This window comes from Marmota flaviventris, chromosome 7 (assembly GCF_047511675.1).
Source record: "Marmota flaviventris isolate mMarFla1 chromosome 7, mMarFla1.hap1, whole genome shotgun sequence".
Taxonomy (NCBI): Eukaryota; Metazoa; Chordata; class Mammalia; order Rodentia; family Sciuridae; genus Marmota; species Marmota flaviventris.
This window is the reverse complement of record NC_092504.1, coordinates 49,840,648-49,984,826: the sequence shown is the minus strand read 5'-3', so window position 1 is coordinate 49,984,826 and position 144,179 is coordinate 49,840,648. Positions and strand designations below refer to the sequence as shown.

The 144,179-nt window shown below is 31.7% G+C and overlaps 1 protein-coding gene across 1 annotated transcript; it reads left to right on the top strand.

The window, feature by feature from the left end:
- Positions 1-36,118: 36,118 nt before the first annotated feature.
- Tecrl (trans-2,3-enoyl-CoA reductase like) lies at positions 36,119-118,326 on the top strand. The gene is made up of 12 exons (XM_027947344.3): positions 36,119-36,352; positions 56,096-56,147; positions 82,429-82,473; positions 89,348-89,451; positions 100,991-101,106; positions 104,752-104,857; positions 106,128-106,200; positions 107,872-107,915; positions 111,674-111,731; positions 116,662-116,747; positions 117,272-117,317; positions 118,199-118,326. Exons 1-12 carry the CDS (start codon positions 36,119-36,121, stop codon positions 118,324-118,326), a joined length of 1,092 nt encoding a protein of 363 aa, XP_027803145.1.
- Positions 118,327-144,179: the final 25,853 nt, after the last annotated feature.

The window sequence follows — 144,179 nt, the reverse complement described above, 5'->3', positions numbered from 1 at the left end:
TCGCAGGCGCGGGCGGCTGCTCTACCCCTCCTCCAATTGGGGCAATGTGCCTACCACGCCGGCAGGCTGCTGGGCCTGTTCTTCCGGTGGGTAGCAGGTCCGCCTACCTTGCAGGCGCGGGGGGGGGGGGGCGGCGGCTCTACCCTTCCGCAGGACGCTGGGCCTGTTCTGTCTGTCAGTTGCAGGTCCGGCCTGTTCTGTTGTTGGTCGCAGGTCCGCCTACCTTGCAGGCGCGTGGGGCAGCTCTGCCTCTCCGCGGGTTCCTGGGCCTGTTCTGCCGGTGAGTCACAGGTCCACCTACCTTGCAGGCGCGGTTGGCAGCTCTGCCCCTCTGCGGGCCGCTGGGCGTGTTCTGTCGGTGGTCAAAGTTCTGCCTACCTTGCAGGCACGGGGGGAGGGGTCGGCTCTTAGTCTAGCTGTTTTGCTGAATAAAATGATCTATCACTTTTTTTTTCTGGGAGGAAAACATAATATTTGGAAAAACACTTCTTTCTGGATGATAGCCTTTTCAACTTCTGGATACTCCTTCCCTTCTATTTGGGAGAGCCAGACCAAATGTCTCATATTCAGAGCTATAGACAATTTTGTGCCTGATTGTAAATATAATTTCATTTCAAAGTCCTATCAAAATAATTAATTGGCACAAGTAGATGACTCACTCTAGGTCCATTTTAGAAATCAGTGTGATTCAGACAGGGGCAGACAGATATCAGATATTACTAATGCATTAAAAGTAATGCTATTAAGCAAACTATCAAAAGCCAACCTGACAGGCCAATGAGCAAATAATTATTTTGTTATGAGATAAACTTAAATGAAAATATTGCTTGATAACTTTGTAATTTTATAAAATATATTAACAATGACAAAGTCTATAGATATATTTTAGAGGATTTTATCAATCCAATTTCTATCATTTATATAAGACAGGCCCTTGAATAGGGTTAAAGTTCAACAATCATAGGAAAATAATGTAAATTCAATCATTTCATACCATATTCTGGGAAAAGGATTTTTTATCTGTACCAGAGTTTAAAGGCATTATGCCACTTTCGTACTAAATACTATAAACATCTGAAGAAATTCTCTGAGAAATTTATCACTTCCCACTTTCCTCACCCCATCATCTGCATTATCAATCTATACAAATATCTATGGAATTTTATTCATAGAAACACTCCCTACCACCTAACCCACCACTTTTCTTAGATATTTTTTATGCTAGTCTAAAGCGTGAAATACCTTTTTGTCCTGTTCCAGCCCATTCAACCCTATGATGTTAACATCTATTTATCATAAATGCACAATAAAACAACTTTCCTCTGGAATATTTTCTTGTCCTGGAGCCCTATTGTATAACTGGGATAATAGATTTGGCCAAATCCCACAAGTGTTTCTGAAACATTTACTTACTCCTTGGTGTTTGGTCTGTGGAGTAGCATAACATTGTTTGCATGTGTCACTTGGAGATATATATATATATATATATATATATATATATATATATATACACTCACACACACATTCATGCAACTATTATTTTATCAGTATTTCTTGAACACCTATTGCATCTGTAGAATGGTAAGCAAATCTCTTTTGTTGTTGTTGTTGTTCAAGAAATATACCAATACCCAAACACAATTTTTTTCCACCATCAGTCTTACATTAAGAATGGGAAAAAAATATCCTTTTTGCTATGTATTACCTAGTAACAAGCCTGGAAAATCCTGGGTGTGTCTGATTATTTTGTTTTCTATTGGTTACAAGAAAATATTTGAGATCTGTTAATTTATAAATAGCACATGTTTATTTAGCTCACGGATCTGGAGGCTGGAAAGTCCAAGAATATGGTACTGACATCTGCTCATCATCTAGTTAGGGTCTTCTTACTGTATCATAATATTGTGGAGAGTGTCATATGGCAAAACAGAGCAAGCATGTCAGAGAGATCTTCTTTTTCCAACAGAGACACTTTTATGATAACAAATTAATCCATTCAGGACAGCAGAAACCACAAAAAGCATGTGGACAAAACAAGAGACTCAGAATAGACAAAATTCTGAACTAAAAGAGCTAAGCTGGAGGCATCATAATACCTGATATCAAAGTATACAAAAGAGCTACAGTGACAAAAAAAATATGATACTGGCATAAGAAAAACAGGCAAATAAACCGATGGAATAGAATAGAAGACACATAGACAACCTCACTCAGATATAGATATCTGATCCTTGACAAAGATTCCAAATACAAATGGTGCCATGAAACTTGTAGAAGATTGAAGATGTGCAGAAGATTGAAACCAGATTCTTATCTCTCACTCTGGATAAAAGTCAGCTCAAATAGATCAAACAGATGGGAATTAGACCAGAAAATTTGCAAAACTGTCAGAAGAAAATATAGAATCAACATCTAAACAGGCAATGACTGCCATAATAAGACTCCTAAAACTTAGGAAATACCACCAAGAGTTAATAAATGGGAAGGTGTAAAATTAACAAGTTTATACACAGCAAAAGATACAAGAGTTTGAAGAGAGAGCCTTTAGAATGTGAATCTTTGCCAGCTACTTTTCTGACCAAAGAGTAATATCCAGAACATACAAAGAATTCAAAAAACTTTCATAAGCAAACAAATAAGCTAAAAAATAAATGGGCAAATAAACTGAATAGACATATCTTAAAGAATAAACACATGTACCTCATATTTATATGAAAAAGCATTTAAAGTATCAGCAATCATTGAGATGTCATCTCACTTCAGTTATAATGGCAATCATCAAAAATACAAATAACAATAAGTGATTGAGAGGATGTGGGTAAAGGAACACTTACATATTGGTGATGAGATTATAAATTAGTGAAACCACTCTAGAAATCACCATGTAGATTCTTCAAATGACTAGGAATAGGACCACCATATAACACTGCTATACCACTCTGGGTATTTATCCAAAATAACTGAATTCAGTTTACTATTGCAATACATGCATACACATTTATACGTGTGTGGTTTGCAACAGATAATTTATGGAACCAGCCTAAGTGCTTGTCAGTTCCAAACTCAGAATCTTTCTGTGGTCATTGCTTACACTATAGCATTTTAAAGCCATGAATTGTTTTTCTCCCACATTCCCTGTGCCTGGAGATAGACTGATAGACATCTTGCTAACAATTTATCTAAAAGGTTAAAGGCTGGGCTGGGGAGGTGGCTCACATGGTAACGTGCTAGCCTGGCATGCACATGCTAGCCTCAGCACCACATAAAAATAAAATAAAGATGTTGTGGGTTTTGTTTTTGTGTATGTGTGTGTGTCTGCCGAAAACTGAAAAATAAATATTAAAAAATTCTCTCTCTCTCTTAAAAAAAAAAGTTAAAGGCTGACTCAATGAAATGTCTGCATTGCTATTCTTGTCATGGATAAACAAACATTTTGTTTATGGCAAGAGATAAACAAAATGTTGTAAACATATACCTCAGACATTTATGCACCAAAAGGGTCAAAATTATGCATTTGCAGGAAAATGGATGGATCTGGATAACATCATGTTAAGTGAAATAAGCCAGATTAGAAAGACAGGGACCATAAATTTTTTTCATATGTGGAAGCTAGACAGAAAAAAATGAGAAAGGGATAATCACGAAAGTAAAAGGTCAGTAGAGGATAGGATTCAGGGGGAGGGATGAAGAGAGAGAAAGAGGAGGTAATATTGAATGAAATTGATGAGATTATGTTATGTGCATACACAAATATATAACAATGAACCTTGTTATTTTGTATAATTATAATGCACCTATTCGAAGCAGATTATCTGGGAAAGTGCCAGTGTGAAGTAGAAGAAATGTGGTAGTCAAATTGGAAAACACTAAGAATTTATTAGTGGTTCTTCATTAAAAGTTTGTAGAATCAGTTAGGTATTTTAACTCTTTGTTAATCAAGATGAAAAAACCAAACAGCTTAAAGATGAAAAGAAAGACAAAAGTTCATGTGTAAGATATGGAAACCTTACTATAATCATAGTGTTGTCCCATATCTATACAAGATGGGCTATGTATATTATTTGGGACACACACAATTATCCAACAGTATTGTTCTTAAAACTTACCTATTATGATTTTTATCTAAAGTGTCAAGTTTTGTTTCAGATGTGGTGGTTGGCTGAAACAGCTTACAGAGCAGTTCATATAAATTAAGAGAGGATGTATACACTGTCTACACACAGTAAGCACCAATATGGAGTATACTATCCTAAGGCTGCTGTTTCCCTGTCTTGTTAGATTGGTGCAGTGACTTGTGATTGACTATTTTCTAGACTCAATTAAAAGGAAATTAATATATACTTATACTCAATTTGAATATGAGATGATTTTTTAAGGAGGACATAGAATTTTTCTTTTCCTAAGTTTGGATTCATGATTGTTGGAAGCCACGAATGAACTATGGGTGGGTCTGCAGCCATTTCTAAGCAGAGGTGAGCTCCTCGGAGAACTCTTGGTGTAATCTCACTAATCTGAGACAGCTTCATTTCCTTGGCAAAAGTCCTGCTCAAGATAAATCTGTGATACTGTGGAACTTATTGGCTCATAGATCCCTAGGTTCAAATGGAATTCTCCAGGTAGAGAGAGATACCAGTGCGTCAACTAGTCTTGAGGCGTCAGCTGCCTAGAATAGAAAAGGAAGAGTTACTATGCAATTGATAAGTCTCCAATCAGGCCAACTTCCCCACAGCCTCTTGTTCTTATTTACCTTGAAGAACCCTTTCTCACAATGAATTCCTTTGGTATGTTTCACTATAAGTAAAGCATTTGCGAGTTTTTTCCCTTTGTTAGTATCAGACCCATCCATAAGGTCTTTTCCACAGTAAAGCCCCCATTTAAAAAAAATTCTGTGTCTTTTGCTTTATTTCTTGATATTACTTTTTCAGACTATCATTTCCAATTGGCCCACACCTCCAAGGGTTACTTATTCCCTCCTCACACTGGCCACAGGGGACACATGAAAACTTTGAGTGATGGTAGTTGGAGAAAGAATGAGAATGAGGGGAAGAGACTGAATGAACTTTTTCTTTCCTTTGTTACCCTTCTATGTTGTGTTATTTTAAGGTATTAAATTCCATTAACCATTTGAGAAACTTTTATATATATATATATATATATATATATATATATATATATATATATATATATATATGTAAAAATAAATTTATGTAATTAATGGTTGTATGTGGATGTTGGTGGCTTACTTTGGTGACCTGAAGCTCAGAAGAATTAACATTCCTGAGTGGTTCAGGCCACTCTAACTGAAAGAATTAAATAGGGATTTAGGTGAGAGAAAGGTTGCAAAATAAGAAATTTTTATCTAGAAATGAGAAATGCATGCGGAATGAATTCCTGTTGGAATATGAAATGTGTATATCTCTTCTTAGAGTGCTAGAGGATATTTTCCCTTATTAAGAATTTTTCATAAAAATTTTCAGGAGCTTTGTAAAAAGGAACTCTGTGGTTTCAAAATCCATTGAATCATATTTTCTTTTTTTTTTCTGTTTTGCTATTTTGATGAAAAAAAAAACTTCTCAGGTGGAAAAAAAATCACCAATATATATGATATGCACAAGGACAATTTTTTAGCTTGCAGTTAATTCCCTTTTACAATTGTGTTTTTATGAGAAAGTAACCAGATGATTCATCTCATGGATTTGCCCTGAAGAAAGCCTGTTTGTCAAGAAGTAGAGGGAGTATGCAGAATTAAATTTTTATTAGTGCAACTGTATAAGATTATATGAAAACAGATAAAAATAAATGTACTGATATGCCTTCTTAATTTTGAAATAAAATATAAAATTTTAAGTAGGATATACATTTTAGTCCCATGTTATATTTCCTTAGAGATTCTTTGAAATTTAAAGAAACTAAACTCAAATTTGAGAAAGATTTTGATAGTAAAAAAAAGTTTAGCTAAAATCATGACTTCTTATGACTATTACAAATTATGAAGCTAATTTGTTTGTAATGACTTACCATGCAAATTGCATAGATATCATCCATTATGTGTGTATTATTAAAACTGCAAAAGGGATCAATTGATTTAATTTAGAAGAAATAAGACACTACAACAGTACATTCTTAGTTAACTGAATAAGTACATGATATTTTTTTCCTATAAAGTTTTCTCCTATTCCATCATTTCATCGAATTTGATTTTCTACTCAAACTACTATATGTCTGTGTGTGTGTGTATATTTATTTATATATTATTTTGAGATATGTGACACATATCTCAAAATAAGAATACAAGAATGAGTAACTAATTATTGAAAAAATACAGTATCTATCAAATAATCTAAATAAAATAGCTTACAAAAATCAAAATCACTTTTCAAAGATATTTATTCTAGTATGCCTCAGTTATTTTTGTTGTAGGTAACTTTATAGTTACATCTGCATTTATAATAATATGCTGATACTCCTAACTCTAAATAATCAATTTGAGTCATTATATATTCATTTTTTTCTATAATACATACTAACTTTTACTTGGCTCATATTTCAAATTTTGATAGTAATGCCAAGGTTTTAATTCTTTTTTGTTTTGTTTTTCTTGTAATAAAGAAATATCAAATTATAGAACCCATAACCTGATGTCATCTCATTGGCTGCATTCCATCCTTGTTTAATATTTTTTTTTCTTTCAGGAATGTTAATTTGCTGTAATTGTGACAAAATACCTGACATAATAAACTTTAAAAGTGAAAATATTTATTTTGACTCACAGTTTCAAAGGTTCAGTACACAATCACTTGGCTCCATTGTTTTTGGACCTATGGTGAGGTACAAGATCATGGCAGAGAATATAAAATGGTTTACCTCATATGTCAGGAAAAGAGAGAGAGAGAGAGAGAGAGAGAGAGAGAGAGAGAGAGGGAGGGAGGGAGGGAGAGAGAAGTGTGCAAGAATCCAAATATTCTCTTTGAAGGCAAGCTTCCAATGTCCTAATTTCCTTACTCTATGTCCCATCTCCTAACAAGTTCCACCAGATCCCCAAGATGGCCCAAGCTAAAGATTAAATCTTGAGGATATGGGCCTTCCTTTGTGGGATATTTATATCCAAATCATAACAAGAGCAACACAATTTTATGATATGATTAATCATGCACTAATGAACTTATCAGTTTAAGTGACTGAAGGAAATATTTCTTCAGAGTATATGCAATGCTTTCACCAAGCACAATTCTAAAAATACAAATATTATGACCCCATTAAAATTCTAGGCAACAACAATGTATAAGAACAATTTTGAGACTAACCAAATATCATAGTCTATCTAAATCTTACTTACTACTAAAGAATACAACCCTAGTTGAAGTAAGCAAAATGGAGGATACTTCTAAAATATGGAGTATAGAAAAGTGTCATTAAAACCTGGAGAAGTTTGAGAGTCCTGGGTTGGCAGTATATAAAGATGAAAGAGTGCTCCAGCAGCTGTGACACTGGCTTCCTGCCAAGAGGAATCAGAGAGAGACTGAGTCCCAGCAAACTCCATCAATATGAATGCCAGCGGTATCAGTTACTTAAAATTTGGCAGTTGTGACAGGTTTGTAACCTAGTTTTAGGTTGCAACTTGGAGTCTGCACAGTAGCCTTGATTTGGAAAAGGAATTCACATTTCCTTCCTGCCAACTTCTTAGAGCACAGGTGGCTGGAGCTAGGTGGAATCTTGAGAAGGGCCAAAATCTGTTGTTCAAATTCCTTCTAGGTTAGGAACCAGAAAGCCCTATACCTCCGCATCCCTGGAATCCCATAAACTTTTTATTACACCAATACAGGGGCTGCAGCCTCATGAACCCAACTTGACCCAGCAGAGAACTCCTGCAGGGTTCCTTGAGTCTTAGGAGATGGATGTTTCCACACAATAGAGACTCCAAAGTGCAGCATAGAGTTTAAGATTATGACTAATGGTCATGAAAGATAGCATATTAAAAAGTTGATTTATTTTTTCAAAATGACTTTTTTTCTTCAACTAAAGTACATGATTACTATGTGAAACATCAGAAAAATATATGTATTTCAGTATTTTAAAATATAGTCTGAATGAGAAAGAATGTACATCTGAGTATGATGATTAAACAATATTATAAAACAATAGCATAATTTTTCTTAATTAAAGTTTTTGAACTAGAAGAACAAAATCATTTGACTTTAAATGGTCTTTCTTGAAATCTTTTCAGACAGAATTTATGAATTTATCAAATGAAATATAAGCCATTACTAAATTCTCTAGTAATATAAATAATATATATTAAAATTAGCCAGGTTTTATAAAGTTGAATTTAAGAAAAAAACAATGTATGAGGAATATGTCATTTTACTTATTTGAAACTATTTTGTGTAGCATAATATCAATATATGTCATAAAACTAGCATAGTCTAGCACAAAGGGAATAAAAATTTAAAATGAAACCTCAAATCTGTCTTGTGAAACAGCCATCATTAATGGTGTTTTACTCTAAAACTGTAATAGTACTACTCTACAAAATATAGGCAGTCAACTTTTAGTGTAAAAGGAATTTCATGTCCTCATATTTCCTTTATGATACCAGGTAGTATTTTAATTTCTATTCTATATAAATTCTATATTTTTGTCAATATTTTATTCAGCACTGTTCTCTATCAGAATAACTGAATAAGTAATTCATGTAGCTTTGTCAACCCAATAAGCATCATTGTCAATGACATGATGTACTGAAGAATGACAGATTTTATTTTAATTAGAGAAGAAAATTAATATTTAGAAATTTGAGAAAAATACCTCTATATAATTATGATTTATATTAGTGAAGAATAGGAGAAGCCAGGAGAGGTAGAGCACTAAATAAAGTATGCAAATTTTGTTTAGAAAAACTGTAGTATAATTACTATACCTTTTTAAAATGATAAAGTGTAAGTGTTTGAAAATATAAGCATTTGATGAATGCGTTAGCTAGTCAAGATTTGCATCTATTCTGAAAACTGGCATATTCTCTATCTATTCTCATTCACAATTTTTAATTGAATATTCAAAATATTATTTAGATATTAATATGATCAAAGATATTAAGAAATTATTAGATTGAAAGCCAAGAAATATTAGTTCTGTGTTTCTAAATCTTATATAATATGATCAACAGTATGGCAGGAGTAACTTCTGGTTACTGGTTGCAGGGAGCCTTATGTTACTGTGTCTCTTTTAAATTAACCATTTTGATTTGATTCTGATAGTTGCAAGATAACTAAGCCTGAGACTCTCTTCACTTATGATGACATGTCACACATTTAAACTATCTGCTTTGCTTCATACCCAATTAATTCAGGGTGCATTTAATGAATATATCTCATATACCTATAATAAACCAAGTGCCAAAGATTTAATAGTAAACAAAAGATACTAATTCCTACTCTGTAGGACTTATATTCTAATAAAGTTGGGGAGGAAAGACTCTAAAATAATCAAGCTTAATGTGTCAAAGTTGATATGTGCTAAGTGGAAATAAAGGAGAAATAGAACAAGAGTTTTAGGGATATGTCCTTTGAGATGGAGTGGGTCAGAACATTCTCCTTGATATGGTCATAATTTAGCAAACATCTGAAAGAACTGAAACCAGTTTAGTCTTTTATAATATAATTAAGTCTTTCATAATATAAACAACTACACTCCAGTAAGGATGAAAATGAAATCCTGAATGGAGACATGTGTAAAGTGTCTAGATACAGCTAGGCTAGTGAAGGAGCAGAATGTGTGGAAACAGCAGCAAAAAAGTTACTGGACAATCAGGATTGCAGAAAAAAAGATCTTGACTATACCACATTAACTTTTGTCTTTTCTTGTGGAGAGATGAAAGATTAATTTGATTTCTGTGCAAATTGTCTTTTTGGAAGCAAGATTAAAGCAAAAGACAGCAATTTGGAGTCTATTAATATATTCAAATGAGAGACAATAGTGTCTTAGATACCAGTAGCTTCCATGTAGGTTGTAAAATGGCCTAGATTCTAGATATTTTTAAATTGTAAAGCAAATAGCATTTATATATGGTTTGGTTGTGGTTTGTGAGAAAGGGAACAGGTAAGATTTTTGCCAGGACGATTGGCCAAATATGATCAACTATTGTCCTTAGTTCAATGTGAAGAAAATTCAATGGTTGAGAAAGAAGCAGTGAAAGGTGTTGAAAGTACAATGAAAAAGAGAAATCCTCAGACATTCATATAATTTACCTAATACACATGTGTGTAGTATAAAATTTAGCTTTGCCAAGATTTTTTCTATACATATTAGGTAGAAGGAAAATTATTGTTATAACAGATAACGATTTTCTTTTAACTTTTACATTTTTTCTATCTATAGCTTGATAAATGTGAATATTTTCACAAATGTATATACTAATATGTACATATTGATTTTTATCATCATTTAAACTTCAATAGTCTTAAATTTTAATAATATGTGTTAGCTTAAGAAAATTAAGATTAATAGGCATAATAATAAGACTTATCAACTTCATAGTTAACACAATAATTGACATGTTATTTGTTTGGTAAAACCACTTAAATGGAGTTAAAAAAATACTAAAAGAAATAGGCATGTTAAAGGAAATATACTAAATTGTTTTATATGGATCAGAAGTTAAATGACAAGTACATTAATATTTATCACATAGCAAATGATGTACCATATGTGCAATCAAATTTTATGGTGTTCATAAAATCATCCTGCAGGTAACTAAAAGTTAGAGACAAAAAAAGTCATAGGAATATGATAATTCTTATCATATTTTCTCAGAGTTTCTAGTATCAGGGAGATGTTACAATGCAAATTACTACAAAATTTGTTTTGATTATTAATTTTCAAACTTCCCTTTTTATATAGATTACTTAGATGACATTATATCATATAATGCAACAAAAGTAAAACTCACGAGTCAAGAAGCAAAGCTATTGCTGTAGTTAGTAACATGATGAAGTATTGTGGATTTCTGAAGAAAAATTCTAGGTCCTTACATTTATTTTGTACATGATTTTATTGCAAACTGCTGACAAATGAGTTACAATAATAATAACAGAAAGCACATTTTTAGTTTATGTTTAGCATTTTTGACATTTATGAATATATTTTATTTTCTAAATTATTTTTTAGTTCATCATGACTCATCCCCCTAAATGATTTAGCATCTGTTTCTTAAGAAAAACATTTTCTTACATAACTATAATTAAATGACCCAACTCATCATATTTAATTTTTCACAATATTATTATTTATTTATATAGATAATTTCTGCTTCAATCTTGTCAAATTGTCTCTATAAGATAACAAGAATTTTGATCTCATCCTAGATCCAATTGTAACCTAAACAATAATTAAGGCTCAGGATTCTTTATTTTTCCATAACATGGAATAGTTAATTACTTTATTTTGCATTGTAATGTTTGAGAAATTTAGTACATGTGTCATATTTATTTTATTCCATTTATTATTGTTATTTTTTGGCAAGAATACTACATAATTAATACTATGTCCTTTTCAGTGAATTATGCAAGTGATATTAATTTATTATAATTTTATTTATATCAGTATAAATCTCTTGATTACAGAGTTGGTCCCCAGATTGCCTTTATGAAATATTACCAGTTCCTTCTACCTTAGTAGTTATTCTATGGGGAGACACTTTGGAATTATGTAATATCCTGTTTTGACATCTCTGATGAATTTTCCCTGAAAAAAAGAAATTTATTACAATGGTAACAAAACGTGTTTTTGTGATGTTATTATTGTTTATCAGTTGACATTCTACTCTGAAGAGTATCTTTCCAGTCTTCACTGTTGATGAGATCACAAGCAAGGGAATAGTTCATGCTGATCTTAGTAACTTTATTGAGGACACATGATTAGTTTGGTCTTCCTGATACATTTGTCAAGTGACAAGAAGTCCATCAGGCTTCATAGCAAGAACTATTGTGAAAAAACTGAAAAGTTTTTAATTTCCACATGCACACAAACCAGTGAGACAAGGAGAGAAATATATTAAGGGTAAGGGTAAATTTTATTCATATGAAAAACCTCATAGTCTTTTTTTTTTTTTTTTTGCATGTTTTTTTTTTTTTTTTTCGTTGTTTGTTTTTTGGTAAGGAAGTTTCCTTGTAACATGTGATAGACATTGAACCACTTGTTCTCTGAAACTTAACATTGAAGCTTTTGTTTCAAGTTATGTTTTAGCATTTATTTCAGAACAATCAAGTTTTTCTTTAATTAACTAAATTCATTATCTTCCTACATATGATACTTCTTAATCCATCTGTTGTCAATCCATTTTTACAGGAGACAGCCCTGACAGAATCTGGACATAACTACTCTTGACTGAATCTTTATTTCTTTGTAAAATCAAAGGACTATTCTGTTTCCACCTATATTCTAACATAATCCTGAAATTCCCTGTATTTTTAACCTAAAGCTATTTTTAGTTTGTATTTTTTATTATACTGTCTTCAGTATCATTTTTATATTGCCATTTATTCAAAATCTGTTATCAGATGCCTGTCATACTGTCCTGTAAACATAATAACCGGGTGGTTCCTACTTCAGTTTTTAGGAAAATTGTTTATCTTTAGTTAGAATCATTAACCACAGCCCATTTAAATGTCAAAATGATTGGGCACGAGAAATGATGGAAAAGTGACTCATTGTCCATATTTAGAGTAAATGAAAGTCCAGAAACTTGAGCTTATGTGCCTGTCAAAAACATAGTGTTTTACTATTTCCTTAAGAGCAAACTCTTCAAAAGCAGCATTAATCACTAGCTCTAAATTCTCTCTCTCACATACACACAATCATCACAAAACGTACTCACACTCACACTCACACAAATATGGATAATGCAGTGTATTAAGGGTTCATTCGTTTTGAAAGTTTTCTACTAAAAAATGTACGTGTGTCTATTTACCATATTGCAGTACCAATTATATATTAAAAGTTTATGCATATTTCTGTGTTGAATAATTTTAATTATAATGAAAAATAGTAGACACATATGTATATATTTGGTCTTTATGTATATGTGTAGCCATGAAAATTGATGCTGTGAAATGATTAATAGCTTAGACTAGTTGATGACCAATTATGCCACTTTTTATATCAATTGGGTCAAATTAAGCTCTTAGTGACCCAGGTTTTGCACCTGTAATAATAACTATCTTACAGAATTGTTAAGTGGATAAGTCCGGGGTAACTTGCCAGGACCATAACCTTCACATGAGCACTGACAATTATTACATGAATGTCGAGTATTTTAGCTTAAACATAACTTTTAAAAATTAGAGTAATTCATGAAAATCTTATATCATAAAATGTATTCCAAAATGAAAACAAAAAAGACTATCCAAGAAAATCATAAGACACTCAAGATGATGATAGTCAAACTTTCTGCTTATAGACAAAAATGTGCCATAAACATATCAAGTCAGAATTAAAGACATTTGAAATGTGCATTATAGACCTGTGTTAAAATATGACCAATTTCAAAGTTATGGAGAAGAACAGTTAATGTCCTTACTCTGTATTGTTTTACTCTTATTCTTCCTATTTAAAAAAAAAATATTTCTCAATATCTGTGAAACAAAGAAACATACTGGACTAATTTTCCTTGCCCCAGTGAAAAATAGAAACTATATATAATAAAAATAAATAAACTGAGTTGTTCATTCTCAAATTGAACCTTAACTTTTGTTTGACCCTACAACCTACTAAAAAATGAAAAGATAAATCTACATAGGAAGTGGTTGGTTTGGTTTTTAAACATATAGAATTGAATGTGTTTTTTTTTTCCCCCAGTTGTTCTTTCAGTGTTGATAAAGGAGTTCTTCATCCACACAATTCATGGCAAGAATCTCTGAAAAGATTATTTTTCTAAAACAAATATCAATGACAAAAGGTGAAGACTAAATCATTTTAGATAATGGCTTAGTCTGACTTATTAATTAATAATAAGGCTATACAATTTCAGACTGCATTTTCACATATTAGTTTAATAACTTCTGAGGGAGGGACTATTTTGTAGGTTTTATTCCTATCAGTTCCAAAATAAAGGGCAACATGTACCACTAAATAGAAGGCAAGTAGCAGTGAGACTGGGACTCCAGGGAAAGGCAGGCCCTGGTGAACTGGAAACTCTCCAGGGGAGTTCTGAGAACTCAAGAGCAGGAAGAATCAACTGCCCCTGTAGAAGAGCAGTAGGCAATCCAGGAATATAAGACAGGTAGAACTGAGTGAAAGACTGAGGTTGAAGGATCTGTACTGAGCTTGCATAAACTGTTCAAAGAAAACGTTTTGCTAAGTATTCATAAAAAATTTAAAGAACAGTCAAGATCAACAGATATGTATAACCTTGTTCAAACTGACAATGAAGTAAATTCTGTGCCCTCCCTATTAGTTTTTTCTCACCAGTATGTATTTTAATTTTACAAGAAACTCTGATCATTTGCATATATGAGATGAGACTATGTTTCCCCAATTTTCTCCAGGAAAGATTAAATATCTGTGCAATTTATTTGCTTTACAGGAAGCTATTTAATTTTAACTTAGCCTTGGAGAAGTATACAGTTTTCCACTGCAGTCTGATTTGCTAATTAATAATAAGGTCATACAATTTCATAGTACATTTTACATATTAGTTTAAAACTAACAACCTTCTGAGGGACAGACTATTTATTCATACCTTTATATTATTAATGATTTTAAATATGAAGTAAAGCATAACTAGAAGAGTAATTAGAGACCATGTTAAGATTAACATCATCTCATATTCAGAGAATTTACCCAGCTTATCTAATATTACACAATAAACACAGGAAGACCTAAAAGTTAGGTAACCATCTCTTTCAACTCTGGAAGCTTTTGCTCTGTATCACAGCTACAATATCTTTTTTAATAGAATTATAATGACTTTCTGTTATCTGAAATGATTTAATCGTCACCATTTCTCATTGATAATTGTTTTAGATCAACAGTCTGAATCTAAGTACAAAGGTGAAATTGTGTCATAGTAACCATTTTCATTTTTCTGCTTTATTGCTGTTACAAGTGATATATTTTATGTAACCAAAATAATTTGTGAAATACTGTGTATTAATTGAACTGTTAAAATCAATGGTTTAAATTTTACTGATCACAAATTGGAAAAAAAAAATGTTTTTGTATTTCCAGAAGTTTATGTAATAGATTGATAAATAAAATATTATTTTAAGAAAATTAATATCTTCTTGTGACTCAGAAAATAATTTGTTTTTGTATATAATGCCCTTTCTATTTGAGCCTACTGATTCAGAACCCATTTTATAGTTCATTAGGATCATTAAAAAGGAAAAATCTGAGAAGGCCCAGGTCCATTCCTCCACTGGTAGCCACCTGCCAGAGCCTAGCCTCCAACAGAGGACTCCTCCTTCTGACCAGCAGACTAAGGGAGGCCAGACCCAGCCCAGATATGTTCACACTGGCCTGCACAGGACACAGTAGGTCCAACCCTCCACCAGCAGGCACCCACTAGAGCCCAGCCTCAGGATGGCCCCTTCCAACCAACAGATTACAGGAGGCCAGGCCCATCCCTGATCCACCCACATGAGCTGCATGGGACCTAGGTTCACAGTAGGCCCAGGTCCATCCCTCCACTGACAGATACTTGCTAGAGTACATCCTCTGGCACAAGACAGCCGCTTCTGACCAGCAGATTACTGCAGGAGGTCAGGCCCTGCCCAGATCCACCCACACCAACTTGATCAAAACTCAGGTCCATGGTAGGCCTGAATTTGCCCCCAAACCCCACCTGAAAACCTGAGCATAACCCATTTCCATCTTGGGACACTGTAGTCATCATCATAGCCTTCCCTATGCAATACCCCTACATTTTTTACAACAAGCAAGACCTAGATATAGCTATGTCTCAAATCAGTCATCCCAAAGAATGTGAGGTCCACCCTTATAGCCCCATTTCTTTAAGACATGGCTTCCATCTTGGGACACCTCAACCATTATCTCAAGTTACCTAGTTTACTGCCACCACCACCTTTAGTAGCAGTAGCATACATTGAGGGACACCAGAAAAGTCTGGAACCCCAACATCAAAGTCAAGAACAGACAGTCTGAATGTGTACTACAAGAATATAAGATAGAAACTGTAATTTCTCAGATCCACACTTCAAGAAAGGAAGACACATAGACAACAAGAAAAAGCAAGGGAGGAAAGTTCCACAAACCAACTAGGATACTAAAATAACAGAACATATGGACAGCAAAGTTCATGAAATGTCAGAGAAAGAGTTCAGAAGGTTCATAATTAAAAAGATCTATGAATTAAAGCATGACCTAAATGAGCAAACATAGGTAAAAATTGATCACTCCAACAATGAGATAAGAGAGCAAATACAGGTAGCAAAAGATTACTTCAAGGGAGAGAGAGAGGGCTGGGGTTGTGGCTCAGAAATAGAGTGCTTGCTACCATGTGTGAAGCACTGGGTTTGATCCTCAGCACCACATAAAAATAAAATAAAGATATTGCATCCACCTATGACTAAAAATAAATATTTAAACAACAAAAAAAGTTTAAAAAAATTGAAAGAGATAGACTCTGAAAAAAAAGGTGAGAAATCCTTGAAGACTACAATAAATAAAATAAAAAATTCAATAGAAAGCATAACAAATAGACTAGTTCACTTGGAAGAAAGAATGTTAGATAATGAAGAAAAAGACTATAATATGGAAAATAAAGTTTCCATATTAATAAAGTTAATCACACAGTGAAGATAGTAAGGAACCATGAAAAGAACATTAAAAAAAATAATGGGACAGCATCAAAAGACCAAATCTAAGAGTTATTGGGTTAGAGGAAGGCACAGAGTTTCAAACCAAAGGAATGCACAATCTCTTAACTTATTTAATAGCAGAAAATTTCCCAAGCATGAAGAATGAATTAGAAAACCAAATAAAAGAGTCTTATAGAACACCAAATGTGCATTACAACAGATCTACACTAAGTTACATTATGTAGGCCTAACATACAGAATAAGTATAGAATCTTAAAAACTGTAAGAAAGAGGAATCAGATAACATACAGGGTGAGAAAAATTTGTATCTCAGCAGATTTTTCAACAAAGACCCTCAGAGCCAGGAGATCATGGAACAACATATACCAAGCTCTAAAAAAAGGATGTCAACTGAGAATCTTATATCTAGCAAAATTAAGCTTTATATTTGATAATGAAATAAAAACTGCCCATGATAAAAAAGTTCAAAGAATATACAACTAGAAAGTCTGCACTAGAGAACATCGTCAGCAAAATATTTCATGAAGAGGAAATGAAAAACAATGATGAAAATCAGCAGAGGGACATATTACACTAAAGGAAAATCTAATCAGAGGAGAACCAAGTCAAGTTAAATACCAAAAATAAACAAAATGGCTGGAAATACAAAGCATGCCTCAGTAATAACCCTGAATATTAATGGCCTAAACTCACTAATCAAAAGACATAGATTGGATTTTTTAAAAAAGACCCAACAATATGCTACCTCCAAGAGACATATCTCATAGGAAAATATATCCACAGACTGAAGGTGAAGGGTTGGGAAAATCATACCACTCACATGGACTGCAGAAGCAAGCAGGAGTTTTCATTCTCACATCAAATAAAGTAGACTTCAAGGTAAAGTCAATCAAATGGAATAAAGATGGACACTACGTACTGCTCAGGGAACCAGACACCAACAAGACTTAACAATTATAAACATATGTTCCCTCCAAAATGGAGTGCCTACATTCATCAAACAAACTCTTCTCAAGTTCAAAAGTAAAATAGACAATGACAGAATAATTTTGGGTGATTTTAACACACCTCTTTCATCACTAGATAATCTTCCAATCAAAATCTGAACAAAGAAACTATAGAACTCAATAATACAATCAATAACTTAGACTTAACTGACATATACAGAATATTTCATCCTTCAACAAGAGAATACACATTCTTCTCAGCAGCATGTGAATCTTTCTATAAAATACACCATATATTATGCCACAAAGCAACTCTTAGCAAATATAAAAATGTAGAGATACTACCCTGTATTCTATCAGATCATAGTGGAATGAAATTAGAAATCAATAATAAAATAAAAAATAAAAACTACTCCAACACCTGGTGACTAAATAATATGCTACTAAATGAACAATGGGTTGCAGAAGACATCAAGGAGGAGAATAAAAAAATTAGAGGTGAAAGAGAACAGAGATACAACATATTGAAATATCTGGGACATTATAAAAGCAATTCTCAGAGGAAAGTTCATTGCATGGAGTTCATTCCTTAAAAGAAGAAAAAGTCAACAAATAAATGACTTAACATTACATCTCAAAGCCCTAAAAAAAGAAGAACAAATTTACACTAAAAACAGTAGAAGACAGGAGATAATTAAAATCTGAACTAAAATCAATTAAAATGAAACAATAACAACAACAAGAAAAACAAAAAAAGAACAAAAAAAATGGTTCTTTGAAAAAATAAATAAAATTGACAGAACTTTAACCATGCTAAGGAAGAGGAGAGAGAAAACTCAATTTACTAACATACATAATGAAAAAGGAAATATCACAACAGACACTACAGAAATACAGACAATAATTAGAAATTATTTTGAAAACTTGTACTACAATAAAATAGAAAATATTACAGTCATCAACAAATTTCTAGAGTCATATAATATACTTTGCCCAAATTGAATCAGGATGATATACACAATTTAAACAGATCAATTTCAAGTGACAAAATAGAAGACTCTATCAGAATTCTACCAACAAAGAAAAGTCCAGGAAATGATGTATACACAGCTGAGTTCTACAAGACCTTTAAAGAAGAACTAATACCAATACTCTTCAATGCATTGCAGGAAATAGAAAAAGAGGGAGCATTTCATAACTCATTCTATGAGGCCAATAATACCCTGACTCCAAAATCAGGCAAAGACACATCAAAAAATGAAAACTTCAGACCAATATCTCTAATTAAAACAGATGAGAAAATTCTCAATAAAATTCTGGCAAATTGAATACAAAAACATATCAAAAAGATTGTGCACCAAGATCAAGTGGGGTTCATTCCAGTGATGCAAGTTTGGTTCAACATACAGAAATCAATAAATGTAATTCAGCACATCCATAGACTTAAAGATAAGAATCATAGGATCATCTCAATAGATGCAGAAAAAGCATTTGACAAAATATAGCACCCCTTCATGTTTAAAATACTAGAAAAACTAGAAATAACAAGAACATATCTCAACATCTTAAGGCTATCTATGGTAAGCTCCAGGCCAACATCATTCTAAATGGAGAAAACTGAAGGCATTCCCTCTAAAAACTGGAACAAGATAGAGATGCCCTCTTTCACCACTTTTATTTAACATAGTTCTTGAAACACTAGCCGGAGCAATAGCCAGACTAAAGAAAATAAAGGGATACACAAAGGAAAAGGAGATCTCAAATGGGCACTATTTGCTAATGATATGATTCTATGCCTAGAAGACCCAAAAATTTCTATCAGAAAACTTCTAGAACTAGTAAATGAATTCAGCAAAGTAGCAGGATATAAAATAAATACCCATAAATCAAAAGCATTTTTGTAAATCAGTGACTGTCGCGACCCCTCGCCGGCAAGGGAAAACACAACACAGGATTCTTCTTTCAGCAGTTTATTCAGGCCTTGATTCAAGTATCATCTTCTAGCGACCCCCGCCGAGCGCCCAAGCACAGCCTAATAAAGCCTCCCGCATACCAATCCCAAGCTGCCACGTGGATCTTTCTCATAGGGTGGTAAGGGATTGCGTGCCAATTCTCCATAAAAGGAGTTGTTTATCACAGGCCACAGTGGAAGCCAGCGCCAGCTTGTAATGGCGGCCACGGTCTATAGGAACGGCTCACCACAGTTCCCCCTTCTGTTTTATAAAACAATGCAGGCGAAAGTAGAGGTCCTATCCCACTGTGCAGAAGTGGCTGCAATGTATGGTTCAGTCCTAAGGAGGGCCCTTCCCTAGTCCTGGTCCCATATCAGCCAATGCCTTTTTTCGTAGGGCGGGGCGTGGACGTCAAACCCGCATGCAATAGGACATGCTTTCCTTGAGGTCCGTTGAGGGATCACTCAAGTGCAGTGCCTTGCCTCGCATCCTGCATCGTGACGACGGTGAGAAGTAGGATAATACAGGTAGCCTGGTAATAATGACAAAATTTAAGTTGGCAACACAATCCCTAAGCCCCAGAGGAAGGTAAAGAGTCTGCAGCCGAGAAGAAAGACCAGTCCTGAAACCCATCTGCGTGCAATGGTAACAAGACCTGCAGAGTGCAAGGGCTATTCAGCACTGAGAAAGCATAGGAAAGAGGGCACGCCAATCCCAGTGCAATGTGAAATTAACTTGGAGTGCAATGGCCATGCCCAGAAATCACTGTTTAAGATGTGCAAGCCAGATTTGTGGAGAAATGCCATTTTCTAAGGCTGCAAGAGCCTGTACAATCATAGCCTTCTCTTTTGCATGGCGAGTTTTAAGGCGACAGAGAAGCCACAAACAAAGTACAACACCGAAGCAACACATTGCCCCAAAAATGCCCACTCCCACCCATTCCTTAAAAAAGGAAAAGGCAGAGGACAGCCAACTGGTGAATTGACCCAAAGTCACTGGTTCGACACGGGTACTATTCAAAACAGCAATCTGAGTTAGTTGAGACTGGATCAAGTTTTCTGCTTCCAAGGACCAGGTTCTGGATAGATATTCCCCGATTATGCGGGAGGCATTTCTGGAATCATTAAATCTGACAGAGGTTATACATAAATGTGCATGTTGATCAATACAACCCAAATGTACTAGGTCAGACAATTCCTCAACTTGAGCTTGAAGCAGATCTATCCTTTGATTAGCAGCCAAAATCCCAGATAAAATGTGTTGATTAATTTTACTTTGGGATTCAAGTACGGTGGATGTTTGTTGAATAACCTGATTAATAGTGGCAGCAGTTTGTACTTGGCTGGCCATGGCTACTCCAGCTGTAACTGCTGCAGCAGCAGATACCGCCACAGCTGTCACTATAGCTGCCGTAATTCCAAAATCTCTACGGGCTCTAATCAATTCAACAATAGGAAAGGATTCTGGATCTGCAGTAACTGGGATCGGTACAAAGGTTGGAATTTTCATAATCACTGCCATAGTCCAGGAGCCATTCCAACACTCAGACAAATAACAGGTAACATTAGAACAATTAAGCATCCCCTATGATGTATCATTAGCCAAAAGAAACAGGAACGGAGATTGGAGACAGACTGCTGCGGAGGGTAATGTAGCATTAGATAATTGTGAATTATTTGCAAAAATTTTAAGCCTCCTACCTCGCTCCGAGTCTTGGGTACTACCAGAAACATTAAACAGCCAACTTTGGACTCCTCGTAATTGAGCCAAAGCGGAAATATCAGCTGTGGCCCCCTTTTCATTGGAAATCAACTATTGAAACCAAGACCAACCTGCTCCTAAAGAGGAATTATTGTTGGAAGAATTATACAAGTATCTTTTAAGAGAGGGGGAAAAGGAGAAACCTTTAGCAACCTGATGTTTCTCCCAAGAATGATCTTGACAAGGCGTGAATATTGGAGGGAAGCCATACTCAGGGGTGCAATAAGGAGAAGCCTTAAAATGAGTGGCATTAGAGGTCTGATTAGAAGGAGACAACGAAATTAACACCTGGGAAGTAATGGCCAAAGTGGTAATATTTAACTCAGATGTATTCGTCGGGACTCTTCTTGTCAGGCGTTCTGGAACCCACACCGGCTCCGTCCGGTCCCGGCCCCCGGCGGCGCTCCGCTTTCTCCGCAGCGTGAGCCCGCTCCGCAGCAGTGCAGGCAGGTCCTTCAGCCGTGGCCGCAGCGACGCCGGCGGCTGCTTGTGCTCTGGCTCGCGGGCGCTGGGACTGCGGCGCAGAGCGCTGTCTGCCGCCACCGCTGTGGCCAGGGCCGGGTTCTCGCACGGCGGCTGCATCTTGACTGAGCCCACCGCCATCCTCATGCCCAGACCGCGGCGGCGGCCCCGGCAGCTTCTCTCAAAAACATCTGCAAAGTGCTCTGCTTTACTTTAAGTCCTTTTGAACGTAACAACCCATCTAAGGCCAACAAAATTGGGCTTGAAGAGGTAGCGCCCATAATGTTTTTAGAGCTATAAAGAAAGTGAAAGTACAAAAATCCCCACTCTCTTCCTTTTACAGGGGAGCGATCCGTTCTATGAATTCCCCGCTCTCTTCCTTTTACAGGGGAGCGTCCCTTTTCCCGCTCTCTCTTTCTTTATGAGGAGCGTCCCGCTATTAGCTTGCGGATTCCCACTTTACCTGGGAACTTACCGGTGCACCACCCTGACTGCTGAAAGTTCTGGATCCTGGGTTCGAGGAATATAATTCCCCGTACGGGCCACCAACTGTCGCGACCCCTCGCCGGCAAGGGAAAACACAACACAGGATTCTTCTTTCAGCAGTTTATTCAGGCCTTGATTCAAGTATCATCTTCTAGCGACCCCCCGCCGAGCGCCCAAGCACAGCCTAATAAAGCCTCCCGCATACCAATCCCAAGCTGCCACGTGGATCTTTCTCATAGGGTGGTAAGGGATTGCGCGCCAATTCTCCATAAAAGGAGTTGTTTATCACAGGCCACAGTGGAAGCCGGCGCCATCTTCTAATGGCGGCCACGGTCTATAGGAACGGCTCACCACAAGTGACAAATCCTCAGAAAGGGAAATGAAGAACACTACCCCATTTGCAATAACCTCAAAACAAACAAAAAACAAAAACAAACAAACAAAAAATTTGGAATCAACTTAATGAAAGAGGTGAAAGATCTATATATTAAAAATTACAGAACCCTAAAGAAAGAAATCAAAGAATACCTTAAAAGATGGAAAGAGCTACCTTGCTCTTGGATAGGCAGAATTAATATTACCAAAATGACCATACTACCAAAAGCACTATACAGATTTAATGTAATTCTAAAAAAAGCCCAATGGCATTCCTCATAGAAATAGAAAAAGCAGTCATGAAATTCTTCTGAAAAAATAAGAGACCTAGAATAGCTAAAGCAATCCTTAGGAGGAAGAGTGGAGCAGCTGGCATCACTATACCAGACCTTAAACTATACTACAGAGCAACAGTAATAAAAAGAGCATGTTATTGGCACCAAGACAGACTGGTTGACCAATGATACAGAATAGAAGATGCAGAGACTAACCCACAAAATTACAATTATCTTGTTTTAGACAAAGGTGCCAAAAACATACATTGGAGAAAAGATAGCCTCTTCAACAAATGGTGCTGGGAAAACTGGAAATCCATATGCAACAAAATGAAATTAAACCCCAATCTCTCAATATGCACAAAACTCAAAATGGATCAAGAACCTAGGAATAAAACCAAAGACCCTGCATTTAATAGAAGAAAAAGAATGCCTTAATCTCCATCATGTGGTATTAGGCCCCAACTTCCTTAATAAGACTTCTTTGACACAAGAATTAAAATCAAGAATCAATAAATGGGATGTTTTCAAACTAAAAAGTTTCTTCTAAGCAAAAGAAACAATCTGTGAGGTAAATAGAAAGCCTACATCTTGGGAGCAAATTTTTACCCTTCACACATCAGTTAGATCACTAATCTCCAGGGTTTATAAAGAAGTCAAAAGCTCAGCACCCAAAAACCAAATAACTCAATTAATAAATCAGCCAAGGACCCAAACAGACACTTCTCAGAAGATTATATAAAAATCAATCAACAGATATATGAAAAAATATTCATCATCATTAGCACTTAGAGAAATGCAAATCAAAACTACTCTAAGATTTCACCTCATTTCAGTCAAAATGACAGCTATTAAGAATACAAACAACAATAAGTGTTGGCGAGGATGTAGGGGAAAAGGTACACTCATACACTGCTGGTGGGACTGAAAATTGGTCCAGCCAATCTGGAAAGTATTATGGAGATTTCTTGGAATATTGGAGAAACACCATTTGACCCAGCTATTCCTCTCCTCAGTCTATACCCAAAGGACTCAAAAACAGTATACAAGAGGGACACAGTCACAATTCACAATGTTTATAGCAGGACAATTCACAATAGCTAAACTGTGGAACCAACCTATATGCCCTTCAGTAGATGAATGGATAAAAAAAATGTGGCATATATACACAATGGAATATTACTCAGCACTAAAAAATAACAAGATCATGGCATTTACAGGTAAATGGAAGGAATTAGAGAAGATAATGCTAAGCGAAGTTAGACAATCCCAAAAAACCAAATGCCAAATGTTTTCTCTGATATAAGGAGGCTTATTCATAGTGGGGTAGGGAGGGGAAGCATGAGAGGAATATATGAACTCTATATAAGGCAAAGAGGTTGGAGGGCAAGGGAAGGGGCATGTAGTTAGAAATGATGGTGAAGTGTGATGGACATTATTATCCAAAGTACATATATGAAGAAATGAATTGGTGTGAATATATTAAGTATACAACCAGAGATATAAAAAATGTGTTCTATGTGTGTAATATGAATTGGAATGCATTTTGCTGTCATACATAAATTTAAAAAATAATTTAAAAAAGTGAAAAAACTTGACAAAAAATTAAGACCGTATAAAAATTATAATGTAAGAGATTAAAACAACTTGCAGATATTTGAGTAAGTCAATTGAACTGAGTTAGTACTCTGCCTACTTTTATTTTTGTTATTATGAGTGATTTTTTCAATGAACTGGTATTGTATCATTTAAGTTTAGAAGGCTAGAAAACAGGAATAATCTTAATGTTTGAGCAAGGTGACAGAGTAAAACAATGTCTGCTTGGGGACCTATGCTGAAAATTATATTAAGTTTATGTGTTGAATATATTCCATTTTTTTAAAGTATGCCTTGATCTATTAGACTTAATAAAAATTTTGTGAGTTTCACATGTTGTAAAATGTGACATAAGCATCAGATCACATAAGTGTTTAATTAGAATGCAGATATATGAATCCATACATTTAAAATAATGGTGCTATTTTCTAGGTAAACTGCTTATTTACATATTTACCCAAGTCTAGGAACAGGATAATTTGATATACATTTTGACATTCTGTCTTTCCTTAGCTTCCTGAACTACAATTCTTTTTATTAATATATAAAATTTTCTCATCAAAATTGAAAATATGCACAAGTGGTTCATCTTTAGATTCCTATATTTTTCTCTTTCTTTCATCCTTCTGCAGGTTCACTGTCTTATAGTGTTTACTTGGGTGACTTTTAACCCAGTTAAAATCATAGTTTTTATCATGAATTTCTTTTCATTACCTCAATGACTACTATATTGTGATATCAGTAATGAATAGGTTAAATTAGAATGGAAAATTTATTCATGTGATGATTTATTCATTCAACCAGTAATATTGAGTGCTTACTACGAGTAACATTCTATATCTTGAAGACAAAGCATTGGATGGAATTTGATCCAATCACTGCCTCATGAATGTATGGTTCAGTGGATGAAACCATTATTGTTTAAATATCACAAATGCATACAGATAATTACAACTTCCTTTGATTCCCTGCAGAGTTGACTATTAATGAAGAATTCTAAATATAGAAAATTGAAATACAATTTAGAAAGAGAGCCAAGAACCTTTGTCTAATGATGGGAAACATAGAAACACATATAGATATTCCAACTTGACACATTATGATTTAGAAAATTCACAAGTTTGAAATCAGTGTAGTATCTTTGATAATAGCTAATATAATAGACAGAAAACTCATAATATTAGGCATAACATTAAAAAGAGGAACAAAGACCTGACATCAGTGGATGACTGACACTATTCAACAGAAGAACTTTGTATACAATGTTAGTAATAAAGACAATGTCTTGTTGGCAAAACAACAGCATATAGATGAAGCAAAATAGAGAGTCCAGAAATAAAGATACACAAATATAATTTTGATTTTTGACAAAATAACAGAATATTGCAATGAAGAAATGATAGTATTTTCATTCAATGTACTGGAATAACTGAAAGACCTTGCATTTCTCATAAAAATAATACAAAATGGATCATGGAAATAAATGTAAAATATGAAACTGCATAGCATCTATAATGTAGCATAGGAAAAATTTTGGCTATGTTTATCTTTGGTAATTACTGTCTACATACAGTCCAAAAATCACAATCCATGAATGAAAAAAATGAAGAAATTGGATTCTAATAAGATTATAAACCAGCATATGTATCCCTAAATAGACAACTAGATAAAGGAAATTTTTGTACATATATATATATATATATATATACTCAGCCCTTAAGAATGAAATGATGACATTTTCTGGCAAATGAATGGAACTTAACAACATCATGCTGATTGAAATATCCTAGACCCAGAAAGTCAAAAGTCAAATGTTTCTCTTATATGTGAAGACACAGAAAAATGAGGACTAAAAAGGAAGTATAAAATAGAAGGGATAACTGTGGAGCAGAGGAAAGATAATGAGGTGTGGGAGCAGGGGTGGGATAGGGAAAGAACAGCAGAATGACATTAACCAAACTACTTTATGTGCATACACAAATATATCTCAATGAATTCCAATTTTATGAATAACTATAGTACACCAATTTAAAAATAAATCAGTAAATGCATATTTGTAAAACATCTGAAAAAGTTATTCAAAGCATATTATAATATAAAAAGAAATATTAAAACTCAACAATTATAAAATAACCTATTACAAAATGGATGAAAGACCTGAATGGACACCTCCCCAAAGAAAACATACAAATAGGAAATAAAGACAATTAAAGTTACATAACATTCTTCATACACCATAAGGGAATCACATATAAAACAATGAAATTCCACGACCTGACAAATTATTATTAAAATGGTTAAAATCCAACAAATTGACAACACAAATTCTGCTGAGGACTTGGAGAGACAGGAGCTCACATTCATTGTTAGTGGGAATGAGTGCATAATGGTCCAGTCAATTTGGAAAACTGTCTCCATTTTTTTCAAAGCTACACTTAAGTTTACCATTCAGTCCAGGAATCACGTTGCTAGGTATTTACCTAAATAAATTTGAAATTATATTCATACCAAAAGCAACAGATAAATGTTTACATTTATTATGACCAAGATGTCTTTCAATAGATAAATGAATAAATAAAGTATGATTCACCTAAACAATAGTATATTATCAGCAATTAAAAAAAAATAATAAGCCTTCAGTCTTTGAAAAAAACAGAGACTTAAATGAGATTACAAACTGAAAACTGTCCAAAAACACTACGTGCTAAATAATTCCAACTAATGACATTCTGGAAAAGCTAAAGGTAGGAAGATAATAAAAAAATCAGAAATTTTTAGTGGATCCGGTGATAAAGAATGATGAGTAAGTGGAGCACAGGATATTTTTAGATCATTAAAACTATATGTATAATATTGTCACTGTGGAACATGACATTAACCATTTGTCAAAACTCAGAAGTGTAAAACCAAAAGTCTAAACAGTAAAGTAATTTGTGTGTAGAGTTTATATAATCTATGAATATTATTTTTTTAATCTAAAAAATATTCCACAATATACAAGCATTAATAATAAAAAAAAAATGTGTGGTATAGTGGCCCATAGAAATATATGGAAATTTAGGTTTGGATGTTCAATTTTTGTGTTAACTAAAACTGCTCACAAAATGATGATTAATTTTAAAAAAATCAACAGAGAAGAAATAGCACTTCAAATAGGGAATAAATGGAAATGGAATATTTTTTGTCAAAACAAATATGAAAGATATCAAGGTAAAAGCAATGATGTGCTACTTTTCCCCCTTATTTATATTTTACAGTATTTAAATGCATTAGGAAGAAGATTGTCACTGAATTTTTTTTACAATACTTTTCTGATCTTAATGTTTTAAATTGCAGTATAGCATATAAATTGGCATAAATTTTCTGCTGTCAAACAAATATCAACTTAGGTGTTATTTTCTTAATGATTTGCATATCAATGTTTATAACACCTTCATAAAGACAAATATTTTATTTTTCAAGCTACTTTGTATTCACAAAATGAAATAGTAATTATAGTGTCTGAAAGTTTTCATCCTCATTTTTTTATGTAAGTAAATGAGTAAATATATCAGATAAATATATACAGATTTCTGTTTTTTATGTCATTCCCTTTCATTTTTCTCTTTTTTAAAAAAATGTTCTTTATTTGTTCTTTTTAGAAATACATGACAGTAGAGGGTTTTTTTTTTTTTTTTTACTAAAGTGCACTTTAACATATTATACATACATGGATTATTACTTCCCATTCTTGATGTTATACTACATGATATGGAGTTACACTGGACATGTATTCTTTTATGAACATAGGACAGTTAATTTCTAGTTTCATTCTATTGTCTTTCCTACTCCTATTCTTTCCCTTCCCTTCATCACCCTTTTTCTAATTCAGTGAAATTTCTACTCTCTACCTGCTTATCATGTGTTAAAATCTGTATATGAGAGAGAACATTTGGTCTTTGGTTTTGAGGGATTGGCTTATTTCACTCAGCATAATAGTCTCCAGTTTCATTCATTTACAGCAAATGGCATAATTTCATTGTATGGCTAATATTCCACTGTGTATACATACTATGATCTCTTTATCCATTCATCTATTGAACAGCACGTAGGTTGCTTGCATAACTTACCTATGGTGAAATGAGCTGCTATAAACATTGATGTGGCTGCATCACTATAGTATTATAATTTTAAGTCCTTTGGGTATATACCAAGAAGTGGGGTAACTGGGTCAAACAGTAATTCCAGTCCAAGTTTTCTGAGGGATCTCCAAACTGCTTCCCAGAGTGGTTGCATCAGTTTACAGTCCCACCATCAGTGTATGAGTGTACTTTTACCCTCACATCCATACCAACATTTATTGTTGCTTGCATTCTTTTTTAAATTTTTTAAAAATTTGTTTTAATTAGTTATACTTGACAGTGGAATGTACTTTGATACATCATATATAATAGAGTATAATTTATCATTCTTCTGATTATACATGATGTAGAATCCCAACAAATAGTATACATGTACATAGGATAAAAATGTCTGTTAATTCTACTGTCTTTTCTACTCTGGTACCACTTTCCCCTGCCTTCACTGACCCCTACTTAATCTAATGCAACTATATTCTTCCCTACCATGCACCCCATTGTGAATTAGCGGCTGCATATCAGAGAAAACATTCAACTTTGGGCTTGTTGGTTTGAAAACATAAAAGACCCAAAATAGTTACTTCCATTCTTGATAATTGCCATTATGACTGGAGTGAGATGAAATCTAGATATAGTTTTAATTTGCATTTTTCTAATCGCTAAAGATGTTGAACATTTTTTCATGTATTTGTTGACTGATTGTCTTCTGTGAAGTGTCCAGTTTCTTTGTCCATTTATTAATTAATTGGGTTATTTGTGTTTTGGTGTTAAGGTGTTTTTTTGTTTGTTTGTTTGTTTTTTAGTACTGGGGATTGCACTCAGGGGCACTCAACCAGCCCTATTTTGCATTTTAATTAGAGACAGGGTCTCACTGAGTTGCTTAGCTCTTCTCCAGGTGCTGAGGCTGGCTTTGAACTCCAGACCCTCCTGTCTCAGCCTTAAGCTGCTGGGATTACAGGTGTGTGTCACTGAGTCTGGCAGGTTTTTGAGTACTTTATATATTCTGAACATTAGTGCTCCATCTGAGGTGCAGTTGGCAAAGTTTTCTCTCAGCCTGTAGTCTCTCTCTTCATGTTTTTGATTGTTTCCTTTGCTGTGAAGTAGTTTTTAGTTTGATACCATCCTATTTATTGACTCCTGATTTTACTACTTGCACTTTTGGAGCGCTGTTGAGGAAGTCGTTTAATAAGCCAACATGATGGAAAGTTGGTTCTAAATTTTCTTCTAGTAGGGACAGGGTCTCTGGTCTAGTACCTAGATCCTTAATTTACTTTTAGTTGAGTTTTGTGCATGGTGAGAAATAGGTGTCTACTTTCATTTTCTTACATATGGATTTCCAGTTTTCCCAGTACAATCGAAGAAGCTACTCCAAATATGTTTACTATGACTTTGTCATGTATGAGATACTGTATTTACATGGGTTTGTCTCTTTGCCTTCCATTCTGTTCCATTGTTCTTCATGTCTGCTTTGTTGCCAATACCAAGCAGTTTTTTTTTAACTGTAGTTTGTAGTATAATTTAAGGTCTGATTGTTGTGATGCCCTTCTTCACTTTTCTTGCTAAGGATTTCTTTGGCTGTTCTGGGCCTCTTAAGTTTCCAAATGAATTTCATGACTGCTTTTCCTATTTTTATGAAGAAAGCCATGGGAATTTTAATAGGAAGTGCATTAAATCTGTATAATGCTTTTAGTAGTATGGCCATTTTGACAATATTATTTCTGCCTATCTAAAAATATAAGAGATCTTTTCATCTTCTAATGTCTTCTTTAATTTCTTTCTTTAGAATTCTATAGTTTTCATTGTAGAGACTCTTATTTTGATAGATTGACTCAAAACTAATTTTTTTTGAGGCTATTGTGAATGGGATAGTTTTCCTAATTTCTCTTTCAGTTGATTCATCATTGATATATAGGAATTCCATTTATTTATGAGTTTCAATTTTTATATCCTGCTATATTGCTGAATTCATTTATGAGTTCTGAAAGTTTTTTGGTGAAGTTTTTTGATCTTCTAAATATAGAATTATGTCATTGGCAAATAGGAATAGTTTGAGTTGTTCTTTTCTTATTCATACCACATTGTATTTTCTGCTTAATTGCTCTGGCTAGAGTTTCAAGGGCTATGTTGAATAGAAGTAGTGAAAGAGGGCAGCCCTGTCTTATTAAGTTTTTAGAGAGAATGCTTTCAGTTTTTCTCCATTCAGTATGATGTTGGCCTTGGGTTTAGCATATATAGCATTTACAATGTTGACAGACGTTCCTACAATCCTTAGCTTTTCTCATGTTTTGAACATGAAGGAGCACTGTATTTTGTCAAATGCTTTTTTCATCAATTTATTTCTGTACATTCTAAAGTCTTTCACTGACATTTCTTTCACTGTGGTGTTGATGGATTATTTTACTGAAGTAACTTGATTTGCTTAGGGTGATTGGTTTCCTTACTTTTTTGTGTTATTTTTGTGTCTACCCATCTAACAGTATTTATCTGAGGCAGTAGAGTTTCTACCCTGTAGACTTATGGTATCACTGAAGGTTTCCAGTACCTCAACGTTTAGGGGAGACAAATAATAACAACAAACAAGGTGAACAATGTAAGACAGTAACCCAAATAGTTCCTACTATGACATGTACAACATTCAACATTAATTGTCACAATAAACAAAAATGATATGATCAGTTATTGCCCACAGTAAAAGCATTAAATTTGCAAAAAAAAAAAAAAAAGGCTTGCAATTTCAAATGGTAGACAGGGAGAGAACAAAAGTGATGTAGGAAGTGATGATTATGAAGGAAGAGGAGAGAAAATAGAAGTAAAAATTTAAAGAAACAGTGAAAGAGAGAACAATAGAGTTTGATTGTTAGTGGAAGGCAAGAGAGAAAGAATATCAAGGGAAACAGATAAGTGAGAGAAATATATATACATATACATATATATATATATATATATATATATATATGATACAAATTTTAAAAGTTAATAAAATTAAAAATAAAAGAATACAAACCAAAATTGAAATTATTAAACAGACATCCTAGTCCTCAAGAAAAAATGATCCATAAAAAATATTGGCTTCAAAAATGCTAGAAATGCATAAAAGCACAAATATGAATATGAATAAATGTTCATGAATTATTAGGGTCACAATTAAAAAGGAAAAAAAAGAAGAAAGATCTCCATTAAAAAGTTAAAGAATTTTTGTTCAATAAAGTTCAAAAGATTATCATCCTCTCTTCTCAGCAGTGCTAGGTGGCATGGCCTGGACTGTGATGCCTGCCATCAGGGTGGTTTTGCTGGAGTGAGAGAGGAAATCCTGTGGGTCGACCTTCTGGAGGTGGGTTTTAGGCATAGCTGATCTCCAGAATTTTGTTGAATTGCAATTTGGAGATTTTAAATCAATACATCTCCAGGGCCCAGCAATTGTCAGACTGTGATGGAAGACTGCACCCTAGGGATCTCCCTAGGGTTTCACTTATTCAGTGAAGGAGAAAATTCAGTCCCCTCTGTCACCTGTGGACCCTACATTTTCTGCTCTGGGTTCAGTCTCCTAACTCAACATCTCCTGCCCCTGCCCTTTTGAATTTTGAGCCAGGCACATCTCTCTTAGCCCATCTTTTGAGCAACTGGATTGGAAGGGGAGGAGAAGAACTGGATGGGTCTCTACAATCACTATTCTCCTGTGTAAACTCCTCTCCAAGTTTGATTTTCCCCTGGTGTCACCTAGGTACTCTCTATGTCATGCAATGTGAGTTTTCCAGGCCCGTATTTCAGGCCAAATTCAGATTTTCTAGGAATCAACTTCCCCAGCTGCTGTACCCTTCACTGCAGCTGCAAATTGGGTCCTTCCTTTGTTCTCTGCACACTGTCAGGAGAGATGCAGCTTCTCTGAGCACAAGAATATTGTGCAGAACACCTTTCAGTTTAGTTGGGCAGTGTCTTTGATCTCTGAACTCTCCATGCCTCAAGCCGCCTAAAACTGAAGGTATCCTTAATTCCTTTATCCCTTCACTTTGCTTGAAGAAGGAAAGCTCTGACTGGTACCTCCAGTGGCAGCAGTGGCACTGGGGTTTTCTTCCTTATTTTATTATATCCAAGATACTGAGTTGCCAATCTGCTTTAAATGTCCAGTATTAGTTTTCATCAAAATCCCTCTTTTTTTTTTCTTTTTTCCACTCACCATGATGTAAAGCTGCTTTTCTGCAGTCTTGCTCTCATACCACAGAGTAGTCAGGGAAGCAACCTTCTCTATGCCATCATCTTGAAACATCCCCCCTCTATTTTCTCTTTATACCTTTATTATTATTAATAGAATAATAATTATTATTTTGGTGGTGGTTGTTTATTTTACACTTTATATTTGGAATATTTTAATAAAAACCTTGGAAACAGAGTATCAAGAATATTTTCATCTCTGAAATCTCTAAATTCCTGAAATTTAGCATCTTTCTCTTCAATTTGTCAGTCTCTTCTTTATTTCCCCTATTCATTAGAGGTCTTAGTTTTTTTGTTTGTTTGTTTGTTTTTAACTCAGAGGCACTCAGCCACTGAGCCACATCCTCACTCCTATTTTGTACTTTATTTGGAGACAAGGACTCACTGAGTTGCTTAGAGCTTTGTCATTGCTGAGGCTGGCTTTCAACTTGCTATGCTCCTGGCTCAGTCTCAAGAGCCTCTAGTATTACAGAAGTGCACCACTATGCCTGGCCTATTCATTAGACTTTCAAAGAGTATTGTTGAATACTTGCTGGAATGCCCCACTGTTTGTATTTTCTGTCTTCACAGTTGTATTCAAGTAATAAGCTGTGGGGCAATAACACATAGATGAGGTATTCTGATCTCATATGATAGTGAGTTCATGATAGAAAAGTGAATATTTGGGGTGATATGAGACTCAGTCACATTGTTAAGAAACAGACTGTCTGCCAGATTTCTTATCTATAGAGTTTCCATGTTTCTCTCTGCATTACTTAATTTTTGTAAGTCTGTCACTCTGTAAAATATATACTTAAGGAGAGGGTATCTACATATATTATTTGAAGTTGTTATAAAGAAATTTTTTTTTCCTTTCTTATCATGTATTTTATAACAGTATGGATTTATCAGTATTTTATTGGTTTTTGAGTTACATTACATTATTTTGATAATTGTATTGTTGTTGAGTTATTCTGACTTTGTATATGGGAGCTTTCTTAGGTTGTTTTTTTTTATATTTATCTTTTTTATTTTAAAGAGAGAGAGAGAGGAGAGAGAAAGAATTTTTTAATATTTATTTTTTTAGTTTTCGGCGGACACAACATCTTTGTTTGTACGCGGTGCTGAGGATCCAACCCCGGCCGCACGCACGCCAGGCGAGCGCGCTACCGCTTGAGCCACCTCCCCAGCCCTATATTTATCTTTTTGACTATTCTTTTTTAAAATATAAATTATCTCTGATAAAAGATTATATGGCTCATAGTTATGTCATTTTATACAGTACACATAGTTAGAAATACATCATTCTTCTACTCTTTCAAGATGTATTTCTTGCTCATACATTCATTTTTTTATTTACTCCATGTTTCTTGAGTACTCACCATTTGCCAGTCTCTGTTTTAGGAACTGTAGATAGTCTAGAGAATGAGATCAGTGATGTAATAGGGTGCTCAATGGAGTAGAGCACTGTAGGCTTTTGTACAGAATTATGGCTTTTTCTTAAGAAAAAATATGATGCTCCTGTAGTGTACTGAGCAGATTACTAAATTAATTGCCCAGGTATAAAACCGAATTACTCAAACTGCTATGTTAAAATGAAATATAGTTTGGCAAATGTTCCCAGGGAGATCAATTGGGAAAAATGATAAAAGTGAGGCAGATGATGTTATGATAGCTATGAGAATAGTGAATAGATTGCATTCTAGATTTCTGATGAATCAGATGTTAAGTATGGGTAAAAAATCACTCCAAATGTGGAGTCCAGAACAACTGAGTTAAGGTTATGCAACACATGTGCACAGAAGTGTATGCAAATGCTTGTGCAAATTTCCACACATATAAATGCATGTAAATGCACATGTATCTCTACTTTTATGCTTTTGAAAATACAAAATATTGAGTATAATGATGATGTACAACATGAAATTATAACTGAACAATATATAAATGAAACTGATGTCCTTATTGTGTAGTAAACATTTGAAAAAAATATTATATTTATTTTAAAAAGTAAAGGGTAGCCTCATATACATAACTGAATTTTTTTCCTCCATACTTTTAGCCATTTTCCTTAAAATGTTTTTATTTAAAAAAACATTCTAGAATGTTCTCCTTTAATATCCCTTTGAATCACTGACAATATATTTTAGAGTATTTTTTCTTGCTAATTTTTCTTCACCATATGTAAAATATAAGAATACTTGCAGTCTCTTTATGAAAATCTCTCTTTCCAGGTTGTTTATCACATTTCATTGTTTATTCTGAGATTATTTAAATTTACCCCAATTTGATGTTGTGGGAAGTGTGATGTTTAGTACTAATTTTCTATATCAATTCAATAATTTTCCGAAGACACAGAATGTGTAGAAATGCTAAAATAAGATTAGGTTCTTCTCCCTAAGTTATAAAATTTTTGTCTACATATTCTAATCTCATTTTTTACCATCTTTTCATTCCATGTATTGAGTGAAAACTTCACCATTTTTTGATGTGTGTATCTTGAGTTTTTTGAAATGTATAATAGTGCTGATGAAAATAAATCTCTCAGAATGTTGTAAATGTAAATGTGCATATATAAACATATATATATATATATATATATATATATATATATATATATATATATATATATGACATTAGTCTTAAGATAAATTTTAAAATGTGTTACATAATGCAATTTTTCATAATTGGAACTATGAAATGGTTTAACTATATTTAGCTAAATTTAAATATAGCTTAATGTGAATGTGCATGCAACAGTATGCATGTTTTTGAAGATAAGTGCATCCAGAATTCAGAAATAATAAAAACTATCTATTTTCATGCTTTGGAATCTCAGATAAGAGTGGTCATATTAAGAAGCAGAGATAAAAAGAGACAGCAAGAAATAATTCAAATGCTGGTAAAGTAATACCCTATCAACACTGCAGCAATTCTTAATGTGTGTTATATATAGAAATAAGATCAGTCATTGTTTTCAAGCCTGCTAAATAAAACTGAACTCTCGGAATGGCATGCCACTTGACCTCTCAGGAGTTCGCCAGAGGTATTTAACTGGTGTAAAGGGGACTCACTTGCAAGTGTCTCCTGTTTGCATGACAGTTTCTCCTGCTAGTTCACACAATGTTCAAAAGACACAGGTCCCTTGCCTCAGATCGCAAGCGAGAATTATTCTTCCAAAGAGTTTCACGGTCCATAATGAAGAATGATATAAGAAATTTCCACTCTTTGTCGCAACTTGTACTCTCAGCAGGCCCTCTAAAAGCAACTCCAGCAGTCAAGCACTCAAAAACTACTCACTTTGAGATAGAAATCCTTGATGCTCAAACCAGGAAACAGATATGCATCGTGGATAAGGTGAGTTTTATTTACTTAATTGTTTTAATTATATCTCAACCAAAGATTATTAATCCCTTGATTAAATGCTTACAGGACTGTGTTAAGAAAACATTCCTATCTTTTAAACTTAATTTTAAATTGAACAGGACAGAAACTTTATGAATTGTTTCAGGGGAAGATATTTGCTGTGTTTTAATATTCTATTTAAATTAATTAAATGGTAAATAATAATTAGGATATGGTTTTCCAGCTTTCTGTTGACCATTATGCCCAAGTGAATTTCTAATGCTCAATATCTCAGCCTATGATAAAACTATTTCTAGATTTTCTCATCAGGCATTTTATTGCATGTGCAAATTAGTATAGAATTTCAAGTGTTTGTAGAAAATAATAAGCAAAATGTCATGGAAGTTACCAGTAGCAATACAAAATATTTATCATAAAATCTAGCCATTTTAAAACTTTATGTTAAGGTGTTATTTGGCTTAAAAATAACTTTTGTTTGTTTAAAAACACAAGTTCACTTTTGTTTGCTTAAAAATCAGAGTTCAAATTCCTGAAAAGAATGTCTATTCACATTCATCCAATTTATACTCATATTCACAGATGGGTCATTAAGAAATGATAAAATACATACATCTCAAGTGAGAAAATTTAAGTGTGAATATATGTGCAGATTTTAGATATACATATATATGTAAAATAATACAAAATAATTTATTTCTCATAAAATTGAAAAGTAACTAGTTTATGAAGAGAAAGGCTTATGTTTTTAATACAACATTCCCTAATTTATTTTGCTTTAAAAACATGCTGCAAGAGTGTTTGCTGTCATCTTAAAAATAAAATTCAACTATGCATTCCATTTAATCATTCTCTAGATGGGCTTTTAGATAAGAGGAAAAGAGAATAAATTATTTACTGCTTTTAATTCCCAAGATCATCTGTAGTTTCATGTTTACTAATTGCAATAACATAACCAATCTATTAATTGTGCAATATTATTTATTTGTGATGAAAATAAAGATTAAGGACTTTTACAATTACATACAGATCATAGATTGTATTTAATAGATCAAAAAATTTTCCTTTTCTACAATTTTGAATAATATGCTTTTTAATATTTCTACTGGGGCATATATATGATTAATATATTATGTAAAATAGAATTTTGATATATGGAATTCATACATGATATAATTTCTTTTTACTATCTCAATAAAAGTTTGGATTTTTTAATAGCATACAAGAGTATCATAAACTTAGAAAATAAAATTATCAATCAGAATTTGCTACTGTTGGCAATATCTCATTATCAATAATCAAAATTGTATAACAAGGATACCATTAAATCAGGGGAGATTAGACAACTAATGGAATAGAAAGAAAGTAAGTCAGATTTCTACCTTGAAGTGATAGGAAGTAATCAGTGTCTAATCAGTTCCTTCATACATGTAAAATATGTATGACTGAGATTTTATTTGAAGGTAAGAGGAATTTTTGTGTTTCTGGATATCAGTTTGAAAAAATAGAAAAGAAAACATTCAGAAAGTCACCATTCTTAAAGATTTTTTCTTATTAATCTCATATGTGAACTGTTAAGAGTCCTGGTATTTTCACCTCAAGTGGAAAAACTTTATAGAAGTCCAGTAGGCTAAATAGGAGATTAACTTTGGATTCCTCACCTTCCTTTACTGCACAATCCATTTATAGGACATATAACATACTGTATTCAAACCTTTGACTTCACAGTAGAATTTAATTGCATTGTTTTCTTATTTTTATTTTTTTAATTTGGTAAATTGTTTCATAATGCTTATGGCACACTTGAGACAAAAAAAGTGGATGACTATTTTTTTTATTCAAGATTCCTAGCAGTTTGCATTTATAAATATCAGAAAGTCAAATTTTCTATCTTGTTTATGACACTGTTTTTCTTAGACAGGTTAGTAAGCTATTTATTAAGATAACATTAAGTCCTGTTTTTGCACTTGGCTTTTACCCAGTATACAAAAGGAATGTTGCTTATCACTTGGTCCCTGTCTTTCAATACTTATCACGTTACAAGTTAGTACAAGTTAAGTATGATATACTTTGGAACTAAACATGCCGGAACTGAATCCTTGCTACATCATGCCTATGTATGAAGACTAAAAAAAGCCAATAAATTGCTTCTCCCAGGGCTTGTATTTAGAATATAGGTATAATAAAATCTATTTTGTGAGCTTATATTAAAAAGAAGAATAATGCCTTAAACATGACAGTAACAATTTCTTTTAATTTTAATAATAATTTTGAAAGACAATGTGGTTTATACCTATAATCTAAAAAAAAAAAAGAGAAAACTTTTATATCTGGCTCAAAATTTTAAATATGTTTTTTGATATTTGATTATCTAATGACATGACAGGAAACCTTCTACTAATTTCTCCAGCTTCAGCCTTTTATTGTCCCTGTTTTGAAGTGTTGTAATTGTCTACCTCATTTGGCTTTTCTCATTCTGTGTGAGCCTCTTCTATTACTGCTCAGAATGAGAGCTTGCTGAAGCACCAGTGAGGCAGTGACAAAAACGTATGCTAAATTCAAAAGGCCATTCTCATACTATGTTGACAACATTTTCCACTGTTAATAAATTCATTTTTTCTTTGTGGTATTGTGGATTGAATCCAGGAGTGTTTTACTACAGAGTTGCATTCCCTGATCATCTCCATCTCCTCCTCCTCCTCCTCCTCCTCTTCCTCCTCCTCCTTACTTTTTCTCCTTATTCTTTCTCCTCCTCCTCCTTATTCTTTCTCCTCTTCCTCCTCCTCCTCTTCCTCCTCCTCCTTACTTTTTCTCCTTACTTTTTCTCCTTATTCTTTCTCCTCCTCCTCCTTATTCTTTCTCCTCTTCCTCCTCCTCCTCCTCCTTACTCATCCTTTTCCTCCTCCTCCTTCTCTTCTTCCTCCTTCTTACTTTTTCTCCTCCTCCTCCTCCTTATTCTTTCTCCTCCTCCTCCTTATTCTTTCTCCTCATCCTCCTCCTCCTTACTCATCCTTTTCCTCTTCCTCCTCCATCCTCCTCCTCCTCCCTCCTCCTCCTCCCTCCTCCTCCTCCTTCCTCCTCCTCCTCCCTCCTCCTCCTCCCTCCTCCTCCTCCTCCTCCTCCTCCTCCTCCTCCTCCTCCTCCTCCTCCTCCTCTTTCTTCTTCTTCTTCTCTCTCTCTCTTTCTTTCTCTCTTTTTTTCTTTCTTATTTTGGGACAATATCTTGCTAATTTGCCAAGATTAGCCTCAAACTTATGATCTTCCTCCCTCAGCTTTCTGAGTTGGTGACATTGTAGGAATGTAATCAGAGCCTCTTCTATAAAATATTTTGTTGAATTTTGTTGTATATATGTAGTTTAACCTGTAGTACTTTGTCGGCTACTCCCTTTCCTTTCTGCTGATTCATTATCTGCTGTATTGGGTGTGGACGCTCAGCTCAGGCATCAGAACTTCTTTCCATCTTCAGCAATTGCCATATTTAGTTCTATAGTTATAACTATCATCTGCCTATTGATGACTTTAAAGTTTATAACTGCAATCTATTTCACTTCCTGAACTTTTTTTTTGTTCATCTGTATATCTAGCTATCTAGTTATCTATCATCTATCTAATCTATTTACTTATGTACAATCCATCTGGATCTTTCTAGGTATTTCAAACTTAGTATATCTAAAACATCACTTTGTCTTTTCCCAATAATATTCAATATTGTTCTCCAAATAAATAAGTGGGAACTACATTCTTCAAATAGCTCAAGGCAAAGACTTAGAGGAGTCCTTATTCATCATCTCTTAATCTCACCCCACATGAAATCTATCTTCTTGGCATTACCTCCAAAATATATCCAGACTTTGACAAACTTCCACCACCTCTACTGCCAGAACTCCTAGATCTTTACCCTACTTTTGTCATTAGCACTTTCAATGTATTCCCTACATAGAAACCAGAACCAGCCTGTTGAATTGTGTCAGATAATACCATGCTCTTCTCAAAACTAGTCAAAACTAGATGAGGCTAATCTCCTTTATATCTTAACAGTCATTCCTGCAAACCTACTGACTATTTAAAACTGCTATTTAAAACACTATTACTTTTCCTGTTTTAATTCTTTACTGAATTTATTACCATCTAACATACATTTTTTTAAATTAGTTTATTTGGCTTACCTTAATATGTCAGCTTCACAAAGCAAAGATTTTGTGGTTACTTGTTTTTCACTCCAGTATTTTCTGGGTTTATAGCAGTATTTGGCACAAAGTGTTTAACCAGTATGTAATGAATAAATGGACAGCTGTTTGAGAAGTATGTGGATTTGAAAGTGCACATGTCTAGTAGTGAGAGTTTTAAGGTAGACGGATATAATATTGAAAATACATCTATTTTATGAAAAATGCAAATATATTAACTTAAAAAGGCATTTTCTAAATCCATTTCACCAAATCCCAAATTCCTCATAGCCTGCCCCAAACACAGATGCAGATAATGTAACTTTGTATTTTCGAATAATTCATTAATAGATAGTCATGCTCTGATGACAAAAGTTAGCACATTTTATCAATATCAGATGGAGATATTGATTTAATTAATTTAGTTATTTCCCATGAGTGCTTAGCATAATATAACCAATTAAGGATGATTCAAACTGAAATATCAAAAATAAATTTTAAAACTTTTCTTTTTAAAAATTCTTTTTAGTTGTAGATGGACACAATATCTTTATTTTTATTTGTTTATTTTTTATGTGGTGCTGAGGATTGAACCCAGGGCCTCACACATGCGAGGCAAGTACTCTACCACTGAGCTAAAACCCCAGCCCCTAAATTTTAAAACTTTAACAATGAATTATTTCCAGTTGTTGCCTATTTTTGCCTTGCTTCTATTTTGGTAAATTTCAGAAGCTTATCTGGTGATAAGTCACTGAATCCAGAGCATGACAAGAACTCTAAACGCTAGGACTGATAAATGTTTCCAGTATCATCCCAGTCACTCTTTGATCTTTTTTCCAAGGAAATTGACCTCAAAAGATCACTTTTTCTGGTGATTTTTTTTCATTATGTCAAAATTCTGAAAAACTTTCTTGATTTCTTACAAATAAAACAAAGTGCTTAATGATTTTCTAATCTTTCTAGTGGCCAAAATAACAGAGAATAGTAGGGAGCATTATGGAATTGGAAGACTGCATAAAAATTGAACACTTAACTCTTAGAAATTTAGAGAATTCTTGATTGACAATTGTCAAGATTGTCACTTTTAATGTTTTACTTTGCACCTGATACTTTTCCTTGTTTTGTTTATCTATAACATGAAAATGTGATGTACCTTAGAATGTCTTCTGGAAGTTTCAGAACCTCATGTTTCTTCCTTTTTCTTCTTTTTTCTCTTTCTCTACTTCTCTTCTCCCCTTCCTCTCATCCCTGCCTGTTTTTCTTCTCCTTCTCAGTCCACTTGCTCCTACTGTTTCTGATAGAGCATGATATAATTAAAAACTTATAAGCTTTGAATTCAGATGCAAGAGAATTTTGATACAAACTTCAAGGTGCATTTTCTTTTTTTTTGGAAATTTTCCAATATCTCTGTCCCTTATTATCCTTTTCTGCAAATGAATTTGATATTATTTTTCTATCCCTTTATAGAGGAAGACATTGTAACACAGAGATAGTGATAGATAGCAATGAATAAAATTGTTCATAACAAGAGGTCTTAATATTCTACCCTGAGAAGCATTAATGAGTGCCCTTAGCCTAAATTGGGTTTTGTTTATTTCATGGCTGTAAACTATAAAGATATCATTATTGTCCTCTAATATATGAAATGTAGTGATACTTTATTTATAAATTCTACATAAATAAGTTTAGAAAATGCATTTTTTTATTCAGAAGTCCAAGCAAGATAATTTCGATGATAAGGGAGACATTGGTAGTATCAAAGATTGTTAAGAACCATAGACAAATATTGTAAGCATTCCTGGCATTGAATGTCATGGTGTTTATTGTCGTATTTAATAGGCTACCTAAGGTAAAGGGATTTGAGGGGAAGTGCAATATGGAACAGGTTATGACAATCAGTAGAGGATACAAAATTTGACTTTGTTGGCAGATATTTCTTTTGTAACCAGTTTATTTTCAGCTCTGCACTCTCTCTTATGATAAGTTCTTGTGATTCCTCTTCTTGGAATTGCTTTAATCTGTTCTCTAATACTACTGCATGTTTCATCATTCTAACCTGCTCACCATTCCTAGACCACATTTTGCAATTTCTATTTTTTGAATTTTGAGCAAACTTGATTCCTTTGCTTGGGGTGTTTTCTACCACAATCTGTCCATTTCACAAGGTCCAATGGAGCTGATAAGTCCTTTGTGTGGCACATATGAGATCCTATATGCAGATGTGTTCTTCGTCCCAATAACACTTGCTTCAAACATCCATTATATCTTTTATCTAATAGTTGGTAATGTGATTTTGTAAGCTATCACGGAAAAATGAAATAATAACGGTGCTTTTTCACTCTGATAATAATAATGAAGTGGGACTTCTCATTGCTAAACTAGTATTTAATTATTAATAATTTATTTCCATTGTATTTTCAATGTGTATCAGTTCATGAAAAATAGAAATAAAAATGCAACTTTGTGTACATGGTTTGAGAATCACTGAGTTAGAGGGCATGAAAATGTACTTCTTAAAATTGACATGAAACAAACAAATCATGTGACCTAAATGTTTTTGTACAAGGAATACATATTGGATATAAAATTAGAACATGTCACATCCAGGCTCCTCTTGCACTCTATTCTAAAGATAGCATTCTGTTGACAGGCAAGGTAAAACTAATAACTCTCAATGATATGTGTTATAAATATAGAAAATAGGCAATAGCTTAAATGACTTAAACTTTTAGACCTATGAAAAGAGAATAAAACTGTTTTTTTAAAATTTTCCTTTAAATAAAATCAAGAAAGATGGGATAGAAAAAGAAATGCTAACCATTAGGGAAATAAAAATAAGTGGACATATTGTACAATTAAAAGAGAGTCTTTTTCTTATTAAATTGAGATTGAATGTAAAAAGTTAATAGTTAAAAACACCTGTTCACAAAGTACATAGACTTTGTTAACATTTCTGTATGAGGAAATAGAGTAATAACTATGACCAAGACAGATAAATAAAGGTGAGAGGTGTATGTCTATTTTGTTATTCATATTGCAGAAGGAGCTATTTATAAGTGGCTACTACAGATTACATGGGTTGAAAATTAAATATTTTTCTTTCTGTACAATATAGGAGCCTTCCTGGAAAGAAAGATTACACATTTTAAAATAAATTGTAATATAGCACATGGCAAACACAAATTTACCTCAAACCATACTGAAATGGCTATGGAAATAATTATTTGTCTATGAAGTTTAGGTGTGAAGATGAGAGTAAAACAAGTATTTCATTAAAGGATGCATTTAAAATCTTAAAAATCATACAAAACAATGTGTTATTCTGGGTGATGTGGAAAGAACATTCCAAAAAAGAATAATTAGCATATTACAGGCAAAGAGCAGGTAGGTAGCAAGTAAGACTCCTGGCCTAATGTTATTATGTGTATGAATTTTGTTGTAGAATGAAACAAACAGAATAAAATGGTATGGCATGGCTGATGATAGAGGATCTAGATGCCTTGTTAAGGCATTCAGACATTACATCACAAATTAGGGGAATGCTTTTTCAGAGCTCTGTTTCAGAAGATTAAATCTGACAACTATGTGGAAGATAGAACAAATAGTAAGAGTTTGAAGATGGTTCAGTAAAACTGAGAAGCAGATCTTTTGGAAGCCTGCTCATGAGTCCCATATTTGGGAGACAACATGATCTCATGGGATTTGCTTAGGCTTTGCAGATACTCAAACACCTCTTATACTTAAACAGCTCATGACATTAGGCAAAGTTTGTATTTTCATTCCCCTTATATTGATATATGATATCCTGTTGGAGGTATCCCAAATTACCACCTTCCATAAAGAATTTCCTCAAATTGTTATAACATACAGCCTTCAATACCTTAGGCTATAGTTAACAAATTGACACTTATAAATTTAATAATGAAACTAAATTCTCACATTCATTATATTTTTAGGGAATTAATATATAAAGAAAATTCAATAAAAATTTCACATGCTACTAAAAACACCAATGTAAATATATTTTCCCCCTGTATATGTGCATAATCTGAGTTTTTTCAAAGTAAGTACAATTTTTTTCAAAGTAAGTAAAAATCTATTAGTGCATCTTTAAGATGCACTTGAGCTTTTAAGATGTATACAGGCACATATTCTACTTCTGTCTTTACTACACATCAGCAATCTGTTATAATCAGTTCGGGCTGCTATTTCAAAATTATCATAGATTAAATGGCTTACAAAAACAGAAATTTATTTCTTAAGATATTGCCAGTTAGGAATCCAAGGTCAAGGAGCCAACAGAGTATCTGGTAAGGTATTCCTTGTGTAAAAATGAATGGCCTCCTTCTTCCTATGTGTTCATATAGCAAAATGGTCTAGCAAACTTTCAGGTCTCTTCTAAAAATGAACTAATTTCATTAATGAGGGCTTCATGAATCCTTGTGATTTTTATTATTGTATGCATATCATCAACTTTTGTGCTCCAAGTTACTTACAAACTTTATTTAACTTATTCCTCATTAAAATTAGCATTTAACAAAATGAGCATTAATCTAAAAATTATTGAGAAACGAACATTTCATTACCATATATATTAAATTATCCAAAGCCATAGAAAGGTCTGAAAGGGCAAGTATGTAGCAGGACGACACTGATAATTATAGCACATTATGACTTGAAGTTCTCACACCCCATATTTCTGGACACAAATTTGTACTCCCTAAAGGTTTAAGCTTATGTTATCAGAAGCCTATGAGTGATTAAATATTTTTTTGCTACAATTTGTTTAAAGAAACACCTAAGATCTGCATAGTACTAAATTATATATAATTGTGATTAATCTCAAATTTACCTTTATTTATGTAGTATCTTACTTTATGCCTTGAAAATTATGCTATGCACATAACCACATGACAAGAGCTCAAACGTTTGAATGAAAAGCTTCATTTGAATATGATATTACACCTGAAGCTCATTCAATTGATTATTATGAAGTAGCAAAAATATCTTGCACAGTCATAAACCTAGAATATTGATTTTCTTCCTTCCATTCTGTGGATATGGTGTTCCACATCCACAGATTTTTATGTCTGTATTTAATATACTGAAAAAAAAAATTGTATCTGAACTGAGTATTTATCAACTGTTTGTTTGTATCATTGTTCCCTCAACACCACAGTGTAGCAGCTACTTACATAACATTTAAATTGTATCCTGTGTTATAAATAATTTGGAGAAAATATAACACAAACTATAATAGAAGTAGGGATAAGGTGCAGATTGAGCCCAAATGATACTTTTCTACTGAAGTAATTTGAGAGCAACTAGAAATCTCTTCCAGTTTTAACAGTTTCAGCACATGGAAAGATTATCATGTGGTTGTATCTAACAGTAAAGGGCAGTCTCTTACAGTAGAAATTATCTCCTCTAAGTTCCTTAGGTCCTTGGCCTTTCAGCTTTAACAGAAAGCATAGTACAATAGAGACACTTCTGAAGAGTTCAGAAATGAATGCCAGGGTGAACTCATTTCCCACTTAAAGTTTCATATGTGCAAATCCCTCAGGTTGAACACCATTAGTATATAATATTTTATTAGTGGATTTTTAAACTGACAATCATCAAATAATCTTCAATTCATGTTGATCCTCTGGGATTTCACTGAGTAACCTGAGTGAACTGTGTGTCACCACATTAAGCCTATCAATGTGGAACCCACTTAGTTTCTACCAAAAGTTGGTTCTGTTTGTAAAAGATCTGTTTTGAATTGTGCACCACATCTAGATAACTTATTATATTTGAGAAATAATCATTCCTTCAAGGAATGTTCTACCTCTTCTTTCTTGTAAATTCATCATTGTAACATGTTTTTGTGAAAACAAAAGGAATTATTACCTGTCCTTTTTTCTTATTTCTTTTTGAGTTTTCCCATTATGCATTTTTAATGCCTTTAAAACAGACCCTTAATATTTTTTTCAAGTTTGGAAGTGTATAACTTTGCAGTTATTGGTTATTTGACTTGTTAAAAATTATAATCTAATGTAATTAGTAATTTCTTTTAGCAAAACATTTGATGAATTACTATCTGTCTAAATGAATCTTGTGTTTGTCAATACTGTCGTATACACCACTGAATATGGATTTATTATGTGTTCCTCAGAAGCTTCATTTAATAATATCCAGTTACAATCTGAACTTAATTTAATCAGGACTTTACCATAAAACCTGAAGAAATGATTCAGATTTTATATTACTGCCTTTCAGAAATCTCCCAGTAAAATTCTTAATAAAATGCCTTCATCTTAAAAGCTATTTTTAATGTAGAATTCCTTTAACTCTTGAGATAGTAAGAATGTAAACATCCAAAACAGTCACAGATCTGAATTGTTCATTGCTAAAATAAAATGCTTCATTTTAAAGTGGAAAGAAAAGTTGAATAGTTTTTTTGTGTGTGTGTGTGTGTGTGATTATAGAATATTTATTTATTTATTTATTTATTTATTTATTTATATTTTAATCAGCATTCTTGGCATTGTATAAACCTGATTTCTTTCTAAGAACTTTACTCCCACTTTACCCTCTCCTGCTGAACGGTGTAGTGTAGTGGATAAGAAGAAGGTTTGGAACCCAGCTATTTGCATTCAAATTCCAACTCTGTAGCTTAATTATGTGACTTTGATAAATTATTTAATCATGTTGAATCACAGTTTTCACATCCATAAAATGGAAATAATATATATCTTAAGCCATAAATTTGGTGTGTGAATTAAATTATTTAATAAAGGTAAAGGTCTTGAAATAGTACAGGACTTATTAAATATTCAATGATGTTAATCATTACTGTTAGCAATTTTATTAATGATTCCCCAATGTTATGTCTCTACATAGTAATTTTTAAAAATGTGACAAGAGTGAAATAAGCATTTTAAATATAACACAAAACTAGCTAGCAAATTTACTTCTGTAATTAAAAATTCTAATTTCTATTGAAGTGACAGAAAATAGCATTATATATATATATATATAAAATACATATATATATATATATATATATATATATATAAAATACATATATATATATATATATATATATAAAATACATATATATATATATATATATATATATATGAAGCATTGAAGTTGTCTAACTTATAGCATTCGAAAAAACTCAGTTTCTTTAAAATTCTATTGTTTTTCTACCAAGAAACCTGTGACTAGCGGAGCAGAAATAAAATCCCTTATCAGTATAATTGTTTTTGTCTTTGTTTTTGATGTATTTATTGATAACACTTTTACTTCTTTTGCATTTAAAATTATCTTGGGGGCTGAGGTTGTGGCTCAGTGGTAGAGCACTTGCCTAGCACGTTGAGATGCTTGGTTCGAATCTAAGCACCACATTTAAAAACAATAATAATAAATAAATAAATAAATAAATAAATAAATACAAAGGTATTGTGTCCAAATACAAGTATTTTTAAGTTTTTTGAACATTTTGTTGCATAATAATATAATTTGGAATTGCATATGATATTACCTATTCTACACAATGATAAAAAATCTACTTTCACATCATAATATTTTGTCACTTATATTTGCTTCCCACAAGAAAAGGAACCCACCATTTTTTAATGCAACACCACTGTGTTTTTTTTTAACAAAAATCAATGAAACATGACTATTTTATCATATTTTACTGAGTCAATATATTTTATTGGAATTCCTTATAGGATAAAAATAAAATAAAATTCCAAGACTTCTTAGCAGTCTTTCATGGCTTTATCTGCTAATTTTGAGATTAAACTTAGTCAAAGAAAAGCTTAAAGAATTTGTACATAGTTACATTTAAAAAATAGTTAAAATGTAAGTCAAACTTAATATAATTAAAATATTTCCCTGTGAATAATTTTAATAATTCATATTTTAATTTGTGACTTCCAGATACAAATGGTGTTTGATACTTTAACAATACATATGCTAACTTTATTATATTTATTGGTATTTTGTGTAAGATGTCAGAATTAAAAAACACAGAAAAATAGGAAACTTATAGCCAATATTTCTCAAAAAACTGAAATACTCTCACCCCTTTTTCTATTTTTAATATCCTCATGAAGTTGGCATAAATAGATAACAATCTCTCTTAACAGAGGAATTTAAAAATTATATATAATTATGTTTAAAATGTTTCTCACTGGAAATTTCTGTAATGATAAGACTTATTAATTTTTTTGCCACAAATTTGAGTTAAGCAAAAAATTGGAATGATTTTTCTTCTATTTTTAATGTAAGTGGTCCCATAGGTCATGGTCACATTTGCAGTTAAAGTCCTAGACTTAGATACTGGGAAAAGAATAATCTTGTGATGAATATCTATCATGATCAACAAATCAAATTTTATTATTTTGAGATTCTAATATATCTTGGTTTGTCTGTCAGTCAAGCATAACCTATATGATGCTGACATGTGCACCACTTCATACAAGGAATGGTGTGATGGGGTAATATTTAAATAATGCAACAATAGCTTAATCATTTTTTGACAGAGTGAGGGAATCATCAGAAACTGTAAATATAAAAACTCTGGTGATATAATTGTAAAATAATTGCTAAAATATTGCCTAAATTAACTTATGGATTATAGTACAAAACTAGTGAATTTGCTGATCTGGAAAAATGGGTAGGGATAAATTAACACTGCCAGTGGTTTGCTATTGTATGCCTTTAGCAATGGGTTCTAGAAGAAATGAGTTCACATAATAGCACAAGTGCTGTCAAACAGACAAACAAAAAGAGTTTGAGCCTACTGTCAAAAATATATATATATATATATATATATATATATATGCATATACAAGTATATATATATATATATATATGCATATATATATATATATATATATATATATATATATATATATATATATATCAGTCTGGACTAAAAAGAGGTGTGACTTTTTAAATACTCAAATCATTGTTGACTCCTAAACATGAAAGAGTAGGAAGAGAACTCTCAGGATCAGATAATTCAAAGACTCTGAAATTTGAGCTTGATTCCATGATCAGAAGGAAGTTTACAATACTTCCACAAGAATGTGGAGAATGTATTTTGAAAATATAAAGAATATTGTAACAAATATTTGATGATCAGAAGAGAGAACTCTGTAAATATTAATAGTCTTATTAAGGTGTTTTTTGATTGGTTGTCATGTAGGAGCATGTTAGGAGTAAACTTGCCTATCTCACTGAAGTAATTTTTTTTTCTGCTGTGAAATGCAGGTTGAAGACATACATTTATTAACACAGGGAAGCTTTAACAATTAAACTTATTCTACACCTTTCTAAAAGTGTCTGCCCTCAAAACAATGTAGATGATAACTGCTTTGTCAGATGCCACTGTGAAATAAATGCAGAAGGATATACTACTAACTAATCCTGGGAGTACATGTCTTATGTGTATGGAAAATAACCACTGGCTACTTTAAACCACTGAGTTTTGCAGCACAATCTGGACTATTCTAACAGGTACACAAAATTAAATTGAAATTAAAATTGCTTTCACGATTTGTCAGTTCATCATTAAAGATAGTTTAATCATCAGAACCATCCATAACAAAGAAAAAGGATTAAGAAAAGTTTTTCTGTGTCATTGTCAAATACTTCTGCTTAATTCTTTGTATACATGTCAATGTCAAACATCATTTAAAACTCTATGTCAGAATTACAACGTTATTGTTCATGTAGGGCAGTTACAAATTGATTATATAGATAATCTAACCATTGGATTTTTAACTCTTTAATGAATATTTAGTGAGTGCCTAATATATACTAAGATTTTAGCAAGTAAAGTGTGTGTGTGTGTGTGTGTGTGTGTATACTAGAGATTTAATCCACTTTAACACTGAGCTACATCCTCAGCCCTTTTTATTTTGAGATAAGAAGCTGTGGAGGGCTTCACTAAGTTGCTGATGCTGGCCTCAAACTTATGATCAGTTTACTTCAGCCTACAGAGTTGCTGGAATAAAAGGCATGTGCAACCATTTCTGGCCCTAGCAGGTAACATTCAGTGTAAAAAAAAAACAGCATAAGAGATCTGATTTTAGATATATGAAGTTGAATCAATAGAATTATGAAATTTCTTAGAAAATGAAGTTCAGCTATGATGATGATTCTGGCTTGAAAAATTTTGTGACTATTGATGTCATTAATAGAGTGGAAGCAGTTCTTGGCCAAACACATATTGCATTTAGTTCTGTTTAATTTGAGCTTAGTTGAGACATCCATGCAGACATGTTAAATATCCAACTGTAGAAATAAGTTTGCAGGTATAAAAACAACTTGGCATTAAGAGTATACATTTTGGAATATGATATTAAGGATATGGCATTAATAATATCCTCCTTCTACATAAATAACTTATTTTTACACAGGATAACAAAGGTGATATAATGAATGTGATAGAGCTTCATATATCAGTTAATCTTCAAGCATTTTTCAAAATTTCAAACACACTAAAAGCTAAATGTTCATTGTTCTTTAAGATGAAAAATACTCTGAATTTAAGTATTCAGAATGAATTCTTTTGTGAACATGCAATACGCACAGTTAAATTTGGAAAGTTACATGATCACTTTCAGTGGCTGACAATGTATAATAGCATTTATGAGAACACTGAGTCAATGAGGCAGAAATAATTGTAGCCTCTGTCTTTGTGGTTTCATGTCAAGCAGTCCATTAATAATATGAACTCTCCAAAGTTTATTTTCCTCTCTAATTATTTTTGCCGGGAGCTCCTTTCACATTGTCTGTACTTTAAAAATTGTAACATAAATCTTGGGGTAGGTAAGAAACACAAGACTATAACTTCAAAGTTTGAAGTGACCTTTTAAAATTTGGTTTCAAAATTTATTTTAAATCTGTATTTCTCAGTGTTGTAGGATATGAGTTTGCATATATATAAAAAAAATCTTAGCATTTTATAATATATAAATATTTAATAAATAAAAGTATATTTCAGCTTACACTCAGTAATGATTTCAAATAATCAATAATGTTTTACAACTAATGTTTAATGCTCTCTCAAGTGATATGCCCAATCTGGATGAACTATGGCCTTGTGCTGAGCTCTCTTTGTTTTAGCATCAAATTCATTAAGCAGTTCTTGTAATTTTCCAAAAAAATGAGCAGAGTGGTAGCAAACTTCCATGCTGCCTCTAGAAGTTTCCACCTAGATGATAATGTGTAACTTCCTGTCACATTTCACAGGACAATCAAGTCACATGACTATGCCTGAGTTCAACACAGTAAAGATAAAAAATACTGCATCTAGGAGGATGTCTAGATAGGGATAACAAATATTTCAATAATTATAAATCTGTAAAAGTAAGCTAGGGCTCTCTGGAAAAACATATTTATTCAAAAATTAATGTGCTAAAATTAATTCACTATAACCATATAAGACATCCTGATTCTTCATTCAAAATCTATTAACTTATTTGCTTAGTTTTTAATAATCTGGTTTCTAAGAAAGATGTGAGATCCATAGTAGATAAGTGCAGGAACAAGTTCAAGAAATAAGAACCAACAGCTTTGAGAGTAAGTACTCATCTTGGTAGAAGTGAATTGCTTCCAGATATGTATGTAAAAACATACAATGCCCTTCAAGTACTAAGGCTTAAAATGGAAATACTGTCTCTACTGTCCACATTCCACTAGTCAAAGTAAGTCAAAATGACAAGTCCAGCAACAGCAAGCATCTCTTCCTGAAGAAATGGGATGAGGATTAGAACAAATATTTACTAAAATTTATCAATTTGCAACAGTTCTTCAATTTCCCCCAAACCACTTAAATTACCTTTATCCACAAAGTAAAATAAGAAATATATTAGAGTGAGAAGAGTTTTCAGATTGGGTGAATTGAAAATATTTGATGTTTAAAGAAGTAGATATGTTCTACTTTTTAGAAAACTGATGTCTTTTCCCAAATGATGCTGTGTATGTTAGAATGGGGGTTACCTGAATCATTAGGGAAATTGATGACACATTTTATGATTTCACATATTTGTGTGTGTGTGTGTGTGTGTATAAAATTTGTACAGTGTCTTTTCTACCCTGCACTAAGTATTTTTTAGTTATATTTTCATAGCTCTGTATGTAATAATTTATATGTAATTTATCTTTCCATCTGTTCTTTCTGTGTTTTTGTAGACATTTTTTCTTCACTGTGTTTACTGTCAGTTTCTGGTTTACATATTATAATTACTCTTCCAAATGAATTTCTAATAGTTATTGTTTTTCATATTACTTAATTGTCATTCCTCTAAGCAGAATCAATAGCATTTTGGAGTTATCACTTAATTTTAGAAGTTTAAGAAAGTGGTCCAAACTTTTACAAAGAAGTGGTAGCACCATTGCCAGCTCTGAGCATTGTGGAATCTTAGCTCTTAAAAGTACCACTCTTACTGTTACCAGCAAAGTCTTTGATTAATTTGACCAATTTTGAGATAAAAATCAAGGAGAGACAAGCAATAGCAACCAAATGAGATTTTATTGGAGTTTATGCTTGAGCATAAGGGAAATAGTGCCCAGGTCAAGTGTTCCTGACTGGCTTTCCCAATGCACAAGGAGTAAAGATTAAAAAGCCAAAGAAGTGGGTTCATGCAGACTGACAGTCACTTGATGTGTATAATCTCAGGATTTTTGCACACATTTTGTCAGCTATTTGATCTGGCACCAGGGTTTTCACTTGAAGTGGAGATTTGCACACATGCATCAATTCATTCTGAACTAGACTCTTGACTCACAAAAGATGGTCAAGACACTCACTGCTGCCGCTCCAGAAATATTATATCTCAGTCATATCCTGGCAGGAGTTTCAGGACAGCATTGGGGAAGAATCAGGAGCTCCTGTATCTGGTCATTGGTGGAAAACATTTTTTTTTTTCTTTTCTTTTTTCTTCTTTTTTGAAAGCAGCTTTTATTCGGTGTTATTAGGTTGGAAACCTTGGTAGGAGGGTCAGGGGGCCCTTCCTTCTCTAAATACAAGACAATTTTTCTCTAAAACAGACTTTATTTTGAATGTGATAAAGCTTTTTCGTGTCCATGAAATGAAATATGAGATAAAGTAATAATGCACCAAATGTCAACTATAATCAGTTAAAATTTAAAAGTGAATTTTGGGGTCAACTAACAAGTACCATTTACCTTTCTATTTACTGTTTTATGTTTCAATTTCCTCTGATGAAAAATTAATATTAATAAAGAGAGTTTTGGGGTGGCCAATGCAGAAATACTTATTTTTCCCATTTGTGTAATTAGTTGTGATTTATGAAAATGAATAAATTACTGTGATGCTAATTTGTCCTTTTTAAGATGCTAAAATCTGGCTACAAAATAGAAGTTATTATGAATAAACTCCCTGATGAAGCCACTGGGACATCAATTTAACAATCAAAAGGTCTTATGTGCTCTGTTAATTATCATAGTCTCTTTGTGTTCTGAGTACAACTAAAGGACTGAAAGGGCAGATAAGCACAGTCTTGTGGCTAATTGAGTAGATGTCTGAATCAATTAGTGGTTAATTTTTTCTTAAGTTTTTGTCTAAAAGCGCTGTAGAAAGGGCAGATCTCAAAAACTCATTCAGATCAGAACTTTTCTGACATGAAATTTAAGAAAAAATTTGTTGTTAGTTTTAATACAATCCCATTCAACATGTAGGTTTCTTTCAGGAAAACATAATCTTAGCTTAAAGGAGTGCAGCTTTGAGGGGGGAAAAAAAAGTCCTATATAGAATTAAAAGGTGGTCATTCAAATTATTATGATATAAAAAAATAGCATAGTATTCCATTTAAGAAAGATATTGCTAATCTGATTAATGAATGTGAATTCGTATACTCTTTTCACATGAATTTACATAAATTCATTGTTTACTTTTACAAAAGCTAAAATTTCATTATGTGCTTTGCAGAATACTAACTGTTGGCACACAATTTACAGTCACAGCAGGTCATTGTCCTCAAAATCCTTATAGGTTGAACAAATATAAAATAAGTTACCCTCATAAGGTGCCAAAGGAACACACACTAAATCCTTATTGAGAGGTTGTTGCTCATCAAATGTTTTCAAAATCTGGGAGCCCTTGAAAAAACTGATGGACAAATATTTGTTACTCTAGGAATAGCACAGGTTTTAGGCTACCCTCTTAGAAGAAGTAACATAAAAGTGATGAGTGAATAAATAACTGAGATAAAACAATGGAGTCTATTAAAATAAGTCATGTTTTAAAAAAAATAAGTATTAGATGTCAATCATAAAAATTGCAATTAAATACAAAGTGCAAAACATATAAATGTATATTACATTCTCTATAAACTAGTTTTCTAATATTTTCTAAAATGTTTTAGAGAAGAGTAATGATATAAAATATCAAAAATTTTTATATTTACAGAATTTTTCACATAAATGAGAATTAATATCATTGCCTAAGGCTTAAATCTTACAATTTTCTTATAAATTTTCTCATAAATTAACCACATAATTAAATAAATAAAAATAATTCTCACAATTTGCTGAATCTTTGTAGTCTTATTAAGCCAAAGAATATGATAATTTTTATTTATTTATTCATTATTAGAATAAAATTAATAATATTAATAAGAATTGCCTGGTCAATTATTATATGCTTGACTATGCATTTTTCACTTAACTCTTCCATAATAGAGTTAAAGCTATCTTAATGTAGCACAAATAAGTAAAATACATGCTTGTATAATTATCATATATTTCATCAAGCTTCTATTCATATTCAGAGAAAAGATATATATTTTATTAAGTGATCAAATGAAAATAATCAGAGCTGGAGGATGTGAATTCCAATTTGAGAGTTTGATAAGAATAAAGCCAAAAAGTCAAAAACCACTATGATGGCTTCATCCATTTTATGGTAATATCATCTTTAAGAACTTTATAATTTAGATGAGTAAAATTTTCTTTTATTCATTTTTATACTTTAAAGAGGTAGTTTTAGTAAATTAAGACAAAAATTTGGTCAAACCATTATTCAGTTAAAGGATCCAAATACCATACCTTGAATGTATTTTAATGGACCTTTCAAATATTTAGCTGGAGATTTTAGTAACATAAACATGGGGCTTCTAAAGGTGATTTTTCACATGCTAAATCTGACAAACATTTCCTTCTATGCTACATAAATCAATTTCATGTTCTTATACTTCCTTGTGCATTATGTCATATTTTTAATTGCTAATTTCATGAATTTTGAAGACAGAAACTGGATGTTTAGGACAGAGAAAATTGCAAAATATGTTTTAGAGATAAATCTTTGACTAAACTCATAAAATAACATAATTATTGATATCCATAAATATAATTTTTAAAAGATATGTTATTATTTGTAATGTATCAAGATGGCAAATTAGCAGTAATTAAAAGCTAAACAAACTAAATATGCTTACTTTATAAAAAGATTATTCCCTATTCATATTAAAATATATTTCCTTCTTAAATGTATAGAAAAAAATTAACACTTTTTCTTATGTTTTCTCTTTTCCTTTTTCAGGTGACACAAAGAGCTACTATTCATGATGTTAAACAAAAGTTTCATAAAACATGTAAGTTGTACATATAATTTAGAATATGTATTATTTTCTTTCAAAATAGCTCTAATTTATGTATAAAAATAAGTTAAATATTGTGATAGCAAGAGTTATAGAAATCATATTTTCGCAGGGAACTAAGAGTTAATTCTTCTTCACTGTAAATATTTTCACGTTTAACACAAATTTGTGCTTTATTCTTCAGCAATATATTTTTGTTTATTAGTATTATTTTATTTATTTCACCCATTTTACTTTATCATAAATTATTTCTTTTCATCATTTAAATTTATTTTATCCTAAAAGAATAAAAGTCATTAATTGACGTAAAGTATTTATATAAGCAAATATTTTATTCCATTATTTATACTGGTCAAATTTTTTCCACATAGAAATTCTTAATAGAAACATGCATATTTTATTACTTAATTTTATTTTTGTATTTGTTATTCTTTAATTTGTGTATTAGAGGTATTTTTTAAATTAATTTTTAAAAAATAAATGACAGCAGAATGCCTTACAACTCTTTTTTAAATTTTTTTTAATTTTTTATTAGTTGCTCATGACAATACAATGATCTTGACATGTCATACATTTTATTCAAATGGGGTATGAATTCTAATTTTTCTAAGTGTACAGGTTGCAGGATCACATTGGTTATATGGCTATATATATATATATATATATATATATATATATAGCAATACTAGTGTCTATTGTCTTATTACACATATACAGCACAATTTTTCATATCTCTGGTTGTATATAAAATATGTTTACACCAATTCATGTCTTCATGCATGTACTTTGGATAATGATGTCCATCACATTCCACCATCCTTGCTAACCCTGTGCCCACTCCTTTTTATCCCCCCACCCTATCTAGAGTTATCTATTCCTCCCATGCTCCCCCTGCCTACCCTGTTATGAATCAGCCTTTTTATATCAGAGAAAATATTCAGCATTTGTTTTTTGGGGATTGGCTAACTCCACTTAGCATTATCTTCTCCAGTGCCATCCATTTACCTGTGAATGCCATTAATAACTATGATTACTTTCTGAACAGGGTTCATTACAATTTACTTAAAATATTTATATTTGGTATACTTTTTGTAGATTTTTGTTTTTATATCTTTTTAATGAAATTTATTGTAATCGTTAAACATTGTAAAAATGTCTGTAATTACTTGGAACCATGTTTTTTACTCACTTTATTTTTTGAGCACTTTTATTTTGTACAGAAAAAAATTAAATGGAAAATACAGACATTTTACAACTACTGATGACCCAATACATGCCTACTTTCTCCTGTTTTAAGTATCCCCCCCCCCAAAAAAAGTGGTGTATTTACTATCATTGATTATAATTTCAATCATAATGACAAAAATCACTGGGGTTAACTTATGGTGTTTATTTCATATTAGTTTTGCTAGAGAGCACTTAAAAAAATGGGACTTTCTTGAACAATGCTTCTTTTGTAAAAATAATCTTGAAGTTGACAATTAAATGTATTAAGCCATTTAATAATATTGAAGAGAAAAATGAGATTTCATTATTTTCTTTTAAGAAAAATATAGAATACGTACAGTACGGAATACTTTCTGTAAATATAGCATCATCTCAGGAATAACGACTACTTCAGAGAAGGTAGAAGATTGTCATTAGCCTTCAAAAAAAAGGCTCATATAACCAATGTAACAAAAAATTGTAAACATTTTGGGGAACAACTGTTTAGAATTTAGAATTGGAACAATATATGGGAAACATATATGGGAAGAAATAGAATTCTTTAAAAAAATTCTTACATAATTTTAAATTCTTGAGGAGGCAAGTACTGATAATTTAAAAAAAGAGACAAAAATTAAAAAGAAAGAAAATAGCACAGCATTGTAATGAGATTAAAACTAAATACCAATAGAATAGAAGAAAAATGGACAGAACCACATAAATACAGTCATCTGATACTTGACAAAGGTGCCAAAATCATATATTGGAGAAAAGATACCCTTGTTATCAAATGATGCTAGGAAAAGAAGATATCTATATGTTCTAGGAAAATGAAATATGAAAGATATCCCTATCTTTCACCCTCCACAGAAATCTATTCAAAGTGGATCAATGACCTACGAATTATGCCAGAAATCTTTGTCAGCTACTCCTCCAATGGGGGATTATTTTCCAGAATATATAGATAACTCAAAAATCTTAATGGCAAATGTCAGAACCGCCCTCAGACAGGGGTTGGGGAGAATCGCTAGACCAGCTAGTGTCTCCGGGCGGAGCCAGAGGGTCAGTGTCCACAACCCGGCCAGCCACCCAGCGGAGATTACACAGCAACTGCACTTTAATTGCAGAGTGGGAGGACTTACATAGTGAAAGAAAGAAGAGAAGGGGTGGGCAAAGGCAGGAGCCAATCAGAGATATGTGTGCCCCTGTTGCTGGGGAGTTATTCTTTGTGTTTGCGGAAGCCATATCTTGGGACCTTTCAGGCACGAATGTGTAAATCATTTCCTCATTTCAATTTGCCACATACACTGAAATTCCACAAGATCAGAATCACAAGACTGTTTTTTCATACAGTTGTAGCTCTGTGGTAAACATAGGCCCCAACAGGCAAAAACAAGTAACTCCATCAATAAATGGGCAAAAGAACTAAACATTTTTTTTTAAAGAAGAATTACCTATGGCCAACAAATATATATATATATATATATATATATATATATATATATATATATATATATATATATATATATTCACTACATGTAGCAATCATGGAAATGCAAATCAAAACTATACTGAGATTTCATCTCACTCAATTACAATGGCAATCATAAGGAACACAAATAATAAGAAATAGTGGAGTAAAGGTACACTGTGACATTGTTGATAGATAGGACTACAAATTAGTACCACTTTGAAAAGCAGTTTTAGAATTCCTTGACAAATGGGGTATGGAACTCTTCTTTTGACCCAGTCATCCCACTCCTTGGTTTTTACCCAAAATAAATAAAATCAGAGTATAGAGTGTTAGAGACACATTAATGTTCATGGGAGCACAATTCACAATAGTGAACTTATGAATTCAGCCCAGGTGCCTATCAACAGAAGAATGGATAAAAGAAAATGTGGTATATATACAGAATGGAATTTTACTTAGCAATAAAAAAGAATGAAATTATGGCATTTGCTGGTAAATGGATGTAACTGGAGAACATCATGTTAAGTGAAGTAAACCCAAGTCAGAAACTCAAGAGTTAAATGTTTTCTTCCATGTTTGGAAACCATAATAAAATATGGAAGCAAAATGAGACAATAGAAGGGAGATCCATGGAGTAGAAGAAGGGGGTAGGGGTGAAGATTGCAAAAAAAGGAGAAACTGAGGAATAACATTAACCAAATTATGCTATGTACATATATGAATTTACCACAGTGAATTTCACTCTTATGTATATTCTAAAGCACCAACTTAAAATCAATCAATAAATATAAGGAAGACCAATAGATTAGATGAAGGGGAATAGAGAAAGAAAGAAGAGAAGGAAAAGAGAAAGTCCTGGAGACTGAAATGGAACAAATTGTATTCCGTGCATGAAGGAGCATGTCAAAATAAACCCTACTATTATGCACAACTATAATTAACTAACAAAATATTTTTAAAATAAAATAAAAAGACATTAAAAAATAAATTGATCTTGGATTGTAGAAATGAGAAGACATTTGAAAATGATTTCTTTTTAAACTGAAAGATCAAAAGATATAACAAAATGATTGCACTGTAAAAATTATGACAAGGTAATAAGTATATTTATTGTCTAAAAATGACATCTAAGTTTAATCTACTTTTTATGGTTTAAGTATTAGGTGTCCCCCAAAAGCTCTTGTGAGACAATTTATGAAAGTTTACAGGAGAAATTTATGAAAGTTTATTAGATTATGAGAGTTTTAAGCTAATCAGTGCATTTATCCCCTAATAGGAATTAGCTGGATGGTTACTGTAGGCAGGCAGGGTCTGGCTGGAGGAAGAGTAATGGAGCTCTCTTACTCGGCTTTCTCATGGCCATGTCCTGAAATGCTTTACTTGAGCCAAGAGCAATGGAAACAGCTGTCTGCAGAATAAAACCTCTGAAACTGTGAACCTGGAATAAACTTTTCCTCCTATAAAATTGTTCTTCTTAGCTATTTTGGTCACAGGGTCAAAAAGGGGGACTAAAAACATTATGTGTATAAACAATCACCTTAAAAGAAAACTATGGCTTATTTTATGATGGTATACACACATTACAGTTATGTAAAACCTTAAATACTAGATTGAGAATTTTGGTGTTTATGTGATTGGGGCCCATTTCTATTAATTAGAAAAAAAAATGAAGCCAAGCAACATTTAGAAAATCTTAGAAATATCTGAATGCATAAACTTGCTAATTAAAAATTAGCAATAACATGGTTAGTTGCAATAGCTATAGTAAGACTTAAGGATTGGTTGACCATGATCATTTTCTTTTGCAGGCATAGTTTGAGACGTTAAGACGCTTATTTAAACTCTGACCTTTATACTTTTTAAAAAATTCTCTTAACTTTGACAGTTATACAAATTTATTTAAAGGCTATAAATACTCAGGCATGGTGGTACAGATCTGTAATTCCAGCTACTGAGAGGCTGAGGCAGGAGGGCCCCAAGTCCCAAAATTAGCATATGCAAATTAAGGAGATCCTATCTTAAAAATTAAAAAATGTTGAATATTTGGCTTAGTGGTAGAACACTACTGGGTTCAATCCCCCTATACCACAAAAAATAAATCATAAAATAAACTAGAAAAAGAGAAATAATTTTCAGCATTTTTTGCATTTATTATACTATCTTTCAAAATCTTACTGTTCTTTAGTTGTCATAAATGATAGAAACACAAAAGCATATTTTGCTGCACTACATTACAAAAAATATTTAAAAATCAATTCAGTTTTATATATTATACTTAATATGCTTGCCAAAACATAAAAGACATTTAAAAATACTGCTAACATTAGAATCTGGAATGATTTGGACAATGGTAACTTTTTAAAAATTATCTGTTCATTGTTTTAAGATCTTATATACTTAGTGTATTTTAAAACAAGATAACATTGAATTCTAAAACATATATAAAAAGAATAATCATACATATACAAAACCGCAATATCAAATTTTTACAAACTTACTCCTAGAGTTTTTAACACCTAATAGATATTTTTTCTTTTGGTTTTACTGATACTCTTCATTTTCAGGACTAATCTTATAAGTAAATGAATAAATAAACAACTTTTATCATAACCCTGTGCTTTCAAACACTGTGTTTCCTTTATTTTATCTCTAACCTTTGTTCCCTTAGTTTTTCCTAAGTGATAGTGATCTTGATATTTTGTCTCTCTACCACTTCTCCAACATAAGCTTTACATTTCTTTTATTTTAGAGTTTATTTGGCTGTTATTTTTTCTACCCCTTTACAATGATTATCTCAATGCTCTTCCAAGGTTAACAATTTTTAGTTCTTTGTTTTTGTAAGAATCACCATTTAGATGACTCTAAAGAAACAGAAATGAGGAAACCACACTTAATGTGTGCATTGATACGAAGGAAAGAGCAATGGCCTCCATGAAAGAGAAACAGCTGTGAAATTCATCATATGTTGTGCTTACACATGCAAACATGTAACTTCACCTATTTCTTTTGTTGTCCTCCCTCAATGCTTCAAAAAATGCATGAAGTTACCTCTACTAGGACTACTCTGTTAGTCTTTCTTTATCTCTACACATGTGCCCCTTAACACTTGTAATTATCACTACTCTCCTTGTATCTTCAAATATCTCTTAGAAATCTTTCTGATTTGGGGTAAAAATGGAAGTTCATAACCCACTTGAATCTAAGGTATGAAATATGATATGTCAAGAGCTTTGTAATGTTTTGAACAACCAATAAAAAAAATAAAACAGTGCAGAAGGTAAAAAAAAAAAAAAAAGAAAGAAAGAAATCTGGCAATCTTCACACAATGTCCCTGTATTTCATGCCCTATTAATTCTCACTTTCTCATAAAAGTTGCACAGAATAAACATTATTATAAAAATTGAGTGATCCTCCTGCCTCAGCCTCCTGAGTATCTGGCATCATAAGCATGGGGCACTGCACCAGGCTATTTATATATTTTGTATAATTAAAATAGTATCAAGAAGAGAAGATTTTGAAAAAGTAGAAAAGGTCACAGAATAAATAAGTCTTTTAAAGATTAAAACTGTGCTCATAAAAGACATTAAAAGAGTGTTCAATAAATTCTTGAATCTTAAAGCTATTGAAACTAACCATGCTATTGTTGTATTTTTCATTACCAATTATGACCCTGGATATTTCTATAAAGTATTATGTGAGTCCAGGTGACACTGTGACACAAAATGTGTAACTATATTTTAAAATTTCAATAAAGATTTTAAAAACTTCACATTTATTTTTTATTACATATTCTAGAACTGTCATATTATGGTTTCAGGTTATTCAAGTCAACTACTATCTTTTATTTTCTATTTTAAATGTAATTTATCTTAATGTACAATATGTCTTTATTTGATTATGTTTAAAATAAAAAAAATTAACCAATTTATAGATCCATTTGGCTTTTATTAGTAATGTATGATCACTTTAATGATTGTTTAGTGGGGATAAAAACAGTGTAATTTAAACCATGTTTTTGAAGTTAGGTGAAATATAAAAAGCAATGAGTATTTGAAGAATATTACAATTCAAACTTTCTGAACTGGCAAATCATATACCTTTTAATATTATTCTTTAAATTATGTGAATAATTATATTTTGAAAACATATTAAAATTTACACAGAACTAGCAAGATGAACCATGTGAGATTTTGATTCAAGTGAGTATATGTACCAAACAAATACTAGTTTTCTTTGTAGATAGTGGTAAATACTATGGAAAGTTTCTTGAGATTAAAATTGCAATATTCTTTTTATCAATTATTAAGTAATCTATGTTTTATAGTGTTTTCAGATAATGTTTCTTCTAAAATTATCAAAATCATTTAGGATAAATAAAGAGTAAATAAAGAAAGTCATTATAAATAAAACCACTATGTAGAAGAGTACTTTACATATATTCTGCTCCAAAATTTTGTGTGAACTTGGCATATATTTGTCAAAGTTAATGTAAAAAAATGTGTGTTTAAGATATCAGAAAGAAACTGTGAAGTGTTAGGAATAAAGCGAGCTTTTGTCTTTTGATGTTAGTCTTGTTACCATTTATTTTTCTGTCCTCAGATCTATAAATTATTAGCATCCTTGTGCTCCTCAAACATTATCACTCAGATATTTACACAACTCTCTCAATTTTTGTCATCTTCTGGGATTGGTAAAATGTGTTTTCTTAGGACAATTTACTTCCAAAAACAAAACTGTCCCTCAATACTTCAAAATCAACATTTCTTATTCAAGCAAGTTTCTCTTTGTTAATTTTCTTATTTTCCACAAATGATTAAAACATTATTGTTTCTTGGTTTTTTAGACAGTTGAATTGCCTTTAGAAAATTGTTTATTTAATTTAAATTTTCTCCTAGGCCGAGTACTCTTATTAATTTTTCCATGTTTGCTCATGCCTTTTTATACCAGTTAATGAGATTTCTTTATTTTTAAAAAAACACTTAGTTATCAAGACTTATGTACTTTCTTCCTATATGAGAATTGCCCTGAATATCCTAATTTATACTCTCATGTGTTTTTACATTTTAGAATGATTGTTAACATCAAATTTGAGCGTTGCCATCAAGTACTGTGCTTACAATACTGAGTGTTCTAGTTTAGCTATTTTGCATTAACATTTTAAATAAGAGAAAATTTTATTAAATTTTATAAAACTCTTACTCATTGCCATGAACCTCCTAATATATTTCCATGTAGGAAATTTCTAAAATATCATGACAACCCTATAATCACTTAAGTACAATAATAATTTTCATTTAATGAATAAAATTCTTTAAACAAATTTGTAAGGCTTGCTCAAGATCACATAGCTAATAAAAGTCAGAGCTGTGATTTACACAGAGACAATATGTCTCTGTACCTGTCCTAAAACCAACTTCTGTTACCACTTTTATATTTTCTATTTGTCACCAATTTTAGATGTCCAAACAATACTGGTTATTTTATTGGGGAAAAGCTATCATTAGTTCTCAAATTTAAACCGGGAACTAGAAAGTTCATTTTAGGAAATGTGTAATGAATAAGAATAATGTAAATCTAATCACAGTTCACAATGAGTTATTCGTTACTAAGTTAAGAGCACAGGGATGCTAGTAATTCGTAAAACCAGCTGTCAGTAGAAATAAGGAACAATGCAAATATGCCTCGAACTTGCTAATGTAATCTTTTCCTGTGAGACTAGTGGCATATGAGCTAATGTAAAAAGTCAATGGATGATGAGCAATTGCAATGTAATTTGTACACTGACTCTGTGTCAAAAAAATAAGTTTCTGAAAGAAAAAGCAAAATCATTTTTTCCATGAATTCTTTGTTATCTATTGGTTGACAACACCATAAAAGTTTCAACATTTATTATCTATTGGATTACTTGTCTCTGCAGTTCCTGTAAAGAACCATGGGAAGAAAAGCAAGGGAAAAACAATGAAATTAATTTTAACCACACAAAGGAATATATAATTTATTAAGGCAGTTGAGAAGCATATAAATCTTTGCCAAGGGCTAGGGGATATAAAAAAGATACTAAACTTTGAAAGTTTAAAGACTAGTAATTCAGGACAAAGATAACAGAACAGAAAGATTTATCACACATAGTATGGAATAATGGGTGTTCTCTAGTGTTCTTCCACACTGGGGGAGACTTTTACCCAAGAATCTCCTGATTTCTCACCAAAAATAAGTTAGAAAACTGGTTTATGCAACCAAAGAAAGAAGTGACAAAACAATTTGAATACTATTAAATCAAATTGTAGCTAATATTTTCTCTCATGGTTTATTCAGCAAGAGAAATGATTACCCTCATCGAAAATTTAGATGGAAAAAGGGGATAAGTTAGCAAGTAATTTATGTTTATTCTTTGCAACTGTTATGATTACATTTTGTGAAAACTATGGGGAAAATGATTATTCTAGGAACTTTCTAGGAACATAAAAGGTTCATTAATAACTTTTAGCTAGTTGGTAGTAATAACAACTCTTTTGATACTATATATAAATTTGAAGATTGCAATAAATTAACAAAAAAATTAGCATTGATGCTCTGGTCATCGAAGAAATCTAAACAAGTGTGCCTACTGAACACAAAGAAAACAAATTCCATTCTTCTTTTTTCTCTTCCCCAGCTGGTCACAGCAAAAGAAATCCATTAGGTAGTTGAATCCTCAGTGAACATGAAACTTTCTCAGAAAAAAAAGTTTTCAGGAATTGCATTTTATCAATTTAAAATTAAACAGAGATTCTATTCTTTATTTGGCATACTTCATAAGTTCTTTATATAATTTATATAGCATACTGTTAATTTTTCTTCAATTTTATAAAAGAGGAGTGTCATAATTTTGTCACTCAGTAGCTATAATTGACCAAATTTTATTTTATATTATTTTTATTGCAACTGGACCTTGCCTTATTGGATCTACTTTAAAATACTGATCATATTTATATTACTATAAAATTTTGTTGTATATTCATGTACATATTTTTATATTATATTGCAATATAAATTGGTACTCATTTAAATGGGAAGAATTCTAGTATCTGATTATTTTGTATTTGCTATATTTTTCCTTTTTTGCACAAACAATAATATTCTAGAATATATTACTAAAGGCTTTGTCAAAATTATGAAATTTTTATTTTATATTAGGATTATTAATGTTACTCTTTGTAGTCATATGGTCACAGGTTTTCTCTTGATTCTTGTAGGCATTTGTCAGAATATTTCAAAGTAACAATTCTTTTACATTAATTAAAAATGTGTAAATTTAAAACAAGAAATTCTGAGGAAAGTAGTTTCCTAACTTACAAATTTCAGGGAAACCAATGATTTATTTACTTCTATAGTTCTAAGTTGCACTAAAAAATATCTAAAATGTGTATCATCTACCAGTATAATATCAAGGTCTGTAAATTTGGTGAAAAATATCCTTGAGACAAGGCGACATTTCAAATCTATCCCACTTTACTAGATATTATATAATGTTAATAATGATATGTAACAATACATTACTCAGAAGGTAGTTTCTTGTGATACATCACTAATGTTTTGTATTTTGAAATTTGCATAGTGACATAGAAGCATAATAAAATAATCTTATCTATAAGCCTACTTGATTATTTCCACTAAAAGGTCCTTGCTGTTAGTACATCCCTTAAATTTCTTAAACCTATATTTTCTTTGTGGCTTCAATATAAACTACAATATAAACCCCTGGAACATGTTTGATTTCCAAGCTACATTTGGCATTTAAAATGGACTCTTCTCTCTGTGCCTACTTTAAAATACTGGCCAAATTTATATTGCTTACTGTCATTGAATGTTCATATAAGTGTTGAAAATTCTATTTACCTATTTGATATATGATTGTTTGCTAAATCATAAGAGAATAAACTATAAGGAAGGGACTGCCATTTGCCTGTCAAGGTTCATGTAATAAAACTGTCATAACTAATAATAATTCTTAAACTGCATGAAGGGCGATCCTGTCTATATATGGTTTGTTTCTCATTATGCTACAACATTAAAGCTGCATGCTGCTGTACAATGTCAGGTTTATTTTGATTCATCCTTCATAATATGCTGATGTTTCCCAAGCCTGCTATTACAGAATAATGTTTTATAATTCCCATACTCTAGATTGTTGAGTTAGCAATCTTTGAATTGGAGCAAGCATTTAACATTATAAATGCCCCCAAATATAAAAAGAAATATTGTATTTATAGCCAAGACATTTCTTTCTTATGTATTTTTGAATATTCAACAATATGATGACATTTTAAACTCAATGGGAAGAAGATCTCTGGGTAGTGATAAAAATGGTTCATCCTATTTCCAAAAGGAATGCTCTCAATAATAAGAATCTTGAAGCAGATGCAGTACTAAAAGCATTGTTAAAAAAGTTAAAGGCAGTGCCTCAAGCTTTAATAAATATGTTTGTTTTTATTTTTTATTTTATTTTTTGCTTTTGGCAGCTACAGTTTCTAAATTCAATTGCATTTTTAGTAGGTTTATAAGAATATTTTGTGTATTATGAACAGTATAAAAAAGAAAGTGAGACTAGAGGCATGGCTTGAAGCATGAAAAAGGCCCCTCTTTTCATTCCCTCCTGAGATTTTTCTGCTTAAGAAAATTTTCAGAAAGAAATGGAATGCATTGGTATGAATTTCAATATAATAAAATAAAGACAAGCACATAGATTCTTGAGAAATTTTATTGATAATACATTTTTATTTCAAGGAAAGGTAAATTATGTTGTTTCTTATTATATATTTTTTACTAAAATGGTTGGTTAAAAAAATTTATAATTATTTTCAGTTCCTAAAATAGGTCATATTTAAAGTAGTATAGATTCTAACATTTTAAATGTTATGAAAATACAGTCGATCTCACTTAAATTCAGATGTGCTAAACTGTAACAGTATTTGCTGTTATCCCAAAAGTTAACAGTATATCAATATCTGATTTTCATGAGTGGTTTTTAAATACCATTTGCATATACTGTCTTAGCAAAGTATCCTATTTAATACAATGTTGATTATTTTTGTGAGATATTAATAGTTTGCATTCCTACTATAATAAAATAATGTGTATACTAGATATAACAATGAATCCCACCATTATAATGAACCAACAAAAGTATGGGAAAAAAGAAAGACAAATTCTTAAAAAGAATAAAATATTACTCACCTACTATTAATATAGTGTTTATCATTCTCCAAGAATTTCTCACATTATTCTATGATAACACCTTCATTAGTCAGCTTTCGTCACTGTTACTCTTAATTTTCCTGAGGAATATATTATTCATCTTTATTGCTACATAATAAGGGATTTTTATTTAAAAACACAACTTCTCTGCTCATTTGTTGATTGGGTTATTTGGTTTTTTGGCTTTAAGTTTTTGAGTTCTCTGTATATTCTGGACATCAAAGCTCTATCTGAGATACTGATGGCAAAGATTTTCTCCCATTCTCTAGTCTCTCCTTTCACATTCTTGATTTCTTCCTTTGATGTGAAGAAGCTTTTTTAAGGCCATCCCATTATTTATCCTTGGTTTTACTTGCACTTTAGGAGTCTTGAGGAAGTCAGTCCCCAAGCTGACATAATGAAAAGTTTGAACTAAATCTTCTTCTAGTAGGTACAGGTTATCTGGTCTAATGCCTAAATCCTTGATACACTTTGAGTTGAGTTTTGTGTAGGGTGAGACATAGGGGTTCAATTTCATTTTCATTTTGAATACATGCTTTTTTGTTGTTTGTCGCGACCCCTTGCCCGCAAGGAAGACGCAACTCAGGAATATTCTTTCAGCAGTTTATTCAGGTCCTTGATATTTCTTCTTCTCCCTCTCGGATGCCCCTCCCAGCCTTAATAAAGCATCTCAAGCCCCAATGCAAAGCTGCCACGTGGAGCTTTCTCATAGGGTGATAAGGGATTACGTGCCAACTCTCCAAAAAAGGAGTTGTTTATCACAGGCCACAGTGGAAGCCGGCGCCATCTTCTAATGGTGGCCACGGTCTATAGGAACGGCTCACCACAGTTGTTCTTATAATTGTTTTGTTTGTTGGTTTTGGTGTACTGAATATTAACTCAGGAACACTTTATTATTGAACTACATTCTCATTCCTTTTATATTTTTTTAATTTTGTGACAGGGTCTTGCTAAGTTACATGAAATGGCCTCAAACTCTCAACCCTACAGTTTCAGCCTCCTGAGCCACTGGGATTACAGGAATACACCACCACATCTATATTTTCAAATACACACACACACACACACACACACACACACACACACACGTATGTATTTGTAAGCAAGAAATGTTGAAGTATTAACTTTTCTAGAATAAAAATTAATTTTTTTTTACAGTTTTAAATTCTTATTTCACAGAGTTTAATACAAACACATTGAAGATAGATTTCTTTTTTTAATAGCCTTCTTTCTCTTTACTGAAAATAGTGATTCATGAGTCATCTATATCTTTCCACACATTTTACTGGTTTCTAAGAAACTAAAGGAAAAAGTCTCATCAGCTAACTGGGAACAGTCACCCGTTTAAGGTACTGATCTCTACAGAGCTATAATAATGGGAAAGGAAATAAAAAGTTAAGTGACTATAATGATAGTATATTCTCAGAATTCTTTAAGTTCCATTTTTTTAGAAGAGATTTTCTCATAAAATTCCCTACAATTATAATTCCATTTTTGTTTTTATAATTCAATACACAGCTTTAGAAGACTTTCAGACTTACATTACTGTAAAAGCATGAGGAAGAGTGTCCAATTATGTCCTTAGAGTTTTAATTCCACAGACATCTTTAAAAGCATCAACATTCTCCATAACTGAACAGCTCATAAAAACAATGTCAGAAAAATAAAATAAAACACATCAATAATCCCTTTTTTCTTTCTTTCATTTTTTAAAGATTTTACTACATAATAATCTTCTTCCTAGAATTTTTGTCTCAAGGTGTAATTAGTAAGAATAAAAAAAAAATGGCCAATTTCTACAGAGGAAATTTCTCTAATCATTTAGGCCAATCATTTGTCAAACTGGAGGGGATTTGTTGTTGTTGATGATATTGTTGTTTTTTTTTTCTTTTTTAAGGTAATATGTTACCAGATTTCATTTACTTTCTTAAAGACAAATGTAATTTCCATTAAAAAAAATTTCAATACTTAAAATTAAAGACATAATGTTGACAGAAAATTTTTGGCATTAAGAATGCTTTTTAAAATTATATTTTTGTTAAATATATTTTATCTTTAAAATTGGTTAATATGGCAGACAGTTTAAATTAACTATAATAGAGTTTATTGAAATATGTGCTATCTTTGTACTTTGTTGAAATAGTTTTCTTTGGCTGTGTGATGTTTAGCTTCTTAAAACAACAGAAATTTCTTATTTGTCAGTTGTATTAGGCTTGGGTCTGAATGAGTGTCTCAGATTCTTTGCTCCAGTCTCCAAAGGCTAAAAGTAAGTTTCTGGCATTTTTATAAAGGTTCTAGAACAATCTGCTTTCAATGTCTCATTGAGTAGTTTGTCAGAAGCCATTCTGAACTATGACAGGCTTCCTATATTTCTTTCAGTGTTGCCTCACCATCTTCAAATCAATAGCCTTGCATCCAGTCTCTCATGCTTTCAATTTAACTTCTGTCACATCTCTTCTGACTCCAATCGGTGTCTCATGTAGACTGGACCCACAAAACAAATCCAGAATAATGTATGTTTTTATTACATTTTCAATATCCCTTTTAGCATGACATGTACCAAATTTTAAGTCTGATGATTATATAAAGTCAACATCTTTTAAGGGCCATTATTCTGCTTACTACATATCTTAAGTACTCTATGTCCTTTTAACATCCTAACATTCAGTTAATTACACTGTAATATTTCTACACGTCTATATCAACTTTTTGATAGGAACATAGTAAAATGACTATCCTTAGAATCATCTAGATTCCAATTGTGCATTTAATTTCAATTATAAAATGGAAACATACTTAGCATTGCTTTTGTCATTGCTATCTCAGAGTCAAATGTCACAATTTTGAAATGAGTCAAGTTAACTACATACACTGTTTTCCAAGAAACATTAATTTTACTATAGGAGAATATTTATGTCAAATAGAGATATTTTGGAAGACAGGGTGATTTATTTGGCTGAAGTTTATGTGAAAAGTTAACATCTGCTCAAGCTATATGTAAACAAAAATAATATTTCCTTGATTGAAAAATCACTGAAAATCTCTAAGTTCAAGCATCTTTATCTGAGATGGGCAACATTATGATCAAAGCTGCATGGCTCCCCCAAAATGTATATACTACTTATATTTGCCTACCTTAATTTATATCTCCATCTGTCCCTCCTGCAATAGACTTTGCATTCCATGATGCCTTTTTGCTGATGACTCAGGACTCTGCTTAAAAACAGCTTCTTTCACTAACTTCTCCAGTAGGGATAGTACCATCTTCCTTGATGTCTATATAACCTTTTCATTGATGCACTCATACCATATTTGAATTGCTTGTGTCTCTGTTGTTACACTGTGAGTTTCTTGAAGTGATGGAATATGTATTTCCTTTCATCATTCTTCATCTAGAAAAATGCCAGTTTTAAACACCAGTAATAATCATTCTATCAATATTTGGTTAATCATTGGTCTGAGACCAAGAACAAAATAGTTATGTCATAGCTTTTGGATAGGAACATAGCAGTATGACAATTCACTCTTTATCCTTAAAATCATCTAGAATCCAGCATGCATTTCATTTCAAATATAAAGTGAACGGTGCCTAGCACTGCTTTTGTCATTGGTAGTCCAAAGTCAAATCTCACAATTTTAGAATGAATTAAATAAGTATATGTACATAGTTTTCTAAGCATCTTTAATTTTATTATAGCTTAAGAACTATATGGTAATTTTACTTTAGCTTAAGAGTTTTAAAATCTGTGTTGGTTATCTAATCTTATATGAATTACCAGTTAAAATTTCTGTTAAAACTGATTTTTAAAATGACCAATTCACAGGAGATTTTACAAATATCCCAACAATACTTACTGCAATAGTTAGGGTTCCCAAGAGAAACAGAATGACAGTGTGAGTGAGTGTGTGTGTGTGTGTGTGTGTGTGTGTGTGAGAGAGAGAGAGAGAGAGAGAGAGAGATTAAAAGGAATTAGTTCACCGGATTGTGGAGTTTTGGAGAATCCAAATTGATGGAATAGGCCATAAGACTGGAAACTCAGGAAAGAATTGCAATTTGAATTCAAAGGCTGTCTGCTGGCAGAATTATCAGCTATAATCTTTGAATGACCAGATGAGTTCTACCCACTTTATAAAGTGCAATCTGATTTATTCAAAATTTACCCATTTGTGAGTTATTATCATCCAAAAAATATCTTCACAGAAATATCTGTAAAAGAGTTTGGACACATTAGCTATATAATTTGATCTCTTATTAAAAGGGATATAATTGCTTATTCTATCTACCTTATCCATAGTTGGCATCTATAGGAAGCTTTTTTGAAAATATTATAAGGCAAAATGAGACAGTAAGAGAATTCAAATGGAAAAAACTCTGCTCTTCTGTCATCATTCTTCATGGTGAGAAAACAAAGCTATTTGACTATATTTTCTTCAATAACTTGAAATTAAAGTTGTATTCTGATCCAGTTTGTCTTTCCTTAAGGTATAGTTTTCTGCAACATAGGTAATATCCGATAACTTAAAGCAAATCCTGTTTCTATGCAGAAGGTAGAACCTTAATCTCTTCTTGTATTAAAATTTTTTAAAAGATACTATGCATTCTTTAAACACTAATCATTAAGTAATGCTACATATTTCAAAATTTCTTATAATTAGTGCCTTAGTTATTTTAGAACTCACATCAGAAAAATAATTTTTAAGAATTAGCTTCTACTTAATTTTCTAAATAGTCCTTTTGCTTTCAACTATACTATAATTGTTTACATATAAATGTTATTATTTATCTCCATCCATCTTCAATAAAGGGGTTATCATAATAATAATAATAACTAAATAATAAAAACTAAATAATAATAACTAAAACATATAAGAGTAGAAATGCAAAGGAGACAATGGGATATAAAACGTGCCTTTAGATGATGTGGCCATGTACTATTTTCAGAAGAAATGGGAGATCCTTAATGTGTCTCAAAGATCTGGACAATGTTGCATTGTAGCTTTCTTGAATTGCTGACATAAAGTGGAGGATGAGGAGGCTTCTTTCTGATCTGGAATTTTTTGTGTGTCACCAGACAGTATTATCTAGTAAGGTGCATGGTCCCAAAGGCTCATTCTTGTGAGACACATGTTCTGCTTTAGAAAATTTTTTTCATCCCCCTTCTGCATAAGGGGACACACCCTAGGCAGAAACTGCAGGAGTTAGTACATTGTAGAGTTTAAAGATCAAAGAAATTTTCACCAGCATGGTGAACAACACAGTGGAGAGAAGAGAAATACTTCAGAAAGAATAGGGGCAAGGTCTCCAGTTTGGGAAGACTTCAGAGACTATATGTGAGATAAGTCTTTCATGTGCAGGAGACTGGGAGGAACTTGCAGACAGTACTTCAGCACTATGCACCTCATTATGTGAAAGCCACATAGAAACATCTAGTGCAGAGGGCCACAGGGATAACTTTTATGTTGGGGGAAAAGAACTTAAAATGCAGTGAAAATAAAAACAATCAGCTGAAACTGCACATTTTTCTTCAATGACAAGTCTATATATGAGAAAGTCATCGGGTGTAAAGCCCATGTGGGAAAAGTCTGTGCTACATTGCTAAGCTTAAAAAATCAGAAAATTCACACAAGATATGTAGGCTTTAGAAGGGCAGGAATGTACTGTCTTATTATTTAAGAAAAGGGCTCAAACTAGAGAAGATCTCTTGAGAGTGACTTTGAGAGGCACTCAGCTGGAATTTGAACTTGATCTGCACTGGCAGTTTTCCCAATCAGTGTCAGCTGTGTGAGAAAATTTCAGGAGCTGTGTTATACTTTATCATAGTCCCAGGGCCTTGTCAGAATTATGTTAATGCCAGGGCCTACGGAAAAAGTTATTTCACACCTACTAGCTCACAGGGTCCCTATATAGCACCTACATCATTTGTGATTTTTCCATAGAAATAGCACTACTAGGATATAGATACAGAGATATGAATGTAGAGGGACATTATCATGAAGGATTGGCTCATGTGATTTTTGAAGAAGTCCTATGATCTGCTGTCTTCCATCAACAATCTGGAGATGTATGAAAGCAAGAAGGATAGTTCTAATACAAACCCAGACTCAAGAACTGGTAGAGCCCCTCCCCCCAAAAAATGCTGTAATTCAGCTACAAATATAAATGTTCAAGAACTAGAAGTGTCAGGGTTTGAGTGCAGGAGAGATGTATGCCCTCCTCAAGTTGAGAGCAAATTTGCCTTTTCAAAGCTTTTTTGTTCTGTGTGGGCCCTAAGAAGATTGGATGATGCGTGAGTATGCTGTTGAAGGTCTGTTCTCCTCTCAGTCTACTGATTCATATGCTAGTCTATTCTGTGTGTCATTTCCAAAGACATACCCTGAAGTGATATTTAGGAGTGAACTGGGCAGTTCCTAACACATACACATCAAATTAACCATTACTGTAAACCTCAGCCCCTGCTTCCCCAAGAAGCTGGGGAGACAGATTTCGATGTTTGTTCTAGTGCCTGTTGGCATCATGAGGATTCTGAATTCATTGGTGGGCCTCACTCCTTCTCACTGGCTGTTAGGACACTGAAATGACTGAGGCCCCCTCAAGAGGACTTTAACTGGAATCTGTTTCTGACTTAGAACATCTTTGTCTTCTTTAAGGACTATCTCAGTCTTGGTGTGTAAAATAATAAATGCCACTATTTTAGGACAATAAAAACAAACGATGTGGAAAATAGAACTTCTTGGGTATTTTGAGATTGTAATTCCTATTTTCTTTTACCAGTTATTCTTTTTTTTTTTTTAATGGTGCTGGGAATCAAACCCAGGGCCTTTTGCATGCAAGGCAAGCACTTTACCAGCTGAGCTATATCCCCAGCCCACCAGTTACTTGTTATTGAACACCATGATTGTTCTTGTGCATTTGCTATGTAGTTTTATTCAAAACCTCAAATCCATAACTTTTTAACTAAGAGCCATGTTTTAAATTACACTTGAAACTGCATGCACCATTTCCAAAATTCACCACAAATGTTTGCAAATTAAATAGTAGACAATTATCAAGTCTTTCACCTCAGTCTAATTTCCAATCTGAATCAAATAAACTAAAGATACTTCCTTTTTCACATTATTTATATAAAATGCTCTACATTTGATTCTCTTCTGTTAGGACACAATTTCTCATACCACACTTACAATCTCAAATTTCAAATTCTTATATCAAAAATTGTTTAAAAAGTATATATATATATATATATATATATATATATATATATATCTCCAAAACTGTACTGTTGTAGGTATATAGAGATAGAGAAACTTATAGCAAAATGTAATACAGATTATATATAAATATATGTGTATATATACACATACATGGGATATATATATATATATATATATATATATATATATATACATACACATATATTGGTGATATTGTTGTTATAATGTTATACACCTGGATATTTCCCTATGATTTTGCTACATTTTTTCCATCCCAGTTGTTAATGGTAATTGGTTTACAATGCATTCACTCATACATTCCAGAAATACTTATGCATGGAGCATTGTATTTAGGGATAGAGTATGTCTTTTTATCCACTAGAATTAAGGGAGATGTATTTTCTTCCAAGATTTATGTTCCCAGTCTTTGGGAAAGATATTTTTCTGCAGCTGGGAAGGATAATTTTCTCTCCACAAACCATGACATTTTGTTTACTCCCTACTTTTTAAAATCTATGGCTGTTAAAGATAATTGATAATTCATAATTGATAGTAATATCCTGAAAGATTTATTTATCAAAAATCTTCTGGAACATTCTGTAAACAAAACATACTTTTGTGACCTGAAACAGCTATTAAATAATTTGTGACATGGAATTATTTTAATTATTTTTCATTTAACAACATTTAGCTAATTACCTGAATAAAATTTCTAAGCTTTTTTGTTCTGTGTGGGCCCTCAGTAAAATGCTGAATTTGCTTGGAAAGATTATGTTAAGTAAACTTTGTGTGTGTGTGTGTGTGTGTGTGTGTCCCTGAGCACATGTCCACACATACTTATATTGGTGGCAGTCCAAAACAAAAAACAAAACAACAACAAACAAACAAAACACTTAACAGATAATTTGATTTGGAGTTGGGTAAGAGATGGTTCTTTGATTTATTTCCTGTTGTACACCTGATTTGGACTGTTTATAGTGTTTGTTTTTATTTCCTATAACAGTAAGTAGCTTGCATATAATTGATAAATAGGATCACAGAATCAATATAATGTGAAATTTATAATTTTGATACCCATATTTGTTAGCATGGTATCATTTTTTTTACAAGAACTAACAGTAACTGAATACCAACTAAGCAACACAAACAGATGAAGATATAAACTAGTAAGAAACACTGTATTATGAGATACATTTCTTACCAGATTTCATTCCAACATTTCCTCTGGCTTGAAAATATTTTTTATCTATTTTACACTTGTTTGTTAATTTTAGCAGTGGAAAATATTTTTTACATATATTTCCTTTACCCATTCACACTTTTTTTTAAAGATAAAAAATTTATGTTTTTGAAGTATTATTTTATTTTGAACCTTTTAAATGGTGCTGGTATTTTTATTATGACTATTACTATTATTTTTATTGATCATAATTCAGAGTTGTAAAGATTTTATTTTCTCTTAATTCTATTTATTATCCCTATTATTTTCACAGTATGATTTTTCAAAAAGAAATTTCAAATTATATATATTATGTTTTAGTAGAAATGCAAACAAAAATATAAAAAATACAAATAATAAATTTTTACTGTTGTTGATATACTTTAATGAGCTCCTACTATGTTTTGATAATTTGAAGTTTATCTCATTTAATCTCACAGTATCTCAAATAGTGAGATAACTCTGCTATCCATCATATTTACTTTTACTTTGCTAAATAGATGACTGACTAAAGTAAGAATCACAAAAGTTATTTCCCTATGATATATATATATATATATATATATATATATATATATATATATATATATACATATATAAAACAACTGGAAAATCATTTTCTGAAGAGATAGGGAAATTATTTACTACAAATAATTAACCTCAAATTAAAGTAAAATTATGGTATGTATATGACTTTTTCCTGTTCTTTAAAAGAAGCCTGGATGTTTATTGAAATCTCATAAAATCACCCATTTCTATGTCAGACAATCTTCTAACTACCATATGCTGGTGATCAAAATCTTCAAGAGTGCCTGTTCTCATAGAGCTTGTACAATAGTGAGAAATGGACCTTAAACATCTTAATGATATATAAAATAATTTCAGAGCGAAAGATCAAAAACAACATGAGAGGAAATATAACTGCATGATAATCCTGGGATTTGCTATGTCTTGTAGTGTCAGGGAAATGCCTTCCATGTGGAAGTTGTTCATTAATTCAGAGATGGAACAGTTGAGCTTAACCAGAGTCAGGGTTGCCAATTAGTAAGACAGAAGGAAAGTAAGGCAAAGTAGAAAACCCTTTTTGTCAGGGTGTGATTTTAGGTAACAATTCTAGAATTTAACCTTGAATAGTGTGAAATTTTGAAGAACTGAAAAGTTTTTCATAGTGAAAATGATTTCTGGACATTCCTTGAATAATTGAAGAATATTTGAGACAAAAATATCAGCATAAGTAAACAGGAAGGAAGGATGGTAATAATGAGGAGAAAGATGTTCAAAATTTATATTTGGAGTGGTTGGACTTGTTAGACTCTGGGAAAGAATGGCAGATCAAAGACTGGATTTGAGTATCTAGATCTAAAGGACAGAAATTGAAAAAGATGCTGAAATCACAAACATTGTTATATAAGTAGTGGCAAAGAGGATGTTCTGAACTTAAGTCATCAACCATTTGATGTAAAAAGACCATAAGAGATAGCAACAAGAATGATATTAGACATCAAGTTCTAGTGATATGCATTCCACAGGGAGAATGAAAGCAAATATTTGGGGCAAGATTTGATAGGGAGAAGAGTCCTAAAACATGTTCTAATACACAATTGAGTGGGTTTTTCATGAGTAATAAAAACTGGTTGAAGGATAAACTTTTATATTACAGAAAAGAATATTGAGTGTAATTTGATATTTAGAAGTTTATAACCGATATTGGACCAGGAGTAGTTTAAAGTACATTGAAAAAGTATGAAAAGGCCTGGAGAAGTGGACAATCAGGTCTGATCAGTGCGGTTGTGCAAAATAAAATTAGGAAAAGTGCCATTGGGCTAATGCATGCTCTGGGAGACTTGAATAGCTGATGATGTCCAAAAGAAATGGCATATAGGCATAGCAATCAGTCTTGATATTTCCTTAGATGATAGTGAGTAATTAGATGAATAAAATGGCTATAAACTTTAGTGAAGATAAATGGTTCAGTTTCACTCTATGTTCTTCTTTTCCTCCCACACAATTCTTATTTAGTGCCTTGAATTGTTCTGAGATATGAATTTGTTTTATACCTCTTTTCATCACCTTGTAATTTCATAATTATGAGTATTTGTTTATGAAGCTTTAAAATTTTGCATTTTTTAGAGCCAATTTCTTTATACTTCCACAGAAATCCTGTTCTGCAATTGCTGATTATACAGTGTTATAGCACCTTGTCTTTCTTAGTTGAGTAGTTTGTAATAGTAAACTTTCTAGCAGATGCTTTTTCTTTCTAAGGTCAGCAAAATAATACATGTTTTATTGGTGCTGGTTTGCATTTAACTTTTTTAGTTTTTTTTTTTGAAGATGAGAGAGAAAACAGTTCCTTTTTTCAGAAACACAAACTCTATCACTAACATATTAATGTCCTACTGACTAAAAAAATGAAAAAAAAATTTCACAGTATTATTTTTAAATAATATGGAATAAGAGTTTTTTTAAAGTGATATCTATTTTAAGAGTTCTTCATTTCACTTTCCCAACAAATGTAGGAATATATGCTATGCTATCCTTTAAATACATATATTACACATATCTATGAGAGAAAACCAATGTCAACTATTTGTATCTTTTAGGAAATTCTTACCTTGCACAAAAACTTTCTTTCTTCACAAATAACCCTAATGCTATTCTTTTGAATAAGACTATCTTTATTTCATTTAACATTTTTTTTTCTTTTAAAAAATTATCTTGATTTTCTTGAAAATCTCTTCTTCTTTAGATACATCATATGAATACTTCCGAATCATCACATGAAAAGGCACATTTCAAGCCCAGTCATCATGTTTGACATTTTCTATTGATGTTTTCTTGCCTGCTATCTTTCCTTTAAAATGTTGAGTCAAAAAGTAGGTGTGAAATTGGAGCTCCTTTCATTAGATTTAAGTACAAGAAGGCTGTTACCATTTATTTTCTGGAAAATCACTTTATTTGTTTCACCTCATGGTCAACCCTTAATTTGCTCATCCTTTGGTCTAATTTCCTTACCTTGCAAGATGATTATGAATCAGGGTATCATTTGAAATGCCATTGACAGCTATCAGGCTCATATCTGGTTTTCAGTTACACATCCACTTATTTTGGGTCAATTTTTGAAGTTAGGTTAAATGAAGTTCATTTAATAACTAAAGAGATTTTTAAAAAATATCTCTTGTATAATTTTAAAAGTCTCCTATCTATGTTTATTTAAAATGTTATTAATGACATTTATTTTGGTAAGATAAAGGATTCATTAAAATTGAGATGCACCATGGTGGCTCCAGTATTTATCATCAGCACTTGCTCATAAACTGTTATCCTTTGTTCATTTTTATACAGTGAATGTCATTAAGACACTGACACAGATTCTAAGTCTTTGTGTACATACTTGTTTTTACTTTCTATTTTATTCCTGATATGATCCTAAAATATAAATATTTCTTTTGTGTAAATTTCTAATTATATATCCATCTACATATATTTTTTCACATTCTTTATCTTTTAAAAAACATACAATGATGTAGGTACTACATTTCCTTTTACAAATATTAATTGCCTATAAATGGCTTATTGGATATAACAACCTTACTAAAATAAATATATGTGAATTATAGCAAGACATTACTTATTTCATTACTTAGTTAATTTAATAACTAAAGATCAATTATCTTCCAATTATCATTAAAAGAACTCTAAAGTTACAATATGGTAGCAATTATACAAATCAAGTTCAATACCTACAATGATATAAGAATCTGCCATATCATTGGAAGTACTTGGTATAGTTATCATTTATCTGTGAGCCAGTTGTCCAACTTCAATGTAAACAGCACTACAAATAAACTTTTAAACTATTCAGTCATACTAGAACCCTTATGTAATATGTCTTTTATGTTTTATAAATTATCTTTTCTCCTTCACTTTCTTCAGTCTAATCCACCTCATCCCAACAAGAAACCCAAGTAGCCATTCGTATAGTTCATAGACAGTTTCAATTGTCTACAATGATAGTTTTGTTTGGTATTTCCACCATAAAAGTGTTATAGAATGCTATGGAAAATGATGCCTTAAACTGGATATTATTAAAATAGATGAAACTTGACAACTTGTATATACCCATTATAAGTATTCAATTAGTGTTGGTCAAATATAAATGAAATCTGAAAAGTTTACTTTTTGTTCAATACCCATAGTTTGCTAACAAACTCAATTAAAACTGTTATTTGTTGCATTAATTGGTATCATATTTTCTTTAACAGCATATTTGCACTGTAACAAATTTATTTTAAAATATTTTTGATCCAATGATACTAATATATATTACAAAACAACAAATATTAGCATTATATTAGTAAACCCAAACAGAAAACAAAACAAAGTGTATTTTTCTAAATATTTTCTAAACAATAAAATGACAAAGTTAAATATGCCTTACTATTTGTCATGTTATTCCAAAATTTTGTTTAGAAATAATTCTAAGTAGCATAAAATTTGTGGTTGTAATTTTTGCCATATGGGTTACTTTTCCATGACAACTTCCATGTATAAAATGTAAATTCAGGGAGAATTGATTTTTACAGTCTATTATCATCACTCTTGCTGACACTTAAATGGTATTGTTTTGAAAGTAAAGATTATAATTGTGGAACATTTCTTTGAAGAAATACTTCTTTTTAATTTATTATACAATGGAAAAATTTGTTTAACATTGGATCTCAAAGTCAAGTGAATTTTCAATAGAGATTTTAAAATAATGTTATAGAATTTATATTAAAAAATCAAATACTAATTGTGAATCAACTTTTCATAATGGCTGTGTATAAGAAAGTTGTTTTGATGATTCTGTACAGATTGCATTATTGTATTTATTCTTAATGTTGGAATAAAGATAACATATTAAAATGATATTTCTTTGGTGATCAATACAATCATGATATTAGAAGTTGTTAATACATATTCTGATAGAGAGTCCTACTCCTATAGAGAAAATAACCCATTTTCAAGTACTAAATTAGACAAATTTCAAATGAGACCAAAGGTCTCCAAGATTAAATAAATATGTTTAAGTTCTTTATTGAATAACAATTTACATTGTCAAGAGCCATCCATGGGCTGTGTGTGGTTTATATCGGCATCACAGCCTAGTGAATAGGAGAATCTGGTGTCTGGGAACTTCCACTGGAAATTTCCTCTGGCTAAGACCACCCAAACACATGTGACCCTATTCAAGTTCTTCCTGGTCCCACAGAGCATAGGGGAGGGGGTTACCTGCTGTAGCCACACAGCCTCTCAGAGATGGGTGTGACCTGCCAAGATGTCAATAAACCTGCTGACTGCAAGACACCATGAAGCAAGACTCCATCCCTGAAACCTTACTGCTGCCTTTGATGTACCCTTTAGATAAACCATGGGAGCTATTTTCTAGTTGTTCAGCTCCTGCTTCTATATGGGCTGGACCTGTCAGAAGCTCCAAGTTCCCTTTAAAACTATCTTTTCTGACTTTTTGTCTTTTGTTCCTCACTAATCATTCTAGACTTTAATTTTTGTACAGTGGGTTACATGTTCTGTGGCAGGAAGAAGGACCTGGATGGCTTCTGTTATTACATAAAGTGCATCAATCTTAGGCCACACATATTGGCACATGTCTGTAACCTAAGCACACCTATGGAACCAGTACCAAGATTAAAAAGTAGAAAATTGCCAACTGAAAGCTCTCCTCATAATTTTTTCTACTCACTCACCACCACTGCTGGTCAGCGCTCTGTCAAAGGTAGCTACTATTTTCATTTTTCACATAGTGTAACCATTTTATTCAATTTCCAAGATGCAATCTGTGCTTCAATGGAAGCTGTTAGATTTTTAATCTATGTTTGGTTTTCTTTCTTTATTTTTTTGATAATTACCTGTTAATTTTTGTTGAATAGGTCCCAAGTGGTGCCCTTCTCGAGTTGGACTACAGCTAGAATGTGGTAAGAAAGAATTTTCACTGATCCATTTATTTAATTTATAATCAGTTTTCTACCATCAGGGTCTCATATTTATTACTTAGTGTGTATATGGAAATATTACATCTTTTCACCAAGTGTTTCACTTTTATAGATGAGGAATATTAGTCTCGAAAAGATGTTTCTCACATATTCACCATTTCTGAGTATTAGAAACAGGATCTAAATTAAATTTTTTCTGTCTCCAAAGTGTTAACAGCTATACGCTCTCATTTTATTGTTCTTTGAAATATTCTTGGAGATAATGCTTAACTCCTTGAATATTTTTGTTTGTTTGTTTTTCTTTTTGGAATCAGAAAGTAGGATAAACGAAGTAATGAGAGGCAAAATTAGTGAACTAGGAGGAGAAATATTATATTCAGTGTTAAAATTTCTCAGAATTTTAAACTGTTTCTCTCAGGGGATATTTCAATAAATACATTTTAAAATGGGTCTTACTTAAGCATCATCATTATTGACTTTGAATCAACTTGTTTTTAAATTAGGAATTTTGAATTTTAATGAAAGCTGTGGTAATAATTAATTAATTTGCTTATTTATTTATTTATTTTGTGGGAGACAAAGTCCTTAATATTAAATCTACAAGAGACATTTGAGTAATTACAATTTTTAATATTTCCATTAAATAATATATTGAAGTTTTTCTAAGGCTTTTGCTGACACTCAGGTTCTCTACTCTCAGCTATTACTGGCATATAAAGACAAATGCAGATTTCCTTGTATGTCTCAAAGATGTTTTTTCTCACTGATATTTTTTTAAACATGACCTCTTTCTATGAGACCTATATATTAAACACACAGGAATCCATGACATTCTTAAAAGTGACACTCTTGATAATCTCTGAATCATTCTTGCTTAGATATTCAAGTAAAATTCTCACTTGCCTAGAGTTTAAGAAAACAACATCATCATCTGCTTTATATCTGCCTCCACAGATCCTAGTACAATACATGAAATGTTAACAGTTATACTGTTTTCTGATGTTGACTCTAATATACAGAATGTTCTCCAAGACAGCTGAAGATGTCAATGTGAAATGTAACTTGAATGTGAAGGATAGTATAAGGGAATTAGAATTGTTAATCCAACTTTTTGCTTTTTTCTTACATTTATTTACCTGATTGAGTGTACTGGGATTTGATCTGAGCATGGTATAAGTGTTTGATAAGTCCTTGGATAGGAACATGATAATGTATTTGATAAAAGAGTCACTTAATTAACTGAAAGATTATTGTTGAAAAATAAAACGTTTATTTAGGTAACTTTAGAATATTAACCTTGACTTTTATAGTTACCTATCTACAGATCTTCTTTTGTAAGGTGGAACTAATAAAATACATAAATCATTTTAAGTGTTCTATAAAGTTATCTTTATGAAGCATACATAATGACTGTTGCATGCTGAGTTCTTCACTAATCATTTTAATAAGTAATTATATTATAAAGGAAATACACAGTACTACTAAAACAAAACAGAGTCAGAAAAATTAAGTATGTTTATTCACAGAATACATTTATCAGAATTAATTGCTTTATGAGCAATAACCTCATATGAAATGAGAGACTTATACAAAATCTTCATAAAGGGACATCTCTGAAGTGTCAACAAGATTTAGCAGACTTTGATTATTTTTCAATTAATTTGTTCTTTTTAGTTATTCATGACAGGAAAATGTATTTTGACATATCATATATATATGGAGTATAACTTCCCATTCTTGTAGTTGTACATGATGTGGAGTTACACTGGTCATGTATTCATATATGAACACAGGGAAGTTATGTTATATATATATTCTATTGTCTCTCCTATTCTCATCCTCCTTCCCTTCCCACATTCCCCCTGACCAATTGGGTGAAACTGTGTTCCTCCCTCCCCCCACCGCAACAGCCTATTGTGAGTCTGTTCTTCTTTATGGCTTAGTAATATTCCTTTGTGTATATGTACCTCATTTTGTTTATCCATCCATCTCTTGAAGGACACCTAGGTCGGTTCCACAGCTTAGCTATTATGAATTGGCAAGCTTTGATTTTTATGGTTAAAATGGTAAACATTTATTTAGCTTACTGGTTCTGCTGAACCAGACTCTACTTAGCTGAAGTTAACTATATTAATTTTTGCAGCTGTGTTTAGCTGTTAATGACTGTTGTAGCATGGCTTCAATTATGTGGTCATGTGCTATATGATTGTCATCCTTTGGCAGGAAATTCTGTGCTTTTTCACATGGTGAAAACAGAAATATAAACAATAAGCAGATCCACTCAAAAATTCTTGAGACCCAGATTTGGAAGTGGTAAATGATCTCTTGCCTCACATTCTGTTAGTCAAAGCAAGTCATTAGCTTATATTTGAGGGTGGAGAAGTACATATCAACTGTCTATGAAGAAAATACAGAGTTATACTGGGAATAATATGAATGTGGAGTGCTGAGAGCCATAGCCAAGTAGGAATGATGCATAGCATTTTGGGTTGAAAGGTGACCCTGCTCAGGGATTAGGGTGGCTCCAGGATTAGGGCGGATCCTGCTGCCTCAGGTGCAGGCTCCTTTGGAGTTCCCGTTGAGTTCTTGTGGGGTTCTGATTGAATTTGTGCGCGGAGCCAGTAGAGGCAGTGTGTTCCCAGAAAGTGTGGGTAGAGTGTCAGTGTCGGTGAGAGTTCGGGAATAAAGAGTTGCTGTTTGAATCTACATGGCTTTTGTGGTAGCTCGGTTATTTTGTGCCTAGCCAGACTGGGGCAGTGGAGATGGTTAAAAATCATAGTTATTATAACAGTAAATCTGTCATGCAAACTGATAAGTAAAATATGTTGTTTTGCCACCTTAATGACATGCTTCATAATGAACTGGAAAGACTGGTTTAAATTTCTAATTATTAACATTATTGGATCCTACACTAGACAGTTGAAACATGGATAGAATTGGCTTTTATTCTCTTCTCATAACTATCTGCAACCAATACATAAAACATATCCACAAGCATAAACTACAAAAGCCCTGAGAAACCCCTAGGTTTAGGGGTATGCAATCCAGAGCCTGGCCCATTCCTGAAAAAGTATCCAAAGACAAACTTATACTTGAGTTAATGTGTGCAGGAAATATGAAGCCCTTACCTGACTGAATTATGATCTAGAAAGAGCTGCAGTATCTCCTGCTAGACATGTTCTCTTGATTCCGCATATTTCTCCCTCTTGGAATAGGAGCATAGTCATGGAAGGCCAAGGACAAGAGTCCTGATTCCTAAATCTAAGAGTGATGTGATTTATGATATATCTGGATTTTGTCAAGTTGTTTTTTCAAAATGTCAAGTTGATGGAACATTTTAAAAATAGAAGGTCAGTGCTCCCTTAAAATTGACAAGGATGATAGAGGAATAAAAACTAATCCTTCTCTTAGGAGTGCCAATAAAGGTGTTTTGGAAAGGTATTTTCAGTACACTTTCAAGTGATACAAAGCATCAGAATTTTTTCCCTATTAACATTTTCTCATTCCTATAATACAATTTCAAAGTATTATTGACCATATATAGTAATCAAATTATTTATCTTGATTCGTATTTTGTTAGATTTTTATGTTACAAATTACCACAAATTTAACAGTCCAGAGCTAATCCCCTTTATTGGACTGATTTTACATTATATCTGGACTCTCTGCTCAGCATAGGTTAAAGCTATAATCAAAGTGCTGGTGGAGATGAATTCTCATCTGAAGATCCTTCAGTAAAACACCCTTCCATCTTCATTCATATTGTTGGAAAAGTTTGTATGTTCTTTAAATTGTGCTTTTATTTGTTTGTTTGCTTTTTGCAATAATGTGACAGAGGCTTCTGTTTAATTACTGGATGTCAGGTGGTAAGTCTTTTATCTGTTCTGTGAGACCACCTATAGTCTTGACATGTGCCCATCTCTGCCTTCCAGCTAAGAGTAGCACAAATCTTTTAAACATTTAATCTCTGAATTCTTGGTTCTGATCTCTAAATATAGATTTTAAAATTCACATAATTAGATCAGGTCCACCTGGATAATTGCCTTTGCTAAAAGCCAAGTAACAGGATTTAGTAAAAAAGCAATGATTATCACAGTCACAATCCCAGGAATAAGAAAAAGGACAAGAATCTTATAGCTATGTATTAAAAACCTGCCTAACACCTATATCTTCTTAGCACAAATTTGAGCTACATTCACATTTTCAAGGTAATACCAATTTTATGTGTATATGCATGTGTGTATGTGTGTATACATTTAAAGCAGATTTTTGAAATGTAACTGTAAAATGGTTCTCATTAAAGTACCCAGAGTATTATTACTATTTCCATTTTAATTCTCGGGTTATTCAAGTTATGAATCAAGCCCAGGTGCCTGTCAATTGATGAATGGATAAAGAAAATGTGGTCCATAACATGGTGGAGTTTTACTCAACCATGAAGAAGAGTGAAATTGACAGTAAATGGATGGAACTGGAGAACGTCATGCTATGTGAAATAAGTAAGGGTGGAATGTGTAATTTCATATGTGGAAGCTAGAGCAAAACAAGGGGGGAAATAAGAGGAGGGAGAATCACATAAAAATAGATGAGAACACAGTGGAGTAGAAGAAGGGGATTGAGGGGGAGGGAGGAAGCGTGGAAAAGGGAAGAACAGTGGAATGAAACTGCCCAAACTATCCTATGTACATATATGAATATATCACAGTGAATTCCATTTCTATGTATGTTTATAATGCATTATTTTAAAAAAAACAACTATAAATAAATAGGAAAAAAAGACCAGTAGAGTAGAATGAAGGGAACAGGGGGAGGGAGGAGGAAACAGAAAGGAGAAGTACTAGGTACTGAATTAATATAACATGCTTGTGTCATTATATCAAAAGGAACCCCAATATATTTAGAACTATATTAATAAAAAATTTAATAAAATTGGAATACTATATTTTCAAGTAAAAACTCTATCATTTCAAAATAGATTGTTATTTTTGAGACTAATATTATTTTTCTCCATATGTCAAGTTGTCAGGGTTCAAAATTATCAATACAAATTTTATAACTCTCACAAATATAAAAATAGAAATGAACAAATAAAAATAAATAATTTTTCTGGCTACTAAAATTGGATGTATCATATCACCATCTTTAAGTGTAATACACAAGAACTATATATTTTAATTTATTTTAAATAACCCTGATTATGGATATAAATAAGCATTTGAAATTCTGAAAATCACCTCATGGTAAACTCAAATTAACATTTTTCTGATTCTTTCAAAAAAAGAAAATGGAATGACAACTTTTCATAAGAGGGATATTACAAATCAAGTTGCACTATAAAGCATGATATAGATAATAGCAATTATATCAGCATTATACCCACAAGATTTATCCATTTAGTACATGTGATTCCACTAATTTTTCTTCCCCCATAATATACATTGTTATGAATTAAAAATACATTCATCTCATCTCTTTAAGGAATATTTAAGCTTTTTTTCAATTTTTATTATTATAAACAATGCTAAAAAATTTACATACATATCTTTAGTACATGTATTTCAGACTTGTCTGGTGTTAATTTTTATGAATAGAGTGTTTACTCCTTCTGAGACATGGGTTCTATCCTATTTTGTGAGTGTCCTTCTCAGTAACTTTTAGGGTATCTTCCTCTCTTTGTGTCTGAAACCTGCAGAGCTGGAGTAAAAACAATAGAGTAAAAACAAAATAAAGAGTAAAAAATAGAGTAAAAATAGAGTAAAAAAAAAATAGAGTAAAAACAGTTCAGTCTGTTTTTACTCTATTATTTTCAAACTAAATTTTTTAAGTCTTTTTTTTTAAAGAGAGAGAAGAGACAGAGAGAGAGAATTTTTTAATATTTATTTTTCAGTTTTCAGTGGACACAACATCTTTATTTATTTATTTACTTATTTATTTTTAATGTGGTGCTGAGGATCGAACCCAGTGCCTCGAGCTTGCCAGGTGAGGGGGTTATTACCGCTTGAGCCACACCTCCAGCCCTCAAACTAAATTTTTAAACCATCCAGTCAAACTCTGTGGCTTTAAATGTTAATAACTTTCAAGTATCTTCTGAGATATCCATTGAGCTGGTTACTTGACAACTATTTCTTGAATAACAAATATCACAAATGTAACATATGCTTATAGAACTCTCAATTTGCACTCCCAAATCCTGCTCTGTTCTCAGTCTTCTTCGTGTAAGTTAATGAGATAATAATACACTGAAGTACTCAACCAAAAATATAAGAACTGTTTTATCTCACTGAATCCTCTCCTCTCAACCATTTCATCAGCAAGTTTAACATGATCTGTGATCAAAATATATCAGGAATTAATAATTCATCAATAATTCCATCAGTTACCACCTTAATCCAAATGAACATCATCTGTTGCTTGATCAGTTTTCAGTGTCTCTCTAATAATCTTCTTTGTTCCCCTTCTCATTTTCCACACAGATCCAGAGTGATCTTTAAAAAGATAAATCATGCCACTCTTTTCATGCTTTTTAGTGATCATCGGAATTCATCTACCCGCATCTAATTTTCCTTATAAAAAATCATTTAGAGAGTAGTTGAGATTTACGTTTATTAATGTCTAAAATTAAACTGTATAAAAAATCTTGTATCTTATTTGACTAGGTTCTAATACTAGATTTTTTAAAAGTTGCTATACATTTATTTTATAAAATGTATTGTTCATTATTTTCAGTTTGAAAGATTATTATGCATTTTACTTTCTATACAAATTTCTTTGCAGTCATTGGTTTCAAATTAAGAAAATATTTATCTTTATTTTCAAATTGTATTTAAATAGTATTTTCTTGTTCTTTTCATTTTAGGTGGACCTTTTTTGAGGGATGACATCACTATTCAAAGTGTTGCAGCTTCCTCTATTATAACACTGTATTTTACAGACCTAGGTCAGCAAGTCAGCTGGACCACAGTAAGTGTCAACTTGAAATGCAATATACATGTCCCATATTTTGCTCTAATTCACATATTGACAGATTATTTCTATCAAATAAATTGACAGTGAAACAAATATTGGGCTGGATGGATAGTATTTTTATTTCTACATTCTTAATATAATCAGTAGTCAAAGTTCTATTGAAAAATGCGAGCAACAGAAATTAATGGCCAGGTGCTGCAGCATACACCCATAATTCCAGTAGCTCAGTTGGGAGGATTCCAAGTTGGAGGCCTGTCATCGGAATTTATGGAGACCCCGTGTCAAAAGAGTACCCTTCGGCTCAATCCATTGGAAAAAGAAAAAAATAAGGAAGGAACAGAGGGAGAAAGGAATCCATGGTTTAATAAAGGAAATATGGGTTTACACACACACACACACACACACACACACACACACACAAACAATCCACTTTCTGACCTGGGGCATCAACTGTGCTTCCTCTCTGCTTTGTCAGGTGAAAGGTATCTCTTTACTTTTCCCTTCTAGGGAGCCTAAGGGCATCAAAGAATCTTTTGTTTTTTGACTATGGAAAGGGGAGGGATAGAATATTCAGTAAAAGGAGAGCAGAGGGAAGACTTTTAGGAAACTCTGAGAACGAAGAAGCAAGATTTCTTTCAGCTTTTGAAAGGTTCTTTTGGCTCTGTTTGGGGACAATAGGAGCTCTCAAAATGGCCACAATTGATTTCAATAGCATTAGAAGAATGAGGACTACAATAAAGAATATGAAGTGCTAAAAAAGTGAAAATACTCAATGGTCATTCACAATCATTGAGCTTCTCTCAAGTGATGGAATGAATTGAGGAAAAAGTTTCAGCAGCAAGAGAAAATACCATAAGATTTTTAGTAACAGAGGCAGGTGATGTTAATCTGACAATGGTGAACAAAGAATAGTGCATTCTACTTTTTTTTCAATTAATTTTTTTCACAAAGGGCATTCTTTTATGTGTACTCTTTAAATTTGGACCTTTTTGTTCCGAATTACATTTCATGTTCGCCATGTCACTATTTTTTATATTTTTCTTTCAAATTGGCTTTCCTTTTGATGGCATTAAAAATCAGCATTGTCATTCATAGTGCTTTGAGCTTTTCCTTTGAAGAACCAATTTTAAAAATTATTACAAATGTAGCTTAATTTACACATTATTATTTAATTCTCTAAAACAGAAATTCAAGTTTACATTTATTAATTAAAATATCACCACATCTGTCAATTTTCTAAAAATCTTTGCTTTTGAGGTGTATTTTCTTTCTATATTTATGTTTTTTTTCAGTTCTATTTTAAAGGTCTGATGTTATTGTTGTTAAATAGTTGTTACAGTTTACAAAATCTGTTAAGATTTTGAATGATAATTTGTTGTACTAAAAACTGAATTTAGAGTGTTTCAAATGTTTGAAAGTTATATTGTAATGTTTGGAAAAAGTAAAAAAAAACTATTCATGCATGCATTGTGTACACAAAGTTTTTAAAACTTAAATGGGACACCTCCATACCCATGTTTAAAGGGATTCTGGACAGGATGATTTAATCTACTGAATTTAAAATATTCGAGGATTCTTTTCCCACATTTATGATGAAAAGGGAATTCTGTTTACAGAAATTGTGTCAGGGTGAGCAGCATTAACCATGAGTTCATTAAAAATTTCCAGCTGCAACATTTGGATAAGCTCTGCATAGTAAAAGCACTAAAGTAGAATTCTATGACAACTGTACTAGAAAATTATATCTTATTTGAGGAGAAAGTAATCTAAATGACAAAGAGAACTCTGGAAATAGGCTAGATATTTTTAAATCAGTCCTCTGGTTCACAAATCATTTTTCACCAACTGAGCCAGTCCTATTAAATGCTAAAAATATACACATTACATTGCAATCACACCCACTTTATATCAACTAAATTATACAAAAAAAGCAATGGCTTACAACATACAACATTCAAATGCATTTATAAAACATTAAAATGTGCTCCTAAGCATTTTGTGGGGTTTTTTTGGAAATAATCTATTTAATTTAGCAAAGTAAAAATTTAGATTTTAATGTTTTGCACAAAGTAAGTGTGCTACATATTATTGAAAAACTTTCTACCTCAATAAAAGATTGAGGATAAAATCTTAATATGAATATATCATATTCATCATTACTAAGTACTATTAAATTAAGATCTTAGTTTTCAACATTTTTTACATTAATGTGTATGTCTACAGACAATTTATTCCCTGCCTAAATTCATGCCTCTACATCCAAGATCAACTTCAGAATTATTTTATCTCCTCTAAGGAACTCTATCATGTTACTCCTGTATGTTCACATACCCTTTTCTCTATCGTGGGGCAATCATCTCAATATTTGTGTCTTGTGAAGAATGATATAATAAACAGTTTTTTGGGGGAGTGACATTGATTTTTCCCTAAGTACTGTGCCTTTATGTTAGTTATTATATGTGTCAATACTTTTTTCTTTTTTATTGATGAATAGTATTTGGCTATACAATGGAAATGTAGTTTATTTGAATATTCACCTTCTGAAATCCAGTTGCATGATTTTCAGTAATCTGCTACTATAAATTATGCTGCTATGAACATCTGTGTACATTTCTCTATGCACATAATTTTTTAATTATCTGTGATAACAGTGAGTTTTGAGAGTTCTTTATATATTCTAAAAAAAGTCCTTTGTTTAATGTGTGATTTGCAAATAATTTCTCTTCATCTTTAACTTTTCTTTTTTATCTTCTAACAAGAATTTTCACTGTGCAAAAAGTTTTCAGTTTGAAAATGATTAACTTAAGGATACTGTCTTTATAGGTTTTCAGGTATCTGGAATTCTCAACCATGTGTTTGAACACATAAACAATAGGCTTTTTAACCCTCTCTCTCTGTTATTCTTGTCATGTGAATCTTCAATGCATTTATTTCAAATGTCTGCTATTTCCCTTAATTTGGGTCAAAATATCCCCAGTCATGGTATACCCACATACTTTTGACAAGTACAAAAATATTATGTGAAAAACTTTGAAAGCTAACTCAGTCTGAGGGTGATGTTATCTTCTTTCAAAGATAATTTATCATACTCTGGATGGACTTATTGCACTGTTGGGTCCAGGTCATCTTGATCTAATCAATGATTGAAATTATTTCAGGCTGAGCTATAGTACCTGTGAATACAGTACTTATTAGGTATCTTCATCCCTGAGAGATAATGGGCAACAGGTTTTTAAAATTAATATTATTATTTACATTCCTGGGCATGGTCAAAAGATCTGCTTATTCATTTTTCATGCTCTTATCAGGCTTCATATCCCAGGTTCAATTGGTTTTCTCCAGAGCACTTTTTCAAAGGTTTGAAATCCCAATTCTTCAAAGACTCAAGAGCTCTCTGGAACCTAAAAATACTATTAAAAATATTTTGATAAATTTTTCTCTCTGGGCTCATTAGAATGATTTGTTTAAATTACCTAGTACCTAAACTAAACTTCTCCATATAACAATCAAATATAACAATCAAACTAAAAATATGTTAAAACCAATTTTCATGTAATAATATGTTATCTTCAATAACATTCATTAATACAAAGTGATATTATTTTTGGAAAATGTTCTCATAATTTTATTTGTACTTCTCTTTTCTTGAGGATATGAAGATTAGAAACACTTTATTTTTGTTGTTAATTTCCTACAACCCTGAAACAGGCAATTTCTTTTGTTTCCAATTTCCATTTGGTAATTTTATGACAGTAAAGTAATTCCATCACCTTAACATTGTTAGTGCTAAAAAGATTTCCGTTTCAAGATAGGATCAAATGCAATAAACACTGTTTAAGTATGCAAGTTCCAAACAATCAACAATGCAGCCTCATGTTGTTGCTTTTATTTATTAAAAAATAAAGTTGCCATTTCCCCTTTGCATTTTAGAAATACACATATGCAGTTGATTTTCCATTTCTGTGGGGCACTCTATCCATGGACTGAAACAACCATGCTGTTATATGTAAAATATTTGTATCTGTACTGGACATAAACACATTTATTTTTTCTCAATATTTTCTAAACAATACAGCATACAACTGTTTGCATACTATTTACATCTTATTAGATATTTTAAATAATCTAGATATAATTTGGAGTATACTAGAAAATGCAAATGGTAATTTGCAAATATTATGTCATTTTACAGACATGGGCAACCATGGCTTGTGGTATCTGCACTGGTCCCAGAATCCATCACCACAGATAGTGAGGGATGATTACATAACAAGTTGAAGATTTTACAGAATTCCAACAACTCTCAATTACATCATTTGCCTAGCAGAAGTAATGAATTTTTCATTAAAAGCAATATGTTACTTTAATCCAGAAACATTGTAAAAAGTATAAATGAGTACAGGTTGATAATGGAAATAAGTCAAAATTTAAATATAGATTATACCTTCAAAATAAGTAGAAAATGTCATTACTTATTTTGATATAGAATCTCAGATTATGGTTTATATTGGAGATTTTTTGTAAGTTCTTATAATTCACTTGACCTGTGTACATATGCGTTTCTGTTTGCTTATGCCTGATTTTAATATATTTTTAATTTTTTACTTCTTAGTGGAAGAGCAATTCTATTTTGATAAGCTATTATATTAACATTTTAATATCTGGTCCTTATACTGAAACATTTTTTGATTACTTTCTCAGCTTAGTAAAACATCTTTCATCTTTTCTTATATTTAGACTCAAATGAATTTTTTCAAAAAATGCATTATCCAAAAGTTAGTTATTATCATCCTCTAGTGATTTAAATATGTACACTTCATATTTATGTACCATTTTAACTTCCATGTTTCAGCCTTAACAATATATGTGATAAAGTATTGAGCCTTCTAAAATATATTCATGTACACTAGCATGCTTTTCAGATTTCTTTTTATGAGACATAGTGATAAGAATATAATTTAATTTCCTCTGGTCCAAAGAAACTTCATATCTATGATAGGCTTTTATTAACTTAATAAATAGTGACTTTTTATTCAGATTAACTATTGTTCACATCATTGTTCTTTTTTGATCTATGTCTAGAGAATTTGCTCAAATGTTATTTTTTTGGATTATTTGATGCCGGGATACATTTTTTAAACTTTTTTTGTTGTTGTACAAACATGTTCACCTTCCTCATTATTACAATGTGTTGACTAGACCCTATCAACAGACATTCAATAGTGAACATTCTCCTTATATTTGAAAAATCTGGCATGTCATAAGTCATAAATCAAGATAGTCTCTCAAACAAAGTTGCTTTTACAATGAATTGACCAGATATTGTATTATGTTTACCTTCAGAAGTCTTTCTTGGGTTATGAGATATATATTGCTAAAAGTAGAATTATAACCAGAGATCTGCATGTAAAAAGGCCATATTTATTATGTATTATTATTATAAAAACTATGTAATATACTTACATTTAAGTATACATTTATATAAAATCACACACATACATATACATAATAAATTCAAATTTCAGTAAAGTGGTGAACATAATTCTAACAAATGTCTTAGTTGCATATTTTAACAAAGCGTGCAGATTCAGTTTTTTTTTTTTCCTTTAGAAAATGGTGAAAACAAAGCAGTTAATGGCAGTCAAATTTAATATTGTAATATCTGTTTGGTTCCTATTATCCTTGAATACTCAGAAGTAACGTAATTACATTTCCTTTTCTTTCTGAATATTTCAAAGTGACTTTAAACTAGTTTTAGCATTAAAACAAAATCAAATAATGAGCAGTTATCAGATTTGTAAAATTATCAGAAAACCAGTCAACCAACTATTCTTTTCTCAGTCACACTGTCTTGTTTCTGATGATTTTTTTTCAAATTTTATTAGTGTTTTGTTAGTTAAAAATTCTGCAGAACATAATTCCTCTCAGCCCTAGCACTTTGAAGTCAATCCTTTTTGCCACACAACTACACTCATTAGAATTAAGGTAAAAAAAAAAAGAACTGAATTATTTCAGTCTGAATCAGAGTCAAATCAACTGAGTTAAGATAATACATGGAAAATGACAGGGACAGTTCTTGTGGAAGAGAGAGTATACATTGGGTTGAGGAAGTGAAAAAAATACATTAAAGTTGTTTAGTGAAATAAAATCTCCTTTGTTCCAATTTTTAAAAATCAGTTTATTAGTTTCAGTATTTTCTATTTTCGTATTAATGCAATTTCACTACTGTATACTGTTACAGTTGTCCATTTTATTTTTATTATTTATTGCATTGTAGTTATACATAATAGTGGAGTTCATTTTGACCTCATCATATATGGTATATAATTTGCTCCCTTTCAGTCCCCAGTATTTCCTCTTTCCTTCCCCCTGTTCCCTTCCTCTATGCTTCTGGTCTATCTTTTATTTATTTATTTGAACTGGGGGCTTTATAGATATACATTAAGGCAAATTTACTATGGTAAATTCACACACACACACACCATAATTTGGTCAGTTGCATCCCCCAGTTCCTCCTTTCTGCATCCATTCTGCCTCCCTCTCTACTACCTTCCTCTACACCATGATCTCCTTTTATCTTCTTTATTTGACTTTCTTATTATTTTCCTTAGCTTCCACATATGAGAAAAAAAAAAATTGAACCCTCAGCTTTGGGGTCTGTTTTTTTCAACTTAGCATAATGTTCTCTAGTTCCACCCATTTACCATCAATTGTCATAATTCCATAATTCTTTACGGCTTAGTAAACTCCATTTTGTAGAGATACTGCATTTTCTTTATCCATTCGTCTGTTGATGAGCAATTTGGCTGGTTCTACAACATGATTATTGTGAATTGCACTGTTATAAACACTGATTTGCTTGTATTGCTTTATACTCTGAATTTTGTTCTCTTGGATAAATACCAAGGAGTGGTATAGCTGGGTCATATGGTGATTCCATTCCTGCCTTTTGAGGAATTGCCATACTGTTTTCCATTGGAGATTTTCATTTGCAGTCCCTCCAAAAAAGTGTATAAATATATCTTTTTCTTCACATACTTTCTGATATTTTTTATTACTCATATTCTTGATGATTGGCATTCTAAATGGCATGAGATGAAATCTCAATGTAGTTTTGATTTGCATTTCCCTGATTCCTAGGGATATTAAATGTTTTTGATATACTTGTTGGTCATTTATGCTTCTTCTTTGAGTAAAGTCTGTTTAGTTCTTTTGCCCACTTATTGATCCAGTTAGTTATTTGTTTATTTTGGTGTTAAGCTTTTTGAGTTTTTTACATATCTGGATATTAATTCCCCATCAGAAAAGTTACTGGTAAATATTTTCTCTCATTCTCTAGGTTCTTTCTTCAGGCAGGCCCTTATTTCACTTGCTATGCAGAAGGTTTTTGTTTTGTTTTGTTTTAATTTGATGCCATCAAGTTTGGTGATTCTTAGTTTTGTGTCTTGACCTTTAGGGGCCTTGTTAAGGAAGTTGGCGCCTGTACCAATAGTGAGCCTATACTTTCATCTGATGGTTTCAGTATTTCTGATCTAATTTCTATGTCTGTAGTTTCTATGTTTTTCTATGCAGTTCTATGTGTTTCTGATCTCATTTCTATGTCTAAGTTCTATACATGTAGTCTACTTTGAGTTGACTTTTGTGCAGGAAGGAAGATGGAGATCTAATTTCATTATTCTACATATGGATGTTAAGTTTTCCAGCATCATTTGTTAGGAAAGCCATCTAGATTATTAGAACATTTATTTGTTCCAAATAAATTTTAGCACTGTTTTTTTCCAGTTCTGTAAATAATATCAGTTGTATTTCAGTGGAGATTGAATTTAATTATTTATGAGACTTTTGTTAATATGAACATTTTGATGATGTTGACTTTGTCTATGCTAGAACATATGAAGTCTTTCCATCTTCTAATGTCTTCTTCTATTTCTTTCTTCAGTATTTTATAGTTTTCATTGTAAGAGGGCTTTTACCTCCTTAGTTAGATGATTCCTCCTCCTCCTCCTCCTCCTCCTCTTTCTCCTCCTCCTCCTCCTCCTTTTTCATTTTTTTGAGGTTATTATGAATGAGATAATATTCTTAATTTTTTCTCAGCAGATTAATTATTATACTCCAGGATAATGATAGTTTCTCTCCTCCTGCTCCTCCTCCTCTTCCTCCTCCTCCTTCTTCTTTTATATTGCTTTTGTGCCCTGCTACTTTGCTGAACCTGCTTATCATCCCTAGAAATCTTTTAGTGAATTTTTTTTGGGTCTTCAGATATAGGATCAAGTCATCAGCAAAAATAATTTAACAGTTCTTTTTCTATTTGTATACCTTTAATTTCCTTCTCTTGCAAGATTTCACTGGTTAGACTTTCAAGAGCTATATTAATAAAATTGGTAAGAGTGGACATTTTTTCCCATTCCTGATTTTAGAGGAAATGCTTTGAGTTTTTTCTATTAGTATTATGTTGGTTTTAGACTTTATAATGTTGATGTAAGTTCCTTCTATTCCTGAATTTTCCAGCATTTTAAACATGAAACTGTGCTGGATTTTGTCAAAAGCTTTTTCTGCAACTATGGAGATAATCATGTGATTCTCTTCCTTAATTTTTTAAAATGAATTACATGTATTGATTTGCATATGTAGAACCATATTTATATGGGATGAAACCCACTTGATCATGGTGCACTATCTTCTTAATGTTTTATTGAATGTGATTTGCTAATATTTTATTAAAGACTTTTACATCTATGTTCATCAGGAATATTGTTCTGTAGCTTTCTCTCCTTGACTGTGTATTTGGTTTTTGTATCCAGATGATACTAGCGTCTTAGGATGAATTTGTGAGTTTTTTATTCCGTCTTTCCCTCTCTTTGTATTTCATGGAATAATTTAAGAAAGATTGATATTAGTTATCTTTAAAGATCTGTTAGAACTTTTCAAAGAATCCATCTGGTCCTGAGATTTTCTTTGTTGGAAAGCTTTTAATTTCGGTTTCACTCTCATTGCTTGACATTGGTCTGTTTAGGCTATCTATATCCTTTTGGTTTAATTTGGATAGGTCATTTGTATCTAGAAAGTTAATAACTTCTAGAGTTTCTAATTTATTGGAGTATCAATTTTCAAAATAGATTCTAATGATTATCTGGATTTCAGAAGTATATGTGGTCATATCTCCTCTTTCATCTCTAATTTTGCTCTTTTGAGTCTTTGCTCTCTTTTGACTCATTTGGCTAAGAGTTTATCAATCTTTATCATTTCAAAGAGTCAAATATTTGTCACATTAATAATTTGTATTACCTTTAATTTTTAATTTTACTAATTTTGGCTCTGATTTTATTTCCTATCTTCTACTTATTTTGAATGTTTTTTTTTTACTTTTCTATAACATTTTATTATTTATTTGGGATATTTCTTGTTTTGTTTTTTAATGTACAATGCTATAAATTTTCCTGTTAAAATTGCTTTCATAATATCCAAGAGAGTTTTAGTTGTTTTAATTCCATTTTCATTTGTTTTTAAAATTGTTTGATTTCTCGCCTGATTTCTTCCATAACCTATTCCTTACTTAAAATTCTATTAGTTAATCTCCAGAAGTTACAAATAGTTTCTGTTCTTTATTTTGTTGATTTCTAATTTTATTCCAATATGATCTGATAGAATTTAATCTCTCTCCCTCCCTCCCCACCTCCTCTCTTTCTTTGCTAAGATTTGCTTTATGTCCTAAAATACAGCCTATTATAAAAAAAGTTTCCAGGTTCCATGTCCAACTGAGAAGAAAATAAATAAATTTTATTGTTCATACATGAAATATGCTATAGATATGTTAGGTTCTTTATCTTAACAGTATATATATATATATATATATATATATTTAATATAATAATATAATATATATATATTATATATATATATATATATATATATATATATATATATATATATATATATATATATATATATATATATATTAATTCTGAAGAACTTTTAGTTTATGTCTGGAAATTCAGGAACTCACAGCTGTGGATTCTTCTAGAGATTCTGGGGCACAGGCACTATTTCCATGGTTGTTATGGTTTTCTTGCCAGATGGTGCTTGTTAGTTAGACTAGAGATCCAAATCTGCATGTTTGGAAGGGTGGTACATCTCTGACTGTTTTTGTTGGGTGTGGAATCACAGGGTGCAGGGCTGAGCACTGTTGCTGATTGGAATGCTGGCAACCTGCTCCACACAGCTGGAATTTCTTTATGGCAGCATAAAGCTTGGTGATTGCAAATGTGTGGCACCTGAATGCAGCCTCCCTGTGAGCAGTCTGTGGCAAAAACCTCTCTTGTTCTGACTAATGTGGGTGACTGGAGTACTTTTCCTCAACTGGAGTGTAGGCTGTTATTGGGCCAGGCTTTGTGTGAGCTCCAGTAGCTGTCTGGTTATTGTGAATTCTTGAGCACCTGCTCCCCTCTCCGGGGGCTTCTTTAGAGCAATGTTATCTAAGTACATGGTGGCTGTCTTCAACTGAGGGGCCTGTGAGAGCAGGCTTCCTGCTGACAGACTGTTGCACAGAAGTATTACCCTGATTACTGCACATCATTGTTTTTTACCTGTTACTCTGAATAGGGTAGGATGTCAGTTTGCCTGTCTTCATCTGAAGCAGAGGCTGTGGTGAGCTCAGATTGGAGTTAGCACTCCCTGGCAGTGACTTATTTGTTCTTATGTCAGCTCTATCCCACTCCCCTTGTGGAGGGCAGGGGGGAGAAGGTTTATGAATCTCTACAAGTTTCTTCTAGATGGATCACTGAGACAATCCACTTCAGAGGTGCTCCCTATGGTTTTATTTGTTGTTATCTGTAAATGGGGAGAAGATGTGTTTGTTCAATCTCTTCTAAAGAGGCTGGTTAGTTGTGGACTCTACAAACTGCTTGCCTTGCCTGAAACAGATTTCTGACCACAATTTGGGATAAACTGTGTGATCTCCTTCACTGTTCTTGCTGCTTCTGGCCCATTTTAATTTGATTCACATTTCTTTTCAACTATTGTTAAGTCAGGATTATGGGCTTTTCCTCTTCTTCTTTCTCTCTGTTACCCCTCCCCCAACTGTACCCTGGTCAGAGTTTTAGGGTCAGGAAATGTCCTGATTCTCTACTCCAGTAACCAAATTCCAAGTCTCCCCATCTCCCAAGTTGTCCAATACTGAGTTTGGGGGGCATTCTGTCACCCACCTTTCTGGTCAATTGTTCTTTTACTGCTTTTTTTCTGGGATTTGTATAAGAGTCAGCATTTGCTGCCTAGATCCACACTGCCATCATCTGAGTCTCAATGTTTGTTTTTATTTTAAATTAACTATTTGCATATAATGAGTTCTCCTTAACTCTTGCATGGTTCTTCTAAGGAAGATTTATTTATGCTAGCATCTTATATAATTATTTTAAAATAGCATGTATTCACCTAGCCATTTTACCAGTTCAGGCAGTAGATGAATACTAATGAAGGTAAGTAAACCTTGAAAAACTTATAAAATTATTGTAAATATAAATTACCTTCTTCTTTCCAGGTATTTTTGGCTGAATACACAGGACCTCTGCTAATATACCTCCTGTTTTATTTGAGGATCTCATATGTATATGACAGGAAAGAGAGCACTAGAAGTATACGCCACCCAGTGGTACAGTAAGTGATTCATATAGCTCTTACAGTTTGGGGAGGAGATACTTCTCAAATTACAGAGGGTTTAGGGCTGTATAATCCCATTATAAATTGAAAATTTCATTTCTAAATTCATGTAGTATGCCTAATTTATGGAACATTATAGCTTAACAACATAGTAAATCATAGACTTATCAGCTGTTCACTTTTATGATTGTGTGGCAATCAGTGATGTATAACATTCTGTTGCTGCCCAGAGCACCAGAGTCTTGTACCACATCTCCCTTGCTAGGAACAACAACAACAAAAAAAAATGTAAGTTTGAAATAAAATTTGTACTGAATATGTATGGATTTCATAAAAAATTAAAACATCACTGGGCGAGATGCAACACGCCTGTAATCCCATGGGCTCAGGAGGCTGAGGCAGGAGGATCAAGGTTTCAAAGCCTGCCTCAATAAAAGCAAGTTGCTAAGCAACTCAGTAAGACATTGTCTCTAAATAAAATACAAAATAGATCTGGGGATGTGGCTCAGTGATCCAGTGCCCCTGAGTTCAATCCCCAGTATCCTCTCACTCCCCCCAAAAAAGAAAGTTAAAACATATTTACACAAAATTTATTGTTATATTTTGAGAAAAATTGAAATTTTAAATAATACAGTTATACTAATGAAAGTAATAGATTTTTAGGGATGACAAAATTTTTTAGTGCATGGTAGCAACATAAAGAAATCTAGGATAGCAGAGATAGAACCAAGTAAGGAGACATTGGATCTCACTGATGATGGTCTTGCCTAGGAATATTAACTTCTTTTTTTTTTTTTCCTTAAATAAAGAGAATGTCTAATTCATTTAGAAAACGACTGAGGCTGAGAGATTAGAAAGAAAATGTAATGGCTACCACTAATTTTTTTAGAGCAAATATGTAACATGTAATAGATACATAGCACAGTATAAATAAAGAACATTTTTAAGCAGCATTCTCAAAAGAATTAACTGACAATGGTTACTACTCTTAAATGCAAACACAAAAACTTTAATAATATTTCTGTAGATTTACAATAAGTTTGGGAATGGACAAAGAAAAAACTGGTGCTAGATAGGAAGCCCAACATAATCAAATAGAATAAAAATATTTCAAAATGAAATTAGACTTATTTAGTTATCAACTATGCACAGTGGCGCAAATATCTCAACGGGAAAGCTCTAGCTGTATATGCTACGTATGGTCTCCTCTTTCCTATGCCCTTGTGTTATAATAATATAAAACAAACTGGGGACCTATTTCATGGCTATCATGTCTTGAACCAAAATTTCTTATTTAGGGTTCTGGTATGTTGCCAGATTTAATCTAAATTTTAGGCTTTGTTTGTTTTGGTTACTGGGGATTGAACTTTAGGGGCACTAAGCTACATCCCCAACCCTATTTTGCATTTTTTTAGAGACAGGGTCTCACTGAATTTCTTAGCATTGCTGAGGCTGGCTTTGAACTCATGATCCTCCTGCTTTAGCCTCCCAAGCCACTGGGAGTATAAGCATGTGCCACCGCACCGGGCTAATTTTATGCTTTCTTTTAAAAAGTGGGAAGTTGTATTACTTAAACATTTTTATAAATATTCTGAAACATAACCCAGAAATGAAGAGAGATATAATTTCCCTTACCAATCCTTAGAATTTTACAAATCAACCTTCTATATCATGACATTTGCTTTTTTTGTCTGTTTTGCTGCCTAAGAAGGTTTATACTCCAGATACCCACATTGTTTTTCACCTTTTAAATAATTTTTGTGTTAATTATTAAAATACACATCACATAGAACATGTACTCTAACATTAGAGTTATATTATATATTATATTTTTATGAATTAATAAATGATAGACTTCTGGTTGACTTAACCCAGATACTATTGACCCACAGCCTGCATGGGGAGAGAAGAAGTAACACTTGGAGGTGTGGGCCTGCTGGAAATAAAAGTCTGAAAAAGTAGTCGTAAGAAATAATACTAGGGGCTGGGGACACAGCTCAGTTGGTAGAGTGCTTGCCTTGCATGCACAAGGCCCTGGGTTCAATCCCCAGCACCACATAAATAAATAAACAAACAAATAAATATAAAAATAAAAATAGTGAGTGCTGTTTATTTAAAAAACAAAAGAAAGAAAGAATAGGAAAGATGCAAGAAAATATATTTAAAGCAAGGGCTTAAGTTGTGGAAGAGACCTGATGGGTCTGATCCTAACAAAGGGAGAAAGCCCTCAAATGCCACCAAAGGTAATTATTGGGAAGAAGGGCTCTTTAAGATAAATAGGAGGTGATAAGCTGTGGGAAATTGGCCCTGTTAGGACCCTTATCACTTGCACAGTAATTCTTCCTCCAGGCAGCTGGTGCCTCAAGGCACACTGGTATCTCTTTTACCTAAGGCTAGCAGGCATCTAAATTTAAAGCTACAATCTAAATTCCTTGCCATGTAGGGGAATTGACTCAATTAACAGCAGCTGCCTGTAAATGGGCCTGTCTTTCTATACCTTGTCATGGAAAGATTCCCAGATGCAGCAGTCAAGATGTCCAAGGCTATGAAGTTCAAAGTAATAATTTATTTGCCACTCCTGACACTATTGTCTATTTTTGTTTGTTTGTTTGTTTTCCTTAAACTCACTACCAGATAAAGCAGAAATCATTTTTGTTGTTGTTGTTTGTAGTGCTGGGAATTGAACCCAGGACTTCCCACAAGCTACATAAGTGCTCTATCACTGAGTTACACCTCAATTAGTGAATCACACTCATTAATTAATTTTTTGTTCAAATAAATTTTCAACTTGATAAATCATCTCAATATCTTACTTTGCAAAGAGTAAATGGCATGCTAATTTTTATGTTCAAACTTTATTGGTAAAGTTACATCATCTTTGATCCATACTGATTTTCTTAATAGCAAAGCTTTGAGACTTGACCTTTTTTTCTTCAAACAAAATATGTACTAATTTTAATGGAATTCTTCTTAGTATTTCTAAAAACGATATACTTCTGTAAGTCACATTTAATATTTACTTTTAAAATAATAGCTATGTTAAAATGACAAGAGGCAGAAACTTAGAATACAACAAAAACAAATATATGAAAAGACCAAATATTACAACATCCTATATGGGTAAGAAGCAAAGAAAAATAAATGATGCATTATGACTCTATAGAAAATGAAAATGTAACTTTCTCAATTCTAAAGGAGAATCAGACCATTAAAATTATTCTGTATATTATTAAGTGTCAAATGCATCTATTTGAAGCACATTATTTATAAATCTTAAAAATCTACTTTTTAAAAATTTATAAATTGCTTCAATCTCGAGGCATTTTGGTATGAAGGCATTTGCAATTATGATATTTAGATTATTTGTGGGGCAAGTGTGAGCATAACAGTTTAGGATTTATATTGTAAACGATATGTTTTATCAGAAGTATAGAATCTTACAACTGTTATTTCATTAACTTTAGAAGAATTCTAGAATAAAATATAAAAGTAAACATTTGTGTTTTGTTACCAGAATTAATATTTTCTAATATGTGGATAGTGTAATAAACTAACAAACATGTAAAATAATTAACTCAAAGCAAGAAAGAATTTTGGAAGAGAATTTAATGTTTATGTTTATGTGTGTTTTTCTTTTTCCAGTTTAGCTTGCCTCTTCCATTGTATACATTATATCCGATATCTTTTGGAAACTTTATTTGTTCACAAAGTTTCTGCAGGACACACACCTTTGAAAAATTTGATACAGGTGGGAATTAATGTTATTTGTATTTTAATTATTATTGAGAAAATGAGTATATTGATCATTAGCAAAGCTTTAAGGTATGAATCATCTTTTCCTCAAGACTAGATTTTTCTGATTGTGTCAACATTTATTAAAACATATGGTTCTGAAATGTCTTTCCTTGAGCAATTCTATTTGAGCTACCCTCAGCCAATAAAGTTCAGAGAGATTTGCCAGGACCTTATCTTACAAGACCAACTAGATACTCCAAGGAACATTTTTCATTTTGGGAAGAGTGAGCACTGAATTTGGATTCTTTAAGTGCCTCCTGAAAAAGATAAATATTACATATGAATTCTCCTAAAATACACACTGGTGTGTGATTAATATGACAATAACTTTATCTTATTTATGAAAGTGATAGTGTAATGCTAAGATTTTTGCTTTTCCCAGAAAAGGTGAATGTAACCGTTATCGACTACCAAAAAGCTATCAAACATGGGAAATTTTTTGAAAGATTGAGTTAAAAACTTATAATGGACACTATTGGTCACTTTGATTTGTCATTTCAAATTCAAATTTAATTTGATTTTCACTTTGAAATTTATTTAAAAGATGTTCTCACATACACACACACAAATGCCCTGATTTTTGGCAAATATCAGCTTTCTAAAACGTCTCCAAAACAGCCATCTAATTTTGTTCTTGCTGCTGTTGTTGTAACACAGTAGTAAACCCTAGAGCGCTAAGAAAAGATACATCATGAAGAGAAGAAATTATTTATTTATTTATTTATTTTTGACAAAAGGCAATCAAATTTATTCTATTGGTGGACAATCTGTATGTTTTAATTCAGTACTCATAAATCTGGCCTATATTACAGAGGTTCTAATCAATCAAGATATATATTTGCTAATGATTAAATAATTCATTCTTTTTCCATTTATTGTTAGAACTTTTTATGCAGCAATTAGTTTTTATTTCATTCATATTTTTAATATACAAAACCATTCTTGAGAAATCTTTCTAAAACATAAAAATTACTTTTTACCTATATTGTAAATATTCATTAATGTTAATAATAATGGTACAATGGAATATACATCCTCAGTGATACCGAGTTTTATAATGCTGCCTTAGCAATTGAAGAAATTTATTTTTCTAGCTTAGAAAATTTATACAATTTTTTATACAAAAATAAATTCTCAGTGTATGAAATGAATATATGAGCTAGCTTTAGAGGATTTGACAAGTATAGTTTCCATAACATCTGTTTTACTTTGTCTATTTGTAGGGTTGTGCCTTTTACTGGGGATTCACTTCTTGGATTGCCTACTACATTAATCATCCACAGTATACACCACCATGTATGTAGAATTTCTTCTCATGTAACCATACACTAAATTGCTAACCTCAAAATTCTAGCTTAGACAACTTATACAATTTTTTATACAAAAAAATTATTGAAAATATTTGTTAAACTGTAAATTTGCTATTTCTTTTGTAGTTGAACATTATTATGTAAGTGTAAATTTAAGTAGGACTCAAATTCAGTGAAGCATCTGTTACATTACAATACAGATTTCAAGTGGAAAGTAAGTACCTTGTATAGACAGTCTGCACCTTACAGGTTTGAAATATGTATCTATTCCAATGCCATATATCGTAGTTTAAATTTCAGTTACCACAGCGTGTTATTGCAATTGTACAAAATGCAAATTTTGCAACTAATGCTTAAATATACATAACTTTAGTCTATTCCTAGATATACATAAGTGACCGGTCATATCTGGCATTAATTGGTAACTGCACATCTGTTATAATCATATATGTAGAAGCTCTTTTTGATACCATTTATCAAGTTTACAAATTTTCATTCATTGGCATGTGAACATGTGATTAGTATTTGTTTCCTGATCAGACTAAGTTCTATTAAGGTAAGATTTGGTTTGGCTTTTCCTATAATTTATCACAAGCATACAGTAAGTGCAGTGTCTGTTATATGAATTCCTAATGGAAATTGCTGAGTGAGTGAAGTTATGTCAAGTTGTATCAACTTGATACAAGAATAATGGTAAATAGAAATTAGTATAATACAACTATTACAATTTAGATAAAGAAGAATGTTTCATTATAAGAATAAACATATATGATATTAAGGTAAACAATAGGTATAAATTTTATAATAAAAACATAATACAGCTGGACATGGTGGTGCAGGTCTATAATCCCAGTGATTTGGGAGGCTGTGGCAGGAGGGTCTCAGGTTCCAGACTAACCTCAGATCCTTAGATCCTCAGTAACTTAGTAAGGTCTTAAGGTCTTATTTCAAAATAAAATATGAGAATGGCTGGGAATTGGCTCAGTAGTTAATCATCCCTGGGTTTAATCCCTTGTACCAAAAAACAATATATATATATATATATATATATATATATATATATATATATATATATACACATATATATACACACACACACACACATATATATATATATATACATATGTATATATATATTTATATATAAGTACATTTTATATATAAATATGTATATATTTATATAAACCAGCTAACATAGTGCCTGTTATAAAACAGTCCTATACATTTGACTGATTAAAATAATGAGTATTTAAAAACAATGATGCAAAATACTGATTATTATTAACATTTTATGTTTATTGTTAGACATTAAATAAAAGCATTATGTGGTATTATTATGTGTTGTTAGGCCATTATAGTTTTGCTTTTAAAATGAGAAATGATAAATGAGAGAGATAAAATATTTTTTAAAGAGCTAAATGACACCAATTAATTTTAGAGATTTTTTTAAATGTCCTTATAGCACTAGAAAAGAGGTATTTTATTTTCAACAAAACAATTACACTTTAGTATCACCCTAAAATGTAGATAATATAGCTCACCATACTGCTGGTTAGGGAATAGTCATGACCATGAAGCCATTAAACATTTTGTGAATTACATCTGTAGTGTGACAATACAGAGTGTTTGCATAACAAATTCTTTTCCTACTTTCTAGCATTTGGAAATAGGCAAGTCACAGTATCTGCTATCAATTTTCTGGTATGTATCAAATATTTACTTGCTACTCATGCTCTAATTTTGGTATTATTAAGAACATAAAATACTTTGCTTTGGAAGATTTGTCATACAGAAAATAAAATCTATTTTTGTATTAATATATTATAAATAATGCTATAAAATGAAATAAATTAAATAAATTCCTATAATCAAATCATTAGCTCTCTAAATCTTTTAATCAAAATGTTGTAGTCACTTATAAAGAATAAAATTATTGTAACCATTGAAAAAATATAGTCAGTGATTCTTCCTATTATAAAGTCACCAATTTATAAAATTTTAAGAGCAAAAACTTTTACAAGTATACCAAATAAACATCCCCAAAACAACTTTGGCCAAATTGTCAATGTAGCTAGTTCAGTATGAAGAAAAATTCTGTCCTCAATTTTTTATCTTTCTTTTTTTAAAAATTATTTTATGTGGTTTTGGGGAATGAACTCAGGGCCTGCATCTTCCCAAATTCTTTCAGTCCTGTTCTTCAGACCTTTCTATGGAACCAAACATGTATATTGATTGAATTATGTAAAAATTTATATCAATTTGAATATTAGTAAGTCAAACATAATATTACTTCATTTGTTAAATTACTATAAAGCAGGAAATGGTGCTGTTACTTGCATATTTATTTAAATATTATTTTTTTAGTAAATTTGAACAATGTTGCTTTATGTTTCTGTATGTTCGTTATCTATGAAGTTTGTTATCTGTTACATGGGACTATATGTTTTGTTTTATTATCTAAGAAAATTTTATTATCTAACACAGTTTAAGCTTTAAATAATGTAAATCAAGAGCAATGATAGTAAATGCCTGAAATTTTAGTTATTAAGTCATTTTGTTAACATATAATATGGTAAATGAAGACTTCCAGTTTAAGAATGAATATAACTAAAATGTGTAAATCATACTGAGTAGCATACCAGTGTTTCATATTAAAGTTCTTCTGAAATTAACCAGTAAATAATGGAATCATATACTGAGTTTTAGAGCACAACAGAATTTTCTAATTCTACTCAGCCCTAACCTAAGAAGAAATTATACCAACAACATTTATGCAGGCCGCTTATTATTCTGACTTCTATTACATTTCCCAGAGTTTTAAAGCTGGATCTTAAGATTAAAATTACTGCTAGTCCTAATTACTTAAAATCCATTAGGAAGTCATTCATTTTTGTAGCTAACACACAACAAGGGAAGTGCAGAGGGGAAGAGTAGAAGTTCAATAAATTTGACAAAGGGGAATGAAGGGAAGGGGGGATGGGAATATGAAAGACTGTAAAATGAGTTGGACATAACTTTCTATATTCATATATGAATATGACCAGTGAAACTCCATGTCATGTACAACCACAAGAATGGGGTCCTAATTAGAATAAGTTATACTTCATGTACGTATAATATGTCAAAATATACCCTACTGTCATGTATATCTAAAAAGAACTAATACAAATATATTGAAAAAGAAAAAAAATCCATTATGAAATTTCTAAGTTGACAATAAATTAATCATTTCTAGGGTTTAGATATAGTTGTTTTATTTTTCCAACCTTAGAAAATATATAAATAAGTGTTTCATCATGACATTGAAAGATGAAAAATATAGCTTATTGATTTACCACATTTCACTCACTTTATATTGTGTTTCTAATTTTAGTATGTAACTGGTATGTTTGGGGAAGGGCACCCAATGATAAATTATGTATCAATACATGAATACTCTGGCTTTGTATATGAAATTTTATGGCCTGGACTTTGAGTAGAATATTGATGATTTCAATGTTTACTTTTGTTGTGATGAACAGGAAGAAGAAAATGGGTTGAGGATTAAAATGGCCAAAATATTGATAATCTCAAAGCAAACATATTCATCAGATGAAAAAAAAATAATTTTCAAAGATATTTTGTTTCTTAATAAATATTTTATCATAATCTCATTTTGCATTGTAAGTGATGAAAAATAAGTATGACATGATATCTATATTGACATGTGCCCATATAAAAAAGGTATACATGTAACATTCATATAACAAATCATTAATTTACAATTAATTGTTTTGTGAAGTTGAAAATGAGACAAATTTAGAGAAGATCAATATAGGATAATAATTTACTAGTGATTACATAGGTAACTAAAATTATCACAAACTTTATTGAACAAATAATATATGTCAGGTACTTGAATTAATCATCATAAAGTCCCTAGATTTAAGAATTGATATTTGCAGCTGGCTGGGGATAGAGATCAGTGTTGAGTAATTGCCTAGCATGTGTGAGGTGCAGGATTCAAATCCCAGCACTGTGAAAAAAGAAAGAAAAAAGAAATAATATTTGCATTTAAGAGACAAGAAAAAATTTAAAATTTCTAATTCACTTACTAAGTCTCTCACAACTACTAAATGAAAGATGTGGTGTGAAAATATAGACTCATGTAGCTAAAATCCTATATTTACCCACAGTCACAGGTAAAAACAAAACAAAATAAATAAAACACAAGCAAACAAACAAACCAAAATGAAGCAAAATTTATTAAGTGAAAACTCAAAATTCAGCTTTTTATTCCTAATGATGACTTAAAAATCAGAGCCTCTCTTATTTTGTGGAATTATCTTTGTGTGAAATTAATAATTATATTGTTTTGGGTATCTTCAAATATTGTTTTAGTGTATTCGATCTGTTTTTAATGTTATCTCCTGTAAGAACAGTTCTATCTAAGATGATTATTTCAAATAACAGTTTTACAAAGGAGAAATGGATTTGGGTTTTCTCTTTCAATCTACTTCTTTTCTAAAATTTAAAATATGTTGAAATCTATGCCATCTGTTTTGTGTGAATTACCTAGACATTGCAGTCTGTTAAAATATTATTATATGTGAAGAAATGCATACAAAAATGTTTGAAAAGAAAATAAGAAATCAGATATGTTTTAAGAGACTAATAAGTATTAAAGGAACTAACTTTAAAGGATGCTTGGATTTGGGGATTTGTTACTTTTAAAAGGATAGTGGCTTTAAATAATAATGGTTTTGAATAATAATCTATTATCAATAAGAACGTATTTCTTTGTTGAACTCATACCTTATCGTACCAGATAAGGTAAATATGGTAAACAAAGGAAGTATCTCACCTTCAAAAGATAGATATTGCAAATTTTCAATATTATTAGTCCCAGGAGACTGTGGTAAGTCTTTGATCTTCTCAGAGGATTATAGTGACCTATAGCAGAACATTAGTGGAAGAGCCAAGATCAAGAGGACCAATGACATACGAGTAACAAGAGTCCTTGTGGGGCAGTACTACTTACAATAGTCATTTTAAGAGCTGAAACCAATGGGATTCACACTTCCTCACTGACTCTGAGAAGATTGTTACTGCATTAATGAACTGAGAATACTGTAAGAAGTCTGTCTTCAGCAATGTGTGCTATGTGTTCATGGTAAGAAAATATATGTAGAGTAACAAGCTTTAAGCAAATAATAAACACTCATTGATTAATAAGGTGATTTGAACCTGGTTATCAAAAAAGATAAAGTATATTTTCGGAATTTCTCATTGTGTCTAGTTGTTTTATATTCAATATAGTCAAATAGTTGCTTACATTGTTTTAAAATTTTCTTATTACAAGTAAAAATGTTTGTCTTGCATCTTTGGAATTAATATATTACATGGATTTTATTTTGTCTAGAATAAAAAATAGGCATTGGTTTATCTCTTTATCACACTGAATAATTTATATGTTGTAGGTTTGTGAAGCTGGGAATCACTTCATCAATGTAATGTTGGCTCATCCCAATCATACAGGTTCGTTTCTTTTGTGTTTTATCTTCCCTAGAGTGAATTTTGTTGATAATTATTTTAAAAAGCTTTATTTCAAGTTTTTTTTAAGGAGAATATTAACTGTTGGGAATAACTTAAGAATAATGTACCACATATTTTGTTTGTTTGTTTGTTTTATATATGTTTTCCAAACTAAATGACATTCATCCTAATGATAATTCCCTTAAAATGCAGCTTGCAGGTTTTCACCTACATCCTTCATTGACACAAACCAAACAATCACACTAAATATGTGATAAAAATTCTCTTGATTAAGAAGTAAATTAGTACAAAATCAGTTGATGAATATTCAAATTCCCGAACACACAATCTTGATCTGATTTGCCAATATTTATATAATCCTTGATAGTTCAAATGACTTTTTAATTTTTTTTCCTAATGAGATTGAACTTTAAAAAAAAAAAAGCCAAAACTCAATCACAGTAAAATAGGCAGTACCTGGGAGAATATTTTAAATTTAATAGCTACACATATTTAAAAAGTTTATAGTGTGTGCTTATTTAAAGATGGCTTTGTTAAATCAGTCCTCTCATTTAGATTTAATAATATACAACAATTTCTATATAGTACATACATTTATTGTAAATTTCAATTAGAAATTGTCAACATTTGGACTTCAGTTTATTGATCCAGCTAAAAATATAAAGGCAGAATTATGTTTTCAAGCATGTTTTAAGATATACCTGAATTTTTTCACACTTTCTTGATAGGCTGATGAAGTATGTTAAATGCTTTCTCAAATAATTGCTGAATGCAATAAAATATACAATATTACAAAGTAAATTTATTATCATAGAATGTTTGAAAAAGCTGTGCTGTAAGAATATATTTTATTACATTACATAAAATTATGATTACTACTCAACTTTTTGAATTTGTTGATCATCAATAATGTGTGTGGGTATCTAAAAATGCTATGCCATGATTTATCGTGGTGAGAAAATTTCACATAGTGCAAATGCTCATATGGTTTATTGTCTTCATTTGTATTGAAGTATAGCTTACCTTTCATAAAGAGGTTAAATGTTATTTTTATCTGTTTTAAAATGATAGTATATACTGACTCTCTTTAAAGGCATGTGAATCTCCAATAAAAATTTTCTGAGAGTCTAATATTTTTTGGTGTAGAGAAAAACACAATACAATTTAATAAAAATGCTAAACTTGTTAATGTTATTTATATCACAAATTTTAGTCATAATTTTGGCTTACTAACAATTTGTCAAGCTTCTTAATTTATTTGGAGTATGATGTGATTACTTCAAAATGAAAATTTTAAGACAGCCTGCAATGTTAAAATTATTCATGCAAGAAAGCCATTGTATTATAATATTTACTCCACAATTTATCTAGCTTTGCATGTTTCTTTTGAGAAATCATATCCCATCCTAATTTTCTTTTCTTGATTGAGTTGGTCTTTTTTTGACTTAAGGCTTCGGTGACTTTTTTTTTTTATCAGAACAGTCTATTAATTTTTAAGGTTATGTGACAGAGTTGGTAATTCCAGATCAGTTTTCCCAGGACTTAAGGTAATCTTCTACTTGGCTGATTCATATTTTATTTTAGTTATAGAAAATTGTGTTGAAGTATGGTTTTAAAGTTAGTTTTGTTATAGTGTGAAATGTAAGGGAAGTTATACATCATATGCCTCCAGCATCTTCATCACTTTCTATTTTAATCTTTTGTTGTTGTGGGATTAACTTTTTTTAATCTACATTTAGTAGATAATCACCTGTAGGCAAATTGAAAAATGTTCCATATTATTGAGGTTGATTTTCTTTTTTTACAGTTTTTTTCTTGAGTTCAATTAATTTATTTTTTACCTTCCTGTTTTTTCAATATCTACTTAAGTTTTGGAGGTTTCTTTTGTTGTTTTTTTTGTTTTTGTTTTTGTTTTTTTGGTGATTATGTTCCCTGATGTTCACAAATGCTAGTGGTGTGTGTGTGTGTGTGTGTGTGTGTGTGTGTGTGTGTGTGTTTGTGCTGAATGTGTTTTCTTCTTCACTAAGGTGGGTGGTTACTTTGTTCATTCTTCTATGTGCATTTTAATACTGTGTTTGTTTAATCTTAGCACTACTATATACTATCCTAAATACTAGTCATAACACTACTATATACTATCCTAAATACTAAGTAGAGTGCTTAGAAATTATTAACCTGCCTTTATTCAATTTTATATTTTTTTTTCCTTTATCACGTACCCTCAAAATCCAGTCACACATGTATTCTTCTATGGTGTGTTGGTTCACACTGGCTAGGTCCTGCAGTTCCTTTGGAACATAATCTCTTTTTCCCTTAGCCAATCCAGAAAAACCTTAGGTAGCTAATACAATAATTCAATGATAGTTACTGCAAAGGTTAGGAGGAGATATGGGGAGGAACCTAAAGAAGATTTTTTATAGCATATTTTCTTCTTTATTGACTCTCAGTAAAGGGGTGTTAATTAGGGTGTAATTGGGACAAGTGAGTCATTTCTGTAGACTCATGAAGTTCATGAAAATCTAGATCTTGTAAGGTTTTTGGATAACCTTCAAATGTAATTGTCTAATTCTTGGAGCTTGACCACTTTTATAATTAAGTACTGAGTCTGGGTCTGGTATTCAGCTTTCTGTGGCCTCTCATTGCAAAAGATAAGATGTCTTTCCATGTTACCAAGGAAGAATTCTAATATTCAAATTTCACTTTTAATTGCCAATTATAAGTTTAAGTTTTAGCAATTGTTTTGTCAAGTATGTTGCCAGAAACTACCACTTCATTCCACTCTTTGAATTATACTGGATAAAACATTCCTCTCCATCAATATAACATATCAATATTCTATTAATAAAAGGTTTCACACCTGCACTGGTATCTTATTTCAGAAGCTGTTTTGCATTGTTGAGCAGTGAAGTACTCATTGCAGGCTCTTTATTAGGTTATTCTAATCTAAATGTCCATTCTAGCATCTGCTTTTAGAGCTACTCTTGGTGACAACCAAGAGATGCCAATGCAAAGGTGAAGGTTAGTGTTCAGAATTGTGTAGGTGATTTCGTAAACAACAACATAGAAATCATGTTTATGTAAAAAATTGATAACAATGCATTCTCAGGAAGTATCTACAATGAGCATTTGGGGCATTCTAATGCAAGAATGAATAAATAACATTGTTCTAAATTGATTCATCTTTTACTGTATTGATCAAATATTTGATGAAGACTAAACCAAGAAGAGAGGATGACCTTGACTTAGATTGCTGTCTTCAGCCAAAAAATCCAAGAAATGCTAAGACATGAAGGTGTTCTTCCTGGAGCACTTCCTGGATCAATAGAATAAACTCTTTCCTCTGGAAGAAAAATCTGGGTTGTGGAGAAATTTAATGTGAAGAGCCTTCTGACTTTCACCAGGCATGTTAGTGCACCTAGTAATCCTACTTTGAGGTTGAGGCAGCAGGATCACAAGTTAAAGGTTATCAGGGCAACTTAGAAAAAAGAAAAGGAATCTTATGATTTTCATTTTATAGAAACTCTATTATAACAAGTGTAGGTTAGAAACTTCATGGAGAATGTGTGTATAAAACTAGTGATCTTTAAACTTACATACTATTACAATTAATACCAACTATATACACTAGAAACAACATTTTCTGTATATATATATATATATATATATATATATATATATATGTTTTTCTGTGTCATAAAACATATCCATTAATCTACAATTTACATTTAGAAGAAATGTGAACTTGTGTTCTCTTGATCATGCCCCCACTTCCAGGGGCTGAAAACCCATAAGTTAGAGGCCTTTATCCAAATTATCTTTTGTGCATATGGTACCACTGAAATTCAATGACTATAACCGGGGTAAGTTCCTCAATTATCTCTCTTTTGATTACTATAGGCACATTACACAAGGTGTTTACATAAATCTTATGAGATAATCTCTGGTATTAAATGGCATTTGTGTTTGCCCTTATCTTGAAATGAGCAGTGCATGAAATCTGCACAGTGCTTAATATATTTTTTACTTTGATATTTCAACCATAGTTACAATTTTGAAAATAACATACTGACATTTCATTATGACTTTAGAGTTACAACCAAAAGAGATTAGTTGATTTGTTATCTGATTAAATCTTGTTATGGAGAATAAAACAGTAAATTTATAATTCATATTTAATTTTACAAATGTCACAGCTCAAAGTTCAACTTCATATCATTATGAATTTCATTTCTAAAATGTTTCTTGAAAAAATTTGAAGGAAAAAATAACAAAAATCAAGTGACAATATGCTAAATATAATGAGAGCTGTAAATAAGATTCTTAATTTCTGAGAAGAAATAATTTATATGGTATTTATGAATATTAACTATACTGATTTTCAACTTAATCTTCTTATGAGAGATTTTCACACTCCTTTGATATAAATGGCATTCTTATAACTTTTCCTTCGGGTTTTTGCCAGTTTAATACAAAGGGAGTTTTGAGGTATTTGATAATCTCAACCAAACACATATACTTTGACACTAAAGGAGAATGTGAAGAAGCATGCAATTGTCAAAGCACATTTTATAATTTTAGCATGTAACACTGCTGCAGCTATTATAATATACAAAATAAATTTAAATATTTTTTATTTAAAATATTGAGGACTTTATTATCCTATGTATTGTGCAATGTTACAGCAATATAGTTATAGATATGGTCAAAAATGATAGCTATTTTATCTGAGTCAGAAAAGGTCATAACATTTGAAATTGGGTCTCTTCTGAGCAATTTATAAAATAGGTTGTTGTAAATATACAATGTAATTTCATGTGGTATGTAGTTATTCTCAGGAATTTAGTATTATACAAGAATATAATCAAATTTACAATATGTGACATCATTGACATTTTACTCTACTTTCTAAAAGGAAATAATGCCTGTTTTCCACGTCCAAATTATAACCCCTTCACATGGATGTTTTTGCTGGTTTCTTGTCCTAACTATACCTATGAGGTATGTTGTTCATAAATGTAAATTATATAACTTTATATGATAATGTGCAAATTATGTGTTCATATATATATATATAATACATTATCATATATAATGATCTATTATGAAATGTATATTTGTTTTATCTCTAGATATGGGTTCAGAGATATAGATTTCAATTCAAGTTATAGATTTAAAAAGTATATTTCAACCACTATTTTCACTCTAAGGAAAAGAATATCTGTGCATAAATGTATCTGCATTTAAGTAGTTTGAACACTTTATATAAAATGTCTTTAGAGATTTTGAGAATTTTAATATTTATCCAAGTTTTTAAGACAATATTCTCTATTTTATTATGGATAGGGTACAATTTTGGGAATTTTGGACTTTCATATGTAAAAATTGAAATATTAGTTTTAGAAATTTAGTTTATGTCTATTTTTCTAATAATTTAATATTTTAAATTACCTGTTTAAGTGCACAAGTGAACAAATTATTATATTAACTGTATGCATGTGTTAATTTATGTTTTAATTTAACAGATTGGGTCATGGATTAGTTTCACAGTCATGACACAAACATTGCCAGGTAAGACTTTTATTGACAATTACTCAAAGTGAATTGACAGGTTTATTGACAATTACTCAAAGTGCATGAATATTTAAAAAAGAGTGGTTTCTGAGATTAAGATACTGTTGTACTAATTTGGTGTGTTTGCAAATGGATTTTAATACTTTATTTTTATTTTTTAGCAGTATTAAAAATACTGAAACATCATTTATCTCTATATGATTACTGCTGTAACCAAGCTAGGAAATGTAATTTAAGTATATAAAGCAATGAGATTTGGTTAAAAATAGTGGTAATATGCACTTCATTTGAAACTTTCTTTTGTACACTTACACAATCCCTTGTATGTCTTATTTATGGAAGTTTTCATGAGAATCTAAGAAGGGACAACTGGGGAGCATGAATGTGAAATTTCAAATATAGTGCATCTTAGTGCATGGTAGAAAGTTGATTGCAGTGCTTTCTTTATATATTAGAAGAAATATAGGTAATATCCATTTCATCTATTTGTTCCATTGTACAATTTTGAACCATAATTAATGTGGTTTATCATATTATGTATGTGTTTATATACGTAAAGTCATATTACATGCATATGGAAAAGTATTACTGAAAAAAATTTCAGATCAACAATTTATATTTGGAATTATTTTATGGCAGTAAGATATTTAAAATGTGGATTAATTTTGAACCTTGCTATGTATTTTTATCTTTATTCATAAATGCAATAAATATTGATTGAATATACATTATGCTAGTCAATGAATGTAAGGATATTGATAAGAAACTGCAATATTTCAGAAATGTTTTAAAAGTTGTGTCTGATACTGGTTCTTTGTTCAAAATAAGTTATTGTATTCATCATAGAAATAAGAAAGGATGATTTTTTTTTCTTCTAGTTGGGATATTTACACTTCTGATGAGTATCCAGATGTCTTTGTGGGCACAAAAGAAACATAAGATTTATGTGAAGAAATTCAACGCATATATGCACAGGAAATCAGCAATAATTCCATTCATATTATAAGAATGTAGATCCTTATCTTGTATAAAGAAAGGCAATATATAAATTCACTAAATAAGACTTTGTGAAAGATAGTTGACTGTTAAGCTCTAGCAATTCATGAATGGCATTTTTACAAAATAAAAATATAAAATTTTAAAATTCACCAAAATTAAAATAATAAACTTGAGGTTAAAAAATAAGAATAATAAATGTAATTAAAGAAGAATGACACTGAATATGTTTTCAAGAGATTGATCTTTGAATAAATTTTTAAATTTATTCATTATGTCACAACATTCTTTCATAAGACAATTTAAATATTTGAATTCTAAAATAAATGTTTTTGAAAGTCATAGCCTTTACATCCCTGGAATTTCATACATTATTTTGAGAGCAATTTAATTTTTTCCTTTGTTGTTTATTTTGTGACTCTGTGAAATGTCTTATGTTATTAATTTCTTGTGAAAATTGTACTCATATGGAAAGTGAATTTTACATAAATAATCACATATTTTATTTATTCCTAATCTATACATTGTATATTATCATTCTGAAAACATGACAATGAAAATATTTTCAAAACATTATTTGTTAAATCATTTAAACATGCATTTTGATAAGTTTATGTATAAATTATTTTATATCTATATGTAATTTATTTTATATAGATAAATTATAGGATATTTTCAGATATATACATATATGTAATTCAAATGGATTATATGGCTTAAATTACATTAGTAATTCATGGGCATTTAGAATGGAAACATGTTTTATTTTTACATATTTTAAATGCCTGTAACCTCTCAGGTCTGTCTGCAGGTTTGTGTGTGTGTGTGTGTGTGTGTGATTGTGCATATAATTATGCACATATGTTTGTCAGAGAAGACTGATGTTATAAAAACCAAAGTGTATACTTGTTAAAATATTTGAAAGAAATTCTCAGTTCCTTCATTTTAAAATTGGGATTCTTTAGATTGGTAAGTTTCGAAAGCCTTTCTAATTCTCAGATTTTATAATTGTGTAACAAAATGTCCTAATTAAAGCTCTTAGATCATATACATGTATGAAAAAACATCTTAGGAAATGTAGACTTATATGCGCCAAGTAATTGTTTATTGTATGTGGCCAATTATTTAAGAAATAGAAGTTTCACCCCTTTAAGAGCTTTAGCTTCATTCCTAAATGTTTACTGTTAAAATATCTCAGGTTACAATCACCACTAACTCTCTAATACCTTTACAGCAAAATAGCATTACATCTATATAACGGTCTTAAAAGTAATGGTTAGTGTATTAAACCACATTTGTCTCATATAGGTATGTAATTAACTACCTATCATAAATATCCTTCCTGGAAACATTAAGGGAAGTTGGTGTTTTTATGCCTGAATCTTGAGTGAACCTAGGCAAAATGTGCACATTTGTTTGCAAGTAGGAAATCTTTATTGTTGCAAAGAGGAAGGAATTCATATCCAACTGACCTTTCTCTTTGTATTGTGTATATATGCTCTTATCTCGGTTGTTCATTCATATTTGTTTCTTCTCAATTATTGTTGTAGACGTGCCTTAGTTAACAGATACCCCAATTATGAAGTTTTTCAAAATTTATTAATTATTTTTACTTCTTGGGTTTCTGTATATTTTTCTCTACATTATTCTCTGTATTTTTCTCTATTGTCAAACACATCACTAAGAGAGCTTGATAAAATTATACCATCTTTTTTTTTATGATGGTAGACAAGCATATAAAATCCTGCACCAGCCACATATACACCTTCAGTTTAAAACTTTTCTTTTTCATAGAATTTCATAGAGTTGCTGTACCTCAGGACATATATACTGCCCACACACATAAATGAATGTACATAGGCAGACTATAATTTCTTTGAGTTGTGTAATTTCTTACATATTTCCTCTTTCTCTAGCTTTCTCTAGCCAAGACTTTCATCCCCATTGTATTTACCTCAATTGTTTCCTAATTCTGGGCTTTGATACATGTTCATAATCATGCTTTGAAAAGTAGGATGGGGAGCAGAAACAGATCTCTTATGATTTCCTCTGTATTTAAACTCTTTAAATGAATGTGTATGGCTTTTTCTCTTAAATGTAAAATAAAAACTAGAATGAAACTCCAATAATATGTATTCATTACATAATAGTTTGTATTGTTATTTAAGAACTTTGCCATTCCTTTTGATACAAAGCAAATCTCTATGATAACATCATACATTAACCCAGATGTTCTTTTGACACAGATAACTTAATTTCAGCTTATGGGATCTTTTGTAGAAAAAATTTTCATTACTGCATAGATTTTAGGTGTCCTTACTGTTTTTAGATCTCTGTAGGTTTGATGGCAAGGGGGAATGTAATTGCTGGAGATAGTTCAGAAAATTGGGCATTTAAGTATAAAGTTAAAGTGAAAATTAATATATGCCATATTTCGTTTAAAGTGTATGTAATAATTTGACCATATCCATTAAAAAACAAGGATAGGGCCTGGGAATGTGGCTCAAGTGGTAGCACACTTGCCTGGCATGTGCAGGGTGCTGGGTTCAATCCTCAACACCACATAAAAATAAAAAAATAAAGATGTTGTGTCACCAAAAACTAAAAAATAAATATTAAAAAAAAATCTCTCTCTCTCTCTCTTTCTCTCTCACTCTCTCTTTAAAAAAAAAAAACAAGGATGATTTAAGGGTGAAAACTATATACACATACATTAGATAAATTAACTGTAACATTACTAACATAGTTATTGAAGTAATATCCTCCCCTACATGTATTTCATTGCACCTTCTTTTCACAAAATGCCTACCCTCTACTCTTATAAAACAGTACTTACATTCTCAGACCCTAAAGTTTCTATAGGTGTGTTTTCAATACTTGTGATTTTTATGTTAAGGTAAGATTCTAATGATATTAACAACTAATACATTCTATGATTTTAATAGATAAATACATGAAGGTGTATTTCTAATTTAATAAATATGTATATACTTGGTATCTTCATAAAAGTGGTAAGTGGTGGCCAAAAATTTTTGACATTTGGGAAAGGGACAAGTCTATTGCTATCATCAACCATGTCAATTGGAGAACAGTACAGGGATTCTGACACTCCCTATCCAATTTTTCATACTCCATTTTTGGATAGATCTGTTTATGGAATTCAGTGTTAGATGTGAACAATCAATCAATCAATAAGAATAGAAAAGGGACCAAAACAGCCTCAACTTTTTAGATAACTTGCTCATTGAAGAGACAAAAAATAAACCAAAATTGAAATTCTGCATATATCCTTGCTTGATTATTGAATATTTAAACCTTAAATATTCTTTAAAATATGCATATGCACACAAAAAAGATAAAGTTGATAACTGCAGCCATGCAATTCTCCCACACTCCTGGGATCCATTTGACTCACATTCCTCACAAGTACATGTTTGCTCTTCTCAAAGCATCCTACATTTCTTTTGACACTTAGAAGTATGCCTGTCCCTTTCATTAATGTCTTAGAGTTTCATGGATTTTTTGTTGTTTTGTTCCAATTTTACTATTGGATGATCAAACATTCTTAAAATTTGTCAATAATTGTGACTAAAGGAATATTATTGTTTTGAAACCAATTTGTTATCTATGTGTCACTCAGAAACACCCACACTTGGGGGCTGGAATTGTGGCTCAGCAGTATTGTGCTTGCCTAGCAGGGGCGAGGCCCGGGTTCCTTCCTCAGCACCACATAAAAATAAAGGTTTTGTGTTGTGTCTATTTACACCTAAAAAATAAATATTAAAAGAAAACAAACAAACACCTGCACACTGTCCCTTCCATGCAGGAGCCTATGAGACTTGAATTACAATCAAACCAACAATTTACAGTTTGAAAATTGTTATGCCAAGGTTGTTTCATTATTTAAAAACAGGAAATAAATTCATACAAGCACACCACAGTTTTAATATAAAAATATCATTATCAATAAAAATAAAATAATCTTCAGGAGAATTAAAGGAAGATAATTAAAATGCATATAATTAAAGCAATATTATATTTTCTCCATATTTCATCATTTTGTACCTTGAGTTACAGGGGATGATGTAAAGTAATGGATGGATATTGCCCCAATCTGCCAGTCCTTATTTAAAAATCACTGAGATTGACAAATGTCTGAGTTATGTGAGATGGAAGTGGTGGTATGTAGGGACTCTATATACAAACTTCCCCAATCCTCTAAGTTATTTTTTTTAAAAAGATTAAAATATATAATTAAACCTTTTTTCTTTATAGTTTCTTTTTTCTTTATAGTTTATGATCTTGGACAGACTCATGATCTTGATATTAGTTGTTATAAGCAACTCTAAATTGATACGTATGATACATATGCCCTATTAAGATACATATGCCTTATTAATTTTCTTCTATGTAATATGCCACTGGTAGTATGTGACCCAGAGTGCTATTTTATAGAATAATTTTGTCAATTGCTAATTCTTTTTTTTTACTATGCATTATTTGAATAGATTTCCAAGACTCTTGGTAGTATTTTAACATATATCAGCTATATGTGGAGTGCAGCTTTGAATTATTCTTATATAGCTGGATATTTCCTGTATGTACTACCAAACTTATGTATTTTAACTAGAAAATGTTGTTTTGAAATTTCTTAGGGAACGATAATACCATTAGCTTAAAAGAATTGTTGTGAATCTGATTCACATTATCAGTCTTCTGACCATTTCTCTATCTAGGATTATAAGTTGTTAGAGTGAATTTGTTCTCCATTTCTATTAATTTTACAGGACATAACCCTTGGAAAAATAAAATAAAACAAAAACTCTAAAAATTAAAAAGATCACGACTACCTCTAAATTTTTCTTTGAAAGAAATGTATAGATACGTACATTCATGTTCAATACCTTCACAAATTGTGTTCCATTCATTTACTTGGTGTTTAGTAACTTTTTTCCACATGTTCAAAGATGATTCAAGATGAACCTTCTCAAAGAAAGACTGGACCAGTTTGGTACCCCATCAATGTAGGACTCTCTAGATCCACTTAGATAAAATACCTACTCCAAGCAAAAACTGAAAATTATATCAATTAGAAGGGGAAAATAAAATTCAGACTTCAGTTTCTATATTAAAATTGTTTAAAACAATGATTATTATGACTTTTCCAGGTGATAGTTTTTCACATTGCTTTTGAAGTTTTCCCAGGTGACAGTTTTGCACATTGCTTTTGGAGTGTGTTAAGAAGTGTAACCAATAAATTAATAATTTAATGCTTAAAAATAAGTTAACCTATGAAATTTAATACATTTTAGTACATTTTCTGGTTAATACAGTTTTGATTTCATATATTATTAAAAACAACAGGAAAGTTCATTTGATCTAATCATTACTCTGTTAACTACTTTTTTTAATATTTATTTTTTAGTTGTAGTTGGACACAATACCTTTACTTATTTATTTTTATGTGGTGCTGAAAATTGAACACAGGGCCTCACATGTGTTTTTTTGTGCTCTACTGCTAACCCATAACCCCAGCCCCTCTGATAACTACTTTTGGAATAATACTTTATTCCAAAACAAGTTGCAAAAAAAAGTGTTTTACAAGTACCACATCTTCATCTCTTACATGTTTTTACAAATATTACCTGGAGAGAGAAATATCAAAACATAAACAAAGGAATTGGCTGCCAATCCAATCCATATTGTTACACTATGCTGCATTTCTATTTTTCCCCTGAACTGTTTTCTACCATGAACTGCTACATTTAAAGTGTATTTTGTATTTTTTAAATTTCTTTGTTTAAATTTGATTAAAAATAGACGTGTAAGGGATTTTGTTTTTTATCAAACTTTTCTGAAAAAATTATTCTCTGAGTCATACAAGCACACACAACACACACACACACGAATCAACTCTAAGTAGCATCACTTCTTACACAAGATATATAAAATGAAAATATTCTCAGTTTTAAATGTGTATGTTCAATCTTATCTCTCTAGAAAATGCTATGCATAACACCTAAGCAAATGAAATCATAAAATTCATAATCATGTTTGTATGTTGACCTTTAGCCTTCTTCCAGTAATTGAACACATTTTCAAGATATTTAGGTTCAAATTTAAGTAGTTAGCTTTCAGCACATGTTAACTTTTAGCAATTATTGGTCAACTATAACATTTATGCTCACAAATTTAAGAAAAAAAATGATCTGTGAGTCAACAATGAGGATTTCTTCTATTTTTATTTGTATTGAACAAAAAAGGAGAAGAAAACCCTGCAGTTGCTCCTGGATTTTAGAGGTGATTATAGCAAATGTTGCGCTATAAGCACAATTAAAGGCATTTACCCAGTTTTTGCATAATGATAATAATTAAGAAAAATTTATTTTAAAGGCTGCTTAAAAGTTAATTTTCACCCAGGTGCAAACTGACGCCTATAATTTGCCTTCCTTCAAAGGAGTTCTGGTTGTGGCAATGTACAAAATCATCTCCACAGACAGAATCCGGGCTAAAACAGAATTTTGGGTTTTTAATTCTAGTTGGTAATGGTGCTTAAATGTGTGATAGAAAAAAAAATGAATGGACAGTCATCACAAACTTATTTTCTTAAGAATAGGGAAGACATTTTCATATTATTTGTTTGAGTAATTAAATTTTATAAGCCTACTGTCAGAAACGTTATTTACATCACATTCACAACAGCCTCAAAGCATAATTCCCTTGTATCCCCTCCTTCTACCAGCTTAAAAATCAGTGTGATTTCTTTGATCAACTCTAACCCATAATTTATTCTTCCTCTTTCAATGATCTTAATGCTACCCCTTATCCAGATGAAGCTCTTCATACTTCCTCATAGAATATCCAAGTAGAAGATGTTATGCTTTAATAATCTAAAACTAAATCAAATGAGAACAAAATACTATATGTAAATCCAATAACAATTTTCTAATTCAAGTAATTTTATTTTAAACTGAAGTTAATAACATTAAAAAGTAATTCATTTTGGAAATATATGTGATTTATTTAAAACTGACACTGGCTTAAAAAGTAATTTATTTTGGAAATATATGTAATTTATTTAAAACTGACACTGGCTAAGTTCGCATATGTTTTCACACATGAGTATTTTTTTACCTATAAAATGAAATATTTACAACCCATAATATTTGTTTCCTATATACTATTTCAGAAAGCTAATGTAGATTCAAATAATTTTCAATTCTCTTTGAAATGTATAAAATTACATTTATAATCCATTTTTGAATTACATGAACAGCATTTATTTTATATAACATAATTTTTATAAATTTATTGGAAATAATTATTAACGTTTTGTATGTAAAACCAAGTCCAAACTCTATGAAAATAAATGGGATTCCTTCTTTAATGGAGTTTTCTTTTCAAAGTAGAAAATCAGAATATAAGAATAAGTGAGTGATAACTAACTTTATACTGGAAATGCTAAAAATAAAGTAGATATGAATTATGACAAAATAGAGAGCAAAGTATGAGGTATGATGAATCACATGGTGTGATCTTACATTTCCTCTAAAGGGCATGAACTTTCAGCTAACACTTACAGAGTATTCAGGGAGGAGTATTTTGCAGGTAGAATATTTTAGATTTTAGACCAAAATAGAGAGAAAGAGAGAGGGGCAGGGAGTGGGGCTGTGGGGGGAAGAAAAGAGGTAGAAGGGGAGTCAGGGTACTGGAGGGCAGAGGAAGGGAAAGGATATCAAGGAAAGGGAAATGGGAAGGCCAGAAGGCAGAAAGAAGGAAAAGATAAAAGCAAACTCTAGCTTGAGGCACTGACACAAGAAACTTTGGATTCCTTGAGAAACTGCAAGCCACTTAGTGTGATTGGAATGTACTGAATAAAAAGAGAAGAGTCTGCACATTCTGAAGCTGGAAAGAGCATGAAGCAAGATGTCATGCATGGCCCTTAGAGGAGTCTTACTTTGACATGCAAGTTTAGAATAATCCATTCTGTTGTAGGAAAGAAGAAAATATGAATTTGAAAAAACATAAGAAATGACATCTAGCAAATTTACAAAAGATTGAAAAATAATTTCTATTTTATTCTGAATGAAAGAAAAAATGTATGATAGACAATAAAAAACATTATGTGATCATATATATTTTTAACATCCCTTATTCTGTTTCTTATGTGGAAAAATTAAGATAATGGGAAAAAAAGACAACATAGATAACATTTAGAAGAATGCAGTAATATCCAGAGAAAGAATTATTTATTTGTTATGCAATTCTCTGGGTTTGGCTTTTACTTTAAAAAGAAAACAAAACTTATAACATAGGCTCCCCAACACTGGGTCATTTAAATTGAGGGGGGTATGAGAGTGAAATCAATGTACCCCTGATTTCCAATCTGACAGAAGCATTTTCATTAGCTCAGTACACAAGAAAGCATTTCAGTGTCAATAATTCCATGCCCCTGCAAGAGTCAGCAACTGTTGTTGTTCCTGCCCATTGTCACATGTGTATTTACCAAAAGTACCCCAGAACTACACTCCCCATTAGCAATGTAGGATTTTTTTTTCAAAATCTGTAAGTCTGCCCAAATACATCTTTTTGGAAAGACTGGATGGGTGCAAAAGTGAAATATTCCAACCACAAACTGTCTCTTCAGCAGTGGTGGTGTGTCCCAAATACTACCAATGTCATATGTAGACCAGTCCAAATAATGCAATCATCAAAGACACATTGTGACAATCAGATTATCTTTTTGAGATTTCTGGGCCTTCTGAGGCAAGAAAGTGTCATTAGGGGTTCAGAATGAAAAATAAAGTCAGCAACCTTGATCAAATTGTAATTACTAATTGTAAGAACAAATAATTTCTAATAATTGCCCCACCAAGAAAAAAAAAGATTTGCTGTATTTTAAAAGGGTATGTATGTTCAAATTTATATGTATATACATGGTAATGATGCTTAGGCAGACATTAAATGTGGACGAGAAGGAGAATATGTCTAACAAATCAACTCACACTATTACTAAGTCATAAGATACACTATGTAGCTTTTAGAATAAATATCCTGTGAATTTTTATTAGCAAAATAAGACTTTTATCAAAGTTCAAGCAAGTATAAAAATAGACAAACACTTTATCTGAGTGTGCAGGTATTTTATAACTTTTAATAATAATAGTTTTGAAAAACTACTAAAGAAGACAAAATCAAATTTACATATTAAAGTCATAATGTAAGGCAGGATTAACACAGAAGATGCAATCATAATATTTGCAATAACTTGTGACTTGAAATATTAAGAATATTTTTTCTTCCTAATATTCTGTTTTTTAGATTTTATATTAAAAATGGTAATATATTCCACTTTGAGATTTGAAAAAAAATATGTTGTATTGAACTCAACAAAGTCTTTATTCACATTTTCCTGTGTTTACTGTCTAGTGTTATTCTAAACATGACTTTTCATATCCCCTATGTTCCATAGTGACACATAATATGTGTTGGAATTTTCATATGATTTTATGTGGCTAAATTTCTGTATGTATTTTTCACACACAGTGTGAACTCTCTTTAAGGTGATCTTCTTTTTGAAAATTATGTTGAAATTCAATTCATATATAAAATATATATGTATAATTCTTCATTATTCTATGTATAAATGAATTTTTTTCAAACCAAGTACTTCAGATTATTTCATAAACAGAATATCACCAGCATCCCAGAAACTATCCCCCCTCATTTATTCTTTTTTTAAATTAGTGGCATCCCCAAACACAAATAAAATGTGAAAATGCCAAAATATAATTTTAGTGTTCCACTAAATTTAACCAAATCCAATGCTGCCAGAGTGACTGTCTTCCAGCCATGATACACAGAGTTATCCCCACTAGCAACAAGTGAGAAGAGATATAACAGGTGATGCTCTTAATCTCTCTGAATTCAAGGTCTGTAATAAGTTGCATTCTAGCTGAGAACCAAAAAGACAATGCAGAGTCTCACTTATATCAAATACAGAATTACAGCACCTCCTGTTTGCTTGGCATCCCTTTTCCTCCTCCAACAGTTACATTCTTACTTCCCTTACCTATTCAGTCTTGATTATATTAAGTGACTTCTACTTAATTGCATTCATCTAATTACCATCTCCTCATTTAATAGAATCATCCAGAGGCTTCAAATTTCATAAGAAACATTAAGTCATTGCTTGAAGGTTTAGTTTAGCCATCATCTCAAAACATACATGTGTACCATACTCATTCAATTTAATCACATTTTCTCATTTCTTTCACTTCCAAGAAAAATCTAAAATAACTATAATTCTCTGTATTTATAATGTTTCAAAACGTTTTTATTTACTTTTACTTATTATTTTTAGTTATATGCAATATCAGGATACACCCTGACACAGTTACAAAAGTGTGGAACACAACCCATTCCTTCAGTCTCCAGCAGTTCCCTCCACATCCCTCCCCATATCTCTTCTCTTCACTCTACTGATCCCTATTCAATCCATTTACAGTTTACTTCTTACATTTTTGTAGTAAGTATTCTGTGGATGCATCTGATGCAGGAACTCACCATGACACATCAATTCATTATGTGCATACAAAATTTTGCTCAGAGCCATTCCACTGTTTGAAAATTTTGCTGTCCCTTCTTCCTCCTCCTTAATTCCCTTTGTCTACTGATCTTTCCTCTATTTTGATTAAATTCTCTCTCCATTTTTCTTTCTTTCTCTCTCCTTTTTATCTGCCCCTTCCATTTTGGATTAACTTCCACATATCAGAGAAAACATTCAACATTTTTTTGGGGGGGACCAGCTTATTTTACTTAGCAAGCTACTCTCAAGTTCCATCCATTTACTGGCAAATACTATAAAGCCATTCTTCTTTATGGCCAAGTGTATATTTGCCACATTTTCTATTTATCTGTTGAAGAGCCCTAGGTTGGTTCCTAGCTTTGCTATTGTGCATTGTGCTGCTATTAACATTGATGTGGCTGTAGTATCATCACTGTAGTATGCTGATTTTAACTCCTTTGGATATATCTTGAGGTGTGGGTCACATGATGGTTTCATTCCTAGTTTTTTGAGGCATCTCCATACTGCTTTACAGAGTAGTTGCACTAATATGCAGTTCCACCAACAATATGAGTATATTTTTCTCTCTACATCCTTACGTTTCCCTAATTGTTAGAGATGCTGAACATTTTTTCATGTATGGGTTGACCATTTGCATTTTATTTTTTGTTGTTTCAAAATTTTTCCCTGTTTAGTTCTTTGGCCAATGTATTGATTAGGTTATTTGTATTTTTGGTGTTAAGTGTTTGAGTTCTTTGTACATTTTGGATTGTAATATCCTCTTTGAGGAGTAGTTTTCAAATTGAACTCTCATATTTACTAAATTTATTATATTTGATAAGACTTTAAAATTTTTAGGACTTAATAAAATGAAGACAAAATGATTAAATCACAATAATATGTCTGGCCTGGTGCTGAATCCATAAAATATAAATCATAACTTTTATAGTTTTATTATTATTTCAGGCATATATCATTAACCTCACAAAAGTATTTGTCTTAGGCACTAATTTGTCCACCTTTTAGAAAAAGAAGTACATAATTTTTATCTATGTATGATTAAACCCTACTACAACGTATAAGACTATTAATAAATAAATGCTTGGAAACTAATGAGATTTTCTCTTTATATACTCTCACATGAGGGTTTTAATACCCTCCTTTTTCTGAAAATACTAGAGGCAAGTAATTTTTGCAAAAAACATCACAATACCAAATAACTCTACTTATTTATACATATGAAATCTTTAATTCTATGAGAAAAGAAAACAGAGGGGGAGGCTTGAAAAGAAAGTGACATAAGAACTAAATAAGGACAAAGCTAAGTATAAGTATATTCCTGATGCATAGGAAAGGAATAATGATACCAATTCTACTGGGATAATGTAATGAATAAAAGTGTAAATAGTAGTTTGCAATATGCTTACTTCGCACGACTGTATTATATAATATTTCAAGTCATTAAAGATTATCATAATGACTGAATTATAGTCTTCAAAAGATAACCAGTTACACCTTTATTGATATTTTTAATTAGCAACATTATAAACTTGAGGCATTTTTGAATTGTTTTATTCTTTATCACATCTTAAACATTTTGTGGAAATAGTAAGGCAATTAAATAAAGGCATAAATAAATATGCAAATAAACAATGGTAAATATAAAAGCTTTGTTGTTGTTTTTCTGGGAATTGAATATAGGATCTTGTGCAAGCTAAGCAAGTGTTCTATCGCTGAACCATATCTCCAGCACACTATGCAAGAATATTTTTGAACATTATTCTCTTGCTACTTTAGGGATTTAAGGGCAGAATTCGAGAGTTGGCTTTGTTTTCTTCCGTACACATGTCAGATAAAATTAACATAAAGGGAGAAACAAAATATCAACAGATTAACTTTGGCAAAGGCATATTTAAATCTAGTTCAAATTAGAACGAAATAGAAAATGGGAGTCAATGATTAACAACAAATATGAAATGAAAATAATAGCTGATTTATTCTCTTTCAATATCTCCAAATGTAGCTTGGTCTGCTTGTATACGGCTGACTTTTCAACAAATAGTCGTGGGCCAGACATAATGACTCATGACTCTTATCCCAGAAACTCAGGAGACTGAGAAGAAGAATTGTGACTTCAAGGCCAACTTGGACAATTTAGTGAGACCCTGTCTCAAACTGGAAAAAAAAGACCCATGGTAATATACTCCAATAAGTTTACATTATATGTGACTACCTTTTACACCTCCTCAGGGTGTGTTTATGTTACAATGCTCCTTTTACACCTTCTCAAGGTGTGTTTATGTTACAATGCTCCTGTAAATACTATATGAATAATTATTTGAAAATGCAGATATAAATTAAATGTAAAATTTAATATATACTAAATTAGTATTTTACATAGTATTATTTACTAGATTTAGATTTTAACATAAATCTCATCAAATTTAGATTTTAAGCACTATAGGTATACTTATTTGGAAATTATAAAGCAGTAAACTCCTTCCAAATACTCTGAAGTTAATTACACTGAATATAAAAAAATGAAAAAGAAAGATTATATTTTAAATATTTTTCTATCTATATTTGTTAGTCATGCAAAATAATATCAAAAGCTCTTTTTAAAAACTTCATGAGGAAAAATATATGTGTGTATAAATTTTGCATTTGGAAAAATTTTCACAACTACATGATGTACAAGTAGCATCGATATGTATATTATGTGTACCCAGTAAAAATGACTTTCAACATTGGAGCACTGTACTGTTATAATTTCTCTTTTAATTCCATGAATGAAAAGTTGTTTACGTATGTAAAAGCCATTTTCACAGTACTATTCAGAATGTTACATATTATCTTGCCAAAATCATGTTAAATGATTTTGCTAGAAAATAATTTTGCTAGAAATTGAAAACTCAGTGTATAAAGTCATCCCATGACAGCAGCAAATCTTAATTACAGCCTAATTTCTAATTCCTGGACACTTTAGGTTCTTACATCTACTGGAACATTTCCACATTTTTCCCTAATTTATTTTTTATTGGTCCAGAAAATCTTCAGTTTACTAATTCCCTTGTGTACATTTAGCATTTGAATAAACATAATCTCCATTAATGTTGCAGTTTCACTACTATCCAAAAAAAAATGTTTCATGAAAAAAAAAACAATAACCAGAAAACAATATAAACCAAAATGAAAATACGTGAAAGCAAATTATCTTTTAATTTATTTACAGTTTTACATATTTTGTTTTAAATAACAGTTTCCTCCTGATTTCCCACATCTCTATTCATAATAAAGGCATTCCATTACAGGTAATAGGCACATAAATGTCTTTAAATGTTAAGACTCATTGTAATTACCTGTCACTATTTGTTAAGCATATGCAACTCAATTAACATGTGGATTTAAGATACATTAAATATAAATGGAAACAATGCTTTGCCTTCTGGTAAGACTGCCTCAGGAGTAAAGAAACAGTAAAAAACAAGGCCAAATTTTAATACTTAAAATGTCCTGTGAAGGTTTTTCTCTAATTCAGCTTTTACTGGCCTTCATTGAAATTAACTGGTGTGTGTGTGTATGTGTGTACGCATTTCTTCCAAAGTACAAAAACATACAGCTACAAAATCAACTTTAAAGTTGATTTCTCTATAAAGTTTTCCCTGATTGATGTTTTATTTTTTTATTCTCATATGACAGGTTATGGTCGTCATTTCTTCTAGGCTCCCAAATATACGTAGTATATTATATTCAAGTATATTTTGTTATACTAGTTCATATACCATCTCTCATGCTATATGTACTTCTTGCCTGTATGTTTTACTACATAGAAGTATTCTAGATATTTATTGAAGGCAGGGATAGAGCCTTAATCACTTTATATCTGGAGTGATGCTAAATGATTATGGAACATTACAAAGTTTCAGTCTATAGAGACACCACCACTGTAAGAATGTACTTGTAGGGATTATTATTATTATTATTATTTCAATCGGGAATGTTAAAGCTAGAGTTGCTAATATGAAATCATTGTCTATCCACCATTGTATAATTCATGTAAATTATTTTTCTTGCAACTAAAACATAAGGAAAAGTCCAATTTTAAAAGACTGAACTGGACTGTCATTTAGTAGGTGTTAACAGAAGTGATCACTTCCATCCACTTTAACTCAGTTCACGTAAGGGTACTAAATTTATGCAGCTGAAACAGACTACTGGGAAATGCTGAGCAAAGCAAGCCGTTTTATGGCTTGAAGGCTATAAAAATACATCATCTGAGAAAATATCTTAAAATTTTGACAATCTTGGAGTACATATAATGGATGATCACACTGCTTCTATACGATTATTTGTGATTAATGCATTAAAACATGATGACAAGAAGTCTGACCCTGTGAAGCACTGAGAACATTATTTCTTAAAAAACTTGGAAAATAAAGATACAATTCTATTTCTCCAACTGTTTCATCACAGACAAGTAATTAAATAATTGGAAATAAAGAAAAGCAGACGATGTAGACTGTCATTTGTGGGATTATTTAATGAATTGAACAAACAGGCCGGAAGTTTTCTCAAAATACTAATAAATGTTTTCAGTATTAAGCTGAAAACAATAGACAACATAAAATCAAAATTAAATATCAATAGAATTGCCAATACCACATTTATATTCAGAATTAAGTAATGTGACAATGGAGATGATAATGAAATCTATTGATGTTTTAGTCTATCAGTGATTAAAATAACATCCTAATCTAGAAGTTTATTTGCACTGTTTATTTTCCAATTTTTTTTGCTGCTTGCATTTCCTGAAAGCATTAGTTGATTTCATTGCTCAAAAAATGATGATGGTTTCATTGGCAAAATAAATATACATTATAAAACATGCATTGTATACTCCCTTTAATTCAATGAACCAAAACAATTTTCCAAATCACAGAAAATCAATTTTAAAATTCAAAATAAAGATAAATTAAAACATATCAATTTTATTAATTATCAAAAATATGTAATTTATAAACAGCACTATTTAATAAAATTTAATTAAAAACATGATGAAAGACATGAACATAAATATCCAAGGAATCAAAGAACTCCAGGTTTGAAGACCTCAAAAAAACTGCACATAAGGACATATTATAATCAACTCTTGGAAGACAAAGACAAAATAATGATTTTGAAAACAATAAGAAAGAAATGAATTATCAGATACAGGGGACCACAGCAAATCTATCATTGGAAATACTGAGCAAACTGTCCAGTATATGCAAAATGATAGTAGTAAAAATATAGACCTTCCAATCAAGAGTTTTTCATACAAAAAAAGTGTCCATCGAAAGTGAGAAAGATATTGAAATTTTTCCAAACAAAAACAAAGAGAAATGTGGTATCATAAGAACTCCTTTGCAAGAATATACTAGCCATGAAGGTGAAAATGAAGAAACTAGACACAACCCTGAAGTGTGAGAAGAGATAAAGATCTCAATAATTCTATCTACAGGAACAATTACAAAATGCCCAATTATTGTAACCATGGTTTACAACACTATTTTTGTTTCTTAAGTGATTTAAGAAATGCATAAATATTTTAAATTAAATTATTTATCTGAAAGTTATAATTATTGAAATTGCACTTAGAACTCTACATTTTGTTTTCTGTATAATTTAAGAGAATGATTCACAAAAATATTTATAATTTTGGACATATAATATATAGGCCTGTAACTTTGTGAAATAAATAATTGAAAGGAGTATCGATGATGTTATGAATGAGCAGAATTTTTTAAAAAGAAAATAATTACAGAATATAGAAAACTGAACATGAGAATATAAAGAAGACAGGATATAATCAAATAATAAGTTTCATTTCAATATATCCACCAAATCCAAAGTAATGTGTTAGTCAACTTTATGTGTCTATGACCAAAACACCTGAGAAGAACAATATCTAGCAGGCACCCCTAGGTTTAATGGCCAGTACTAATAAATAAACGGCAAAGTTCAAGAATAACATTTATACAAACATAATATACATGAAAATGATCAATAATCATGTTAAAAGATGTTTAACATTACTAATCATTAGATAAATGCAAATCAATATTTCAATGACATACTATCACACATAAATTTAGATGAATACCATAAAAAATGTTTGTGAAGATATGCAGAAATTGGATTACTTGGGCATTGTTGGTGGGAATGTAAAACTGTATAGCAGGTATAAAACATAAAAAAAATTACAAATAGAATTTTTATATAATCCGGAAGCTTCACTTGTAAGTACATACCCAAACAAATAGAAAGGAGGAGCTCAATGAGATGTTTGTATGAACATATTCATGCATAGCACGTTTGACATCAGATAAAAAGTGGAATGAATGCAGTCATCTATAACAGGTGAATGGACAGGGAAAATGTGGAATATATACACACAGCAAAATATTACTAAACCTTGAAAGGAAGTTCAGATACATGCTATAACATTAATGAACCATGAGTACGGTATCCAAGGTGAACTATGCCAATCACATAAATGCATATACAATAACATAAAAACATACGATTTCATTTATATAAGTTATTTAAAGTTACCCAAATCCTAGAAGCAGTAGAATGGTGCTTGACAAGGGATAAGGGTAGGGGAATGTACAGTCAGTGTTTAATGGAGTTTCAGTTTCATGAGATGAAAAGAGCAAGGGTAATAAATGGTGGTGATGGTTACATAATGATATGAATGTACTAATATCAGTGAACTGTATAATTCAAAATGGTTTACATTTTGAATTTTTGTTATTTGTATTTTACCACAATGAAAAAGTTGAAAAGTTGACAATACCAAATCTGAGTAAAGATGAGAAGAAAATGACACAATTATTAGTCCTGTGAGTGTATAAGTCTGTTTTCTTCTATTATAACAATATACCTGTAATTCAAGTTTTACAGTCTCCTGCATGGAAGATGTTTTGAGTTTTGGAGAACAACTTAGTTTTAAAACAATAATATTCTTTTACAAAGGAAAAAGTTTCATTTAACTCACAGTTTTGAAAGCTGTAATTCCAAGATTACACTTCATCATTATGGCCGACTAGTTAGAGCCTCATTGTGGCATGATAGCATCAAAATTGCATAAATAAGAGATCACATGATGGTACAGGAAACCAGAGAGTAGAAAGAGACCAATCTTGTCTTTTTATAATAACAAATTCTCACAGGAACTAATAACTCCAGGATATCAACATTAACCTCTTCTGAGAGAAGAGCCCTCAATCACCTAATTACATCCACAAGGACCCATCCCATAAAGTTTCTAACACCTCTTAATTCTGCCAAAATGTGGACTAAGTTTCAATACGAGTCCTCAGAAGACATGCTCAAATCATACCCAAACCATAGCTTTTAAATATATAATTAAATTCAAATTTATCAGAAGATAAGTAAACAATGTTTTAAGGAATATGTAAGTATTAAATATTTTGTTTAGAAATTACTAAAATATGAAGAACGGAAGAAAAACATTATGAATATTTTCATTTTAAACCTAATTATAACACTAAACGTCAGAAACAATGTAAATATTAAACAAGTTGAAGTTTCAAAAGTTAAAGTGTATCAACCAAATTAAGCATTTGATACATATGTACAGTTTTTTTGAAAATTGTATAACAATAGGCAATTTATTGTTTTAACTTTTCAGGTCAAAAACTAATTTTCTTTAATAGGTAAATCTATGAATTTTGACAAATACACAAACTCAAGTAACATAGTCTACCACAACTAAGATGCAGGACAATTCCATAATGGTATTTTGATATTCAACCACTCCACAGATCCTTGAATCTTAGAAACCAGTAGTTTTTCACTGTCATTATGTTAATCATGAGGATGGCAGGATGTCACATGAATGGTATCATATAATAGGTACACTTTTGAATACTTTTATTCATCACAATAAACTTGAAATTCATTCACATCAGTGTGTGTATCAAGAAATATTCCTCATTTTTAAGTAGTATTCCAATGTACTAGAACTCAGTATTCATTCAGTAAAGAATATTTCATGTTTCCAGTTTTGATATACAGATAAAGTCTTTGTATGTATGTATGTACGTACATATTTGCACAGTGGAGTGTGTGTGTGTGTGTCTGAACATAAATTTATAAATGATCATATTTTTGTATAAATACCTGAAAATGTGATAGATGTTTCATGTGGTTAACTATATGATTAAATCACATAAAAATTCTAAGATGATTTCTAAATTGGTAGTATTATTTTACATAGTCTGTAGGATGGATTTTTTATTTTAAAAAAATAATTAGAAACATGATTTTAAAAAATATAAATCAATTTAGAATTCAATACTTATAGCTTGCATTTATTTATTTATTGCAAAGCTAATCCACAATATTCATAGGTCTTATGAAAGGCTAGTAAAAGACAAAAATACTTTGAAGCTATTTCAGTAAGGTGGTCTAAACGATCTAAAGGCATTGGTAACTAATCATAAACAATGGCAAAGAGGGGAAACCATGTGCTATTTCTCTATTATACTAGTAATTATTTTCCCCAGGTGTATTATGTTATATTCATATTTGCTAGTATTAATTGTGCTCATGTATTTTAAGCATCTTTTAATGGAGGTAGGCATCTCTTATCAGTTTACTTGAACTTACTTTAATAATGCTGAATATTGTAGCCACTTGTTTTCCAATATAAATAATTAACTTTGCCATTTCAATAAAAAATGAGTGAGTCAATTCTTGTGGTAATAATAATATAAGCAAAAGAAACATAAACCTCCATATATAAAACACTCTATATATTTCAATATTGAACACACAATCAAGTATTTCATTATAATTATTTTTCACCAAAGTATCTTGGCATGAAAGTGCTTGCATATTTATTTCATTTCAGAAGATTCATTTCTCTGATGTTACACTACTAAAGTTTATTTTCTGTCTTGGTTTATGGAATGAAAGAATGGAACATCCTTCCAATTATAATATTTGATAAGTATTGTAGTCAGGTCAATCCAATAAGCCTAGAGGAAAAGACTGGCCATCTGCCTCCGTAAAATTAAATACTGCACCTAAATGTGTTCATTGTACAACATCACTGATTCAAGTACACAGGCCAAGATTCTGCTCAAATACTTATCTTGTGGCTGATGAATAAAATTGACTTTAGATGTTCAATTTTCTGAGAGGGAATCACCAATTCTTATTACATCTTATTCTATTCATTATCTTGATCATTTCAGTATTATTTTTATGATTCATTTTCTATTCTTATCTTGAAATAGAAATTATATAATTTTGAAGTGGAAAGTGATTTTAAAATGATAAAACTAAAGGGACAAAAAAAATAAATGTCTTCTTTTATTCACTTTTCTGAAACTGCATTGTTTTATTTTTGAATTGAATCTTATGTAAGGATGACTAGAAATATACACTGTTAGTTCTCTTCTAAATTAGCTCACATCTATTTTGTAGTTGAATGTGTTCCAATGGTTTGATTTTTGTTTTAAATTTACTTTGAGTGAGAGAGCTATTCAAACAACAAAATCAATCAAGCAACCAGCAAAAACTTACTTGAGCATTTACAGTCCCGGATCACAAATCTTATAGTTTGGATCTGTAATGTTCCATAAGGCCCATTTGTTGAAGGTTGGATGCTTTGGGAAAGTGGTGGAAACTTTAGAAGGAAGAACTTATTTATAAGAAGTAGGTCACAGATGTGTCTTTTGAGAGTTATTTTGTGCCCAGTCCTTTCTTTTCTCTCTCTGTATTCCCAGGCCCACCATGAGATAAGCAGCTTGGGTCCACCACTACTTTCTGCTTCACCAAAAGCCTAGTAAAAATGAATCCAACCAACCATGAGCTGCAACTTCTGAAATCATGAGCCGAAATAACTCTTTCCTTCCTCAAAGTTGATTTCTGTCAGGTATTTTTGTCATAGCAATGAGAATCTAAATAAAATATCGAGTAACATTTGTTTCACTGACACACACTCTTGGGAAACTTCATTAAATCACAATCTTGTCCTACACAATGGAGTCACATCATTAGTAGAAGCATAATAAAGACCTCTTGTTGACAATACTTAAATATATCACACAATGTTATTTATTAACTAATTTTGAAAAATATATGCTTTTATTATTTCTTTAATTTTTTTTTCAAAATATATCTGCATGCGAAATAAATATTGATTAACACTAAAGGAATTTTAACATAGAAATAATCTTTAGAACCGTTTCAAAATAGAATTTAAAGCATTTGCATTGTGATTTTCTTAATATTTTAGGTAATTGTTATAGTTTAGATATAGGTGTACCACAAAAACTCCCATGTGAAAAAACGCAAGAAAGTTAAGAGGTGAAATTATTTAAAGTTATGAGAGTCTTAACCCAAGCAGTGTATTCATCATTTGAATGGATTAGCTGGGTGTTAACTCAAGGGAACTGAAGGAAGTGGGTCTTTGGAGGCATGACTTTGGGCATATATTTTGTCCCTGTGGAGCAGAGTGTCTCTTTATGCTCCCTGGTGCCATGTCCAAAACTGCTTTCCTTCTCCACACCTTTCCTCCAAGATGTTGTGCCTTCCTTCTGGCTTATACCAGCAAAACTGGCCATCTATAAACTGACACCATCATTTTTTGGTCCTGGGGACTGAACCCAGGGGCACTTGATCACTAAGACACATCCCCAGCCCTTTCTAAAAATTTTATTTAGAGACAGGATCTCACTGAATTGCTTAGGGCTTCATCTAGTTTCTGAGGCTGGCTTTGAACTCCCCAACTTCCTCTCTCAGTCTTAGAGGCCACTGGGATTACAGGCATGCACCATCACACCCAGTGGACTGAAACCTTTGAAAATATAAGTTCCCAATAAAATTTTCTGCTTTTAAAATTGTTTTTGTTAAAAATATGACTAAAACAATAAGAAAAATTAAAAGTTATATTTTAATTCTAATACCATAGGAATCATTCTTTTGCTTATGATCATTTTGGCTCTTGATTTCATTTTTAATCTATTAATATCTATATGCACTTTTCAAAGAAAAATAAAATCATACCCTCAACTGTACCCACATTTTAAGGGATTTGAGAGTGCTAAAATCTATTCATATATCTCAGTAGGCTTAGCTTCAAAATTCCTGCCTTAATTAAATTTAAAGTAGAAAATATCATGCCTTAGGAAGTCTGACATTCATTTTAAATATCTAAAAATTATTCACTATATTCAGACAATCAGCAGCTATAGCTGATATTCTTTAAAGTTGTTAATGTTGCTACTTCTTGAGGAAGTAAGAAAAAAATCCTCTTAACCAGTCCTTGTTCAAAGGCAAAACATAGCAAAATGAATATTCAATAATATCTTAACTCTTGCATTGTAAGAATGGATTTTTAACTGAAAATGTAATTCTCTTTGGGGGGAGGTATATTATATTATACAAAACTCACATTAGAAGTATTTTCACATGATTTTTTTTTTTTTCGATTTGAGTGACATGTGTAATGTGTGGACTTAAGCCAATTAAGGATACACTTTAAGCAGTTTTGATATGGCATAAGAAAGGAACAGCTGGTTGTCAGCAGTGTTTACTGTGACTTTAACATACAACAACAGCTACAGAATTCAGAGTCTTAATGAAAGAGAGGCTTTAAATCTGCCTGTGGATAGTACTACAAATGTTTTGGGAATATCTCAGTAATTTGTTCTCTTCTAAGGAAAACAAAATTCATCTGAGATTCCATTGCCTGAAAGAAGTCCATATAATGCAAATATTAACAAACTCTTCAGGCTCTTTGATCACTGGCTTTCTTTGTTCTATTTTTCAATTCTTAAGTGCTACATTATTAGATTGGAGCAAAGGGAATAAATTCTTACATTTGTTTGACAGAAAGACTACTGGCTCCATCAATCTGTATTTCTTCTGTCCTGCTTCCCTTGAAATTTTACATAGTAGTATCCCATGCATTTACTCGGTTTTCATAATCAATATGGGAGGATATAGAACACAATGAGCTGATACACAAGAGATTGTGTGAGCATAACTCAAAGTATTTATTTGTCAATAGAAATGTGGTATTAGAACTAAATTGGAAATGGTCTGGGAACTTCAAAGCTGAAGAGTAGAATAATCTAAGTCATCCAGTATCAGAAGGAAGATGCCTGTGTGATAGCAATTTAAACATAATGAATGACTAGAGAAGGAAAGATGCTGGGAGCCATTAGCCAAGTAGGTATGACAATTTCCTTGCCAGCGTACCCCATGTTGCTGACATTTTGCAGTGACATTGAATGTAGGTGACCTTGCTCAAGGACCAGGGCGGATTAGGGTGCTCCCGGTTTAAGATAATCGGGTTTAGGGCGTTCCAAGTTTAGGTTCCAGGTTTAAGGTTTAAGATTATTCCTGCTGGGAATAGGGCGTATCCTGCTGCCTGAGTTCCCCTTGAGTTCTCATGGGATTCTGACAGTATTTTTTGGGAGACAGAAGCCCAGTGGAAGTGGATTTGGGCAGAGAACGTGGATTTCCCCAGAACGTGATTGTAGACGGCTGGTGTGAGTTCGGGAATAAAGAGTTGCTGTTTGAATCTACAAGCTGTGTGGTGGCTCGTGATTGTGTGCCCAGCCAGACTGCGGCATTTGGTGGCCCGTGCGGGGAACTTCTGAAGCTTGGAGGTAAGTGAAATTGCTCGTCCCTGAGGAAGAGCAAAAGAATGGGTGACTATTTCAAAAAAAAAAAAAACAGTGCGTTCTTGTTTTGATTTATCTTGTTTTTGTTTCAAGCTGCCTATCCCTAGAAATTTCTCAGGAAAACTGGAAAAAATGGTTGACTAAAGGTTTGAAGTTTGTTGGCCCTGAGGAAGAGAAAATTGATACAACGATTTTTATACCGTTTTTGTTTCATTCAGTTTCAGTTTTGTTTTGTGTTATCTTATTGGGTTGCGTTATCTTTATAGTAGATTAGATATTAGTAAAAAACAAACCGAAAAGATGTTAAGTAAATTGTTAGAGGTTCAGACCATGGAGAAAGACATTTTAGATCAAGCAAAAGAAAAGGTCTCTCCAGCTAGTCAGACAGAGGAAGAAAATTTAAAGGAAAAGGGGTTGTTAGGAAAAAGGCCACAACAGGAGGCTGTTACTAACTCCGTTTTATCACAAGAGGGCGTAATTCAACCAACAGCCCCACCGATGGAGACAGCTGAGTGGCCCTCAAACCCCGTAGTTGATAAATGGGATCCTGAGACAGGAACTCAAAGATTAGCATGCCCTGTACTTGAACAGGCAGGAGGGCAGCGAATTCACCGTGCTTTAGATTTTAAAACAGTGAAGCAGTTAAAGGAGGATGTAACAACCTATGGTCCCCAAGCTCCCTTCACGGTAAGCATGGTCGAGTCCATTACTAACTTGAACATGACGCCAGCAGATTGGGCTAGCATGTGTAAATCTGTACTAAATGGAGGACAATATTTGTTATGGAAGGTTGCCAATGAGGAATTTTGCGTGGAGACAGCTAGGCGAAATGCAGCAGCCGGTTACCCTCAAAGAAATCTAGATATGTTGTTAGGAAAAGGACCTTATGAGGGTCAACGGCAACAAATTGAATATGATCCTGCTATATATGCACAAATTGCTGCAGACGCAGTTAGGGCATGGAAGACTTTACAAGGACATGGAGATTTACAAGGTCAGCTATCTAAGGTAATACAGAGAGCTAATGAACCTTACGCTGACTTTGTAGATAGGCTAATTCAAACGGCTGCCAAAATTTTTGGGGATACAGAACAAGCAATGCCATTAATAAAACAACTGGCCTATGACCAAGCAAATCGTTGCTGCAGAGAGGTTATTAGACCATGGAGACATGAAGATTTAAACACATATATTAAATTATGTAGAGATATTAATGAACAAGGGCAAGTCTTGGCAGCTGCAGTACAACAGGCTTTAGATGCCAGGCCAAAAACATGCTATGATTGTGAACAAACAGGACATTTTAAAAGGAATTGCCCCATAGGATGAGGGTTTAACAAAAGTAGGTATCAAAGGAATAGAATACCAGGTATTTGCCCACGATGCCGTAGAGGGAGATATTGGGCTAATGAATGCCGTTCTCAAACCACCATAGAGGGTACTCCCTTATCAAAAAATGGACAAAGACCAGGTATTTATCCACGATATCGTGGAGAAAGGCATCAGGCTCCATTGCCAAAAAACGGACTGGGGGGCCCAATGCTCCGGGGCCCACAACCACAAATATACGGGGCAGTGGAGGATCCCAGCAACACCATCAGGGTAGTGCCCAGGACACATTGTCCATTAAATCCCTCATCAGACAAACCCGAGGGAGCGCAGGGTTGGACATCTGAGCCTCTGCCAGAGCAGTATTAACTCCAGAGATGGGAGTTCAAATCATTCCCACAGGAGTAAAAGGACCTCTTCCCCAAGGAACAGTAGGCTTATTATTGGGACGTAGTTCATCTACATTAAAAGGACTTATGATAAGTCCTGGGGTAATTGATCCCGATTATGTAGGTGAAATAAAAATTATAGCTAGTTCTCCAAGAGGTATATCAGTAATTTCACCTGGAGATAGAATAGCACAGTTGTTAATAATACCCAGCCTACATAATAAATTTCCTAGTCATAGTGTAGAAAGAGGTTCCAGGGGATTAGGCTCCACAGGTGTAGTTTGGGCTATGTTGTCTTTAAATTCTCGCCCAATGCTAAAACTAAATATTCAAGGTCATGAGTTTAATGGGCTACTGGACACAGGAGCTGACCTTAGCATCATATCTCGTCAAGAATGGCCAAAACATTGGCCTTTACAACAAGCCACTCAAACACTTCGAGGCCTAGGAGTGGCGACTAATCCCCATAGAAGTTCTATGATATTAGATTGGAAGGATCCTGTAGGATGTGAAGGAACTATACAGCCATATGTATTGGACCATCTTCCTATAAATTTATGGGGACGAGATGTCCTAGATCAATTAGGTTTGACGTTAACAAATAACATCAATCCTAATGCGCCCACTACTAGGGCTAGACAAGGCTTTAGGAAAGAAAAAAGATTAGGAAAACAAGGGCAAGGTATAGCAGCACCAATACAAATAGATGAAGGGACAGACAGACATGGGTTGGATTTTCAGAGAGGGCCACTGAGACAATCAAAATTACTTGGAAATCAGAAAGACCAGTGTGGGTTCCTCAGTGGCCCCTGACTAAAGAAAAGACACAAGTAGCCCATGATCTGGTCAAACAACAATTAGCGGAAGGACA

Coding starts and splice junctions, on each gene's coding strand:
- Tecrl (XM_027947344.3), top strand. CDS start 36,119: ATGTTCAAAAGACACAGGTCCCTTGCCTCAGATCGCAAGCGAGAATTA. Junction 82,474..89,347: donor TGGACTACAGCTAGAATGTG/GTAAGAAAGAAT, acceptor TTTTCATTTTAG/GTGGACCTTTTTTGAGGGAT. Junction 116,748..117,271: donor GTCCTAACTATACCTATGAG/GTATGTTGTTCA, acceptor TTAATTTAACAG/ATTGGGTCATGGATTAGTTT.